At 35.2% G+C, this 117,280-nt stretch overlaps 12 protein-coding genes across 17 annotated transcripts; 5 read left to right on the plus strand and 7 right to left on the minus strand.

Moving 5' to 3' along the window:
• LOC105167570 lies at positions 7,051 to 7,620 on the minus strand. Its single transcript, XM_011087343.1, has one exon. It carries the CDS (start codon positions 7,618 to 7,620, stop codon positions 7,051 to 7,053), a length of 570 nt encoding a protein of 189 aa, XP_011085645.1.
• Positions 26,607 to 29,404, plus strand: LOC105167404. The gene is made up of 4 exons (XM_011087107.2): positions 26,607 to 26,681; positions 26,759 to 26,851; positions 27,911 to 28,347; positions 28,444 to 29,404. The coding sequence occupies exons 1-4, from the start codon at positions 26,630 to 26,632 to the stop codon at positions 28,855 to 28,857; spliced, it is 996 nt and encodes a 331-aa protein (XP_011085409.1). The 5' UTR covers positions 26,607 to 26,629; the 3' UTR covers positions 28,858 to 29,404.
• LOC105167403 (nitrile-specifier protein 5) lies at positions 29,279 to 31,209 on the minus strand. The gene is made up of 2 exons (XM_011087105.2): positions 30,966 to 31,209; positions 29,279 to 30,374 (listed from the first exon to the last, which is right to left on the minus strand). The coding sequence occupies exons 1-2, from the start codon at positions 30,993 to 30,995 to the stop codon at positions 29,424 to 29,426; spliced, it is 981 nt and encodes a 326-aa protein (XP_011085407.1). The 5' UTR covers positions 30,996 to 31,209; the 3' UTR covers positions 29,279 to 29,423.
• Positions 33,015 to 39,256, plus strand: LOC105167405 (uncharacterized protein sll1770-like). Its single transcript, XM_020695633.1, has 18 exons — positions 33,015 to 33,390; positions 33,808 to 34,407; positions 34,687 to 34,830; positions 34,930 to 35,055; positions 35,216 to 35,303; positions 35,380 to 35,467; positions 35,561 to 35,654; positions 35,931 to 35,985; positions 36,179 to 36,270; positions 36,353 to 36,523; positions 36,825 to 36,881; positions 37,056 to 37,139; positions 37,454 to 37,537; positions 37,797 to 37,859; positions 37,949 to 38,023; positions 38,270 to 38,374; positions 38,699 to 38,840; positions 38,963 to 39,256. Exons 2-16 carry the CDS (start codon positions 33,823 to 33,825, stop codon positions 38,288 to 38,290), a joined length of 1,827 nt encoding a protein of 608 aa, XP_020551292.1. The 5' UTR covers positions 33,015 to 33,390; positions 33,808 to 33,822; the 3' UTR covers positions 38,291 to 38,374; positions 38,699 to 38,840; positions 38,963 to 39,256.
• LOC105167406 (acetyl-CoA acetyltransferase, cytosolic 1-like) lies at positions 43,254 to 49,388 on the plus strand. Its single transcript, XM_011087108.2, is given in 16 exon segments — positions 43,254 to 43,402; positions 43,834 to 43,896; positions 44,697 to 44,795; positions 44,895 to 44,972; positions 44,975 to 45,064; positions 45,175 to 45,280; positions 45,912 to 46,050; positions 46,241 to 46,318; positions 46,396 to 46,461; positions 46,904 to 46,989; positions 47,598 to 47,697; positions 47,817 to 47,927; positions 48,017 to 48,058; positions 48,213 to 48,299; positions 48,467 to 48,572; positions 48,973 to 49,388. Coding segments are annotated over 14 exon segments (1,209 nt in total). The 5' UTR covers positions 43,254 to 43,402; positions 43,834 to 43,859; the 3' UTR covers positions 48,557 to 48,572; positions 48,973 to 49,388.
• On the plus strand, positions 51,757 to 56,642 carry LOC105167407 (RPM1-interacting protein 4). Of its 2 annotated transcripts, none has more exons than XM_011087109.2 (3): positions 51,757 to 51,929; positions 55,579 to 55,761; positions 56,227 to 56,642. In XM_011087109.2, the coding sequence occupies exons 1-3, from the start codon at positions 51,924 to 51,926 to the stop codon at positions 56,272 to 56,274; spliced, it is 237 nt and encodes a 78-aa protein (XP_011085411.1). In that variant the 5' UTR covers positions 51,757 to 51,923; the 3' UTR covers positions 56,275 to 56,642. The 2 variants fall into 2 exon arrangements, with proteins under 2 accessions (XP_011085411.1, XP_011085412.1); XM_011087110.2 differs by having other exon boundaries at positions 51,772 to 51,929; positions 56,230 to 56,642.
• LOC110012389 lies at positions 57,152 to 58,936 on the minus strand. Its single transcript, XM_020695665.1, has 2 exons — positions 58,784 to 58,936; positions 57,152 to 57,515 (listed from the first exon to the last, which is right to left on the minus strand). Exons 1-2 carry the CDS (start codon positions 58,933 to 58,935, stop codon positions 57,359 to 57,361), a joined length of 309 nt encoding a protein of 102 aa, XP_020551324.1. The 5' UTR covers position 58,936; the 3' UTR covers positions 57,152 to 57,358.
• Positions 63,632 to 69,887, minus strand: LOC105167408 (long chain acyl-CoA synthetase 8). The gene is made up of 12 exons (XM_011087111.2): positions 69,772 to 69,887; positions 68,218 to 68,807; positions 68,018 to 68,098; positions 67,561 to 67,833; positions 66,894 to 67,025; positions 66,645 to 66,818; positions 66,303 to 66,532; positions 66,015 to 66,132; positions 64,923 to 65,054; positions 64,703 to 64,837; positions 64,327 to 64,533; positions 63,632 to 63,977 (listed from the first exon to the last, which is right to left on the minus strand). The coding sequence occupies exons 2-12, from the start codon at positions 68,767 to 68,769 to the stop codon at positions 63,813 to 63,815; spliced, it is 2,199 nt and encodes a 732-aa protein (XP_011085413.1). The 5' UTR covers positions 68,770 to 68,807; positions 69,772 to 69,887; the 3' UTR covers positions 63,632 to 63,812.
• Positions 74,651 to 78,681, minus strand: LOC105167409. The gene is made up of 4 exons (XM_011087112.2): positions 78,476 to 78,681; positions 77,132 to 77,504; positions 76,433 to 76,621; positions 74,651 to 75,101 (listed from the first exon to the last, which is right to left on the minus strand). Exons 2-4 carry the CDS (start codon positions 77,375 to 77,377, stop codon positions 75,018 to 75,020), a joined length of 519 nt encoding a protein of 172 aa, XP_011085414.1. The 5' UTR covers positions 77,378 to 77,504; positions 78,476 to 78,681; the 3' UTR covers positions 74,651 to 75,017.
• On the plus strand, positions 86,242 to 95,664 carry LOC105167411 (GBF-interacting protein 1-like). Of its 3 annotated transcripts, none has more exons than XM_011087113.2 (10): positions 86,242 to 86,794; positions 87,754 to 87,797; positions 88,828 to 88,930; positions 89,288 to 89,429; positions 89,599 to 90,173; positions 90,780 to 91,155; positions 92,691 to 92,991; positions 93,200 to 93,361; positions 94,059 to 94,547; positions 95,040 to 95,664. In XM_011087113.2, the coding sequence occupies exons 1-10, from the start codon at positions 86,611 to 86,613 to the stop codon at positions 95,232 to 95,234; spliced, it is 2,571 nt and encodes an 856-aa protein (XP_011085415.1). In that variant the 5' UTR covers positions 86,242 to 86,610; the 3' UTR covers positions 95,235 to 95,664. The 3 variants fall into 3 exon arrangements, with proteins under 3 accessions (XP_011085415.1, XP_011085416.1, XP_011085417.1); XM_011087114.2 differs by having other exon boundaries at positions 94,065 to 94,547; XM_011087115.2 differs by having other exon boundaries at positions 86,243 to 86,794; positions 89,288 to 89,420.
• LOC105167412 (aspartyl protease family protein 2-like) lies at positions 96,191 to 98,551 on the minus strand. The gene has a single exon (XM_011087116.2). The coding sequence runs from the start codon at positions 98,068 to 98,070 to the stop codon at positions 96,454 to 96,456; it is 1,617 nt and encodes a 538-aa protein (XP_011085418.1). The 5' UTR covers positions 98,071 to 98,551; the 3' UTR covers positions 96,191 to 96,453.
• Positions 111,877 to 113,928, minus strand: LOC105167572 (probable glycosyltransferase At5g03795). 3 transcript variants are annotated; one of them, XM_020696365.1, is made up of 4 exons: positions 113,738 to 113,928; positions 113,459 to 113,643; positions 113,010 to 113,358; positions 111,877 to 112,544 (listed from the first exon to the last, which is right to left on the minus strand). In XM_020696365.1, the coding sequence occupies exons 3-4, from the start codon at positions 113,343 to 113,345 to the stop codon at positions 111,879 to 111,881; spliced, it is 1,002 nt and encodes a 333-aa protein (XP_020552024.1). In that variant the 5' UTR covers positions 113,346 to 113,358; positions 113,459 to 113,643; positions 113,738 to 113,928; the 3' UTR covers positions 111,877 to 111,878. The 3 variants fall into 3 exon arrangements, with proteins under 3 accessions (XP_020552024.1, XP_020552022.1, XP_020552023.1); XM_020696363.1 differs by lacking the exon at positions 113,738 to 113,928 and having other exon boundaries at positions 113,010 to 113,383; positions 113,459 to 113,592; XM_020696364.1 differs by lacking the exon at positions 113,738 to 113,928 and having other exon boundaries at positions 113,010 to 113,355; positions 113,459 to 113,572.

Consider the following 117,280-nt stretch of genomic DNA (forward strand, 5'->3'; position numbering starts at 1 on the left):
CAGAAATTCCACGGCGGCGGAATTGAAGAGAGAAGGTGGCGGCGACTGGCGGGCGATTTTTAATCCACGTCAGTCGTTTTTTTTTTTTAATTTCCACATATGCGCCACATCAGCTTCTCCACCCAATCAGGATCGAGCCCCCAATTTTAAAAGTCACATGCATCGCATGTGACTTTTTCCGGCGACCCACAAAATTTTCTGGCGAAATTTGGACTGAAATTGCGAATTTTTCAGTTTTACGGGATCAAATTGAAACCCTAGATACTTACGGGACTAAAACGAAAATGGCCTATAGTTGTGGGACGAAAATTGTCTTTTGCCCTTTTTATAATGTAATAAATTTAAATATAATTTGTTTAATAATTTTAATTAAATAATAATTTAAATTAGTTAATGATGTATAATTTTTATAAATAATTAATATCCACATTTGTGAAGATATTTAAATTTTGTATTATGATTTTAATTTAATTCTTTAATTTAAATTATAAAATATTAAAAACTTTTATATAATTTTTTGTATTTTTAAATAAATATATCACTTGTGCGTGCACTACAACCTCCATCAATTCATAATAGCAGAGTTTTCTTTTTTTTTTGCAGGGTTTAACAAAATTTCTCTAAGTTTATATATATTATTTGCAGGGTTTATCTCCATCAATACATATTTTGTTTTTTTTTATATTTTATTAGGAATAATAGGCCAATAAATTTAAAATTTTTCTAAGTTTATAACAAATAAAAAATTAAGTTCAAATGAAATTAAAAAAATAATAAATTACTATGACAATAAATGAATAAATATGACCAAATCTCGTTGTTAGTCCCACATTTCGTCTTTTGTCCCACTTTAATCCCTCATCATTCAAATGCATTTTGGTAGTTACTTGTCTCTTAAATTTGTTCCACTAGAGTTTTGAACCGTTAGGTTTAACATAATCAGAATTATAAAGGATGAAATATTCTATTAAAAGGGGTTAAAATTGAAAAAAGAATTCCTATTTTATTTTTTCATAAATTTACCTAACTTGTAAACTTAATTACATGTAAAATACAGAAAAAATTCAAAAAATTACAAGACCATGTATTAAATAAATGTCATTGCAATTTTCTACAAAACGAAATATAATATTGATCCTGCTAGAAATCTGCAACCTGTAATGAGCGACCTCACCGCAGACGAACAGCTTCGACCAAGATCAAGTTTGGGGTTCCTGAGAATAGACAAGCAAGGTGAGCTCGTCGGGCATGTCCCCGACAATGACCCTCCGACGCTCAAGTTAGGCTAATCGAGGAAAAAGTATGCGATCTGGTTGGTAGCTCTAATGGAATTAGCATTAATTACCTTGAAATATTGCATCGGGGTATTTATAAGGCATAGCGGGATACTGTAGCGGAGGCTACGTGGCCTCATCCCGCTAGCTTGCGTCTACAATCGAACGACTATCATTGTCTGGATCTTCGAGCGGGCGGTAGCATCCGGGTTGGGTAGAATCCAACCCGACCGGCAGAAAGACGCGGATCGTTGATGAAGAGGACCAAAATACCCTTAATGAAGGGTATTTTAGGTATTTTCGCTGTATATCTATCAAATATCACTTGTAAAAAATAAGTTTCAAATATCATTATAATGGTATTACACCACGTACTATAATTTGTTTTACATTAAAAAGATCAACATCAATTCATCACTAATGCCTATAAAAATCTTTATATGTTTAACATTATGTACTCTTCCTAGCTTCCATATATATATTTTTTTTTCTATAAGTTCTTGTCTCACAACACTTTGTAAGGATTTTAATGTAAACACACCATTTACCCTGTTTAACAAAGTTGGCACTAATAGAAAGTCCAACAATGATAGTGGTAGTCCTGTTGAGCCTAGTTATCCTTGCTATTGTACTCTGCAAATTTAGAACCAACTAAAATAAAGTCCACTATAAGTAAATGAAAAAAATAATATTTTTGGTCCCATAAGTTAGACACGTTCCACTTTTAGTTCCATTCATTATCAAACTAGAACTTTTAGTCACTAACTTAAAAAAAAAATAGTATTTTTTGTCATTATATATTTTTTCATCTATAATTTAATGGCATGTGCCACGTCTCCAATACGTGGTTGTTAAGTATTTTTAGCTGGAGGGCAAATTGATGCATTTTTCCAGCATGGGACCATTTTTGAAGGGAAATATGACTATATTTGAGGGAAAACAACAAATCTTGATGGAATTTAGAACAAAGAAAGTGGGATTTCTCTCTTATCTCATAAAAGTTGAATCCCACTCATCCTATATTTATGTAAGTTTAAGGCAAATAGAAACAACAAAAAGAATTATGACTTTTACAAGGGAATCAAGTAGGTCAAATAGAGTATTCATATGCTACTATTGGAAAAAGAGCCAATTTTTCCTCCAGTGAAAACTACTTAATGGCCACGTGCTAGTCACGTGACCTACATCGTTAAATTATAGAAAAAAAGTAGACGAGGACCAAAAATGCTAATTTTTGCTGAAATGGGTATCCCTTATTTCTGAAATTTTTTCGGTTAAAAATTTGTGAAAAATAATATTATTATTTACATAATAATATCAATGATTACAAAATTTAGGCTAATATTCTCAATAATAATATTATTTACATAATTAATGAGTACGATAATAAAAAAATTTAGGTGATAGGCTAAAAAGCTAGCTTGAACCGTTTGTATATGTATACAAAGGAACTATATATTTTTAAATGATTCATCAGTACAATAATCATAACTTCATGATAATATTTCCAATATGTAAGAATAAGATGACCGCTTTTTAATAATTATTGAATTAGGCTAAATTTTTCCAATAATTATAAAAACTAATACTTCTAAATAATTTGTATAGATTATGTCTAGTGGTACGCTTCGTGTACCACGTGGTCGTGGCCGCGGTCGTGGCCCGCCACTTCCAGCAGCGCCCGCCACTTTCTGGTTCGAGAGCATGAAGGTAATGTAATTTAAATTAATTTCGTATTATCTTATAATCTAAATTGTTTAATGAATTTTACTAATATTTTGTTTGATTTTTTTATTGTAGATTACCTACTGGTGGGACTGTAATGAAAAGTCCATGTTCCGGGTCTTTCACATGTGGGCCGAAAAGTACATTCGGAAGATATTCTCCGTCGCCTTTGATCTAGCAGAAAATTCGATTCTTTTTTTTTTTTTATCTTCGTATGGGGTATTTCTAAATGACAAGGGGGTTATACCATCTCATGGTAGATTGGCGAATTATTGGGCCGAGCTGGATTTGAACCAGCAGACAGAAAGTTCCTACAATACTAAAATTTCTAAAAAGGAAAGCTAAAGCAAAAGGGCCAAGAAAACCCGCTGCAAGACCAACAAAATCGAATCAGATGCTACCAGAAAGAATAGGATAGATGAAAGAGAACTGATCAATTCTAAGCATCAATCGAGAGATCAGTGCTAGGTACCAAGCCATATTCAACTTACCAGAAGCGAACATCCTTTCATTCATACCCAAATTCAAAGTAGTAATAATTTTATTTATTTTGCAGGAAACGTTCCAAAAGCTGATGGAAGATCATCAGCCTCAGCTTATCGCCAATGACCACCATAACCCCACCAAATCGAAGGCTTCGGTCGTGATGATCGAGTAACAGATGTGGCTGACTGCAGTTAGGCGCAAGAACAAGGATCGAGTATTCGGCCTTAATTTTGAGGCCTATGTCTCGAGCCGGACCTTCACATTACCATCGCTACCCCCACTAACACCGCCATTGCCACAACCAAACCCGGTCATGGAGGACCGCATCGGCCGCCTCGAGATGATGATGACGAACATGATAGCCATGATGAGGGAGATGTGGATCAGCTCCTCATCACAGCCGACCGCCTCTACTAGTGCTCCAGCACCGCCTCCGACAGATCCTTTGGCCCAGAACGAGGATGATATGGACGTCGCCGACGAGGAGGGTTTAGATTAGGTTATTTATTTTTAATTTTGTAATTGGATAATATTTTATATTAATATAATATTTTTTTTCTTAATTATTCATGTTTCATAATATTTATTACATTCTATTATTTCATATTTATTCAATTAATTAAATTCATAAATATAATTAATTAAAAAATTATTAAAATAATTTAATTATATATTAAAATTTATTAAAATATAAAACTAAATTATTTATTGAAGTTTATTAAATATATAAATTAAATTATTTATTAAACTTTATTATAAAATGAAAAATTAGGAACAATTGTAGTAATTGTAAAGAAATATTACAAATCTAAACAAATGAGTTCCTAATACCATTATTAAAATAGTTCTAAATACGTGTTCCTAAATTACAGTATCCGTTCCTAATACCATTGCTAAAATCATTTTAAATACGTGTTCCTAAATAATGATGACCCTTCCTAATACCATTGCTAATACAATTTTAAGTACGTGTTTCTAAATAAGAACAATAATTCCTAATACCATTGCTAAAATAATTTTAAACATATTTTTAAAATAAGATTGACCGTTCCTAAAATAATTACAGAAGACTTCCAAACAAAATTTTGACCGTGTTTAATACTATTGCAAAGATTGAGCAACAAACCATTCCAATGACTGTTCATAAATATATAACCAATACAAATGAATACAGTTCTAAATTTCAGGTATGAGTATTATAAAGACCGTTCCAAAAGTAACCCGAAATAAATAGTATCACCGTTCCAAATATCATCCAATCCGTTCTAATTAGAGAAAATTTTTGGTACAAATTCAATATTAGAAACGATCTACAACAATGTGTTACAAAAATCATGCCAAATCGGAACGGTCATTCATTAACCGTTCCTAAATATTTGTAACATCGTCTATAAGGATGGAAGATAAACCGTTCCAAAATCCAGTTCAAATTAATTCCATCAATTCAAATACGTTCTAAAGGGAAAAAATCGTTCCTAAACCCGCCCCAATATCCCATATTTTTTTGTAGTGTCTATTTTGGAACCCACGGTCCTCACTACATGTTCAGACTGTACTGAGCAAGGTTTATAATGACCACATCAAAGATACAACCATCTCTTCTCAAACCCAAGATACATCCATCACATGTATGCAACAGTCGTGGTTCTTCAAGTCAAACGACTAATCCTGTACTATTGGAACTGGGAATATCAATCATACTAACCAAGCTACAAAGGCTTCCATATGTTGATTACTTTCAAGCCAGTTCAGTTGGCTTGATAATCATTGTCAACCACCCACTAAATATGATAGACATTCTATGTATGTCACTAAAGAAACACGACACTCATCTAATAAATACAACACTTGGTGCAAGTCTCGATAAGATTTTCGATCCCCAGTTTCCAGATTCTCGACTTGGGAAATTTCAGACACAACCTTCAAAAGTTGGTTTCATAGCTGTCATCTAATGTGCAACCCAACTACATGGGTTGTTTGATTAATCTATGGACTTTATTGTGATATTAAAACAATAATGCATAACATAAATAGTAAGCATAACAAACATATTGGCGGATGAATACTTACTTATTCATTAAACTCAATGTTACATTACAAAGAAATTGCTAAACATATTATAAAAATATCAATTTTAATGGATTTTATGATCACCTATCCTCACACTTACAATAATAAACTCATATAACAAGCTCAAAAAAAACTTAAAATAAAATTGGAAAAAAAAATAAAGGGTATAACTAGAAAATTATAAATATCCACCCTCGATATTTCAAATACAACTTTTGCTATTCTAATATTTTTTATGTTCTTAGAAATGTTTCCTTTATGGTTTTTTTCGGTAAAGGTAAATTTCATTAAAGTAAAATAAAGGTACAAAGTGTACAAAGCAAATGGCGATCTAAGTATGCCATGGTATCCGCCATACTCTATACAAAGTAATAGTAATAATACTATGAGATAGTTCGACACTCAGTATACGGAGTCTAATCTCATGAAGAATAATCCAAGCAAGGATAATGCATCACGATCCAGCTGTTGATATCTCCACCGATTCTGTTCTTGCCAAATATGATACACAAGGGATGCCAAAATATTGCGATAAACAACATTGATAACATGCTTCCCCCTCCATCTTCGTGCAACAATCAATATGTCGATGGTCCATCATCTAGTGGTCCAAGAGAAGCGGACCTCACGTCGCAACAGTCGAACACACTGTCTAGTATAAGGACAACAAAAGAACAGGTGTTAGTGAGTCTCAATGAATGCCACTAGAACATAATACGCACTCACCATGGAGGTAAAGCCACGGCAGATCCATGGTGGAGAGTCTCTCGTGCAATGCTAACCATAGTATAAAAGTATTCTGAGGCTTGAAAGGGCCCATAAGTAGTGAAGACCAACCTACCTTTGGGCCTGGATGCCGAAAAATATCATAAACTATTTTATTGGCATAAGAACCGCCATCAAGGAAAATAGAATCTCGAACACCGCTAATCGGGGATAAATGCCGTGTGATATCGAGCATGGAAGTATTCCTCATCCGAGGCCAATGCCACTCCCCATCTTGAATGACCACACGAAGCAGATCATCCCTCGCGTGCAAGTGAGGGGCCGCGAGGGACATGTTGATAAGAGGCCCCAGGGGATGCCATAGATCGTGCCATAGCGATATCATCTCACCATCGCCAACCACAAACGTATATGCGGCTGCAAAGTACTACATAATCGAAGTAGCTTTCTCCAACCCCAAGCTCCCGACTTAGCGTCCACCGTCCATATAGATTTACCCCTCAGTCGCATCGAGTTAATCCACGAAATCGAAATAGAGTCAGGGTTCAAGGTGACCACCTTCCATATGTGCTGAGTCATAAGTGCCAAGTTAAGTCCAGTAAGGTTCTTAAGTCCTTGACCATCCTCCTCAATCGATCGACACACTTGCGTCCAAGAAACCTTAGGGTAACCAGTGGTCGATGTACCTTTCCACATAAAGTTGCGAAATCGCCTTTAAATTTTTCTTGATAATCCCTTTTGACAAAATAAATGCTATCGCCCAATAGATCTAAAGGTTCATGGAAATCAATTTTATCAGTTGAATCCTTGCTGCAAAGGAGAGCTGGAATGCATCCCATCCTTGTAAGCACTTATCTATCTTCAGTAACAATAGTTTACAATCAGTGATTGTAAGCCTAGATGAAGTGAGTGGCAAATCTAGATAAGTGACGGGAAGTATCCCATCTTGAAAACCAAGCATGCCAAGAAGTATATCTCGATTTGGATATATAGAGCGTGAAAAGATAATATGACTCTTTGCAGCATTAGTATAAAGCCTGGACAATGAAGCAAACATATCCAAACTCTCTTTGAACAACCGGAGGGATCCCTCATCAGCTCGGAAAAAAATGAGCAAATCGTTAGCAAAGGAGAGTTGGAATGACCCAATCTCACCGCACCTCCAGTGATAGAGGAATCCGCCATCTTGCTCTATTCTTTGCTGAAATATAAGTCCTAGCACCTCCATAACCAAAACAAAGAGATAAGAAGAAATAGGATCACCTTGTCTCAGCCTTCGAGCCCCTGCAAAGAAGCCATGAATACCCCCATTGAGAACAATCGAGAAAGAAGGTGTCATGACACACTCCCAGATCCAGCAAATGAATTTCTCCGAAAAGTTAAAATGCCGTAGTGTAACAAGGAGAAAGTTTCACTCTACCATGTCATAAGCCTTGCTTAAATCCACCTTCAATGCACATCGGGGTGGAGTGCGCTGTTGGTTATAACCTGAGAACATCTCCTATGCAAGCAACACATTGTCCCCAATAAAACAGCCTGGAACAAACGTATTTTGGCGTAATTACTTTATAAAGTACATTACAAAATGACTCGAATACGCTTCATCAGAATCTTGGTAATTGCTTTATAAAGTACATTACAACACGAAATAGGTCGAAAATCACCAACAGTCAAGGGATTATATACCTTGGGAATTAAGGCAATGATTGTCGCGTTAACTTGCCTCAGTAGTCGCCCATCCTAAAAGAATTCCAAGATAGCATCGGTGACCTCCTGTCCCACTATAGGCCATGCAGATTTGTAGAAGCCTGCAGAATATCCATCCGGTCCTGGTGCTTTATCATCCTCAATGTCAAAGAAGACCTACTTCACCGTAGCTCGAGTAACGTGAGCCATTAAATTAGCACCCTCCTCATCCGTCAACACGTGTTTAGCCCATGGTCGCCGCTGTGCAATATTCACCACTCTATCCCGTTGGTCGCCTCCTAAAAATTGTTGAAAATAACAAATAAATTCAACAATAGCATCATCTTGGTTAGTGAACATACCCTCATCCGAGCCATTAATTTGGAAGATCCATTTTGATGCTCGGTGGATAACCACCTTCTTGAAGAAGATGCGAGAACACTGATCTCCCTTTTTCATCCATTGTATCTTTGCCCGTTGTTGTAACATAATTTGTTCCAGTTTGACGGCCCGCATATAGACAAATCTACAACAATGCTTAAGTTGCAAGAACAACTCGTCAGTACGATTTCTTGCCAAGATCTCCTGCGCAGTAGCAAGAAATTCCTTCGCTAGCTCAACATTTGATGAAAGATCCCATTTTCGCTTTCGAAGTGTCCTAAATATAGGCTTGAGAGCACTTAACTTCTTCGTGACCGCATACATAGATGTGTCCACAATATTATGCATCCAAACGGATCGAACTACATCAAGAAACCCAAGTGAGGAAGCCAAGTAGTTATCAAACTGGAAGACACTTACATGGTTTAGCCGGGCGCTACCATGAAGTAAGAGAGGAGAATGATCCGACGTGCTAGGCGCAAGGCTCTGGCAATAGGCATTCGGTCAACAGTGCAGGACCATATCGTTAACCAACACCCTATCAAGTTGCTTCCATAGACTCCTGCCATTCATGCTACAATGGTGAAAGGCTCACCTTGCATAGGAAGCGTAAGAAGTCCCGCCTCCAAAACACAATCATGGAATTCTTGCATTACCTGCCGAATATCCCCGGAGGCCGCACAAATGTCGCTCATATTTAACACGACACTGAAACCATCCATCACAAACCACGCCTCACCCGAAATCCCCTGGGCAAGGGTACACAATTCCTGCCACAATGTGCTCCTGTGAATCACATCATTCATACCATAGACAACAGTAATCAAATGTTGTTGATGAACTAATCTGTTAGTTACACGACAATGAATCATTTGATTACTAATAGTAAGAATATCAATCCCAATTTCAGCATCATTCCAAGTTAACCAAATACGATTATCAATATTAGTGTAATCAACAAACCACTGCCACAAAGGACAAATGCCTTGTTGTACCCACGTTATGTTTGACGCTACCACACGAGTCTCAAGGATACCAAGAAACAGTAACCTGTGATTTCGAATCAAGTCCTTATCCGCAATTTAATAATCACGTCGGTTAAGACCTCGCACATTCCAAACAACTGCTGGGATCATGGATAACCATCAGAAGGGTTGCGTATTTTAGGGCCCTCATCTGGGTTGCTACACTCACATCGTCATCAGTTAGAAGTCCGAAAGTATTATGTAGGATAATATCCGTACCTCTAGTAGGGGAAGTGGTCATTGCCGTTGGCAATTCGTCCTCCTATAGAGGCTCTATCCCCTCCTTCATCTCCTCCACCGCACCCTTCTCGACTTGAGGGTGTGGAACATACACTTTCACGGGTTGTGGTGATCGTTGTTTCGTTGTTGGGCACGTCTTGGCGTTATGGCCCAGGCTCATGCACGTATGACACTTCATTGGCAACCATTCATATTCCATGTCTACCTTACAAAGTACCTCAGTCCCGTCCTCCATCAGCATCAACAGGACAAGATGTTTTGATAGTTTGGAGGATACATCGATCATTACATATACACGAGTGAAATCCAGTCTTGTGCATGCTTTCGTGATGGCATCCGGGTACAACGGCTTCCCCACCCCACTTGCAACTACACTAAGACCCTCAAGGGTCCAAAACTCCACTGGTAAGTGCCGTAGTCGAATCCACACTGGGACTTACGTATGTTTGTGTTTATGTAATGCCACCCCAGGTTCCCACCGTTGCAATATAATCGGCTGGCCTTGAACAGCCAAGGCCTCCCCTCGATAACCTCGTCCATCGCAGCCATCATATTGAAATTAAAAGAAATAAAACCCATTTCATATCGCAATAACATCCTTCACAGCTAGCCATATGGATTTAACAAAGGCATTCAAGTGATGAAAATACAATTTCTTCCCCAAAAAAAAACCCACGGCTGTATGTTTCCATAGGCGAGATCCATCACGAATCATGCTCAATGTCGGCTGAATTACAACTTCTCCATTTTGCATGCACGGCTCAATATACTTCAACGTTCTACAACTCGAATTATTGAAAGCAGTAGCAAAGTTATCGACAAAGCAGATGTTGTCGAGCCATTCGAAACCCACGCATGAGCGGATTCCCATCAACATGGAGAGGAATTGGGCCAAACCTTTGCTCCCACTTCTTCTTCAGATTTTCTAGCGCCTCAAAGGAGGCGTGATCACCATTGTCGATCACCTTGTGTACCAAAGTGAGGAATTGAACGATATTAAACGATGCCCGAACGCTGTCCATGGAACCCGCAGCGAGGTGCGATCGTCCAGCTTCCCCAACTCCATCCACTCGCACTGTGCGAGAAATTCCATTACCGCCATTGACCTCCTCTCCCCGACGATCATCAACTGCCTCATCCTCCTCACCGGCGTTCTCTGTTGTCTCCACCGCATCACCATTGTTCCCATCGTGAGAAGTGTGTGTGTCTTGAGGTGTGCTAGTGTGTGTGAGAGAACAAAGAGTTTTTGGAGAGTCCATCTTTTCGTATCCGTTACTCACTTATTATGATTTTTATAATTTAGACAACAAATGGCTATAATTACAGCCTTTTCAAGATAATTTTTATAATTTTTTTCTTTGTAGATCTTGATTTAACAGAAATCCTAATGTATTTGGTCTTTTTGGAAACATATACCATATCTGAAATGCAAACACAATCTAAACTCAAAAAAAATAGTTAAATTGCAAATTAGTCAGGATGTAGTTTTTTATCTAAAATCTTTCATTTTTCAAAAAGAAAGAACGGGGCTTCCTTGCTCAAAGGAAAATCAACAGATATATGCTGAAATAACTAATTGAAAAAAAAGAAAAAAACACATCCAATATTTATATGAATTTCAATGAACTTTCCAATATTAATAAATGGTTGAAAGAATGAATAACTTATTTCGTACTAAAAGGAAGTGAAAAATGGGGCGTCTCAGACCGTGTATCTCGGGAAGGCCCAATCCAGGCCGTCCAGGGCCCGACAAATTCCAAATCTCCAAGCAGATTAATATACACATATATATATATATTTTGAATCGTCCAAGCAGATATATATATTATATATTCTTTAAATTTGCAAGTACGGTTCTTGCACAAGTTGTTGCTGTCGTCAGGTGAAAATTTTGTCTTTCTTGCATTCCCATTAAACAAACTTAACTGAGAACTGGATTTACAAAGGGCTCTCTCTCTCTCTCTCTCTGCTATAAATAATGGCATTGCATTGTGTATTGTTGGTGGGAAAATGGCATGTGGAGGGTGAGTGATGAGCCCAGAGAGTGGCACATGGCATCTCACATTTCCATGGTCCTTTTGATGTTTTTAAGAGAATCAGTTGCAGAGGAGGACCACTCGTTGGTCTCTGCAAAATCCTGCACTACTTTTCTTTTTTAATTTGCACCAAACACTCGGAAAGGGTGATTTTACTCTTTCATCTGGAATTCAAACCCATAAAACTACCACTTCATCTTTCCTCTCCATTGCCATTTCTTGCATACTTGCTACCATCTTCTTGTTTCACTACGCGCTTTCTGCTAATTTGATCTAATCAGTTTTGACCATTTCTTGTTTTTAATTATTTCACTCCACTCTCACTACTCCCTTTTCCTTTCCCTTTCCCTTTCCCTTTTATAATCTATCACACTTTTTTCATAGTCATCTCCTTTTCTCTAACAACATATATATTCACATTCATATTCTTATACTCATCATCTCTTTGTGTTTTTCCTTTTTCGAGAAATTATGGCCTGTTGTCTGTGTTCTTTCCGGGCCTCCTCAACAACCTGGATAGCTCTTCTTCTCCCAATATTTGCAGTTTTTGCAAGATTTTTACCCCTACTATTTTTTATCTTGTTCTCAGCCCTTTTCCTCCTCCTCCTCCTCCTCCTCAAATTCTCCAGACCACCCACAACTCCTGGAAAAAATCAAAACCCTGATCAAGTTATGCAAGAAAATGGCATCATCGCCACTCTTTCATCCTCCAATGATGCTGGACAAGAAGCTGCATCTGCATCTCCTCCAGCATCATCATCAGTTCCAGCAGAAACGAGTACAACGGTGCTGCCGAAAGAGCAGACGGTGGAGGAAAACGGACAGGATTTGTACTCGGAAAGCGAGAGCATGGATCAATTCTCGAGCACATCAACTGACGACGACGACGACGACGACGATGATCATTCTTCAGACACCGAGTGGCGTTACAACAGCAAAGCGGGACGACAGGCGACGCTGGACTGCTCAGACGATTCGATATTATCGGACGAGGAGGGCCTGATCGAAATCGCCATCCCGAGTGGGCAGTTCGTCTCTCCAGACAAATTAGATCCGCAGTTGATGAACCTCAAATGCTGCAAACAACTGTCTGATCATCATCATCCAGGGAAAGATCCCATGTTTATTCATCAGAGGGATTTATTCTTGGCGGAGATGAATGAGGAGGACAACTTGATTGAGATAGACATCTACATGGGATCCATCAAGCTTTCATGACAGGGTAGCCCATGAAGTCATGACCCTAGTTGAACCTCGGAAGCCTGAGCTTTTCAACTGTAGTACTGTTTTTGATCCATTTTTGTGGATTTACGTGAGGTTATCAGTTCAGGTTTTCTAGGGTTTTTCAGCTTGTAAAATTAATTATATAACTTAATTTTCCTATAATTATTACAATATTTTTTTCCCCCCTGAAAAAGTGAAGTAGAATAATAACAATAATTAAGGTTATGGTCCCTTTCATGATTAGCAAACAAATTATTACAGGACTTCCCACTTGCATTCTTAATTTATTTATGTCCTTAAATGCCTTTTCTGCACCTACAATTATGGCCTCAAACAATGCCTGCAGGCCTGCATGTGATTTCTATATACAATTATGTGCACACACATGAGGTTTAGTGTCTCTATATTAAGGGAAACTTCATGGTACTCACTATTTATGGAATGAAAAGTTATAATTATAGTTACGTAAACATAGAGGGCGGTAATTTTGATCATGCAATTAAAACAAGAAATTGACAATTTAATGATAGCTGAAAATTCATAAATTGATCCAAAAATATGCACGTGTTATGTACGTGACACGTTAATTTAAAGATTTTTTAATACGAAAATATAGTTTGTTTGTGACGAAAAAAAGTGTGCCAATCGCAAACTTTGTGACGACCTCATAGCATCGTCTCAAAATTCATCACAAAATCCATTTGTGTGATGAAACCAAAAACTTATTAGTTGCAGGACGAATTTATCAAAAATGATTTCAATGGATCCAAATTTCCGACCCCACGTACTTATAGGATTAGAATTGTAATTTTTTTTATTGTTGAATCAAATAGAGGTTTGAGGCCCCGCAACTTATAAGTTGTGAATTTAAATCTCATGAATATTAGTGCATATATATTTTTTATAGTAGTTATTTATTTATTTATTTAAATATATTCATTCATTTAAATTATTAAATTAATTTTTAAATTTAAATATATTAAGTAATATAATGAATTACATACGATCCAAAAAATAATTAATAATAATGATCACAGAAATGTTAATGGCGCAAGTTTGGTAAGATCTGTGGATCTTTTGGGTCTAGCCCGTGATCATTTCTTGATTTGAATTTATTTTATTAAAAATCGACCTAAACATAATTAATTGAGAATGTGGGGGTGATTTTTGCTTTTTAATTAACTTCGTAGTATTCAATTTTTGAACTTAAGTTTAGGGACAAAAACAAAATTTCCTTCCTATAACTTTGGTTTGAATTTAATTTTAGTCCTTTATGTTTGACAATATTAGATTTAGTTTTTTATCTATTAATTTTGTGTAGATTTGATTATTTAATTTAATTTATGACTCTTTTGTCCTTTTGATGATAAAAACTAACAGTCTATCCTAATGCTTTAAATGTAATATAATAAAAGAATAATTACATTTACACCCCTTGATCTATAGCCTCTTTATACAAACCATCCCTATTTTTTAGATAATTACACATACGCCTACCAAAATATCACTATCATTTACACAAACTACCTCTCACTTTTTAGAAAAATTACGCACATACCCCTAGAAATATTAGCATCTTACACAAACTACCCAGATTTTTTGGCTATCAGGGGTAGTTTCTGTAATTATGCAAAAGACATGAGTGATTTGTATAAATAGACTATAGGTCATGGGGTGTAAATATAATTATCCCTATAAACAAATATTTTTTTGATAAATATAAATTCTTATACCATTTTAGACGGGCATTAGCTATGAAATACAAAATGAATGGATATGTATGGACTAAAATTACTTTTGAAAAGTTGTGTGGTGCAAAATTATCCAAAATTGAGTAAAAAAACTATAAGCAATTTTAAAAGTTATCGGATTAAAACTAAAACGGGTAAATTTAAAGGACTAAAATTAATAATAAACAAACTTAAAGAATTAAATAAATAATTTTTTCTTTAAATTTACGCAAAATAACTCAAGATAGGAATGAATAATTATTCATTACCTCAAATTCCTAAAGCCTTTTCAAAATTAAAAGCAGTTATCGAGAAGTACAATTTTAGATGGACTTTCATTAAGTGTTGGTGAAAACTTTTATTTTTAGAGAAGTAATTTTTATTAAAAAAAAATCGTTGAAAATTATAGTAAAATTAAAAGTTAGTATTTGTATTCAAAAAAAGGTAAAAAAAAGTAGCTAAAAACCAAATGGGTAGGAAACGCTTTTAAAATAAATTTAATTAATTAAAAATCATTTTGTCTCTATGTGTTAAAAAGATACTATTTTGGCCTAATATTTGCACTTGTCTTTTCTTAATAATAATTATTTTTTTCTAAAAAATAATAAATTTTATTTTAGGTAGTGTATTTCACTATAAAAAATGTGGAATTTGTAACAATTTTTTGTAATGGCCATAAGGTCGTTCCAATACACACAGTCTTTGTAATATTTTTGTAATGGATTGGATGTGCTGACGTCGTTGAGGGGGAATAAAAATGCAATTATTTTGTAACGGCCAGAACCGTTACAACAACCGTTATAAAATTTATCTGTACCTAAAACCATTACAATTTGTAGGCCGTTACTAATTTGCTATAATTTTTTTAATGGCTCGTTATTTTTGTAACGGCTTTTTGGTGAAATAAGGAGCCGTTACAATGGCAGTGACAAAAATCGTGGGAAAACACACAAAAAGACGGTGTTATAAAAACTGTGAAATTAGAGACGGTTTTTTGTAATGGCCGTTACAAAATAACAGCTACATTTTCTAACGGCTATTTTAAGAGATCCAAAGGCCGTTACAAGAGCCATTACAAAAAAACTTATATATTCATTTCATTTTATTTGTTGTAGAAATTCTTACTAACGACACACACTCTCAACATACTGATTTTCGTACATATACGTTTGATTAGCGTATAGTTATTACTCGAAATTTGGACCGTCAACTAGTGCTGATCATTACTTAAGTTGACCAGGTAACAAAGACTAATTTAATACTTTATTGTATTTAATTAAATTAATTATAGTTTACTATTTTAATTTTATAATTTTTTTATTAAATTTATATCATTTAATTATATGTATTCTCCTAAATAGTGTAGTGTAATATTTATAAATTTATAGGTTGTCAAATTAGAAAATTATTATATATATATATACATACACATGTGAATACATGATATATATCATATTACGATAATTGAGGAGATGGATGTATAATAAGAACCAAACCTCTCAGGGAGGGCAGGTCCTATAGCGGAGTTTGAGAATGAGCTTAAAACTTTCATAGAATGGACAAAGGGCCAGTGTGGACTTATGGATGGAGACAAAATTAGGTGCTCTTGCTAAAAATGCAAAAACACAAAGTTTAGAACACCCAACGATGTGAGTTATCACTTGTTTATGGGCGAGTTTAAGCTAAAATATTATAATTGGACTTTTCATGGTGAGGATAGTGTGCAGGAGTACTTTGAGCCTATGACTGTCACTTCAGTGCCGGAGGAACAAACTCCAACTGCCCATGTCGAGGGTAATTATTCACATTGGGTGATGAACAACATATGAATTAGGCGCAGATGATGATTTTCTATGGAAACGGGTTGAGTTATTTTTCTTTTTCTAATAATGTTGTGCCTGATGATGGTACGAGGTCCAGCCATGTTGATGTAGGTCCTAGTTCATATTATTATGACAGTGGCCCCTGTAATTATGAGTCAGGGTTGACAAACCATTTTTACTATGTACTGCATCCTGCCGACCAGTTATTGTGAAACGGTTGCACCCAATCTCAATTGGTATCTGTTGCTGAGTTAGTGGATATCAAGGTGGACGACCATATTTTTTAGCGATAAGCCGTTACAAAAGGCGTTCCAATAAAATAATTTTTTTTAGTGTTTCATATTTAATTTTTGACAAATATTTTGTCATAGATATTATTAAAATATTAAAACTAATTGAAAAAATATTTAATTCAATTATTCTTGCACTAAATAATATGGATCATGCATACTCAATAAATGAACTAGTATGATTGTAAAAAAAATATATATTTTGTTAATTAATTATAACAATTAAATTTAATATTTTTTTCAATGATATAGAATTATATCGAATAATATAGTAAATAAAATATAAAAATCTAAAATATTACATATGTGAAATTATAAATTTTATTACTATTACATTATTTGAATACTCAGAATGAGGAATTTTAAAAATAAATTAATAAATATAAATTTGAATTTAGAATTATTATAATGAGGGTAATGTAGTCCAAAATGAAGATGAATTTATTTATAAAAAAGACTAAAGCAACTAGAAGCATGCCCCAAGGTGCTTTCAACTTTTACCAACTTTTACCTTTTGGATTAATACTCCTTTTTAAGCAGTCTCAAACGTAGAATCTAGCATGTCAAATATTTTAAAAGTGCTTGTTTAAAATCAAAAGTTAAAAAATGCTTCTTCAGAGCTTTCGCAAACACAGCTCCCTAAGAAGTGATTCTGAAACAGACAGAATTTCTGTAGGTAAAAACTTTATCACAAATGAGCAGGTACAAGATCCTAATGTTATTAGACCTATAAATGAGTAAGTAACATCTCACTAATACCCAAAACATACTTGTTGTTTGTCACTAATAATTATTTTTTCATAAAAAATAATATATTTTTATTTCGATTGGTATTTCATATTTATATTTTAAAAATATTAAAAAAATGTGTTTAATTTAATAATGCTCCCTAATTTTATTAGACCTATAAATGAGTAAGTAACATCTCACTAATACCCAAAACATACTTGTTGTTTGTCACTAATAATTATTTTTTCATAAAAAATAATATATTTTTATTTCGATTGGTATTTCATATTTATATTTTAAAAATATTAAAAAAATGTGTTTAATTTAATAATGCTCCCACTAAGTAATATAATTGGTTAATTTTAAAAATATTAAAAAAATGTGTTTAATTTAATAATGCTCCCACTAAGTAATATAATTGGTGAATCATTAACAATAATTAAACTTGCATGATTGCAAAAAATAATTATTTTATTAATTAATCAAACAATAACATGTGAACGAAATAATCACTACAAAAAAAGGCGAAATTTGTAATAACTTTTTTGCAATTGCCAGACGGCCGTTTCAATACACACGGCCTTTATAACGGCTTTATAACAGACTGGACGTGCTGATGTTATTGAGATGATAGTAAAAATAATTTTTTTTCTAACGGCCAAACCTATTATAACAATCGTTATGAAATTGGTGTGTGCCTAAAACCGTTATAATTTGTAGGTCGTTACTATTTCGCTATGGTTTTTGTAACGGATATTTGGTCAAATAATAAGCCGTTACAATTGCAGTGGCAAAAGTCGTTGCAAAATACACAAAAGGACAGTGTTACAAGAACCATCACATCAGGGACATTTTCTTTGTGACGGCTGTTACAGAATAACGGCTATATTTTCTAACTGCTATTTTTCAGCGGCTATCTTGGGCGTTCCAAATGCCATTACAAAAACCATTACAAAAAAACTTATATATATTCATTTTATTTGTTTTAAAAATTCTTATATTAACCACACAAACTCTCAACACTCTGATTTTCATACATATACATTTGATTAGCTTGTAGATTATTACTCGAATTTTGGACCATCAACTAGTGTTGATCATTACTTAAGTTGGTTGATCAGGTAACAGAGACTAATATAATACTTTATTATGTTTAATTAAATTAATTGTAGTTTACTTATTTTAGTTTTATGATTTTTTATTAATCTTATATCATGTTAATTATTTATGTGTTCTCCTAAATAGTGTACGTAGTACTGTAATATTTATAAATTTGTAGATCGTCAAATTAGGAAATTAAATATATATATATATATATATTTATGTGTGAATATAGTGATATATATATCATTATGTTACGAGAATTGAGGAGATTGATATATAATAAAAACCTCCCAAGGAGGACAGGTCTGATATCAGAGTTTGAGGATGGGTTTAAAACTTTCATAGAATGGAAAAAGGGTCAGGGTGGACATATGGATGGAGACAAAATTAGGTGCCCTTGTTAAAAATTAAGAAACACAAAGTTTAGAACACCCGAAGATGTCAGTTATCACTTGTGTATGTGAGGGTTTATGCCGGAATATTATAATTGGACTTCTCATGGCGAGGATAGGGTGCAGGAGTACTTTGACGCTCTGACTGTCCCTCTAGTGCCTAAAGGAGCAAATCCCAGCTGCCTATGTGGAGTGTACTTATCCACATTGGAGTGATGAACAATATATGGATTGGGCGCTGCGGATGGTTTTTTATATAGTCGGGCCGAGTTATTTTTCTTCTTCTCACGATGCTGTGCCTGGTGATGGTATGAGGTTTTGCCCTATTGATGTCGGTTCTTCTTCATATTGTTATGGCGGTGGCCCCTATGATTATAAGTTAGGGTTGGCAGACCATTTTTACAATATAGTGCATGTTGTCGATCAGCCATTGTGGAACCGTTGCACCCAATCTCAATTGGCAATTGTTGCTGAGTTGGTGGATATCAAGGTGGACGATCATATTTTTGAGTGATCATGACCGAATATCCCAGTAGGCTAATAAAATATTGCCTCGGATCACACCCTGCTGAGAGATTACTATAGCATGAGAAGTTGATAAAGGATTTGGTTTACCCGTTGAGAAGATCAATGCGTGTAAGAATAACTGCATGCTGTACTAGAAGGGCGACGTTGATTTGGAGTACTGCAAGTTTTGTGGGGACGCTAGGTATAAGCCGACTCGAGGGGGAGACTCGCGCCGCAAGAAGTCCCCATATGCTGTCCTTAGGTATCTACCGCTTACTCCCCCGTCTGCAGAAGTATTCTTCGAGTGCAACTGCCGAGCCCATAACGTGGCATGCCACACATCGGACTAAGGAGGGGTTAATGTGTCATCCATTCGATGCTGAAGCTTGAAAGCATTTTGACCGAACGTATCCCGATTTTATAGAAGAGCTGCGTAATATTTCCTCCAGCCTTTTTTGATTCAATAGAGCACCTCATTGTGCACCTGCTGTATGAAGCTGAATAGGGGGGCTAGTGCAATACAAGTGGATTACCTATTCAAAAGGTTCCTACGTGAGTTGAAGAAAAAGGTCAAAATTAAAGCACGTGTCGAGGCATACATTGTCGAAGAAATCAATTTATTTTCTTCACAGTACTTTGAGCCGGACGTGCCTTCCAAATGAAGCATGCCTCATAGAAATGATGGCGCACGAGCAGTGATGATGGAATCTAGGTGTCTATTTTCAACCACCCTGGTAGGGCTAATGGTGCCTCGAAGAAGAGATTGCTCAGTGGAGCAGAACGACACATCATCGAGAAGTACATTTTGACCAATTATGAAGTAGTCACGCTATATTATGAGTAAGGTGTTATTTTCAATATACTTACATGTTAATTTGTGTATTCATGTATATACTATCATTTATCTAATTAATATATCTATAGGTCATACCTGAACAAACTGTACCAGAACCACCATTTGGCCGGCCTAATTATTGATCGATTTGTATCGACTAAGTTCAAGAATTAGTTCAAACGACGTATAAGTTAATAATTTTTGTTTTGAATTTTTAAAAGTACGTTGTGTCCAAGTTCAAAATATATGATTAATATATGAACGTGCAGGTACATCCCGAGTTGAACTACACGGACAATGAGCTCCTCAAGTGTCATTATTAGGGTCCAAGTGTAGAAATGACGTTGATACCTTGCTAAGTTGTGAACGGGTACGACTTTCCAGACGGAATGTCACAACATCAACAAGTCAACAATGAATTGTGGGGTGTGTGTCAAAAGTTCATCGTATACAGACAAGGACAATGACTTCTATGGAATCATCAAAGAGATCATTCAATTGACATATCCACTAATTCCAAACTTGTACATCATTCTGTTCAAGAGTCGTTGGGCCAATCTAGTAAAAGGCATGAAGGTACACCCACGCTATCACCTCATTGATGTAAACTTCAAAAAGGTGTACTAAAGGAATGAACCATTCGTACTTGCATAACAAGCAGTACAAGTGTACTACACTGAGTACCCAAGTATGAAGAGGGACAAAGCGGATTGGATGGATATCTGCAAAATCAAGGCTCGAAGAGTTGTTGATTAGTCCAAATGGACTGAGATCGCATATCAGCCGGAGGAAGTCGTACCAGTCCCCGAAGTTGGCCGTTCAAAAATATCATATATATACAACTTTTGCAAATCTTTTTCTCTCCTTCCACTTCTTTCCTTTCTTTCTCCTCTCCCCACCACTGCCTACTCCACCCCCTGCCCCACCGCCGCCTGCACACCCCACCCTACCCCACCTTCGCCCCTGCCCCACTTCTCTCTCTCTCTCTCTCTCTCTCTCTCTCTCTCTCTCTCTCTCTCTCTACCACTAGGTAAGTCCCCTATTTTTAATTTTTGTACTTTTTTGCTTTGATTTAATTTAAAAATTATGTATAATTTCTGTAATATTTTTAAAATTAGTGTGTAATTTTTCATTTCTATAATTTTAAAAAAACTTTTTTTAAAATTTTTATATAATATTTCTGAATTTTTTTTAAAATTATAGAATTTTAAAAAAAATTGATTTTTTTATTTTATTTAATTTTAGGAAAAATATGGACCTGAGAGCAATTTATAGAGAAAAATATAGCATAATGTAAATTTAGGATAAATGTAGACCTTAATGTAATTTTTTTAGGAAAAAATGGACCTTAACAAAATTTAAGGCAAAATTGGACCTACATGCAATTTCTAGGAGAAATATGTATTAGACCAAAAAAATTGGACCTTAATGTAATTTAACGGAAAATTTGGACCTAAATACAATTTTTAGGAGAATTATGAATTTTATGCTAAAATCGGTCATCAATGTATATTAGGCGAAATTTGGACCTAAATGCAATTTCTAGGAAATTAATTAATGGACCTTATATAATTAATTAATGCCTATTTTAGAAAAATAATGGAATTTAATGAAATTTTGTAAATATTTTAGGAAAACATTAGGGCCTTAATTAATGCAAATTTTAATGACAATCAGTGTTCCACCACCCTCGGGACGAGGTCGTGGCTGGGGCCGTCTTCGGGCCCTTGGTTGTAACCCTCCCCAAGATGAGCCAGTGGATGCACCTCCGGCCGCCCCATCCTCGGAGGGAGTCTCCCAGCTCCCGCCGAAACCTGCAGACTCTCCCGCAGTGGGGTCAGATGCGGCGGTAGGAGCCAGCAGTACACAGGCCCCGGCGAGACCGTAGGATGCACCACCACCACCAGCGCCACTACTTTCCCCAGTGGCTCAGAGGCGTTTCATCAGCCTTCGAGATGAGAGGTACGTAGAATTATTTAGTTAATTTATTTAATATTTTTTTAGTTTTGAATTGATTTTAATATTTTAATTATTATTTTCATGTCGGACCGCGATTTTCACACGACCATCAATAATGCGATCAAAGGGTATTATCCGCATTCCTAGGCCAACATATCGCAGATCCCACAAGAGCACCAGCTAATCTGGTTCCAAAAATTGAAGGTAATAATAATATTATTTAATTTTAAGTAATGTTTATATTTTTAAATTAAATATTTATATATTCTTTTTGTCAATTTTTAGATGTCGTACTAGTGGGACTGCAACGACGAGTCGATGTTCAAACTCGTCAAGTCGCAGGTGGGGAAGTTCCTGCATCAGCGGTTCGCTAACGCACAAAACCAGTTGGCCCGACCACTGTAGCTCGCCGAGGAGATTTGGTACTAGCTCTTGGAATTCAAGTCGAGCACAGAATTCCAGGGACAATCGGTCAAAAATAAGGTCAATCGGGCCGCCAACCCGAAAGCAACTGCGACCGTCTATAGCTGGGGATCGTCATCCGTTGGGGCGCACAAGCGGAAGATGGTAAGTAGTTTAACGTGTATTAGTAACTTCATTTAATTTTTTTAATTTCTAATCATTTTTTAAATTGGTTTTTGAACAAGAGACACAACTCGGACGCCCTTCACTCAAATGGAGGTGTTCAAGAAGGTCTACAAAAAGAAGGAATACGGCTAGTGGAGCGGCCCGAGGTCAAATGAGGTCGCGGTAAGTAATTAAAAAAATTATGTAACTTATTCTTTTAATTTTATATTATTTTTTAATCTAATTATTTAACATGTTCGCAGGAGATGTTCTTAAGGATGATGGAGGAAAGCCAGAGACAACAGAACAACAATGAAGAGCCTCCATTGTCCTCTCAAGGCTCCATGGCCCCAAACGAGCAGCAAGTCTGGATGTCAACAGCGAGTGGCCGAAAGACGACCATCTATTCGGTCTTGACTCCGAGGCCCACCATTCAATTGCTGGACCATCCCATGCAACCTAGTCGACTGCTCCCCCATCCTCACCACCACAACTGCAGTACCCCAACATAGATGATCGCGCGTTGGCACTTGAGTGCAACATCAGAAGCGTCGATCCCAACTGGCTCGATTCTCTAGCGACGACGAACATGCGGCAGCTAGGAATAATAATTTAGATTAGGATTTTTTTTGTATTTTATAAAAATATAATTTTGTAATAATATTTTAATTTTTATAATTAAATTATTATTTTTTGTTATATTATATGTGTTTTTATATAAATTTATTTACTTAATTTTATAAAAAAATATTAAAATATATTAAATAAAATAAATATTAAAATATATTTAAAAAATAATTTTTGTAACTGTATTTGTAGCGCTTTTTGTAATATACCAATAAAAGGTAAAATCGTCAGGCCGTTACAAAGAATGTGCCAAAAATAATTACTAATTAGAAACTAGGCCGTTCCAAACACCGTTATAAAAGCAATGTAAAAAGCAGTTATAAATGCAGTGCCAAAAATATATACAAATATAATACAAAATAGTTACAAAGGGTATTATAAAAATCATTCTAAATATCTACAGACCATATCTAAATATATTTATAAAGACCGTTACAATAACAATTATATCAAATCCAACCGAGCCGTTACAAAAGCAGTTCCAAATTAATTTTTTTTCATGTCATTAATTTTGTAACGACTACAATCAGCAGTCACAAAAGTCATTACAAATTGTAACGGTTTTTAATTAGGCCGTTACAAATACTTTGTAACACCTTTTTAGCCGCGGTAGGACTTTACGTTACAAAAGTTGTTAAAAAAAATATGTTACAAATTTATTAAAAAAAAAAAGTCATTCCAGTAATGATTTTTTTGTAGTGAATATAATTAGATGATATCGCATATAAAATATAAAAAAATAAAAATATTAAATATGTGAAAGTATAAATTTAGTTATTGCTAACATTCTATTTTTTTGTAAATTCTGACATCAACTTATATATACAATTTTAAAAATAAATTAAAAATAATAAAATTTAATTAAGATTATTATAATGAGCGTAAAGTCGTCAAATATAAAGTTGAATTTATTTACACAAAAGTTAAAACAGCTAGAAAGTACTTTTTTAGCCATTTTAATTAGAAACATAATCTGACATTTCAAATACTTTAAAAATACTTTGTGGGAGCCAAAAGTTGAAAAATATTTTCCTAAAATACTCACAAACAATCCCTTAATATTTTGGACAGAAAATTAAGAAACTTATTATGAATCTATAGTATATATAATTGAAGAGGGGTGAATTAGTGTCTCAATTATTTTTATATGTTAATTTTAATTTTTAATTAATTTATCAATTTATTTATAAACTCCCCGCCCACACATCTAACTTCTCATTCCCCCATTATCTTTCAAAAGTTATTTTTTTCATTCATTTTTTTGTCAATATTTTTTTTATAAATTCAATATTAACTTATTATTTTATATATGTTTTATCAAAATAATAAATATTTTATTTTAAATAATATTTATAACAGTTGCAACACATAGATTGTGCCACAATTACTAGTATTTATTAAGTATAGGTCGGAACAAGATAAGACATGCAATCGACATGCGAACTTGCATATAGGACCTGAAAACTAATCCAAGTCTATTATCATTTTCAATATATATAGGGGTGTTAATGAATAGGGTAAGACCTTTTGTAGATCCATACCAATAAAAAGACCTATTCTATCAAATAATACTCATACCCTACCCAACCCCCTCAAGACCTAATACCATTATTTTGGATTCAATTTTTTGGGTTTGGGTAGGGCTAAACCCAATTTCTATTTTCTTTCTTCCTTCATAATATTGTTGTATAATGTTTGACATTTTTATTCAAGACAAAGTAATTAACAAAAGACTAAATAAATTTTAAATTAAATTAAATTCTTTTTTTATTTTTACCTATATTGTATCAATAAATTCATAATTATTGAGACTAATCACAATAACTCTTTCGGTAGAATGTTTTAAATAATATATCATTTATTATATATTATACAAAATAATCTAATAAAATTTTTAAATCTACATATTTAATAGCAATTGAATTTAATAATATAAAATTTTGGCCCAAAAGGCCCACGTGGCAGCTCACACTCCACCGTGACATCCAGTTGGCCTAGGTGTCAGTAGCCATCTTGGAACCATATCAACCCTAGCAAGAAAGACATTAGTCCCAGCGGACGAGGGAGGTCCCCTCAAAGCCCTAGATTTCTTGACAACTTGGACTTCTTAACGGTTATGAGTCTTCACTGATGAATGGTCCCCCAACTCCAAGATAAGCATTCAAAGGCACACCTAACCGAAGATAAGAACGAATTATGGCTTATTCGAACAAACTTTATCCATTCTTCCCGATAATAGAGGGAACGTGCAGAATCCCACAGCAGGGGACCTCCCTTATAAATACAGGTTTACTCCTCTATACGAAGGACACCTTCATGAGATCTCCCAAAAACCCTCTAACGTCTCTCACACCCCCTAACAAACTTCCTGACACCTTTTTCACTTTTGGGACGTCCTCCTCACGTTCCTCACACTTCTCTTACTCCCAAATCACCTCTTTCATTCTCTAAGCATTTTTTAAGCACTCTACAAGCACGTTATCACATGTTCTTGCACTATTCACTGACTTATTTACCATATCTCGATTTCAATTATATTTATTTACTTTTTAGCTTTATTCAATCTCAAATCCAATACTAACTTGGGCGTCGGAGTGCTAACGCCTTTTTTCAAGTCCCCCCTTTTAGGATTTACATTCGCTTAGTCCAAGCCTTAAACGATTGTTCAAATCTATTGAATCCGTACATTTTTCGAACGCATCAAAGATATTGAAAAATATACCAAGGACGATATTATATTTATATAATTAATTATTTAATTATTTATTAATTAAAAAATACATGATTAAAGAATTACGAAATAAATAATCTTATGGTGTCTTAAATTTTTTATATTTGTTCACTTGAATGTAGATCAACTGAAAAAACAATAATCCAATTGAATTGAAAAAAAAATAAATATACTTTTTTTTATCCGAATTTCGTATATAAACCTATAAATATTGATAGATAGAGACTCCGTCCAAACTCAATTTATGTTATTTTAATAAATTTGAGAATGAATCTGAATCTAATAATGTTGGCTAAATTTGTACCCGAGTCTTTAAATTAATTTATGGACTTGGATATATCCATGAAAACAGCACCTCTGTGGGCTGCATTCAGGCCATTAGTGAATTGAAAAGTTGTAGCCCAAAAGCAAAATCTCTATAAGTAAAGCAAAAACGTCTCTCTCTCACAGTCACATACACACATGGAGTTGAAGGCGAACAGTAGCAAAAGCACACCTTCCACCCCACATTCAGGTTGTATATTCTCTGCCTTTTTGTAGTTTTTCCTATGAAAGAAAGGGGTATAAAAATCTGTCTTTCGAACTATGCAGAATCAAAACCTGTTGTTTGCAAGAAAGATGATGTCTTTTCACATTCCCAAACTCCTGTGGGGAAGCCCACCTCGTCTCCTTTCAAATACTTAGGTATCTTGCTATCACTTTCACTACCATGTCCCCTTCTCATTATGTATTCATATTATGGGTAAAACTTATTTTGCCTTCTAGCTAATTTCCGTTTTGTTTTTTGTACAATTTGCCAAACTATTTACACAATTCGGGGTACATGGTGGGCCGAGTCTGCCCAGAATCAACTGAAATCACCTCATAAAAACTCAATTTAGGACCCGCTCAGTACTGTTAATATTGATCTCGGCCCTTTAAATGAGCCCTCGTTTGGGGTCATTTTTAAACATAAACCCGTGGACCAACCCGGTTGAGGCCTAAATCAGGCTCAGTTTATTTATGAACTTGGGGTATTTTTTTGAATAATTATTTAAATTTATGATTGTTTTATGGAATTAATAAATTAAATCAATCAAAAGTTTGTAACTAGGAAAAAGAGTAGTTAAAACTAAATAATAATATGACTAACAAACTTATAGTAATAAACTTAGATATAACAAACAAAAAAACACTCAAAATAAACTTTGAAGAAATAATAGTATTGGGATTATATTACATGAATGCTGGTGTAAATAATAGGTTTTTAGGTGAAGTTCCAAGTTCCATGGGATCTTGGAAACTTAGGTGGTTTCTGTTAGAGGCTCTTGCTGACAGTTGGGATGACCCTGTCCAATGCAACCACTGGTTTTTAAAGTGAACGAACTTTATTGGATGATGCTCTTGACTTGATAGGGCTTTCTCCAGCCAACTTTCGGTTTTAGTGGGCTCTTGGTAAAAACTGTTGCTCCAGCCAACCTTACTCTACTGGGGGCTATTCCTTTGGCTCTTTGTATCCTGCTTGTTATTTTATTGCTTTTGCATTATTATCCATTCAAATTTTACTTTGTTCAGTTTTCTTTTAACCTTCATTTTCCTATTATTTCATAAGAGGAGAGATTGCTCTCCAACAAGTTCATGCTCTTGCAGCGTTGCACATAGGTTCATCACAACTTAGCACGGATGTGGACAAGTTATCATGCACTTGTTATTTTTTTATCGAACTGATTACTTTTGATCATTCATTTTCTATTTATTCCACAGGAAAAGAGATTACTAAAGAGAAAGTTCAAACTTCGAAATTGAGTAATGCATCACAAGGAGATTCATCACGTCTTCCCCAAGAGAGTAGCAAAGACATCGAGCGCTTGGTTTCTCCTACTCCTCCAGTCCCTCCTACCCCCAGAGGGTCTAAACATCCTCATCCCCCCTCGTCTAGCTTGGGCCAGAATGATGGGCACCCAGGTTCATCCCCTTCTGCAGCTCCTTCTCCTAAATTTGCTGGAAATAGTCTCTTAGAGAGTCCGCCTCACCAGTACGGTAGCATGGGCTTGTCAGGCGTGGATCTTCTTTGGGATGAAGACGATATGGCCTTGGGATGTGAGAGAATCAGGTTTGCAGTGAATGAACAAGATGCAACTCAGTTTGACAACCTCAAGTTTGAGAGTTTGGACCAGCTGTTGTGCAGCTCAGCCTCTAGAGTACGTGACTTTTGTCTATGATTAATCATTCTTCCGTTTTGTTTCAGCCCCTTCCCTTATGATCTCACCTATCTTCTTGATTTGTCTCCTCTCCAGATAGCCACCTTGTCCAAGACTTTACGCCAGCGTTTTGAGTGTTTGCAGCAGGAGGTAACTCAATTACAGACAGCGGAAAAGGAGTCGAGCAAGGAGATATCTCGCCTCAAAGGGGAGTTGGAGTTGATAAAGAAAGAACGTGATCAATGGATGGAACTTTTCAAGGAGGAAGCATCTACAGGAAGAAGTTTCCTTGGGTCCCAGGCGGGCTGGAACTTCCTGGAGGAGGTTAAACGTGAAAACTTGGAGAAGTTTAAGAAGTCTGTTGCTTTCCGGAGGCTAGTGATGGATGAGGCCACTGATATCTTTGACCAGACTGTTTGGGAGTGCCGTAAGAAGCTTAAGGCGACGATTCCCTCTCCCAGCAAGGATCTCACTCCAGATTGTCAAGGCTCAGATCTCAAGGAAGCTTAGGCCTCCTCTACTGTTATGTTAATTAGCTTTTATGTTAGCATTTTGGGTTGTCTTCCATTTTGCATTTTGTGTCTTGCTTGCTTGGAAGATACCTCAGACAGTGTGGTCTGCCAGAGTTTTGTCTCTGAAGAATATCGGACAGAAGCCAAACATCATCAATGTATAGGGGATTTTGCTTTCTGTTGATGATCTTCACCTTTTTTCATGTGGCATTCAAGTGATTCTGTCAGAAAAACAAGGAATATAAAATGTGCATTGATTTCCTGTCTGAACCTCCAGTCCATGTGTCTGAGTCTCTTCTTTAAGGTATCTTTGGACTTTGGATTTTGGTTATTTGTCCGAGGCAAATGTTGTAATTGCAGTGCTGAATTTGTAGATTTATCATGTAAAATAAAGTGACCCTTCTTCAACAGTTGAAAAATGAACAAATTTGTTTCTACATTTGATACATAAAAGCTGCATGATTCATCTTTATTGATTGCCCCATAAGTTAAGTCACTGCACATAGTACACACACAACATTCAAACTCAGGTACCACCACACAAACATGTCATATCAACAAACATCATTTCCCATTACCCTCCAAGCAAGGAGTGAAGAAGAAAATGTCGTCGAGCCGATCATTACTAGGTGAATTGCCGCCGTACACCAACAACCCCTCTTGATTGTCTCTCCGCCCACTTGCAAACGCACACCATCCTCGTGGCCCTGGATGGTAATCAGAACAGGACCCATCGTCCCATCGTTTCCACACTAGTGTTTCTGTGTCCAGTGCATAAACTTCACCCGAAAATTTACCGGCACCGAGGTGGCCTAAGTCGCTTGGATCAATCTCTCCGCCATATATAAATATGTACTTCCCTACGCCAACAGTCGAAAACACACTCCTCGGTGTTGGTTTTTCCCCGCTCGTCTCTACTTGAATCCACTTCCCTTCTTTTGGATCAAAGTAGTGCACATCATCAAGCTCCACACCAGAGAAACCATACACAACCCAAATTTTCCCAAGCACAGCCACTAATCCTGGCCCACCCCTAGGCTTACAGTTCTCCCCCGGAAGAGGGAACTCAATCCACTCTTTGTCGACAACATCATAAGCCCACAGATCGTTGAGCCTTCCAGCATTGCCACACCCTCCAAAGATGTAAACCCGTCTCTCATCCGCCGTCATCGAGTGGTAGCTTCGATGAGGAGGACCGGGCGAGAGTTGAGTCCACATGTTTGTGTACGTGTCAAAAGAATAGAGCTCATTTAGCTCCTTGTGTGTGGCGTCTCTCCCTCCGAAAACATAGATTGTCTCAGCAATGGACGCCATTGTGACGCCAACACGAGGCGGAGGAATGTCACCCTTTGCCTCAGCCACTGACCATTTTTGTTCATTTAGATCAAACATATAGAGGTGGTTGTCCACCGGGACTCGCGGTGTGAACTCCCCGCCAAATGCATAAACCTTTTGTCCCACAACTGCAATGGCGTGTGAGCTTCTTGCTCCAGGCCCTGCCCCTTTCTGGTCCAACTGCAAACATGTCGATTTTCATCATAAGTTGTTCAAATCGATTTTCATCCAGACTCTAATATAAAAAGTTGACGGGTGACCTTTTATTACAATTCATTCAAGAAAAATCCTGGTAGAAAGTGATCAACTATGCGATTTCTACTAACCACCTAAATTTTGTATCTCACAGACTTCTTTTCATATTTTCTAGACAGCTCACAATCTGACTACAACCAATTCCTAACACAAAAGACTTGGGATCACTACAAACCAGCAAGTACTAGAATGAGAAACCATGATCTGCCCTGACAATGTAATTCATCATAATAAGGACAAGGTTTAAGAATGAATAAAAACAAGAAATATAGGAATCATCAAATGGCTGAAACTATAAGGTTGACAGAGCAATGAATCCAAGAATTTGATTAAAGTCTAACAATTCCATCAGATGAATATATTTCTACGATTACATGACATAAATTGCCTAAATTGTGAACTTCCACTGCCCACCAAAATCAAAACCCACAAAGCAAATTCCTTTAAAACTTGCAAATAAAATGCAAGAAATATAAAAAATTCCAAAACCAAAGGGAAAATTAAGACAGTACTGACCTTAACCCATTTGCCTTCTCCAACAACCATTTTCAAGAAAACTGCTGATTCTCGCTCTCAAATCTCTCCCCTCCACAGTTTCCAAAGTATTCCAACCCCCCCCCCCCCCCCACACCCTCTTATACAAGTAATTTACCGAAAATTTGGCCCAAAAATGCCCTCCATCTTGGCTCAAACTACATGCCATGAACCCATATCAGAGTCAAAATCCTTGCATGTATGAAGGGCATAAAGGGTTTAATACTCTCCGAGAGTGGCATAGATCATGCCTCATGGAATAAACATGTAAGATAATCTTGATTAGTTTAAGATAATCTTAATTAATTAAATTCAGAATAAGGACTAGTGGAGTTTATTGCATGATTTGTCAGCGTCAGTAGGTAGACAAGCCCATGGTTTCAAACGTTAAATGCCTTAATTAATTGAGTGATTAGCTGTTAATGTTCTTGTCTTGAGAATCTTTTAATAACTCTTTGTGTATGGAAATCGGAATGTTTATTACAAAAGTGATGTAAGATTAGCATTAACTTACAAGAATAATATTATTATTTACTTGGGATTTAATGCAATTTATTGTGTGATATTGAAAATTGCAACTTATTCTCATATAGAAAAAAATAGCAATTTTATACCTTATATGTTCTAAAAAAATAAAATAAAATAACCTTAATGTGCTTGCGTGTGTCACACTCGCTTTTCTATATATTTTGAAAAATATACTTTTATAAAATTACATTTGCATTATCTACCACCGTTGGATCTTATTTGAATTTAAGGTTGAAAATTAATGACAGATCAATGATCTAGATTTTATTTAATTCAATTAATCATATAGATTTATTTGTACATTTAAATAATATATATTTTATATAAAATTTAATTCAAAATATATATGTAATATATTTATATATATAATTTTAACTATATATATATACATAGAGAGAGAGAGAGAGAACGGCTGGAGGGAGGGAGGGGATGGGGCCGCGGTGATGGGGACTAGGCAAAGACCAATACCCCACGAATATCAAAATTAGTCAAAATTAATTACTAAATAATATTAAATTAAAATTTTAATATCACAATTAATTTCTGAATATCAAATTAAAATTTTAATTTAGTATTTAGTATGTATAAAATTTTTCAATTCGATTCGATTCAATTGGGTAGCATTGTTGATTTATTGCACAGTGCACATCCTTAAATGTGGGTCGATCCGAATTTATATTTTTCGGGAGCGGCCAAAAAGGAATTTCAATTTATATGAGATGGTAAAGTAATTTCAAATTTTAAAGAGATCAAAAAACTTTAAATGCCACACAATTTAGTGAAAAGTAAGGCTGTTGAGAGAAATTAAGACCAATCGAAATTTCTCTACTAATATGAAAAAAAGAAAAAATATTTATTTATAATTCACGATTTGTGACACTGCAACATTAAATTTTAAAATTATAAATTATATCCTTAATTATTTATACCAATATATATGTTCGTTTATGGATAAATTACAGCTATTTTTCCCGAAATTTGATATAATTGCAAATATTTTCTCATTATTTGAAAAATTACAAATATCTCTCTCAAGTAAGAAATAATTATATAGCCCATAAACTGAATAACACTGTTTTACCCCTACTAGATTTTTCTTATAAAGAAACTATTAAAAAATTTTGAGGGTGTGTAAAATAAATTTTCATATTAGCTTATAGAAATATTTTAAAAAATATATATAATTCAAAAGAACATTTTGGTCAGTTGAACATAAAAAAAAATAAAATAAAAAACAAATAGATGCTAAAAAACGAGTTTGTTGTTAAATGAACGTTAAAATTAAAAAATTTTATAATTTTTTAAATAATGATAACAGATATATAATTATGTCAAATATCAAGAAAGAGAACTGTAATTTTATGATAAATTTATTTCAAATAGTCTTTTATACATATTAATGACTTACTTCGCTTTTAATTATACATTAATTTCTATGTTTAAAATTTATTTCCAAATCTTTGTGATTAGATGTGCGTATCGGCTAAGTAGTAAAAAGAAATATTGAGGATTCGGCAACTTTCCGGGCAACAGGCAAACCACTTTCAGTTGTTTTTGTCGTGAACGGGGACAGCAGTTGACCTCTCCACACACACAGACACACACTTGCACCAAATAGAAGAACTGAAGGCCAAATGAAATAAACGCTTGCGAGCGCCTAATTTTCTCTATTTTTTTTTTTAATCTTTTAAGTACCGGTAATGGTCAAACGTTGTACACACTTGTTGAAAGTGGGATTCCCATTTTCCATTCTACTGATCAAATCTTGCAGCGCACAGTGTTTCATCGGAGTTTTCAAAAATACTATGGAGGGATTTGAGTTGTGACTGTTCCAAGAGCTTCTGGATTCTGATCTTCTTCCTCTCTTCAGTTTTTAACTGTAAGGCTATTTTCTTGGTTCTTCTTTTATGGGTGTTTTTATGTTTGGTGAGTTGATTGGAATTAAGGTTTTTGCTTCCTGTGCTGATCTAGAACTGGGTATTTTACCATCAACTTTTTGTCTGAAGTTGTCTGCTGGATTGTTTGATTTGTGTTTATGTTGTAAGAAGTTCTTGTGACAATTGAAGCACACAAAACATGTAGAAATCGAGAATTTTCGCTGATAGACAGCGTAATGTCAGTTCATTGGAAAGGTTTTTGCTCCCGGATTTCATTGCCATTTTCACATTGTCAATGTTAAATTTCTCGTGGAAGTAGTTCTTGGATTTGATTGTCTTGGATAGGACAGTTACGGTTCATAACATTAGTTCTTGCGGTCTGTTTAATGATATATCGGCCGGCTTTCGATCTTTTTCAGGTTTTTTGATCTGGAATGGCGGCAATACTGGCTTCTCATAGCTGCTGTTGCCGCATTGGACAGTTAATACATCATGGAAAACTAGGAGACAATCTTACTTTTTCGAGTTCGTTGGTGAACTATAATTACTCAGAATTGGACAATGATGTAAAAGATCTTGTTAAACCTAGGAAACTCCCTAGATTTCAATTTGAAATGCAGGAGAGAGAATTGCCAGCAAAACCAGGTCCTAATGGCCGAGTTATCAAAATGGTGCCTACGACTGAGATCAGAAAACGAATGTCGCCATCCATAAGTACACCGGAGATTGTAAATGGATCCGTCAAGAATGTTAACGGCGTCAATGTAGTTAAAGGAGGAAGCCTCGTTAAGAAAGACCCCACTCCGCCCCTTTTGAGATCGCCGAGGGCTAAAGAGCTTCCGCCTGTTGAAGGGCTGAATGTTTTGCCTTCCGATGAAGGTTTCAGCTGGGCAAATGAGAATTATAACTCCGTTCAGAGAACTATTGACGTGTGGTCCTTTGTCATTGCATTGCGTGTGCGTGTTTTTCTGGACAATGCAAAGTGGACTTACATTGGAGGCTTCACCGATGATAAGCAGGTTGTCTTATTGCTACACGGTAGACATGTAAAATTCTTACTTGAACTAGAGTCGGCTGGATCCAACAATCACATGACACATGTAATAACACTTGACATGTAATTGGTTACTCGCCTTAGGTTGTGCATCAATTATATGACAAGTGTAATTCATATGTGATTTGCTTGGGACTGGCAGATTCCTGTTCAGGCTAGAATTTCCCAAGTATATATCATGTTGTAGCAGCCACTTGCCATCTTTACTCAGCTCTACATGTTTACGAGCTTTACCTAGTTTCAGGTTGCAAGAAGACGGAAAACGGCCTCATGGGTACGGGATTCTCTGCTGCAACTTGGTCCCACTCTTATCAAACTGGGGCAGTTATTGTCCACAAGATCCGATCTATTTTCCAAAGAATTTGTTGAAGAGCTTGCCAAATTGCAGGTACACTATGATTTTATGGACAAAAGTGACCTTAGGAAATGTTGCATTCTTGACTGATGAGATTTCTGTCCAAATTGTTTCGCCATATTGTCCTATCAGGACAGAGTACCTGCTTTCCCGCCAAGCAAAGCAAAGAAGTTGATTGAGAAGGAATTGGGTGCTCCAATTCATGTGTTGTTCAAGGAGTTCGAAGACTTTCCAATCGCAGCTGCTAGTCTTGGTCAGGTGTTTGTTTTGTGTTTAGATTTCTTAGATCATGTCCTAAATTGCAACTTCATGCAATATGTTGTCTCTACCATTGTAGTATTGAGAAAACATTGGTCGGCGTAAATTATTACCATATTGTTCCAGTTATTCTGACTGTCTTTTCCAAAAATGTTGTTAGGTTCACAGGGCTGTCCTACACAACGGAGAGAAAGTAGTGGTGAAAGTTCAAAGACCAGGACTGAAGAAACTTTTCGACATCGATCTTCGTAAGTGATTAGACTCTTTCGACATATACATATATATATATATATATACTTGCGTTCTAACATTCTCGTTCTTCAGGAAATTTCAAGATGATCGCCGAGTACTTTCAAAAAACTGAAACTCTAGGTGGTCGAGATTGGGTCGGAATATACGAAGAATGTGCCAAGTGAGTTGGACGGGAGCATGAAGAATCATATCATTTAGCAACGTCATTGTATTTGTAATAATCTATTCATGAATTGGCGTGTTAAAATTCCAGGATTTTGTATGAAGAAATTGATTACGTAAATGAAGCGAAGAATGCCGATAGATTCCGTCGGGATTTTCGAAATATAAAGTGGGTCCGAGTACCTGTATGTTTCCTCCTAAAGGACTAGTAACCTTCCCTCTTTCGCGGACTTGTTCTCTTATCCAATAATCGATTTTAATTTCGTAGACCCTATTTATTTTTTGTGTTTCAATTTTTTTAAGAATATTTTGCCCTTTGTTTTTTTTGTTCTTTACATTCTATGTATTTTTCGGAAACTCGGGCTTGGTATGGATATGTTTGGACATTTACTTTGTTCTTCTTGCATAGCATAAGATTATGACACGATGTTTGCTTTTCTTCTTTTCTTCTTACATTCTAGATGGTCTTTTGGGATTATACTGCAATAAAGGTGTTAACGTTGGAGTATGTTCCAGGTATATTGCTCTGATATCTTCTCTTTCTACATTAAGAATTTGCGATTGACACAGTTGTTTCTAGTTCTCATCAACACCTTGTCTTGTAGCCACTAATACTGATCATATTGTTCATGCATCCCGACTCCTTTTAAGGTAAAAGGTTTTTGCCTTGTCGTTCTTACATCCTTTGAATTTTCACCATTTTATTCAGGCATTAAGATAAACCAACTGGATCTGATAGAAGCAAGGGGATACAGTCGATCTAAAATTTCGTCACGTGCTATTGAAGCCTACTTAATTCAGGTTTTTTGTCAGCTTCATGCAAATCGATTTCTTAAGGTTGTAACAGATTTTTTTTTTTCCTGAACTGTTGTTATTATTGCAGATACTAAAGACTGGTTTCTTTCATGCTGATCCTCACCCCGGAAATCTTGCTATTGATGGGGATGGAGCACTCATATACTATGATTTTGGTATGATGGGAGACATTAAGACCTTCACAAGGGACAGGCTGTTGGAACTTTTCTACGCCGTTTATGAAAAGGATGCAAAGAAGGTATGCTTTCCTTTGATTGTAAATTAGTCCGACACTATGCATTCGAACTAGGTTGTAAGAGTTGAGAAGCATTTGTTTTCCATGAAACTTCATCGGACTAAATAAACAACCTTAGGATTATTGGTACTGTTTGGATTCCAACTGACCCAACATTACGTGCAAGCTTAACCACTGCAGATAGTAACTAGTTTGGGCACATGTTTTACAATGTGTCTTATAATCTATGAACAAAGACATCTCTCCGAGAAAGCAAGTTCATCTGTTCAAATTATGGCAGCTAAAGTACAAGCTATCAATGCAGGTTATGCAAAGTCTCATAGATCTTGGAGCACTTCAGCCCACGGGAGACATGTCACCAGTATGCCTCTCGACGATGTCTCTTTTTCTTTTTTTAATTTATGCTTGAAAATAATTAATTTTGAAACTGACAAGTAAAAACAAAAACTGCGAGCTTTTGTCTGATTTATAACATTTGGTCCACTTTTTTGGATTTTCCCATAGTTGTCTTACCCGGAAAATTTTATGATTGTAGGTGAGGAGATCCATACAGTTTTTCTTGGATAATTTGTTGAATCAAAGACCCGATCATAAGCAAACTTTGTCGGCAATTGGCGAGGTATGCAAGCAGTCTATCCCTCGTCTTGGAACCGTTTTCTCCTTATTTTCTTACATCTTGAAATAATTACAGGAAAAGTGTTTTGTCTGAAGCACAACATTCCTCTATCCTAAGTATCCTTGTACAATTTTCTCAGTCGAACTGCATGATTTTAACGTTGATTTAAAAAGGTTGCAAACAAAGTCTGAATTAAATTGTTGAAATGATTATGACAATTACTCTGTGTCTCGTGAAGTATTCGACGAGGGGTGAGACCCTAGTTTTATTGGTCTATCCTAGTTTTTTTAAGGAAATTGTGAACTTGTTTTTTTCAGGATTTATTTGCGATAGCAACCGATCAGTCGTTCAGGTTTCCTTCCACTTTCACGTTTGTGATCAGGGCATTCTCGACACTCGAACTCTCTCTCTCTCTCTCTCTCTCTCTCTCTCTCTCTCTCTCTCTCTCTCTATACATATATATATCCATCCCTTGCTCGCTCACACAAACACCCTCTTATTAGTATCTTTAAAGCTCTTAAAACATTTAAAAAACGGACTTATAAGATGTTTCTAATAAGCTTAGTCAAACAAGCTCTAATATAATCATTGGAAACTTGGAGAGGAGGTCTGCATAATTTCATAACACGAACGTGGTTTTACTGAGATCGATCTCTTTCAGGCATTGGATACACTTTGGATCCAGATTTTTCGTTCGCCAAGATTGCCGCACCGTATGCACAGGTAAAATATAATTGCGCCCAGCTATTCTTTTCCACTTAAACCTCTAAATCCTCACGTATATAAAATAGGGCCAATTTACATACATACAGGAGCTCCTAAGTGTAAGACAACAGCAGCGGACGGGGACACAAGTTGTTCAAGAAATACGGAAACAAGCTGATGATGTACTCTACTCTGGCCTTTATCTCATTTTTATTGCCTTCTTATTTCGAAATTTCAACGGTAATGCTAATTCTTATCAGAGTATGGAGCCTGACTCAATGTTATAATTATATATATATATATATATATATATTTCATAAATCTTTTTCGCATAAACTTTTGTTGTTATGAAAATTTGTAAACTCTGCAGTATTATATGTTGCCGGTCTATTATATAATACAAAAATGTAGGGATTGATAAACTTCAGGCTAGAACGTATACTATATAGATGCCTTACCGAATACAGCGGATAGAAGAGATTGTGAAACAGCTTGAATCTGGAGATCTGAAGCTCCGAGTTCGAGTTCTTGAGGTGATTTTCTTTAATAATTTTTTATCAAGATTTCGCGATTACTTCCGAGAATATCCCTTTATGCGCTACCGGTTTTAGTTTTTGAAATTCTCTATACATGTTGAACGTTTTGATCGATTATAAGCAACTACACCCCTTTTTTTCTCTTGAAAATACGAAAACCGCTATTGAGTTTCCGCGTAGAAAAACCTTATATTTAAATCTCTTTAAACCGCTATTTAAATCACATGGAAAGACGTGATCGGATGAACTTTGTGAAATTTATGATCCAATCTCACCAACCAAACATGATCGTAAAATAACATTAAAATCTGTATTGTCCAGTCGGAGAGAGCAGCTCGGAAAGCAACCATACTGCAGATGGGAACCATATACACAGTTGTAGCAAGTACCCTACTCAACCTCGGAATGACATTGAGCAAGCAAGGCAGTCGGATTGTTGCAAGCGGTTCGTTCATTGGCGCAGGTAAATCTTGTGACGTTCATATACATTTTTCGTCTCATAACTTTTCATACTTGTGTACGTTTATAGATAACTCGTGTTTCATACTTACCCTTAAATCATCATAAACAAATGTTGGTATGCAGGTATTTTTTTCGCTCTATTCATCCGATCCATGCAAAGGGTGAAAAATCTCGATAAATTTGAGAAAATGATATGACATACGGTTTCTATATATAGACTCTTTCGACTTGTTTCGTTAGTTAGATGCTCGTAAGAGGTGAACGCAACTTCTTAGATTCGAGAAATAAACGAGAAATAATGGGATTAATTGTTTTACTTTGTCTATATATTCTTCCTTGTATACATGCAAGAGGTGAAAACCTTGAAATTATTTTTGAGGATATATATTGTGAATTTATTCCTTCAATTGTTATAAATTTCCCACATTTATTTTGATTTTTTATTTTTCTATTAGAATTTCAAAGTCCAAAATTACGTAGTTGGTGATTTTTCAAGAGTTGTAATTTATTATAAGAGAATTACTTTTAGAATAGCGATTATGAGGTTTGGATCACGATTTCATTATTAATTATGCAAATACAAAGCAAAGTTGAATTCCAAAGCTAACAACAATCTTAAGGTTAATAGAGGAATTAAAGAATTAATTTAATAGATATAAAAAATAATTGCAGTTGGGTTAAAAGTTATAAATTGTTGTTTTTATTAAAACGGGATGTTAATATAATTCAATTTCAGAAGTGGTTATTCCAAAACCAACAAAGAATTGCGTCTGCACTCGAAATAGAGACATCGATGAGTGGGAAATAGTTATTCGAACATGGCGAGTGATGAAATAAAATATATTAATTAATTTTAGAAAAAAAAAAAATAAGCCACCTCCCCATTAGTTGGCATATACGCAAATTGCCCTATATGAAAAAATAAATGTCAAATTACATCTTGTGAAAAAATAATTATCAAATTATATTCTCGTTTTTTTCTCAAAATAGAGTAATTTACCCCTTTAGAGGGGTGATGTAATACACTCGCTTCTTTCACGATTAGGCATAGTTTCTAAGAATAAAAATATTATCTTTTATATAAATATATGATATACTTATTAATATATACTTTTATTGATATAAAAAAACAAACCCAACCGCCACCGCCGTCCCAACCCCATCGCCCCCTCCCAACTCTGCCTCTCGTGGAGGTTGGTGAGAATCCCAGGCTGATGAAGAGCCTATGGACTTGGGAGTCCTACCTTGTTGTGGATTCCTCAAACTATTGTAATCCGAGTTGTTAAGAAACGTTGACACTGATGGGATGCCACGTAGGATGAAAGTCAACATTTGGGCTAATTGAACATGATACTTGGTGCTAGATTTGACGAACACTTATTGGGTCGTGCATTTTATCTGGGCCCAACTAATCTAGGTTGGTTAAGGTCTTTGGTCAGCTGTTTTGGTTAATTAGACTTATTCTGTTAATTTAGGCCAAATTCAGTGGGCTTGCGTCATCCTTCTCCTTCTTGGGTTATCTACGATATAGGACTGATTTAGAGCTTGGGCCATCCTTGACATACACATCACACAATTCCCCCCACTCTAAGGAAGAGTAGCCCTGCCATCTCTTGCTTAGAGTAGGTGGATACTCTAATCACTCCTAGGAGCACCTTTACCTCTAACCACTAAGGACCTCCTTTGCAGGTGTCTTTATTTTCCGTCTAAACTTTTGGATTTTCTCGCGCTTTGCCATAATTTTGATTTGATTTGATGGCTTAGGCATATCATCATTCCGGCTAGGGGTCCCATGAGCCCATATCTTCGGTAATTGCTTGATGAGGGGAGGTTACTTGGGCTAGGGAGTGCGTTCAACATCCCACCTTCTCCTTTATTCTACCCACATCATCAACCTCTCCTTCCCTTTTGAGCTCTTGAAGAGAGGAAAACCCCTTCTAAGTGATGATCCCTCTGAAGCCACGTCTAAGAGGTCTAGTTTTGGTCCATCGTCTTACACAGGCGGTTAGAGGTGGAGCTTGCGCCAAGCCGTTGTGGCTGCCCGTCGTCTTTTAGATGAACCCTCGGAAAAAGAGGAGTTGGGAGAGGACGAGGAGGAGGGATCATAGTATAGATATTGTGATTAAAATATGATTAACTTGAAGTTAATTTAATTAATTTACTTTATCTACATAGTTTTCATTCATATGCCTATGTATGTATTTTGAATGTTTTGCTAGCATATTTACCATCAAAAGACTTTCATGGGTTTTTTCTTTTTCTTTTTAATAAAATCCATCTTTACATAATTACACCAATATTAATAAATTAATAAAGTGTATCGATTCCAGTAATAAATTTAAATTATAATAAATTGATATTGTAAGAAGCTCATATTAAATGAGACAAACACCCATCACAGATATACACACATTAAGTGAGACATTCTCGAACCCTTGATTTCAAACTTATTCATCGAATCTTAACCTTAACCACTAAACTAACATATCATTTAGTATGGTTTGATTTTGTTTTCACGGCCCCATTTTTAAGTTTATATTATTTTCAATTGTGGGTTCGTGTTTGATTGGACCTTTTTTCGTGAGATTGGACCATAAATTTAGAAAAAAATAAAAGAAAATCATTCTATCACATCTTCCCATACGAAAAATATATATATTAAAAAAATATTCCATCTTTTCGAATAAAAAAAACTATTATAAAACATCAAGATTCAAACATATTTTCATTCTTTTCGTAAGAAAAGCATATCATGGGATATTTTAATTCAAACATATTTTTATTTTTCACACAGAATTCAATACAAAAATAAAATCGTACTTAATAAATGGAAATAAAACCAAACAACTAAATGCCTCATGTACTTTGTGCATCAACAAAGTTGGAAAAATTCTAATTTTTGTCCCTTTTGCAATTGTTGAAGGAAAGTAGAAAATAAATGTTATAATTCCTCGTCAACACACAAACACAACAATGGCAGCTATTTTCCAACAACTAGTAGTTGAAAATCAACATCTTCCACTACTCTCAACTAAATTAAAACATAAATACTCTGAATTTTTAGATTTCTTTTTCCTTCCAAACACATTAAAGTATAATAAACATATATTAATTTTACATAAATTATACATTTTATTTCAACGAGATTTTATTAGTACTCAGAGGATGTTATTCAGACGGTAGATCATACAACTCAACAAAAAAATATAAATATGCACCCTTTAAATACCAGATATAACTTTTGTCATTCTCTCAAGCTTCACCTCGACCAGAGATGTATTGTATTCACATACTGATATTATATCCATTTGGTATATTATATGCAGACTCATTTTTAAATTACAATTTAGTTTAGGGTTGATGCGAGTAATTTATAAAGGACCAAAAATGCCCCTATTTTTTAAAGGAATTTACAACTAATGGCAGGATCCGCGCGTGACCCGCCCGCCTTACTAGCCGTCGGATCACCTGACGACAGATCACCCAGATGATGCCACGTGGCACTCAACCATGTGGTAACATACCACTATAAATACTGATATTTATGAATATTTCAGCAAGTGCATTTACCACGTTTTCTTGATCTTACTCATTCTCTCCTGATCGCTTTCGGCCCCATTTTTCTAACTTAAGCATTGGAGGGCCTTAGCTGGGGGGCTACCCTGCATGCCTTACGTTTGCTCTGTTCTCAAGATCTACTTGTAGGGAGCTCGAGAAGGGATTTAGCGACCCGACCTCAGGGTACCATATCCAACGACCCGATCCCAAAATTGTACGACCTGCATCAAGGGTAAATTACATTGACACATCATGAAGTTAAGTCAAAACACAAAAGCATCCCTATTTTTTCTAAAATTACAGCTAGACCCTTTGAGGGATGTTAGTCGATTGTTTTTCAGGGGGTATTTGTTTAAATTTTACTTCTGAATAAAGGGTGTAGTTAATTAAAATTATAATTTTATGGGTGTAGTTGTAATTTTGCAAAATGCATGGAGTGTGTGTATTTTAGTCTAATTCCATGGAATATTTGTGTAAGCTTTGCATCTAAATAAGGGGTGTAGCTGTAATTAAAACTATAATCTCGAAAGGTATAGTTGTAATTTTATAAAAGATATGGAGCGTCTGGTATTTTAGTCTAACTTCAAGATGTACCAATTCAATTATCTTTTAATATAATTATATTTTTAATTTTTTTTAAAAGTAAGTGTAAATTATTTATTAGGGTTATATTTAATAAGTGATACGAAAGTATGATAAAAAATACACGAGGAACTGCACATGTTATCGGTGAGTCAAGAAAGGATGTGGGTATGTGGATTCATAATAATTAACAAACAAATATTCCGAAAGTCCAAAGTGTAGTGCTATGGGTCTGCTGGTGTGTACCTCGTGACTCCCTGAAAATGCACACACTTCACCCACTGCCCACTGCCCACTGCCCACTGCCCACTGCCCAGCCACCTTCTTCTCCTTTCCTCTCCTCTATATATATACCAAACCATCTCTCTTTGATTTCCATCACTGCTATATATAATAGTGTCTCCCAGACTGCAGCTCCTGCAGGTAAAGCTATTGTTTCCCCTTCATTTGCTTGTGTGGATTCATTGGATATCATTTTGGTCCGATCAGATGTTCTTGAATTGGAAGCTGCTTCTTCGTGTTCATGCAGATGAACTCTGGGTTGTCTTTTGCTGTTTCTGGGTTTTGATTTAGATCTAGTTTTTTGGATTGCTGATGTGATTTCAGAGCATGTTGTTTTAGTGGATCGTCTTGGAACTGCGTGTGTGATTTGAATGGAGAATGATATCAAGTACTTGCTTGATTAATCTTCGTAATTCTAAGTCGCCTGAGTTAAAGAGAACTTTGTTTTGAGGAATTCGAGGATCGTGTTACTATAACATGCTTGTTAGTTTCCTTTTGTGGCAATGTGCATGCTTGGATCAGTTAATTTTCAGTTTTTCCTCTAAATTTGATGATGTTATTGATTGAAACAGGCAATAATCTCACATAGAAGCTGATAATGTCTCCAGCGGCAAGGGATTCAATTAAGCCGAGAGGTATTCTGTTTGTTTTCTCCATATAGTTGTTAGTCCATCAGTATCCAACTCATGCGGCTGATTCTTGGGATTGCAATTTACAAGTGTATCATCTGTAGGTCTAGTGTTCAGTTGTGCATGAAGTTAACTGAAACATTTCAATTTTCTTTCGACTGAGCTTAGTACTCTACTAGAAAGTATGCAGAATATGATAAATGTTTGTTTAGGTGCATCAGAAGACGCATTTGGTTAATTTACTTTTTTTTTCATCTACAGTCACAATAGCTCTTTCTTTCCTTGCCAAAAGAAATAGGTCAGGCAAAATTGACGTAATTATGAACTAATCCCGTGCAAGTGTATCCTCTGACAGTTACTACTGTTCACATTAAACCCAAGAGAGGAAAAATCTTTCTATTGCATTGGGGGAAGAAAAGAGAAGAAAATAATGGCCAACACAGATAAACATATGCTTCATCTCCGGTCACTGATCAGTGATTGTCCGTATATATTTTTCAGTATTTGTTTCTACATTCAATTCGCTTTCTTCTATGATTATCCGGAGTAGTCGATTGCATATTTGGCATCTAGATATATATGTGTGTGTGTGTGTGCCCGTGTGTGTTCTTGTGTGTTGTTGAACAACTTAAAAGCTAGTTTTGGCGCTTCTCAGTCCTTTTTAGTCCAATCCTCTAAGCTTCCAAATTTTATTTTGCTTGAGTGTTTAATCTGCTGCAGCAAATTCATGATCACATATTATGAACTTTTTCGTTACTACAATTTTGTTGTCTATTTTCTTGTCCGTATCTGAACTATATGAACAGATGTTTGCATTGTCGGTGTTGCCCGAACTCCTATGGGTGGCTTTCTTGGTTCTCTTTCATCATTGTCGGCAACCAAGCTTGGATCTATTGCTATTGCAAGTAAATTTACGAACTCTAAACTCCCATATTTATGATAATTTTAATTGTTAGTATTTATTGTTTTTCTGATCCTGTTTTCCAATTTCTGCCAACTTTTAGGTGCTCTGAAGAGAGCAAATATCGATCCATCACTTGTTGAGGAAGTCTTCTTTGGGAATGTGCTAAGCGCAAACTTGGGGCTCCAGCCAGGCAGGCAGCAATAGGTGCAGGTATCCCAAATACAGTGGTTTGCACGACTGTCAACAAAGTCTGCGCCTCAGGGATGAAAGGTTTGCCTCATACAATTGGAAAACAATAATCTCCGGAAGATATGCATTTTGACTTAATAGGAAGGCCGTACTTCCTGATGACATGGCTATTTTTTGTTCTTCCATTACAGCAACTATGCTTGCAGCACAAAGTATCCAGTTGGGCACCAATGATGTGGTTGTGGCTGGTGGCATGGAAAGCATGTCTAATGTCCCAAAGTACCTGTCAGAAGCAAGGTTGGTACTCTAGTACAAGTGTGGACATGCTTCTCATCTGTCTTGAGTTTCTCTGTGTACATTTCTCTCTACTATACTGTCAACTAAAAAGAGAAAAATGAATGATCAATATGGGATTGCTAATGGATAAATTTACAGGGATCTGGTCACCACCGCTAAGCAGCTATTATTGTGCAACTGCTTGAGAATGAAGGAACCACCATTTTAGTTTGCATCCGTTACTTAGCCTTTTCCTTATCTGATCATGCCATTGAAATTTATTACAGGAAAATTTGTAGGCTATTATCGCGTTATTATTAGCCTCTGAAATTTGTAGGCTATTAGCGCGTTATGTGCTAGCCACTATTCCTTACTTACATTAACTTTTTAAAAATCACTAAAATATTTGTTAAGATTTATGATTTTTCTAAAGCCAAATTTGCTTTAGGCCCCTTGATATTCTCATAGAATAGTAACACTTAGAGCTTTGGGGCTGCTACAATAAAATGACTAGATCCTTCATTTAGTTCCTGTATCTTATAAGCTTATATTAATTTCTTATAATAAAGACCTATACGAAGAGTAATTAGTGCTGTAACATTCCAACATAATTGAATACATTGCTTATTTGCTGGATCTTGATATATTCCAGGAAAGGATCCCGACTTGGACATGATTCTGTTGTTGATGGAATGCTGAAAGATGGATTGTGGGATGTTTATAATGACTTTGGCATGGGCGTTTGTGCTGAATTATGTGCTGAACAACATAATATTACAAGAGAGGAGCAGGTGTGTGTATATGTATGGTCTCCAAGCCATTTATATTGGGGAAAAAAGTTTGGTCAACTGTCATATGATTTTGTTCACCATTCTACTTTTTGTTTATAGTAATGTTGCTAGTAAAAGTAATATAACATGTCTTAAAAATCTGTGGCTTCTTTCCATTGGCTTTGATGCTTATACCGCTTAATCCATGCAGGATAATTATGCAGTCCAAAGCTTTGAGCGTGGAATTGCTGCTAAAGATAGTGGTTACTTTACATGGGAGATTGTTCCAGTAAGATTATATCTTAGCTTCTACATGTAGTTCATGACTTCTGTTGTTGAATTATAAACTCTATCTGGTGTATGCAGGTTGAAGTGTCTGGGGGAAGAGGAAAACCACCTATTATTATAGATACGGATGAAGGTCTAGGAAAGGTGAACTCACACAACAAATCCTCTGTATATACAGCTAGAAGATTAGTGAAAAATTTTGTTTCCTACTTTTTCTCTCCATTTGCTTACTTCCATCAACATACTTTTTGGAGTGCATTATCTTTAATAGAAAGAGTTAACTAAAAGGTCTATTCTGAGAGCAATACTAAGGTGCTTCTATCACCAGTAGAAGGAAAAGTCAATCATTGAGAACAGTAAAGCGATATTCAATGTTTCTTTCCTACTGATCTTGACCAGTAACTTTAAGAAAAGGAAGACACATTTACCAGTATTTTCCATGCATTTAATTTCACCATAGTTGAAAAAGATAAACAGCATAACCTTTGCTGTGTATGCTCATGCAAGGAGGTCATGAACTTGGTTATTCACCAAGGGCCATGTAAACCTTTCTCCCTGAGACTGAGTGTATTTTTTGTGTGGTCAGTTTGATGCTGCAAAGTTAAGGAAGCTAAGACCAAGTTTTAAGGAAACTGGTGGTTCTGTCACAGCTGGAAATGCTTCTAGCATAAGGTTTCTTGCTTTTCCCTCATCCTCTCGGTTGATCATATTTCCTGTTGAGTCAGATTATGTAATTAAACATGGATAAGAATATAAAATCTAGTAGGAAATGTTGGAGAGCAACCCTCTTCAGTTATTGCTAACAAGAGATGCGGACCAAGCTCGATTTAACTGCACCCTGAATTTTCATGTGATTCACTCACATTGATTTGGTACTTGCCATTGTGTTAATCTCCCATTGTGTTGCACAGGAAGATGGGAAAAGGGAAGATTATTTTTGGAGTCATTTGTTCCCTTTTCAATTTTTTTTAAGGACACAATCTTTTTGGGATTTAGATTTTAAATATGTAATATACATGTTGATTTTCCTGTATGATACAATGAGTTTGATGTTACCCTAAAAAAATTTTCATTCTATCGATTTTATTTTGTACAGATGAAGTTCTAGCCTGGTAGGTGAATGAGCCCTACATAAACTGCCATGGTCCAATAGAACTGTATTGGTCTCATGTAGCAGAAATTCCAGAAACTGCTATTCATGAAGCTTTGCTTTCTCTGGATGTTAAGTGTTGTAGATCTTCTTTAAGTTCATTGATGAGTGAATTTGATCTCATCTGCAGTGACGGTGCTGCTGCTCTCGTTTTAGTAAGTGGAGAGAAGGCTATGAAACTTGGGCTGGAAGTCATTGCAAAGATCACAGGATATGCTGATGCTGCTCAGGTGCTGTGTTTATGCGTGTGTGTCTATCTTCAGAAAATTCCACATTTCTGCACTTCTCATTTTCAACATTGTGATGTTGAGTTTATATTTTTTATACTTAAATGGAGCATATTGTGCAGGCACCAGAATTATTTACGACAGCTCCAGCTCTAGCCATTCCAAAAGCAATTAAAAATGCTGGATTAGAATCATCTCAAATAGACTATTATGAAATCAATGAAGCCTTTGCAGTACGCTCTTATTCTTCTTTTTCAGAAAGCAAAACCACTTTGCTAATACAAAGCTTATTATCTAATCCCACCGTCATGATCCCCTGCAGGTTGTGGCTCTTGCAAATCAGAAGCTATTGGGTCTGAATCCGGTTAGTTCTTCAACTTCAAACTGTCTCATGCCCAGCAGAAGGGGCGCGGGGCCCCCTCAAAAAATGACTAAATAGAAAATGAAATAAAATTCAAACACAAGTATTTACTCCGCACTTTTTACATTTTCTCTGAGATCACCTGATATATTTGCAGGAGAAAGTTAATGTACATGGTGGAGCTGTATCATTAGGGCATCCTCTAGGTTGTAGTGGAGCTCGTATCCTAGCCACACTTTTGGGGGTATATTTCAGTTCTGCCAAACTGCTAATATTATGTCTCTTAACAATAAGCTTCCGCTTTTGGGGCCGAAAGCCCGAAATGCTTTGGCAATCATTAGTTATGAATGTGTGACGTTCATGAATTTATCATTTTTGTTGTGTTCATGACCTGGTAGCGTGTTGTCTTAGGTATTGAGGCAGAAAAATGGAAAATATGGAGTTGGTGGTGTTTGCAATGGAGGCGGAGGTGCTTCAGCCCTTGTCTTGGAGCTTGTGTAATATTTTTCACATTTCGGTAAGTACGACTCACAAATCCACATCTCACTGTCCTATTTCAGTAAGAGTGAAAAGATTGTAATTGCAATTAAAAGTCGTGACCCTTTTTCTTTTTAGGAACGAAGCTGGTCTTCCACTTTGAACCCACTTAATTGTGGAAGTGTATTTTCTCCACTGACTTCGAAGCTAGAAAACATGAACTGAAATTTGGTGGATTTATTCCAATATAGTATATAAAGTAGTCTACTAGATCTCATGAATCAGATTGTTCAACTCCAATCTCACTTTTAAATTCTGATGAACAATACAATGATCATGATCCACCCGTGTCTAAGCATGTCAGAATCTTTCATTGTATTATATGTCTGATAACGACATTCATTTTGGTGATTCATGTGCCGTTACTCTATGAATTCCAGCTTTAAAGGTCTGGTTTGACAGAATGATGTCTACCTCCGTTCACAGATCTCTTTCGAACTTGCAAGACAGCATATTATCCCTGGTTGCTAGCATAGCCAAACATTAAAGAAATGAATGCCAGAATGGAGTATATTTCTGTACCATCTTCATGTTTAGGTGAAATTTCCTACTTTTTTTGGCTGTCTTCTTCTGTAACCCAATAACTGAGACCGTAGAAGGGAGTGTATGACTACTCCTGCAGTGTGTATTATTGGAATAAGTATTTCTGCTGCAAATTTCAATCTCAGTTCATCTTTCTGGCTTTATGTTTCTGTAGCACAGAGACAGACAACCTTAAATTGGATTTTAAGCAACTTCTTCTGTTGCTGAGCTACAACTGAGAAATCATCCTGGAGAACATTGTGCTTTACTTTTATACTTGTACTTATTTTGAAAAGGTTGATTCCTGTAATGTGATCTTTTCTGTTTTATAATTACGAATATAGTTTTATTAGATTGAAAACTATAATATCGCATATGATGTTTACAAAAATTTACAACACCCGTCACGCAGGTCCTTTATATCAATTTAGTGTTGTCTTTTTCAATTCGCTCTTGTCTCTTTCACTCTCTGTCAGTTCAGTTTCATCTCTTTTTGTCGGAAATTTTGTCATCAGTTATAAAACTGTATTATACGGACTTACATGTAAGACGGAACAAAATTTCGAATGAAATAATTATAATTTCCAATCTTGTATATTTGTAATTAGTATAAGTTTAAAAAAATTGGGGATGTAAACCCTAAACCATATAATCCATCACACTTTTAGGTAGTCTTGTGTGCCTTTCTCATTGTCTGCTCAGTTTGGGTAGATAGATTTTTGACCTGATTTTATGACAAATTTTAAGGTTGTTTTGTTAGGGGGATAAACTTTTGCCAATCAATTAACATTTATTTTCATTCCTGACCTCAAAATCATTCATATTTCTTAAATCAGTCCCTTGGGCCAAATTATATAATTTTACCTTATTGATTAGTCGGTTCTATTTCTCGATGGTCATTTTGGTCCCTCACATTTAAATTTTTAGGACAATTAATTTGTCTAGAAAAAACTTAATATTTTGTCAAAACATATATTTAGATTTCATGGGACATATTTATTTACGAAATAATTTAGTCTTGTAACATGTTTATAGATATATTTTTTTGATTTAAACTTTAATAAAAAAATTATTTAGCCTTAATCATATTTTAAAAAAATATGTTCTGGTGTGGATTTTTAAAGATTAATTGACTTTTAACCTATTTATACACAAATGATATTGTTATACTTGAGAAATTCTACATAATGTTATATAAAAAAATAGCAAATTATAATTTATTAACTAAAAATTAAATAAATACATATTTCTTATTACTAAATAAATTAAATAAGGATATAATGTGACTTGTTTTAAATAGATTACCAATATCTTTTTTTTATGCACATAATATATATTTTTTGAACTTGACCACATATGTATTGTGAAATATTGACTTACCTAATTATTTAAATATTTTATTAAATTAAAATTAAAGCACTTATGTTTACTAACATTTAACAAATATATTATTTTTCAAATGCAAATTTGGGTCCAAGGATTTAAATTAATATGCCAATGACCAAAATGATTTAAAGTAAAAACTTTTAGAAAGATAATTGAGGAAAATCATATAATTTAATTGATGAAAATTTGTTGGAGGGACTAATCTGAAGTTAATTGAAAAGATGGAAATAATTTTAAATTCATGATCTCATATTTATTGGTAGAATTTTAATTTTATAAAATTTAAATTCATAATTATTTATAGAATTTCAATCGTTTATTGATAAAAAAAATGTGATTATTTTTTATATTGTAATTTTCGACATAAAGTATATACAATACAAAAAATAAATGCAAAGTTATTTATAGTGTTTAAATAATATAAATATAGAAGCACATAGAGTATACAACATTAATTACTTTCACTTATGACAAATGGAATAAAATTAAATTATTTGTGTTAATTTATATTTATTCAAATTTAAGCTAATTGTAGAATATCAATTTTCGGACATCATCTCTTTTTTCTAGTTGAGATTTTGAGTTGGAATCCTAAATTTCTTTGTTGTAAATAAATAATAACAAAGATGAATATCAACTTTTTTGAAAATTTAATTTAATTTTAAATAATAAATTGTTGGAACAATGTGCCTTGATCAAATCAATTGGTGGGTTTTAGATTTTAAGTTAAACCCTTCTTATAAATAACAAAAATGGCTAATAATAATTATTATTTTAAAGCATTAATTGCATTTAGATCCCCCGTAAAAATACGAAATTATATTTTTTTCTAGATAAATTTTGAAATTCCCTTCAAAAAATTCACTGTTTATATACATGATTCCTTTTTGTTAGGATTTGGACATAAAAATTGCATAAATGTTCGAATCTCAATATTTTCATATAATAATTTTATACTTATGAAGAAAAAGAATATAATGATGTCAATTCCACTTTATATATATTACACTAATCCGTTTATAAATACAAAAAATTATTAAATAAGGGGCAAAATTAAAAATTTATGTAATTTCATGTCCAAATTTTAACGATAGAGAGTTGAGTTATGTATAAATTAAAATTTTTTTGAGGGATTGCAATATAATTTTATTTTTATTAAATAACTCAGAAAATTTAAATGTAATTAATCTTAATTGGAATTAAAGAAATGAAAATAGGGTGGGGAGTGGGAGCAGTGCACCGTAGAAAGGGAGTTGGGATCACATGGCACACCTGGAACGTTGCCCCACTCTCACTCTCCCTCATCTTAGTTTTGTACTATACGTAACGCCAACGCCTCTCTCTCTGTAGCTTTGATTGGCGGAGTGAGAGAGAAAGAAGACGAAACCCCCGTGGAGTACCCTACCTACGGTTTCACTCAGCCATGGCGGTACCATTCTCACCTTCTTCTTTTCGATTTTTACTACTACTCTGTGTGTTTGTGTGCGTATTTGATTATCTGTCTTCTGTGCCCGGGAAAAAAGTTAGTTTCAGTTTTTCCTTACTTTCTTCAACTTCAAATCATTCGAAAAGTTTCAAGTGTAGAGCAGACTGTTTGAAAGCTTACACCTATATGATTTTTCTGATGAATTTTGGCTTCTTTTTCTTCCCTTAAATCCTTGTTTATGTGTTGAGTCTATCAATGTTGCCTGCGTTAGGAGTAGTAGCGGACGCCTGTGAATTTTCATATTTTATGTAATAATATTAATATTAAAAAAATTAAAATAATGAGCTAAATATTTATAAATTTTGTGAAGAAAAAATTAAGATAATAATGTGTAAATGAGATGAATATTCGATTATTACAGCATAATAATAGCAAAACTGTTAGAAGCAAGAAGAATATTACTTATAAACAAAGAATATTTTCACAAATTAAAAGAATAGTAAAAAGTATAAATTTTATATGAAGATTTTTAGAAAACAGTAAGATAGTTAAATGGATAATATGGTATTGATCTTGGGTTTGAGCGTATAGTAATTTTGAAGATATTAGGAGAAAAACCCCAAGGCTGCCACATAGACCTTGGGGAACTATGAGCTTGCATTGTGGCTGTCTATTAATAATGAAATTTTTTATATCTTCTGACTTGTACAAGAATTTCTTCTAGATTTGGACTTTTTAATTTCAATAGCCACAGATGAATGTGGCCCTAGGCAACTAATTTAATTGAATATGCAATTGCACAAAATATCAAGGTGGTGATAGCCTGATTCTTTTCTTAAAAGAGACTAAGTCAAGTCCAATAGAATATATTTAAGTCTTGGATTACTTGTCATGCATCCAAAGTGGCCCAGCATCCCGTGGGCGCTTGGGGCATACACCTCATGTCTTCAGGCATACGTCAGTCCAAGAGGCTAAACACTTCCCTCCTTCACCCTGTGGTATTTGGAATACGTTTAGCCTGAGGGCATGCCCTGAGAAGTCCCTTGCGCCTTTGAAAGCATTAATCAAGTGGAATAGGGGTATTGATAATTTCTAGATGTCCAACAAACCAGTCCTTCTTGGGAAAGTGGCCCAAAAATTATAAGTCTTTAGTTACAGAATCATCAGTTTTTCTCAACTTGGAGTACCAAACAAAATAGTAACAGTATTTTAAGGAAGAATGAAAAATCTCAACAATTTGTTCATTTTTAATCTCTCAAAACACACACTTATTGCTTGTAGAGACTAATTTTCTCTTTTCTCTTCACTTCTTTTTATTATTATATTTGTGTCCTCTCAAGTGAACTCAAATGAACTTTATTTATAATGCCTTCCAGTTTTTATTTTCAATTGCTTAGTCAAATTTTGAAATCATATTGCCAACCAACTTTGATTTTCATTATCTACTTTTTTATCTCAAAAAATGGTTGGCACCTCTTATTTATTTTCCCCAATGGTTGGTACATCCTTATTTATTCAATGATTGGGGCATCCTTGGTTTTTCAACAAGCTTACCCACCCAAAAGCCTCTGGTTATCTTACTGAGAATTGTTTTGAAAGATTCAACATGAACAACTCTGAGGTTGTTAGCACTCTGCTTGTAGGTCAATCTAACCTCAATTTCACACAATGTCTTACAAGTGATAAAGACAAAAAGGACTTGGAAAGACATTGTATGCTTCTGTGGTTGGCTGTTTGATGTATGCTGTAATATGTACTAGACTTAATTTTGCTCATGCAGTTACTGTTGTCAAATGGTGTCTATCTAACCCTGGCAACATTACTGGACAGTAGTGGATGGTTATTTTAATATCTTAGAGGTACTTATAGAATCTGCTTGAGGTTTAGTGATGGTCAAATTTTATTACATGGGTACATAGATGCAAAAATGGCTGGTGATGCCTATTCCAGAAAATCCACATCTGCATACCTAACTAGATTTTGAAGGGGAGCTAGCTCTTGCCAGCTGAAACTTAAAAATTGTTTGATATTATCCACAATTCAGGCAGTGTGTATTGTCATTCCAAATAGGTAGTATCATCCAAAAATAGTAAGAAAAAAAGATTTATCAATGTTTTTTTGTAAAAATGAATTAAAGAAACAAGAACCGTACTTTAAAATTATGAGCGTGGTTCTTTGACTTTAAATATAAAAAAGTTAGAAAGAATAGTTTTTAATCGTGTTACTTAAAAATATATTTAAAATTTTTATTCTTCTGTTCTTTTATAAAAAAATAAAAAATATACATTTAAATTTTTATTCGTCCACATTTAAAAATAAAAAATATATATTTAAGTTCTTTTTATGTATCTGGCCGTTGAAAGGAAATATTTGTAATAGAATGATATACCACGATCAGAAATGAATTCGGTTGGCAACTATAGTTGGAGATGTACCTAATTGGTTGAAAATAAGTACTTGAATGCTCTAAATAGATATCATTTGGATGCTTGAAGACACACAATAATGACTTAAGAAAAGAGATGAGTGTTCTTTATAAGATAAGAGTGTGTTTTAGAGAAGAGGAGACTGAACTTTTTTTTGGGATTGTTTTCATCCTTCCTTAAAATAGTCTCCCTGTTTTTTTTAGTATTCCAGGTTGAGAAACTGATGATTTTGTGTTTCAATTTCAAGGCATACTGTCTTGAGAAATTTTGTATTACGCCTATTCTTTTCAGGATGGAATTTTGTAAACCAGCTATAATATAGTAGAAGTTATTTTATGGATTACGATCCTGTGGTCTTTTCCTGATTCGGGTTTTCACACCTAAAAATTTTTGTATCCAAATTTCCTTAGTCTCTTGCATTTTATTTTGAAATTCATGATCTTGATCCAATTTTTATCCAAGATGTGGGGAAAAGATTACTACTTTGATTGCATTGTATTCATTTATTTTAGCACTGTTCCCCAACAAGTGGTGATGATTTAATTGATTACTGGTGTTAACCTCTGGACCTTTATATTCTTTTTACTCTGCCTACGCATTAGAATGCATGTAAATATTTCTAATATATTACCTCAGGTTAGTATTGTTTGTACTGAATTATTGGGGTTTATGCATGTAAATGTTCTTTTCTTTAGCCGACTCTGGGTGGTAAAATTCCGCACACAAGAGTAGCATAGCATATTGCTTTCTTAAACTTTATGTACTTTCTCTCTTTGTTTAATAATTTTTATGTTTGTATTTCTTTTTAACTTGACACATCTTACTAGTGAAGATTCTATGTGACCACCATCCTCTCTGGGTTTTGATTTGGTATTGTGATAGGCGTGTGCTACTCGAGCATTTAGCAAGAAGATGTTTGCATCCATGACGTGTTGTTTGGTTCCATATCGATGGCCGGACATTTCTATTTAACCTGTATGTCACTGGCTTAGTAGCAAATTTGATGACCTATGGAATTTCTTCTTTTGCTTCTAAGCTTTTCCTCAGTTTTCATTACTCTTTTATATTTCTAACTATCCTAAGAAGTTATCCTACTCGTGCAGTCTTTTGTTCCTGATGCCTGGTTAAAGAAATCATGAATTTAGATCTATGGGCACTCATTTGGTGTTGTCTCCCTTTCTTTACCCTATGAGCAAATTACTTAGTTAATTGGCAATTGTCCACAGGAAAAAGGTCTACCATTACCAAAATTTGGAGAATGGGATGTCAATGATCCAGCATCTGCTGAGGGGTTCACTGTGATTTTTAACAAAGCTAGGAATGAGAAAAGGACAGGTGGAAAGTCGGACTCTCCGCCAAAAGATGAACCCACATATAAGCATGGATCAATACTAGGAAAGCCTCATTCTGTAAGTTGTGGCTGATACTTAATGCTGCCTTGAGTAGATTACTTTACTATTGCTTCTTTTGAGTTTTGAAGCACCCATCTGTTCCTGTGTCGTGTTAGTGCAATTCATTTAGGAATTTCATACAATTCTAAGATGCATTTTGTTTGCATGTTTTTTCATCATCCTTTCAAGATTATATTTTCCTGTTGAAGTACTTTTTTAGGTTCACAATTTCCATACTTTTTCCAGTTGATGAAGAATGCATTTAGCAAGATTGATAGGAAAGTTTGCTATGATACTCAGAGTTGGAGTTGATATGAAGTCATTCAATAATGCTGGTGATGGCATAAATGCCAATTACCATTCCTGCGCTCCAAATATAATACTTAGCGATATAGATAACTAAAATAGCAATCAGAAATCTTCTTGTAACACTTGTGGATGAGTATTCGTGATTCATTCTGACTTGGTGATCATAATGGTTAGCAGAAGAAGTGGTTTTGCTGCATGCAGTCTGCTTCAGCAGAATCATGAGCAACTCTTGGCCTGAAATGGCTGCATGTGGAAAATTGCTCATCTTAGCCTTCCTCTGCCCAAACATATTGTGGAAGACCGGACCCCTTGTCAACCTGTGATAGGTCGTGCTGGAATCCCCTCCTTTCATGAGCTCTAGTTTATGAACGACGTGAGCTTTTCAGATGAGAAAATTATAGTGTGCTAAGAAAATTTATTGAATTTATTTGCTCCTGTCTTTGGGTTTTGGTTTTCTTTCATTTATTAAATTGCTTTGTTTTGTTTGTGTTCATGTCCTGTTTTTTCTGCATTTCCTTGTGGGCGCTCATGTTACTTTAGGAGACTGCTACAAATATCTTTAATGGCTACTCCGTTGTCTTCTAGGCTTATGCTCCTGTGACCTACATACATCTCTCATATTTACGGATTATAAATGAAAATTGGAGTAAAATATGAAAATGTCAATTTCATTACACTCAAATTGATGATATTTTATATATATATACATCATGTGTCTAAAATCTATGCCTTTTATATATTTTACGAATATTTTATATACATGCCCTAGGTAATTTATACAAAATGTAATATTGATTTACAATAGAAGATCTGACCACTAAATCCCTTAAATCAGTATAGCTTAATTACTACCATTTAGTATCTTCACATTTAGCGCATTAAAAAAATGCCCATGCAAAGAATAAAATTGGCCTCGATGCTTCCCATTATAATTGACCACGTTTCCTCGAACTAAAAGACATGGATACAAAATTTCATTAAAGCGACATAAACATCATCATTGGTTAACTAGACTACTTGGAGTGGTACAGTGTGGTTATAATTTCAGTTATTTGCAAGAATAAAAAAATCAAAATTTATCAGAGGTAATCAAAAGGAGTAAATGAAAACGACAAGTTAATAGTTTCTCTAAAAATTTGATAAGTCATCTCCATCACCACACTCTCAGATGCCACTCGAAGTGTTAATAATCTGAATAGAACCATACAGATACTTCACATAATAGTATTCCTTTCTGTAATACTGAAGACCATCAAACTGGTTTTAGGCATTAGCAAAAATCCATTTCCCTCTTGCCTTCTATGTTCTACTGATTGCCACCCTGATTGAACAGACGAGAAACGAGACCAACTTTCCACCAAGGTGTTGCTGGTAACGTCTCGTTCTTGCTGGATATAAGAGATGGGAGACCACTCTGGGCACCATTAGCAACTGATGTCATCTGTTTCGAACTTGTCCCTGACCTGCAGCACATATAGCCAAGACATCAAATTCTCCAAGCCGACTAAACAAGAGTCTGGCACTACGCCAACCACATAATAGTTATGGCAAACTGCAAACTTATTACAGATGCTGGACAATAACAAACAAGTAGGGCAGAGAAAGGTGAAAATGGACAGGAAAATTCAGACTAGTGCTCTTTATAAGATCGTTGAAGACTTTAACATAGAGCTATTAAAAGTTGCAATATTATGCAGTTGCAGATTCTAGTAGCCAACTGCAAAGAACACTGACTTCTGGTTGGATCATCTAAACTCCAAAAAGGTAAGAACATTTATCATCATAAAGTCATCACTCCAGATGGACCTCCTGGAGGACTAAACTAAACAATGTGCTGCTTTCATCTCTTGTTTTGCAAGCTGTTACAAGTTGCTCATAGAAAATGATGGGTGTGAGTTTAGAAAGGGTCAAGTGGTCTCGAGATGATGACAATCACACATTGATAACAAAGTCTACACGTTACAGCTTGCAAATTAAGTCCAACCAAACTTCAGTGACTTCTGACTCAAAAACCAAAACTGTGGGGAAAATCAGAATGCGTATTTTGAATAACCAAAGTACATCAACATGACTCCCTATTTTGTCACATCACAGTATTTGCCACAGGTAAATCACCGAGTTTCCACATACAAAAGAGACAACAAAACAAGGTCTATTTGATGCCTGGTCCATGCAAGACCCCTGTCCCCTTGGGATCAAGGTAGGTGGGTGGTGAAAAATCCTTGCCGACCCTACAATCCAACAATCAGTAGTCGACTGGAATAAACACAATGGTCAAAATGGTAGGACCACCCGTTTAACTATAGGGTATCCATAGAGTGCAGACTTCAAACTTCATCTGCTTCCTAAAACTATTAAATGCATAAAGGTGTCTGAAATAATCTAGGGAAAAGGACCTAACAGTAGAAAAATTTAACCATTTATCTAAGATATAACTGTAGACCTTTTAAGACTTCAGAATTTGTAGTGACATAAGATATGTATGCCCTATCCTGCACATCTACCTAACGCATGGAAATTGCGTCATATACAATTTGGCATAGTAGATGGCAAAGGTATTGGACATTGACATACTACTTTTCCTACCAATTTATATTTATCTTGGAATTTAATTTGGTAAACAGGGAAATACTGCAAAGTGATAACTGCATTGCAAATTGCATGCACAAACTTAAAAATCTACACTACGAACTCATTATCATTAAAGAAGGCAAAAATATTAGATACATACACTGGAGGCACCGGACCTTCATACGCAAATGTTGACACACCTTGTCTCTGCTTGTGCTTGGGATTAGCAGAGCATAAGACATACACACGCCCACGTCGCTTCACGGTGCGACAGAACTCACACATCTTTTTGACTGATGAACGAACCTTCATCCTACAATAAGCCGTGGAAATGTCCATCAGCATATCAAACATATAAGAATAAGATTCAATGAAAAATGTGTTAAGAGTTGTGCTTGAAACTATTCTACTATTGAAGAGAGTGTAAACAATACTAGGCGATTCAGAATCAATAAGGATTTTCTAAGAGTTTATTGTAAAAATAAAAAGGCTACCAAATTACCTTGAAGAAAAATAAGTTTTATGGTAATTTAGAGGACAGTATACGCACTTCTAAAAGCATGGACCGCATCTATGGTTTTATAGATTTTCTTTTCCTAAATGACGAAGAAAACATGGATGCAATCCAGATGTTTTGAAGCGTAGATCATGTCCGCACTTCATACTATTATTTTATAAGAAAAGAAAAACGAGTTAGGCAAGGGCAGTCAGTCTGACAATGCCTCACATTAAGGCTGCATGCAATCAGCCTCACATTTGGATGAAGGTGCAGCTATGGATTATATCAATCTGACAACATCATCGGTCAAAAGCCAAATGAATCTTGAAGCTAATTAAGAAGAGGAGCGGTGTTAGCTCAACCATCCTCAACCCTCCTCTGTTTCAAAGCATATTTCTTTCAACCCTCTTGTCAAATTTTAATATTTTTCACAGTTTCAACACTTCTTCTAAACACCTAACTTCTTTTTTCAAAGAAAGAAGAAGAAATTAATCTGAAGGTATGTCCACATTTTTTCGTCATTGAAAAAGAAAAAGAATAATTCTATAAAGTGTAGATCCACGCTGTTAAAATACTCTACAGCAGTTGGTTGGCTCTAAAACATCTTATGAGATGTTTCAAATAACTCACAAGCTCATACAAACAACAATTTAAGTTCAAATAAAATAACCACCAAAAATCATTGGCTGTAGATAATGATTAAGCTTAAACCTCAACACTGGACACAGAGAAATCAGCAAGAGCAAGTCAGCCAACCCACAAACAAATGAACTTCAACTTCTACTTTGAGTAAGGTAATCCAAGATCAACTTGACCAACACAATTTACAAACATTAATAAAGTCTATAAGCATATCAAATGTTAAAGCCAAGAAAACAACCAGCAAAGCAAACAAGATTGCAGCACCCCCAAAAGCATAATTAATATAACTAATGTAAATCAGAAAGCTAGAAATTAATGAAAAGGGAAATAACTTGGAATCATCTTGAGGCCTTCTGAATGAAAGAACTGTGCAAACCAAGCATACCATACCAGGACAACTCAATTTGAAACTTAAAATGCCATTTTAACAACACAATTATGCTTGGGCAACGAAGTTTATCCATATTCCTCCAGTCAATCAATTATAACATATATTGCTTAATTTGCAGTACAGCAAACGGGCAGCACCATCTCTGGACTCAAACTAATTAAAAATACCTACTTATCAAACAAGAATCTGAAGAAGTATACATATACACCCAACAGAAATGCCATTTCTTGTACATATACCAGACCACATGGATGAAACCAAAAGAAAACATCACACGAAATTTAAAAAGAAAAAAGAAAAAAAGGGACCATCAAAATCATTCCAAAATTCTACTCATATCCTCTGTTCTTCACCACTAGCAATTTCACAAATAAACAGTCCAAAAATACAGAAAATGAGAAAGAAAATCCACCTTTGCGAAGAGTCTTGGCAGGCCGTGCGGAGGAGAAGGGGAGAGAATAGAAGAGAAGGGGAATTTGGGTCGGAGTCGGGTCGTAGGCTCTATTGCATTTGCTGCACTGACAGTAAATTGGGCCCGTAAGGCCCAACTCCGGGTGGGCAGTGGGAGACATACCTATTATACCTATACCTAGTCATGATGGACATTTGCAATTTAGTCCCTAAATTTTGAAACTATCTAAATTCAATCCTCATATTTTACTAGTGTAATAGATTTAGTCATTCTTTTATAGCACAACAAAGTAATCTTGTATATCATTATGAATAATTACACACTAAACTCAAAATATAACAAACATTTAGAGATACCTCAAATCCACCATTTCATATATATATTGTAAGAATGTTATAGGCGAAGGAGAAAAAGGAAATGTACAAATAGGATCACTCTCTTCACAATTTTATTAGAAAAAATGAAATCTCCTCACTTAAGAAGCCGCATTTTTGCTTAGGATTGATTTGGTCGGGTTATATTATGCTCATTTCCATCCAATCCACCACTTACATTTTTTTTAGATAAGGTAAACTGATTTGGTACGATATGAGTTATTCAATGGATTATAGGGACAATTACACGCTTCTCTTTTGATGAGTTATTCAATGGATTATAGGGACAATTACACGCTTCTCTTTTGATGGTTAGTGTAATTATATGTAAAATTTTTATAATTTAAAAAATTACATCTAACATCTATGATATTTGTTTGTGACATATAAGTCCTGTCGTTAGTTAAGATTTATCCAATTTTGTTGATATTAATAAAAAAATATATATTTACCACTAATTTTCTTATTTACTGACTTATAACAGGTTAAATAAATCTTTTTATGCCTACATTACCCTCATACGTCTTCACGAGTTAATACATGTGAGGAGTTATATCTTTAGCGCTATAAAGATAGTTTAGTCCGAAAAAATTATTTAACCTGCAGCAAGTCAGCTTTAAGTTAATCGAACATAAATATCAATTCTCATTCATTTTTCTTTTTTGGTTAATATCAGCAAATTTTCGTTAATGAAGAATTTATTTATTAGATGGAAGCAAACTTTAGGATTATGGGTGTTAGATATAATGCTCAAGTTGTAGAAGGAGTATGTATTGATGGGTATGGTCTAAAAGTGATTGGCCCAGAAGAAAGTCAGTCAGCCCAAGGACGCTAGGCTTAGCCCAAGGACGCTAGGCTTAGCCCAAGGAGGAGCACCCTGCATGGTTCGACCCAAAAGGGAGGCCCACTAAGCTCAGCTCAAGAAAGAGCCCACCATACCAGAACCTGTCCAAGAAAGAAGCTTGGTCCATCAAAATTGGACCAAGAAGGAGGCCCAGTACGAAGGCCTACTGCACCTTTCTAAGGCTAGCCTAAGGGAAGGAAGGTGCCCTCAATGGGTTGGACTCTTCAGCCTAAGAAGGACTCTTGGCAAGGCAGGAGTCTTCACGAAGGAATCCTTCCTCATCCAAAGACGTGTTGCGCAAGGAGCGGATAAAGGGCGACCTTATCCACCAAAAGCCCCCTTTCCTTCTCGGATATGCAGCTCTCTCCAGAGTCCCTACGAAGAGGGGTTCCTCCTCTATAAATATGGAAAGCACCCCTCAACAGACCTTCCCTTCCTATCAACATTCTGAGAACTCTCTTGCTGCTACTTTACCATTCTATAATTCGTGCTCTTGCATACGAAATTCTTATTTCTATCATAATTTATTTCTGCATTTATTTATTTTTAAATCCAGGTCTAATTTAAAAATCTAAGTGCTAACGTGTTGTTTTGAAAGTCACTTTTCTCAAGTGCTTTTGCTCAATTGGCCCAAACACAACATCAAGATCCAAAAACTTTAAATTCATGCTAAAATTGCACACACATATAATTATACCAAACCTTATAGGAAGAAAATGCAATTATCACTTAATTATCATCATTCTTAAAAGAAGTGGGATTGACAATCCAAGTCCAACCCACATGAGGTTGAGATTGAGGATGATTAATCTTCCGTTGCCCAATTTGATCTGAAATTGAAAAGAGAATGATTCAATATGCTATTCTCTCTCTCTCTCTCTCCCAAATCGTATTATGTTAACCACAATTATTTTGTTAACAAAAGTCCTCAATTTTATCATACATTAATTTATCCCATCCCACCAAAATTAAAATTTGTTGGCCATAGTACCTCACTCATTTTTCTTTCACGATCAGAAAATCCTTGTGCCGAACATAATGATTATTTGGTTAAGTTTTAGCGTATTTTCAAGAAACTGATTTTAGTGAAATCAAATATTAATTTAAAATTTGCAAAGTGCTTCTACAAAGCACAATATGATTTTAAAAAAGTTCTAAGCGTTGGTACAAATTGCCATCAGCACAAAGGTTATATCAACTAAGGAAGCCATATTAACTCCATAAAATAGAATCACACATATAATTATACCAAACCTTATAGGAAGAAAATGCAATTATCACTTAATTATCATCATTCTTAAAAGAAGTGGGATTGACAATCCAAGTCCAACCCACATGAGGTTGAGATTGAGGATGATTAATCTTCCGTTGCCCAATTTGATCTGAAATTGAAAAGAGAATGATTCAATATGCTATTCTCTCTCTCTCTCTCTCCCAAATCGTATTATGTTAACCACAATTATTTTGTTAACAAAAGTCCTCAATTTTATCATACATTAATTTATCCCATCCCACCAAAATTAAAATTTGTTGGCCATAGTACCTCACTCATTTTTCTTTCACGATCAGAAAATCCTTGTGCCGAACATAATGATTATTTGGTTAAGTTTTAGCGTATTTTCAAGAAACTGATTTTAGTGAAATCAAATATTAATTTAAAATTTGCAAAGTGCTTCTACAAAGCACAATATGATTTTAAAAAAGTTCTAAGCGTTGGTACAAATTGCCATCAGCACAAAGGTTATATCAACTAAGGAAGCCATATTAACTCCATAAAATAGAATGAAGCAAAGCAGAGAATGAACAGACACACACACACACACACACACACACATACATACATACATGCATTCCCTATATTCCCACAAGTTATTGCCATTATTGAATTAAAATTTAGTGACGAGGGTCTTAATCTTGTAAACACGCAGCAGAGGAAGATGATTAATCTACGGAAGGAAAACTGTGTCAAAAGTTGAGCAGAAAAGATTGATGGGAGGATTATTTTTAACATCTGGAGGAAGTGTTTTTCACTTGTACAACTTGTCGAGCTCATCCTTAAACTTGGCCTTCAATTGCTCCCTTTTTAGTTTGAGAGCGGCAGTCACCAGCCCAGATTCTGGAGTCCAGGGATCCGGCAGCAACTTGATCTTTGCTGGGATTTCGAACTTGTCCAGTTTTGCTGCTTTTGCTTCCTGTAATATTGCATAAAACAGCTCAGCCTTCAAAGAAGTTACAGGAATAAATGTTGTTCTTCTCATTTCTAGTATATGCATGCAACAAATGCAGTTGAAATGATCTGCAGTGAGACGAAAAAGTATCTGGCACTCGGACGACAAGAACACAAACAAGAACTCTAGGCTTGTGAGTGTTTGGGGAGGTGGTGGGTGGTGGAAGGACAGGACAATTACTTCCTTTGAACTGTTGCAGGTATAATGAATTTTGAAGGAAAGAAATATGCAGCAACCACTGGATTGTGTCTAACCTCAATTTGAATGTCTTGACATGAAACTTATTATTCTCATACAAGGGAAAGGAACAAACCTTGAGAAGTGACTGTTGGACCTCATTTTTAGCTTCTGCTTTCTCACACAACTCTGGGAAGTCATTGTACTTAATTCCAGATTCTTTGGCCCATCCTTCAAGGGTCTGACGTGCAGGCACAACTAGAGCAACACAAAAGTTGTGGTATGGATCTGCATAGACCATGATGTTTTCTACATACTTGCTCGAAACAAGTGCAGCCTCAACCTGCAAGAGCATCATCTTTGATCAGCAAATTTCTAGTTCATTTTAAAAACTGTGCAGGCAAGAGCGAGGCAGACAAAAGAAACGAGACATCATGTTTGACAGAGACAGGCAATAATTTTTCATGGTAAACTTGATTCCATCAACTCTCAAATAAAAGCATGTTAAGCACCTTGCCAAGCGAGATGTATTCCCCGTGTTGAAGCTTCACAATATCCTTCTTCCTGTCGATAATCTCGAGGCATCCATCTGGGTGAAACCTTCCAATATCACCAGTATAGAACCAATGCATGCCTTTTTCATCAACCTATATAAGCAAAATAAGGAATTGATTAGAAATAGATAGCGGCTTTAAGCAGTCACTATATGAATTTAGGAGAACGTCTCTGCACCTTGTACACTTCTGCAGTTTTGGCATCATTACTGAAGTAACCAGCAGTCACACTGGCCCCACCAACAACAACCTCTCCTCGTGGCATAGGCTTATCAGATATTGTGTAACCACCTTCTTCCCAAGAAACAAGCTGCCGAGATGAAATCAAGCCCAAATCAGAAAAGCAGGCAAAGCCAAAAACTGTTCTGTTTCCACAAGATTTCAACTATTCAAAGTATAAGTAGTTTCATCTGCCCCTTGTTATCTTCTTCAAATCTTTTCTGGGGGCATATCTTTGGACAGGAGCCCTCCGGACCAAAAAAAACTAGATGTTTCGCATATTAAATCTTGCCAGCCACCCGCGGACACAGGCACAAGCATTTGTATATACGGATAATATGTAATTAATGCAACAAATTAGAGCAAGGCAACTCATAACTCAGTTAACTCACACGCCTCTATGAGATTATAACTAATATTTGCACAGGATGGCATTGACTTCAAAGTCTAATGTTCAGAAAGTATTATTTACAGATGTTTGTGCCTGTGCACAGAATGACATTGCCACACAACACACACACACACATATATATATATATATACAAGACAAATAGACACACATTAAATCCCAACAATGCACTAAATGCAGCAAGAACTCCATTAACTTGCCTACCCCTATAATGAAATTAAAACTAATTCTCACCCAGAATGACATGGATTTCGAAGTCTAATGTTCAAAAGGTATTGTGGAATAAAAAGATTCAACAATCCAATCGTATGTATGGTCACTTCAGGAAGCATATTTGCAAACAAGTATTCTTCCGTGTTATAGAGGCAAACAACTTCTGGTAAAGATTGTTGCAGAAGCTACTACAACAGATCTTAGAAGGTTTGTTTGTTACAGAAGCTACTACAGATATCAGAAGGTTTGTTTATGATGTTAAGTATTTCAGAAATGATATTTTAAACTATGAATAAAGCATGTATTCAATTCAGAAATTCAAAGAAAAATACACTCGATTCAGATCAAATGAGCTTTGCAATTCCAAGCAGGGAGATGAGAGCTTTATTTTTTTATCAAGTAATTTATCAGCGTATTCAGGAAATATACCTTGATGTAGCAAGAAGGAAGAGGAGGACCAACACGCCCAACAGAAATGTCATCCCACTCTGAAAATGCAGCACCAGCACATGTTTCTGTCAGGCCATATCCTTGACCAATGGGAGCCCTGGAAAAGAGAAGCAGGCACTAACGTGAAAGAACTATCTAATGTACGTTGATAACAATTCATCAAAGCCTGCAGCAGAAGCAAGCTACTCTATAAGCTGGGTGAGTTAAACATACAGCTAAGCAGGTTATATTATTATTTCTATATAATCAAACTCTAATAGAAATTACCCCATGCAAATGTTGATAAATCTTTGTGTATCTCCAGATAAAGGAGCTCCACCACAAAGCATGAATCGAATTTCTCCTCCAAGGATAGACCTTATCTTTTTAAAAACAACTATATCCCACAACAGAGCTTCTACTCCCCATGCCCCAAACCAGCTTCCTTCAATTGCCACCAGCCGGCGACTGTAAGCAATCTTGAAAAGTTTCTTAACAATACCTCCTTTCTCCTCAACCTAAGACATAAACAAGATTAAGAAGAGAGTAGTAGAAACTCTTTAGCCTTTTAAAGCTTCAGATAGACATAATGTGTTTTAATGATAAGAAAAAGTGCACCGCCTAGATAACCTTCTTCACAACACCATCTCTGACACGGTCAAGTATAGCGGGAACAGCTGCCATCAACGTAGGCTTTAACACAGAGGCATCTCCCTTGGTTCCTTTTTTTATTTTGTTGGATGTGTCTGTCAACGTCAGTGCCGAGCCATAACCAATTGCAGCACCCGCAGTTAACATGACAGTCTGTAGAAAAAACCATCTTAGCTCGCTGCAATATTCAGCCTTGATCACAAAGAAGACTTTCAATTAACATATTACCTCAGCAGCTAGTTCGAATACATGAGCTAGAGGCAAGTATGCTAAGTAGACATCCTTTCTTCCAATGCTCGGGATCACAGTCATAACTGCTGCCGCAGTGGCCACAATATTGCCATGAGTCATCATAACACCCTACAGATTAAATTGATAAAATCATGTTAGCAAGAATCCTGCTGTAGGAGAAGCCAATTGCACAATCAAAAAATTTGTAACAAACAATAAGTACCAGGCATAAGTTCATCTAAATTTTAATGCAATGACAGGTCAGAATCTGGAAAGTTAAAAGTACTCATAAACTATACCTTTACTTTTTTTATAATACACTCACTTGTTCCCATAACATCTCACCGCCTTCTCACATCAATAAAGAATTTGCTTTAGTGTTGCATGGACATCACTATTTATACTCGATAAGATATAAATTAAAATATACGATTGGTCAATTATTTTATGTATATTACGAGGTCATTTACTATATTTCCCACTTTCTTTGTGAATGGACAGCAAGTTGGAATACAAAATAGATAACAGCTGAATATAAACAAGGTTTCTAGGCAGGATCACATTTATCTCCACCAAAGATAAATATGTTATATATATATATATATATATGACAAGATTTTTAGGGGTGATCATATTTATCTCCACCAAAGATGAGACTCACTACCTTTGGGAGGCCTGTGCTGCCACTTGTGTACATTATCACAGCAATGTCTTTCTTGATTGGCAGATTAGGCTGAGCGGGATTATTTCTTCCAAGCTTCTCCACCTCCGAGAAAGAGGAAACTTGCCAGTTACCGCTTTCTTGAGTAACAGTGGAACCACTGGAAGAGTCCTCATCATCAAAATAGATAATGTTTCTAAGGGTAGTCAGGCTTGAACTTAGGGCAGCCAACTTCTTCAGTTGCTTGGAATCACAAATCAGGGTTGTAACTTGAGTCTGTCAAAAACTTGCAAACATGAGTATTACAGTTGTTATATCAGAAATCAATCTCAAAAGGTAACCAGAGAAGAAAGCAGAATCTAGAAAGCAGAAAACGGTAAAGATCCTTTAGGGAACAAATAGCAAAGAAACAAATCTGGAAGAAAACTAGAGTTTCGGTTTGAGGATAAATTGCAGCCACCTCATTTAATGAGTGAATTAGGGCATCATCTCCTAAAGATGCATAAATGGTAACAACGGTGATGTTCTGCCGGAAGCATGCCTGAAACAAGAGAAAGTAAAATTACACGATTGCCACGGAAAACTAAAAAATTAAAAGAAGGGGGATTTAGAGAGAGACGGAGAGAAGTTCAAAGATTCACAAGAGAACTTCCATGTTACCTGGAATGCAATGAGCCACTCTGCTCGGGTTTCAGAAAAAATGGCAGCACGGGTATCCACGTCATGACCTAATTTAAGAAGACCAGATGCAAAGTTGCATGCACGATCAAATATCTGTCGATAAGTTTCCCACTGGTACTCTCCCAAGTGAAGCTTCTCAAATTTTCTCCCGTCACTAGATGTAACAAGATCCTTAGCAATAACCTTTCTAGTCCCAAGAAAGTTTTGTTGTGAATATCTTTTACATGACTGTTCAAACAGTGCTGCCATGGTTGTGGCCCCTTCCCAAGGAACCTCGACTAATTTGGGGAATCTAGCATTGCGCACCGCAAAGCCAGCCTCACCACCAACTTGAACTGGAACTCCTCTCTGCTTCAACTTTTTTCTCCCTTGAAGTACCAGGGAAAGTAGTATAGGTGTAACTATGGCAACAATGACAGCACAAGTGACCCCATATGTTCCATTATCTTTAAAAATTGATAAATAATCACTGATTCCAACATTCTTCATCGTGTTCGTGTTCAAGTTGCTTTCCGCAGACTCACTCATCATGCAATTTATATGCAACTAACTTTTGATGATCAACATTCCTATGCAGAAAGAAGAGGTAATCAGGTATGAGATAAGTTAAAGAACCAGTCACACAGTTGGCATATTTAAGCTCAAACAGAATGCGGATCAATACACAAAGATGAAGGATTACAGAAGCATTACGCAACCATCATCCAGTCCGATCTTTCACTATGGTATGCTAGAAAATAAAAGGAACCAGAGACATAAAAAGAACAGACTTCACATATGATCCCATGGACAATTTTAATTGAAGTTAAAATTATGTATACATGTCTGTGTGCAGCCCCACAAATTCACTTCACACAAAAGACACAGTAAAGGAAAACGATGTGCATAAAACTAAATTATTGAAAGAGTAGTCACATAATGTAACACATTTTAATCTTTTTGTCTATAACCTCAGACACATCAATCAAATATTGATTAATGCATAATCAATAGACCCCTATTTGAAAACAGCTCTTCTGCCCAGATATGAAATGTTCCAAATATTTAATGGGAAAGCACAGATTTTGGCGTATCAAGACCACTCTGCTCGTAAGAGATAGTAATAAATTGGTAGAACAGCCAACTCAAGAGTCAAGAAACCTGAGAATGGGCCAAAAATAGAAAGTAAAAAGTTCCAAAATAGGCCAATATAGACTCCAATCAGTGATATAAACGAAAAGCTGTTAATTGAAAAGAACCATAAAAAACCACTATCATAAAAACTTATAAAAACAAGTTAAAAAAGAAAAAAGAAAAACAAATCTAATCTCAATACATCACTATTGCTTCAAAGCAGAACGAATGAAAAGGAAGGCAGCAGCCTATATCAATTTAAAACACACAAAAGATAGAAACTCACGAATCAGTTCAGTTTAACAACAAAATGGGATCATACATAGATTTAACGAAAATCTTGATTTCTGGGGGGGGAAGCCATCAAAATTGCGATCATATTACAAAAAGAAAACCCTAAAATAAACAAATAGTCTGTACCTTGATTGCCGAGAGGCGAAGGCAAAGGAGAGGGTTTCAATAGTTCGGTTAGCTTAGAAAAGAAAAAAGTCTGATCATGCAAAATGAGAAAAGCTGAAGGAATAATCTGTTCTAGTACAATGTTAGTGGTGGTGGGGGTATAAATAACACGCGAAGCTCTACTGCTGTTTCCATATTTTACAATCTCGCCCCAGTTCTTCTCTTAATTAAGAATTAACCCCTAATTATTTGTGAATTAGACAAGAAACCCCCAGCTATTTTTTCTTTTCATTTTCCTTCCTTTTTCTTTTTTCTTTTTAAATTTAAAAATTAAATTATTTAACCCATTTAATTATCAAATATTAGCATAATTTTTTTAGCTATTTTTAGTTTAAAAATAATTTAAATTATTATAATAAAATTGATTACAATATAGCACAGACCATTTAAATAATTCAGTCGAGAATTAAGAGACAATTTTAATAAATAAATAAATAAAGCCTTTTATTGATTATTGAAAAACATTGTTATTTTATTTTTAATTGTAATCACTCTAAGTATCGAATTATTATTTTAAATTTATTATTTATTGCCATACGATAGTTATATTATTATTACGAGGCATAAAATCATCTATGTACATCAATGTTGAAAAGATACTATCCAAATTATCTTGACATAGAAACAAATATAATAATAAATTAATTTACGCGAACAATTTCTTAAATAAAATAAATTAAATTGGCAATTCCTAATATTAGATTTAATTACATAAATATTTAATAATTTTATAAAATTATAAGTACACTTCTATGAAATAAAAACTTACGCAATTTATTAAATTATATGAAATGTTCGTATGATAGATGTAATTTGAAGAGGTATCGATAATTTACCCTTTAAAATATATACAGATAGAAAATACACGAAAAAAATATATGAATTACAAGGAAGTATTTAGCTGATTTTTTTAATATAAGGATATTTTTGCAATTTCATAAAATTACAGGGGGGTTTTTGCATTTACCCTATTTATTTTTCATTCTGGCAAATTCACATAAGCACCTACGAGTGTTAAATTTTTATTTTTATTTTTTCAATTTTCCACACATTTTTGACATGCAGACATATCCAAATTGACCCTTGTTTCTAATAAAAATAACACTAACGACATTTAACATCAATTATTGCAATTTGACTAAATAAATAAAATTGAATTATAGTATTTAAAATTTTATTAATATTTCTTAAAAATAAAATAAGGTTATTATTTATTTGTAATGATTATATATATATATATATATTAATTGATACTATTATTTAGCTTTGGAATATTTTAATACGCTATTATTTAGTACAAATTAGTAAATAAATTTAGTTATAAGTAAAAGGTTATAAAAAATTTGTATTTATATATGAAATTCATCATTACCCAAAAATATTATATTTATGTAAATGAAAAATTATCTTGTAAATTAAAAATATTTGAATTTCACACAAAATTTTAATTATTGATTTTAAAATAATTAAAAATAAATATACTATTTTTAAATATTTCTTGGCTAAAATCGCCAGGACGACAACATCATCCAAATTTGTATTGGGCAATACTGTCGTTACCTTAATTAGGGGACGACAGCAACTTCACCCAACAAATTAGGGGGCGACGGAGCCTTCCTCCTCCTTGCCGTTGCCCCCTTATTTTTTGGGTGATGTTGCCGTTGCCCAAATTTGTGTTGGGCAACGTTGTTCGTCTTCCAAATTAGGGGCGACGGTGCCCTTCTTCTTTCCGTCGCCCCCTTCTCCTTCTTTGGGCAACAACGACAAATGTCCTCACTTTTAACTTTTATATGTATATATTTAGTATGATTTATTTTATCTATAATAATATAAATAAATATTATTTCTTCTTATAAATTTATATAATACAAATTCATAATATTTTAACTATGGATGTTTAATCATTAAAATTTAAAATTCAATTGTTGTAAAATATAGATAGTTGATCACATCGAACGATTGTCATTCATCTAACACAGATCAAACAGTTATAATAAGCAAGAGCATAACAATCCAATGACTCCAAAAAAATTAACGAGTTAGAATTATTTTAACAGAAGAGGCACGTTGCAACATTTTAGAAATTATCGAGGATTTTGCTTTTTTGCGAAAAATAAAGGGTTTTTGTTTTTTTTTTATGTTACCCAAATATATAATAGTGATATTTTTGTGAATTATCAAAGGTGTGTACCAACTCCTCTCTCTCTATATATATTTATATATAAAATAGATTAATGAAATCTCATAGAATTTTACCATTACAAATTGAAATGTTTCTTGAATGAAAAGGAAGGAATATAAATTAAATAAAAGTGGAAGTGAATAAAAAATAAATAGTTAAAAGTAGGCAATAAATAGGTGGGAATATTAATGTGATATGGAATTACAATTCATAAAAAAGGCACACATTTCCATACATCCCACATTTAATTTTTGCCATATTAATCAATTTGGTCATAAATTTTCTTCTCTAGAAGATTGAGATGTTAGGAATGCACGTTGCATTCATTAATATACATATCAATAAAAATATAATAATAATATATAAGGGTTAATATATTTTACATTCCTGAATTATGTATAGGGAAAAGTATTATTTTAGTCCGCTAAGTATGTCTAATTTTAATTTTAATCCGATAACTATGTCCATTTTTATTTAGGTCTAGTAACTTACGAAATTGCTTACTTTTAGTCATCTGACAGATTTTCGGACAATTTTACCTCTATGAGTGCATATGGACTAAAACTGCCTTTCAAAAGTTGCATAGGGGTAAAATTGTCCTAAAATCTGCCAGAGAACTAAAAGTAAGTAATTTCATAAGTTACTGGACCTAAACAAAAATGGACATAATTATCGAACTAAAATTAAAATTAGGCATACTTAGCGGACTAAAATAATACTTTTTCCTTGTGTATATAATTATATTTATTTTCTAAAGTATGAAAGTAACAAAAACACCTTCACCCCCCAGCAAAATAATTTGAAATTAATAAGATAAAAACGCGCTTCTTATTTACGCTATACTTTTCATTTTACTCTCTAAAGTATGTTTTAGTAAAAAAAAAATTTAAACCAAACTACTTTTAGTGATTTAAAATTTTACTCAATATTTATTTTAAAAATAATATTAAAAATTATAGCTTTTTATAAATTATGTAATACAAAAAATAATTACAAGCTCAATATATGCAAATATATTTTGCAAAGTAAATTATTTATATTAAAAAAAAAAGTACATGTAAATATGTGTAAATGCGTAATGCATATAGTTTTATACAGAAGTATCTTATATAACCTATAAACTATTATTCAATTACATGTAGGCATAATTAAAATAAATCATATTATTACTAAAAAAATTATAGAATATTATAAATTAATTATGTTATAGATTTGCATATTTAATAGTGTATAAATCTATTTGATGTGCCAATGAGGTTTAGCTCAGTTGACGAAACTGAGGTCCCATCATGGGTTCGAACCCCCCTAGATGCACAGGATGTTGTCTGTTGTATAACAGGAGTTAGTCTACTCTAAAAAATGATTGTACTTTTAATCGATTTATTTCAATTAATAAAAAGTTCATCGCTCTTATCTAAAAAAATATAATTTATTTTAAAAAAAATTCAATATATATAACAATAAAAGCAAAAATTATGTAAATGTTTGAACAGTTATTTAAAAAAATAAGAAGTATGAATTTATAGAGTTTACACAAATTATATCCTAATTATAAAAATCATAAATTTTAGGTAGTATTTATTTTAATAATTTTTTTTAGAATAATTCAAATTATGTTTATGACCGTAATAAATATATTTTAGAGGGCCTAAATAATAAATAAAAAAACCGGTCCACATCATGAAAGGGGTAATATAAGACCAATATTGACTGACTCAAAAAAATATAAGACTAACATTATAAATTGAAAAAAATTGCAATATTCTCTCAAACTTTTGAGTAAAAGGTCACCAGAAATTGGAAAGATGACTTTTATTTTCCACGCTTTTGGAAGTCATTTCCCACTTTCTTTCATCTAATACGCGTTTCTTCTCATATATTCTAAAGAATGATTGACTTTGACTCCTTCAATTTTCCGCTATTCTTATTGTCATTATTCCACTTTCAACATCACTTTTGAGTAAAGGTCACCAAAAAAACGCTAATACTACTTACTTATTGGGGGTAGATTTGATTTTTTTTTTTTTTTTTTTTTTTTTTACTAATATCAATAAATTTTGAGATTATATATTTGTTGGACGAAAATAAATATTAAGAATACTAAATATAATTTCTCACATCATAGAGTCTCTACGTGCAATTTCATAAGCAAATTAAGTGTATATGCTGCTGTAGAATCTACTTAGGAGTAATGTGAAATATATATAGACATAAAATAATCAAATATATCTATCTCTCTCTATATATATAACACTATTTTTTTTTTTCAGAAAATTACACTAAGTTTTTTTCTCAAAAATTAATATTTGGCGCATTCAGCCCCCGCAAACATATATAAAAAGAACCTTAGTTCATAACAAGAAAAAAAAACTTATAATTATAGATCTATTGAAAATATGTAAGCCTGTAGGAAAAAGAAACATTGGAAGCAAAGTGGAGAGGAAACCTGTATCAGTGGGTTGAGGAAAAAACAAAAAGAAAAATAATGTTATAATCACTATTCTGACCAAATTCCTTTTTAAAGGAAAGAAATAAATTAAAAGATAAATTTTTTAAGTATTTAAAACTTGATACGATAAAATTTTTTCTTTAATAATATCATAATATTGATAAATAATTTATTAATTTTTTTTGAAAAAAATATATGGACCAACGAGCCCAACCCACCAGCGCATAGGTCCGTAAAACTATTAACAGGTTAAGCCTTTTGAGTTTTGGCAAACCCGTTGCTGACCCGACAGTCAAAACAACTGCAGTTCTGCAAATTGTCAGCTTACATCATACATAAATATCTCTCAAAGGCTTATTGCAATATAGACAAGCTGAAAAAGCAGATGGGGACTAAATTTTCTGCCAGGTAACTAGGCCTCTGAAAGTGTGTGAACATCGGTACTTACTCGGGCTATGCTATTAGCGGAAGCAAGCAGCAATTGGCGAACGGGACACACAAGACTAGATAGCTTGGACTCATAAAATGCTGCTGTGATGAAATCCAAAAGAAAGAATGCCACTACAGAGTCTAAAGCTAGTTAGGTCCACGTCTAGCAGTTTCCTCAGCCCGTGTTAGGGCATCTGTGAGCATATCTACTGTCCAATCCTTCACATCTTCCTGCAAAGGTTTACAGTCAAGCAGTTGGAATAGCTCGATCCAAGAAAAAGTAACATATATATGGGGAAGCAAGAGACAATGAAAGAGAAAAGGTTGAAGATTAAAAAAGGTTCAATACTGTCTGGAATTTGAGGGAGAAGGTTTTAAACATATTTGATCCTGTAGCTTCCAGTGCGATACAGATGTGCTATAATGTCGTTTACTGCATCTGCTAAAACAAGTATATACTCGAGCAGAAGGGAAAGAAGGATCCACGTTTCAAGAGTTGAAGCAAAAGGCAGTCCTCGTGAGTCCTTTACATAACCACCCCAAACTCTCAATGAAGATCACATATATCAAGTATCAACAAACAATTGAAAAGAATAATTACCTGGAGGCATGATTCTAGAGTCTCAAACATGCTTCAAAATATTTGTATAAACTTAAAATTCATAAAATCTTAACTTTAGATGCCCATAGAGGATGGTAATATTTACTTGTAAATTCCAGGTATGAGAGGTCAAATTTATGCCTTCCTTGTAGTTCATTTCAAGTTGAACAAACTGGTAGGTGTCTACTTCTAATCGAGCATCTAGCATACAAGAGGGTTTTGCTAAAACATACTAGACATGAAAAACTATCCACCAATGTGATGCACATCTGATCTTCCTAACTTATAAAGTGGGCCCTTCTGAATTTTCATTGTCACTTGGGTGGGTCTGAGGGAGGTCAAAAGTAGGATCTAGCATATTGACCAACAAAATATATGGATTGCATGAAAAGGGGAGGGCGCAGCCTTATAGCTTCAGAGCAAAATGTCAATTGCAACAGAAGGTAAAACAGGCCATTAAAGCAGCCATTTTTCAGTGAAGTACAAAAGGAGCTGTACCTAGAGAAATTAATGAAGGACTTTGCTGATGATTGACAACTGTTTGTTGCCTGGAACCTGTTCCAAGAGATATTTGTAGAGATAGGTTCTCCATGGTTGTTTAACTAGAAAGAATGTTAAAAATGTCGGAATGTTGCTCTCAGGATTGTTCAATTACTTATTTGTTAATAACTTGCACTTCTACCAATAAAAAGAGGAGGAGAGAATCCATATTGAATGCTGCTTGTAAATCTAAACCCTGGAGCTCTCACCTCAAAGGTTGCAACCTCACTGCTTGGTAAGGCACAAGATTGCTAAGTTAACCACAAAACTCAAATAACTCAAGAGTTTTACAAGAGCTAAGTTATGGAAATGAAGGAGCTAAAACAAACATGTGATTGTCCAACTAATGTTTAAACATGACCTTCTACATGGAAATTGCTGTCAGAGAGAAAGGAAGACATAGGAAAGGCTTTTCAATTACCAAGTGTAGTGGTTCCCCAGTCCTTATTCTTGCATTTGGACGAGATAGCTTAGATTCAAATGGAGTCGTCGGCCGCACTTCTTGAATTTCATCCCACTCTTCACGAGTAAGCATCCTGACGGTTCCTTGACCAGCAGGAGCATTCTTTATCTTTCGCTCAATCCTTTCCTGGGACGTTGCCTCATCATGCTGCAAATATATAAATTTAGATACATTGTTTGCACAATTTTCAAGTTTCCAAACTTCTGTAGGCATTCACTAGAGGGATCAATAAGAACATAAAGAGATGGTCTATTGCCATATAACACCCACAGGACTGCCTGATCCACCACTTATGTCCAAACAGATATTGAAGCCTCAATATTCTAGAAAGAAAAAGCATGAGAGACTTCAAACTGAATTTTGAAGACAATGTATAAATCTTAAACACATGACATAGTTCTACAAAAATAAGCTTCAAAGTGATTAGTTTTCTAGCTAATCAAAATCTGAAACTCAAAGAACTCAGATTCAAAAACTATGAAGCCTTGCATATATTTAAGAAAAAGCATTTTAGTTCACATATAGTTTGTCTGTAATGGGCATTTTCCAGATGTAGCATGATGAACTCACTTAAATTGCAAATGGAAGGTCCTTAATTCTTGGGGCAAATTGACCAATATTATTAAACGATTCAAGGACAATATATGTAAATAATACCATCATCAGGAGCTTAGCAAAGAGGGCAATTCCCACGACAGTCAGTAACATTGGCATGGTTGCTGTGTCAAGGAAAGATCTTGATTCAGGAACATCCACCAATAACTGATTTTTCTTTGGATTTCGTTTTTTCCTCTTCTTCTCTAACTCAGCAACCTTCCTCCTCAAGGTGTCACTTGGACCATCACGGGACAGTGTATGCAGGTTCTTACAAAAATAAGCTAAACCTCGACGAACTCCATGCATGTTTACAGAGGATGAAAGCTCATTTAATCACCCGACTACTATAATCAAGCAATTGAAAATATATGGTGAACAACCAACAAAGAAGTCCCCCGGAGAGTGTGGTTGGTCAAATACAGTTTCGCCAGAGCTGCCCGAAGAATTAAGTTACGATTAGTGACAACGACAAAAATGGAAATGTGAGAACAAAAATATAATTTGAATAATAACGGAATCTCTTATTTAGGGGAAAAGAATAACTGCAGATAAGTGACAGTAAAGAAAATTATTATGTGAAAATAACAATATAATTAGAATAATGACAGAATCTCTTATTAGGGAGGAAAAAGAATAATTGCAGAATCACTGGTTGAAAGACAGGCATCTTCAGCTTATCACCAACAGCAAAAAGACCAAAGCAGTTTGTTGTATAGGAACTGTGTTGGGTAGTTCCAGCTGTAGGAACTTTAGAAAATAGTGTATAGTCAAAAAATCTTAAATCTAGTATTTTGATGTAACTGTTCTATGAAAACTTCCTATCAAAATCGAATATGTCAAACCCTAGAGACATACTCCAACGGAGGGCCAAAAGGCGGAAAACTGGAATGAACTTCCAAGTGCATTCTGACATGCATTTTCACGAACACTTTGCTAGCACATTTCACACATGAAAAGCACTCACTTCCACACATGAAATCAATAATCAGTAATCTGACTCTCGGAATTTCTTTATTTCAGGATTTAACAAGAATTGTCTAGTGTCCATATATTTTCAGCACCAATTCTTCCTCAGTCTCTCACTATACGCAACCAAAAAATCACTGCTACACAAAATGCGAACCATCCACCAAAATAATACTAATCAAACTTTGCCTCCAGAGCTCCACCAAACCCCAATATCAACAAAAATTCTCACATTTTCGGCAAAATACATAAAAGCTTCCCAACGATTGGAAGCCCAATCCTTACAGTTCGCATGCGAAGTAATAACCTCGTCAATAACCCAAATGCAAGCACAACCCACGGAGGAGATCACGGTCTATAACAAAAATCCACCTATTTCACTCCAAATGCCAAAGGAATTTCAGATTTAGCAGAGATTTTGACAGGGTTACTGTTTACCTTGAATTCACCTTTCAGTAGAATAAGGAAGGGTATGTTTTCGAGCAAAATCCGCCATGCCGATTCTACAAGGACGCCGCCGGCCTGCCCTCCTCGCGCGGAGAAGTGATCATGTGTGTGTTTCTCGTGTGCGGACAGAGAGCGCGAGAGACGAGGCTTAGAATCAGCCGGTAAATGCCAGTGTAGGGTACTAATTTCCACTTTTTCTCCTCAGTCCCAATTTCCATATAAATAAAAGTAAAGATGAATATTTATATTTTTTAAGATTAATTATATTTGTCACGATAGATTTTATATTTTGATATTTATTTTTTTTGTATTAATTTATCATTTTTGGCAGAAAAATCAACAAAATAAAACCTTCATATATTGTAAAATACAAATTTCGTATAATTAAGATGGTAAGTTGACAAAAAAAAAAAAAATAGATACCAAAGTATAAAAAGAGGTATAGTTTGAATGACAAATTGTAATTCACCCATTTTTTTATTTGAAATTTTGTGTAATTTTTTTATTATTTAGAAAATTAGATTTAGTATCTTTAATATTTGTTTTTTGTTTGTGATGTATATTGTAATAAATATTTACTTGCAAGGATAAAAAAGTAATTTAATATATATGAGACACATATTAAGTACATATAACATACCACAAGGTATAACTCTCAACACCACTACAAATATAAAAAATATAATTTTTTAGAGGGGATTACTATTGATTGATTTGACCTATCATACATGCAGAAATTCTCTCTCTAAACCGCGTTGAATTTACCTAGTATGTAATCGTGCCGTGGGTAAACTCTTTTCATCCTTACATTAAAATTACAACAAGGCGATTGACACTGTCTACGACGCCCCCCGGCCCGAGGCCGCATCTCGAGCTCGGTCTAGGAAGATAGGCACAAAAATATGCCCATCTACAAAAGAGAGCTTAATATGATTTCTGAAGGAAAACGAGGAAGTGTTCATATGGAGCATGACGGGTTTCCATGGGATTTCACCTGATGTTATCACTCACGGGCTCAGCTTAAATCCCGATACAAAAGCTATAAAGCAGAAAAATAAAAAAAGGATATTTTGGGCTGGAGAGGAATCAATAAAAGAGGAAGTGGATAAGCTAATCAAAGCCAAACATATACACCCAATGCAATACCTCGAGTGGTTGGCTAATGTTGTGTTGATCCCGAAGCCAAACAGAAACTGGGGCCTTTGTATTGATTTCACATATTTGAACAAGACATGTCCGAAAGATCCTTTCTTTTCCCGTGAATTGACATTTTGGTCGACTCCACCTCTGGATGTGAATGTTGAGCTTTCTAGATGCGTTCCAAGGCTATAATCAAATTTCGTTAGCCCTAGAAGATCATGAAAAAACAAATTTTATCACGGACCAAAGGATCTTCTGCTACAACGTCATGTCATCTGGCTTGAAAAATACAGGAGCAACATACCAACAACTTGTCAACCACATATTTAAAACTAGGTTGATTGAAACATGGATGTTTATATAGATGAAATGCTAGTTAATAACGTGAAAGAGCAAGATCATATCAAGGATTTAGAAAAGTGCTTCCAAATATTGAAAGCCTTTGGTATGAAATTATACCCTGTTGTGAAAATGGTGTGATTTGTGTTTATAATCATATCTCAAATGAACATTATATATAAAATATCATTATATAAATTATCACAATTACACATAGTACGAAAATGAACATAATAAATTTAGAAATTAGAAAAGCTGCACCGATGGAGAGTCACAACACTTGTCACTGACCTAAAGCCATAATTGCCTTCCTACGTGCAGGTTTTAACGGTTGACCATGACTCCAGGATAAAAAGCCATTAGCTCTCAACAGTGTCTCATCCCATGTGCACGACCACGAGGAGACTAGGAACCAGTCCACAGTCACGTTGCAAAAACTCTACAAATACTTGTGGGAGTATAAAATATTTCTCAGCTCATAAGCTATATAAAATCTATATGTCTCTCAATGTGCCAAATGAAAAAAAGTAACGGCCCTTTAGATAGTGGTAAAATTTTGGCCGTTATAAAATATTAAGTGACCTAATTAAAACTCAATATTATAATAAATCCAATTATAAATAGGTCACATAAATATATAAAATGTAACGGTCAAATACTTATTAAACCTTATAAAATCATAATTAAATCATTATAATAATGGGGCCATAAACCTCAATTAAATATCAAATTAAACTGACACATTAAGATCAAATAAAGTGTTGGAAATAATTTGATAATGTAGAAAATTTTAAAGCTTATTTCCAACAAGGCCTAATTAAAACTCATAATATTATAATAAATCCAATTATAAATAGGTCACATAAATATATAAAATATAACGGTCAAATATTTACAACTATTTAAAGGGTCATTAGTTTTTTTTCATTTGGCACATCGAGAGAGATATAGATTTTGTATAACTTATGAGTTGAAAGATGTTTTATACTCCTACAAGTATTTATAGAGTTTTTGCAACATGACTGTAGACTGGTTCCTAGTCTCTTCGTGGTTGTGCACATGGGATGAGACACTGCTGAAAGCTAATGAGGTTTTATCCTAGAGTCATGGTCAACTGTTAAAACCTGCACATAGGGAGGCAATCATGGCTTTAGGTCAGGACAAGTGTCGTGACCCTCCATCGGTGCAGATTTTCTAATTTCTAAATTTATTTCATTCATTTTCGTACTACTTGTAATTGTGATAATTTATATATAATAATATATATAAAGTTATTTTGAGATATGATTATAAACATAATTCACACTATTATCCACAACAAACCCTGCTAAGTGTACCTTTGGGGTGAAGGGGGGAAAGTTTCTTTGGTACATGATCTCCGAGAGAAGAATAGAAACCAACCCAAAGAAAATTAATGCTATCATGGACATATCCCAATTGAAGTCGATCAAAGAGGTACAAAAACTTGCAGAGAGGTTGGCGTCTCTGAATCATTCATTTTGTGATCCGCGGACAAGGACCTACCTTTCTTCAAGGTTCAAAACTAGCCAAGAAGCATTCGATGAGTTGAAGAGGTACTTGGCTTCACCGCCTTTGTTAACAAAACCCAAGACTGAGGAAATCCTCTACCACTACCTGATGATTTCTGAAAATACCGTTCGCTCAGTTTTGATGCGGCAAGAAAATAGAGAACACCACCTGGTATATTATGTTAGTAAAATACTATAAGGGGCCGAATCCAGATACTCCCAAATTGAAAAGTTAGCCCTATCTTTAATCATTGCACCTAGAAAGTTAAGGCCTTACTTCCAGTCACACCAAGTGATAGTGTCGACAAACCATCCTTTGAAGCGTCGAGTCCAGAGCTTTCAGGGAGGATGGTCAAATTGGAGGTGGAGTTAAGTGAGTTCAGTGTTAATTTCACCCAAGACCAGCTATTAAAGTGCAAATGCTAGCTGATTTCCTCGTCGAGTTGGCGTATGACTGGGCGAGCATTTATACGCCTACCTGGAGTTTGCACGTCAATAGATCGTCCACATTGGCGGGAAGTAGGGCTGGGATAGTTCTAGAGAGCTCCCATGGAGATAAGTTTGTGTATGCCAAAAAATTGGAGTATCCCTCATCGAACAATGAGGCAGAATACAAGGCATTTTTTGTAGGGGGAAGTTAGCTTTAGCTGCCGGGACGCAAAAGATTGTCATCTATAGTGACTCGCAATTGGTGGTTAATCAGATCCAGGGATCCTATGAGACACGAGACGAAAAAATGTCTAAGCATTCTTTGAAAGCAACAACCTACTTGAAAAATTCGAATAGACCTCTATTATTTAGGTGTGAGAGCAGATCATGCCGTGGCCGACCAGCTAGCCAAGTTAGCAAGCTCGATGGTAGCAATTCGAAATAGAAGAATCACTTTTCTCTCATTGAAAAGGGTCGCGATCGAGGAGCAGAGGAGATTATGTATATGGACCTAACATCTTTAAGCTGGAAGGAACTATTGTCAGATTCCTTACTGATGGGACTGAACTTGAGAATCGAAAGGAGGCGAAAGCTTTGAGAAAAAAGCATTTCGCTTCGTCATGATCAATGGAGAATTATACAAATGTGGTTTCTCACAACCCTTTCTAAAATGTCTAATTCCCAAGGAGGGGAATTATATCTTAAGAGAGATACACGAGGAAACCTGCGGAAACCATCTTGAAGGAAAAGCCTTAGCAGGAAAGGCCCTGAGCCAGGGATTCTTTTAGCCCACGATGCTCCTTGACGCGAATGAGTTGGTAAGGCGATATCGGGCATGCTAAGAACATACAAACATTAATCACCAACCAGCAATGCTAATGCAGCCCTTTGAAAGTCCATGCCCTTTCGATTAGTAGGGTTTAGATTTAGTTAGGTCTTTTCTACAAGCCACAGACAGAGAAAGTTCTTGATCGTTGCAGTTGACTATTTTATATGGGTATAAGCCAAGCCCTTAGCCAAGTATCAAAGAAAGAAGTGATCAAGTTCTTGTGGAAGAATATCATATGCCGCTTTGGCATCCCCGCGCCCTAATATCTGACAATGAGACTCAGTTTTTTAGGAATAAGCTTAAGGACTGTGCAACGGACTAGCGATCAAGCAATTCTTCACCTCAGTTAGAAATTCTGAAGCAAACAGATAAATGGAGGTCACCAACCAGACAATTCTCCTGCATTAGAAAACTCGATTGGGAACCGCTAACGGAGCATGGGAGGACGAGCTCCCTAGTGTTTTTATTAATTTAATTTAAAATAATTGCTGATTATTAGGTTCAATAACACATAAAACACATATTATACTTCATATACATAAAAAATAATAGAATCTAAATAACCCATTTTTAGTTTGTCCAAAAAAAAAAAAAATTATCCTCAATTTAACACAGCCTCTGACTTCATTTTGAAAATTATGCATTTTAGAAAATTTGAAAAATTGAACTATTCTTAATTTTGTATTATAAATAAATATTTTTTATGATAAAAATACACGTATTTGTATAGCCTTTTCTTTTCTCCCTTTACATAAAATAGATTAGGGCTACTTCAGTATTTAATTTATATTTTAATCGAATTTTTAACCAAAAATTACAAGGTGACATTTTTTCGCTAAATATTTAAACATTACTGGAAGAGGACAAGGGTAACATAATATTTTACCATTAAATTATGATCAATTTTTTTTTTACCATACAAACTACATCATAATGTTTGGATTCGTTTTCTGAGTATTTTGTTGTGTTTTGTGGAAATAGAGAGAGAAAAACAAAGATAAATAAGTGTGTGTTAGAGATAGTATGTATATTTGGATTTGTTTTTGGAGATAATTTAAAATAAGTATTATATATTTAATGTTGTGTTTTGGGAGACAAAAATTACTATTCATTGTCAAATCATGTCTTTGGAGATAATTTAAAATAAATATTATATGTTTAATGTTGTATTTTGGGAGACAAAAATTACTATTCATTGTCAAATCATGCTTTTTTTTATATATATTTATGTATATATGTGTGTGTATATATATATATATGTTTTTATGCTAAAATAGTTAAAAACACCTAAATAAGGTATTTTTGAATGATGGCAAACATTGAGTATGTTTTGACTTGTCTCGGAAATAAGTTGAAAATGAAAACAAACATAGTGCATAATTTTGACATCTTACCATCTCAAACCACTTTTCGATAGATCAGTATATAAATTTCAGGACACTTAAAAGGGTTGTTTAAATAATTTATTACTTTTATCGTGGAAATAAGCTATAGAAATATGCCCGTTTGGTTGTGTTTTCATTTTCATTTTCAGTTTCCAACAATTGAAAATATGTAGAAATGCTTTGTTGGTTTTTGTGTGAAAACTAAGAATATATTTGGATTAGTTGTTTCCAAATATAGGTATATAGGTGCGAGAATGTTAAATATAGGTATATGTATTTTTGATGTGACAGAAAGACAACTATGACAAGCCCATGTGACCTATATAAATTTGAAATTGAGAATTAGAATAGGAATTCATTCTCACTAAAAATGACTTGACCAAACAAATTCCCACCTACCCAAACAGTGAAAAGTGAAAAAAATCTCATTGAAAACACAACCAAACAAGCTCTTAAAACTTTAGGAAATATTGTAAGTTAAGTCAGAGCCAAGTTGAAAGTATTAAAAATAAAAAATAAAAAGTGAAGAAAAATTGGGGTTGAATTGTTTGGAAAAACAACTTATATTGAGAATTCTATGTAACTTTTGCTCTTACATCAACTTTACGTAAACAAATTATTATTTTTTTTTTCATTGAAACCACCTGAGGGTGGGGGGAGCTTTTCCTAGTCCCCAATCCTTCTTTATTAAAATAAAAGGTGAGCAAATTTACAACGGGGAGTGCTGACTCCCTATTATTTCTAAAAAAGCTGTAAAATCAGGAGTACTACTCTCTTATAAATATTAGCCCAAAGCATAAACGAGGAGTATTACTCCTTATAATAAATCACAAAAGCATAAATAAGGAGTACTACTCTCTTACAAAATTAAGACTAGCTAAGGTGATATACAAAGTTGGAGACGATAATCCAGTGTGTCAAAAATTTTCTGCCACTACACTCGAATCATCGGTTCCAACTAGCATCTGCAGATCAGGCTATACACGCAATCCAAGAATTATAGTAGGTAAACAATTCAAAACACAAGTCGTAGGTGAAAACGAATAAATATATATTTCTTCAATCTAATTTATTTCCAACAGTAGACAAATAAAATTTATTTTAAAGTGTTATAAATACCATTTAAAAAGCAATAATGTTTTCCAATAACTTTACGGGAGCGTTTGCAAACGCTTATTCTGTTGAAGTTGATGTTAAGGTTCGACCTCACTTTTAGATCAATAGCTTTGCTCAGTAGTTTTTGACCGATTCTTAGTTTGTTCAAATGACCTCAAAAGATTCCAATCACCCGACACAATATATTCTTTATGTGTTTATCAGTTTATTACTAAAAAACGTATTTATTTTATAATTTTTATTTTTAAATTATTTAAATTAAGTTAATCTAAGTCAATTTCTATAAAGCATTATAAATAACTTCCTACCAGCATTTGCAACTTATTATTAAAATTACAAGTATTAAGCTTTTTTTTTAATAATTCAATTTAAATTTTATTTTTAAATACTCTCAATTTTTATAGAAATTTAAGTTACAACTTTTTTCTATCATTTATTCAAGGGATAATTATACTTCCATCCCTGATATTTGGCATAATTACACGTAAATTCTTTGTGGTTTGAGAAATTACACCTAGCACCTTTGAAGCTTGTTTCCGTCTAACAAATAAGACTCTCCATTAATCAAAATTAACCAAAATTGCTGATATTAACAAAAAAATAAATTTATATTTACCCCGATTGACTTATTACAAGTCACATAGAATTTTTATGATCAAATTACCTTCATATATCTTTACGCGTTAATACATATAAGTAGGTATATCTTTACCTTTATAAGGATAGTTTAGTTCGAAACATAATTGTTTGACCTGCAATAAGTCAGTAATAAATCAATCGAGATTAAATAATAATTTTCATTCAGTTTTTTTTATTAATATCAACAAATTCAGTGAATTTTAACCAATGGAGGGACTTATTTGTTAGATAAAAATAAATCTTAAGAATGTATAATTATAACAAATCTTAAAGAAAAGAAATGTATTATCCCTTATTTAAATGGAATAAACAAAGTAGATGGGGGGGGGGGGGGGGGGGGGTGAAGGAAGTTGTGCGTTTAAACCCACGCAAAGACACAGGTCTTTAGGCATGGTGTTTGTGTCAACTGTCACCTATAATTGCACACACTCACTCAGGAAACACATACACAAGCATGTCAAAACATTTTTTGAACTTCGTACCTCAAATCAATATATAAATGATTTCAAGAACCATTTTCCCCAAAGCACATAAATCAGCTCAACCCTCTTTCTCGTTCCCCCCTCCTCTCCCTCTAGATACATCAAACATGTCTGTTCTGTACTTGCATTAGTTGATTTGTTTTCTGCTACTGATCATTATAGTATATTATATATATACGGAAGTATATAGATGCAGTAGAGGTGTTGGGGGTGGGGATTGAAGAAGAAGAAGAGGAAGATGAGCAGTGGAGTTAAGGGAGCTGCAGTGGGAAGTAGGGTTCCGATTCCGGGCAGCGTAAAGAAGACGATCGAGGATATAAAGGAGATTACTGGGCATAATCATAGCGAAGATGAGATTTATGCAATGCTTAAGGAATGTTCCATGGATCCCAATGAAACTACGCAGAAGCTCCTACTTCTCGGTTAGACAAATTTTCATTTTATTCTTTCCCCTTCTTCTTCTTCTTCTTCTTCTGTTTTTGCCTCGTTTACTTTTTATATATGTACTAGGCTCGTTGGCGTCGATTCTGCTTTTGATCTGTGTTGTCATTACGAGTGTTTAATGGGTTCAGTTTGATCTACTATTTTCTTAATGGGTTTATGTGTGTATACCTGTTTTTGCGAGCATGAAGAATTGAAATAACCTGAGGTTTAGCTGGAAAGGAAAAAGAAGGATGAATTGTTGTGGTGATGGGATCAAGATGAACTTGAGGGGTGACAGTAGTTTGTGAATTTGTATGCTTCTGTTGCTGTTGTCAAACTTCTATTACAGATGTGGTTCTTAAAAGCTGTCCTCTACCTTCCTGTTGGTTGCTGCCTGTTGTTTGTATTTTGTTTTACTGGTAAACTGTGGTTTCAACTTATAGATTGTGTTGTTGTTTGTTGGATTCTTTTCTGGATTGCCTGTGTATTAATTCATTCTAGTTAGAGGCGTAGTTGAAAATTTGTTTAATTGCCTGTATGAGACTCATAGGTTGTTTGGCAGTTTCACATCGAGGAGCATCAGTTTGAAAATGTAAATGCTTTGGGTCTCCAGTGCGTGAATAAAAAGGCATTTCCTGTTTCAGCTACCACCAGTGATGGTTGGAATGATTTTAGCAGCACATTTGTCATCCCTAGTTAATAGTAGGGGTCTAGGATTGTAACCAGAATCTCTGTTTAAAATTCCCGAAAATAAGCATTTCTGGTACCATTACCATGACATGGTTGACCATAAAAGCCTGAGTCACCTATTGTTTTCTTTTCTTAATTTACTTGACAGAATAGTAGAACACATATCAAATTCTATTTCACCAGAAAAGCATTTTGTTGTATTTGTGTTTGATAGCTCAGGTGCTTTGTTTGCTGGCAGACTGACTTGTTCTGTTATATTCTTCTACAGGTACATTCCATGAAGTAAAAAAGAAACGTGATAGGAGAAAAGAGGTAGTTCATGATTTGGTTCCCTTGTGGTCTGTCGCTTACTAATAATTTCTTAAACATAGCTGAATTCTGAATTTACAATGACATGCTAGCCCCTTTAATATATTTTGCTTCGTCCTTCGGTCCGGTTAAAAGATGTTTATTGTTTTTTTTTGATAGTTTTAAGACTTTCTGGATTTGTTTCTTTCCTCCTCTTACTAGCAAGAGTATATGAACCTCATTATATGTGATATTAGTATATCTTGAACTTTCCTTGTGGCCAAGTTTTAAAGCTTCCAGAGGACAAGAATAAGAAAGTTTTTGAACAGGGTAGAAAAATGAAGAGAGTAATTATCCATGAACTTTGAGAACCTTTTGTATTGCTTTCCCAGTTATGTTTGCTCCCATCACAGATTCACAATCAATCCTCAGCTACCTCAAGTCTGCTCCAGCACAATAAATAAATTATGCCTTTTATGCATTTGGCATTTCAGTGCCACTGGATCATTCTGCCGAAATCTTACAATGCTCTATGTGGTGGCAATGTTATGGATCTCCTTACTAGGATGTCATCCATTGGGTTTAAGTTTAGACTGCAGAGGATCTCATTGTTTCAACCTTGAATAGCCATTTTGGCAGCATGATAGTTCTGTATTCGAGTGTCTAAAGAAAGTAGAGAAAAAGTCCAGCCTTCCTTCAGAATACAAGCAATCTGAAATAAATGGAAGAGACAGGGAAAGTTGTCAACTAATAGATTAGTCATCAGCCTCGAATAGTAGGAGGCAAATATGACACCAAGTCTTTTCATTATCTATTCTTTCCTTGAATAAAAAGATGCCTGATTGTCTTTGTAGCTCTTTTGATCTTACTACCTTTCATGCCTTCAACTATACCACAATCCCCTGCATGGACTTATTTTTGAATTCTCTTGCTCTTCTTGCTTTGTTATTTTACCCCCATCTCTTTCTTGTTTTTCCCCATTGAAGTTTCTCCTAAACTGCTGCGGCTTAAGCAGACTATGACTTGGTTTAAATTATTGTCCATACATGTTCAGAATTTGAATAAGGAGCCTGCAGAGTTGAGGTGGAAGCCAGGTAGCCAGGCGCGGGGGAATAGAGCAGGTGGCGGAAACTATTCATCCCGGCATGTGTCTCAGGGTGAGCCTATATTTGTGGCTGTTAAGCATGACGAATCACCTTTATGTTTGCCTTTTAGAATTGGAAGATTAAGTGGTTATATGCATATTATTCTTCTTGTTACTTATCATTTAACTCTCAATCATGTCATTTCACTTGTCTGCCTGCTGGGATAGGTATGATCTCTGGTCATAACTCCATAGTAACTGCGTACTTATTTTTTTAGAAAAGCAATTCCTTCCACCAAGCACTACGTAAAAGGAAGCCCCCCCCACCCCCAAAAAAAAAAAGTATAATTTTCTAAAAATTGTTATCACAGAAGTGCTATCTTTTGTCCTATTCATTCTGTCATCTGGTGTTCTCATCATGTCTTGTCAGATGCTGGTGGTGGAAGAAGTTCATCCACTGTTAAGGAAAGGGCCACCAGTCAGATTCCAGAGAAAGTCGTTAGCAAGAGTCTTCTGGTCAATGCACAAGAAGTGAAAAAGAATGAAGCTTCTTCCATTGCAAGGTCGGATAGGTGGTTTGCCTTTTGATGTGCTTGTAATGTGATGTGTTCATATTTTACATGTTCAAATCTGTACTTATTGACACAGCTCCATGTTTCTGCCGCTTTTACTTGTCAATATTTTCGAGCCACTTTTCCCCCTCAATGTTTTCTGAGGTTTATTTGTCTTATGTCTTTGCAGTCCAATTACTGATGTGTCTAATGGTCCATCTGGTATTACTTCCCAGAGTACCAATTCTATTTGTGACAACCATGTGTGTGCATGTGGAGGTGTTGATCAATACAATGAAACTGGAATTACCAGCATGCGTAAGTTGGAAGGACCACTGAGATTTTCATCCCCTATTGATTCAAGTAGCATCCCTGATACTCCAAGGACCAGGGATATACAAAAGAATGAGATGCTAGATTCAAGTAACCCTGCAAAATCCCCAACTCCGGCACCTGGTTCAGGATCTCATTTCTCTTCTTTGGATCCTGTGCCATCTCTAGATTTTCCACTCCCCAGTGCCATGGATGCAATTAGTGGTGAAGCAGGAAATCAGCAAATTGCCATTGAACTAATTGCTGATAATCTTGCAGAGAGGAAATCAGCTTCTGCCATGCAGGAAAAGATGCCAAATGACTTCCAGGGAGTTGGAAATACTCAAAATTCAGTATCTATGGGGACTGCCTCTTCTATTTTTGGTGTTTCTTCTGTTAGTAGGCCTTCATCTAATTATAACAATCCATCTCAAGTGGTTGGCCCACAAAAAGGTATAAATCTTGATGAGGCCATATGAAAGAAGTACTTATGTTGTTTCATTATTTGTTCTAAAAGACTGCCCAGGTGGTGCTGCTAGCTGCATTCATTAAGTGTTGCACTGTGGCACAGAACTGACTGTTTTAACCAAGGAAGCATTTGTTGTAAATGTAAGAGTAGCTTATAGTTGGCATTACTACTACTCCATACATATTGATGTGTTCTATCTTCCTGGCTGATGATTGCTTCAACTAAATTTTTGGAACATAGATTTGTTAAGCGAGCTGCCCTTCCAACAGATTGAGCAAGATAACATTGAAACAGATGGTCTGTAAAATGTGTATTTCTTATTTTGCATTATGGTGGTCTTAGTTTGTGATAATCTGTGTCTATGTTGTTCTTTATTAAATGGATGACAATCCAAATTGATGCTTGTTTCAACATTTAAATGTTGTCATACTTGTGATGGAAGAAAGCATAATCTGCGGAAACATGAGAGTGAAGTCGGTAATCTTATGGATTTGATTGTAATGGTTGCACCTGCACTTGCTCATTTTTGAATATGAAGAATAGGTGTTGTATGCAGTAAATAACTGGTGTCTCAATGTCTTTTGCTTCAGTGGTTCCAAGCAAAGAGTGGAAGCCAAAGTCTACAAATCCCAGTATTGGACAGAGTGTCAGCACAGATGCTTCATCTGAGGTTTCTACAATATCTGTTGGCAGTTATCCTGAATCACAGCTAGCTCCTTTAAAAGAAGCTACTCCAGAGCTGCAGACGAAGTTAGAGGAGTTACACATTTCTGATAGTCAGCATGTTATTATTCCTAACCATATACATGTGCCTGAAGTTGGAAAACTTGGATTTTGTTTTGGAAGTTTTGATGCTAGCTTTGGAGTAGACATGACACGTAATGGAGGCCTTGAGAGTGACAAGAGTCCAGCACTATCTGGATCATCTGAACCTATTGATGAACCCATGAAGGAGCTAAAGTTGAGGTGTCTCTCTCTCCCCTCCCCAAGTTCTGTTTTATCTGGTTTCTGCCTCAAATATCTTTCTTTTGTTGTTAAGTGAGGTTTATACTTATGTTCTATGTTGGCGATTGTTAGTTCTGCTGTGGGATTAAAACCCATCTTTATGTAGCATGCTTTTCATCAACAGAATTTTCTTTCCTGTCTATTAATAGCCACATCAGGACTGAAAGAACGGGCATAGATGTAGCTCATTGTTGATATATGGAAGTGGAGATCTAGTTTGATTATGAAGGAACTCTTCTGGGTTTATAAAAATGAATCGTATGGTAGGTGTCAGATTGTGGTGTCCTGATTAAGATTCAAATTATCCATTAGTGCTCCTTAGCGTCATAATTTGGCTGAGCAAATAGTGCTGTCTTAATGGAGAGATTTACAGTCCTGGTCTATATGCTCTAAATGAGTGGGGAGATGCCCAGAAAATAGATTGTTGCTGGAAAAGCCTGCTCCTTAACACTTAAAGGGTCTACTTCGGTGGTTGAGGGATGACATGGATTAATGAAAATTTTTAAAAGAGTCAGGCCCAGGTCTGCACAGCAGGAACCTACGATTTATTCAAAGATTTTGTTCGAAGGATGCAGCAAGTAACATGCAAAAAGAAAAAAAATTCATGGGACTAAGACGAATTGTGAGAACCACACTCAATCTCATATTGGAGTCTTGGAGAGCCTTAAACTTAAACTAGAAAATCAAGAAAATTTCTTGCGCTCTCCAAATTTATGTTACACCTATATGTAATCATTTAAGATGCTAGAAAACCTTGAAGTCTTCCCTTCTAGAAAATGCCCCACTTAATAGTTTAACCATGTGGACGAACCATGCCTTAAATTTTCGTTCCTCACTCTCCGGAATGTGTCCTGGGGCCGGGAGCATCTTCTGTTTCTCTTTATGAATTGTACTGAAACTTTCTTTGGTTTTGTTGCTGATGACAATTTCACAGGATTCACTCTTAGCTACTTCACTTTTTAACGTGCATATTTTCCCTGTGTTGAACAGCATGAATTTTTCAGTTCACTTCCTTCCGAAATCTTGTGACCTATCCTTATCATTTCTCGCTTTTATTAGTATCCTTGATTTCTCTCTTTTACTAATATCTGGTGGTAGTTCCCTTCTAGTTTCTAGCATTTCCCCTTCTTCACTCATGCCTTATCTGTCTATATTGTCAATATATTATGATTTCCTTAATCTTTCACTAATCAGTCTTAGATTCTTTGAAGTCCCCAGGACCTTCCTGTTTCTTCCTCAGTTGATGAACTATACCACCTTTCTGTGTAGTTGTACACTGAATAATATGAATACAAGTTTCTAAATGTTCCAGCACATGCATAGAGATTTTGCTCTTGATATCTTGTTTGGTAAGTTCATGTGTGAACCGCATTCTTGGCTGTATGATTAGGGCTTCGTGAAGCATTTCACTTTTAAACTTTTCATTTATGTTTCAGTACCTAGTTCCTATAATTTACTTCTCTGTCTAAGTATCATACTTTCTTGCATGATTACAGAAATCAAACTGTGTTGGTAGCTATGGAGAACACTGAAGCAAAATATCCTGGCCATACCCAATCAGTTTCACAAGTACCAGAAATATTTTTGTCTAGCGAGTGTGAAGTCCCATCCTCTATCAGCCCTGATTATGGTGAATCCAAGCAGGAGGTATCTCCCAGAAGCCATCAACATCCTGTTGTCCATTCTTCTTCAAACTATAATATTGGTTTTATGCAACCAATATTGAGTGGCCAAGTTCCACCTTTTGAAAGTTCAGAATCTCAAACTCGTGATGTTCCTCCACTTCCAAGCTTTGCTGTATGTTCTCTCATTGTTGTTCAACATTCCTTGTACTGTTGAGTGTCTAATAGCGTCAGTATCCTACATATTGCACATCCATGTGTTATAGCTTGTTTGTTTGTTGTATGCTAACAGGTCAGTCCTCTGCTGTTGAGAACTTGGTGTGCGTGACTATATTGTTTACTTTCATTTACTAACATTAAGTTGACTACAATATGCCATACAGGTGCAGCAATCTTTTGATCCAACGAGCTACTATGCACAGTTTTATCAATCTGGCATGGATAGTGATGGTCACACTTTGCCTCTTCAGTCTGCTGGAGCTGCAAACAAATACCATGGAAATGCTGCACTTGTGTCTGCACAGACTTCTCAGTCTCCTCAAGAGGTTTGAGCTTTATAAATCTCAGTAGCTCCCCTTTGGCTTTGTCTATTCTGTTTTGTGAAGTTCCAATAAACCTTCATTGCCATTAAGATAGCAATGTGGAGATCAACTGATTTGCAATACATAAACTCCCCATTGTCAAGTTTTACCAGAAGGTTCATTCTTTGCTCTTTTGGGGATCCTACATTTAAAGGTTATTCTGTTGTGTGAAATTCACATTCTGCCACAGTTGTTTTTTTCCTGCAAGAAATGCAATGGTTACTTTAAGTCTTGTTCTCATACTTATATTATTTCTTTTCTTGGCTTCGATTGTGGATTTTTTTTTCAATTTATGAAAATTATGCATATCTTGTACTCTGTTTCTAGCAAAAAAATAACATCTCTTAGATAAAGTCACAAAAGTTTATCCAGAATTCTCAGATAACTTCTTCTGATTTATGTGAATAGTGGAGAACTGAGCACCACAATTCGTGTGAAGATACTTTATTGTATGCTTTTCCTTTTATTTTCTCTCCCAAGAGGGTCATGCCAACAGTTGGCTCGTATACATATTTGAGTTCTGTACTATTACGTCTGATACTTGTGGATTTCTCTTTTACTTGGCTACTTTGAGATGGTTCTGGTCTTAGCCATAGAAACTGTTACTTTTTCATCCTCTCAATTGTTCAGCATAATATGTTTAATTTCTGAAGGTCTTCAGTTGCAGGGTGGTGCCCCTCCGATTCAGTCCATGGTGTCTTCAGCACATCTTGTCACCCAACCTGCTGGGATCATGCAAAGTTCAATAGCTGCAACTCAGCAACCTCTTCCTGTATTCCATCAACCAGCTGGCCTTCATCTGCCCCATTATCCTCCATTTATTGCTTATGGTCCTTATTTCTCTCCATTTTATGTCCCACCACTAGCAATTCATCAATTTTTAAGCAATGGTGCGTCGCCTCAGCACCCTCAGGGTGGCAGTTTGTATCCAACGCCACCTGGAAGAATTGCCAAATATTCGGTTTCTCAGTATAAGCAAGGATCTAGTACAGGAAGCTCGTCCCACGTTGGAGTGGCTGGCAGCTACGGGTCATATGGTCTTTCTGCGCCCAACTACACATCCAGTTCAGCCACACCAGCCCTTACTTCAACGCTAAATGAGGATATTGCCGTCCCAAAGGAAAATTACATTTCTGTCAGTGGTCAACAGGTTTGTCATTTTACACACATGATCTATTAGTAGAACTTTATCTGTTTAAGAAGAAAGTTTTTACAAGGAGGCCTTGCAATCACAATTTTGATCTCACATTGGTTCCTTCTGATCTTGATATCTCAGTGAGCAAGAATTTTATCATGAAAATCGTTCTTAATATTGTTCCATGGAAATATAAGCATAAGCTCATTCCTAATATGTTCCCAGGGCAATATCAATGTCAGAGACGTTCATTGGTAGAGCATATGATGGTGTTAATCAATTGATCAAGATTTGTCTATGAATAATTGCTTATCAGACACCAAAAAGAATTTGATTTTTATGCATTTTACTATCTTTGTGTCAAACTACGTACTGAATCATTTTCTGTGCTGAGCACTATGTTTTGATACAAGACTTGCTAGGTTGCTATGCTTCTCGCTCCAACTTGTGAGATTGTTATTTTACATATTAGAAAAGTGATCGCTTCTGATCCATTTGCTTATGCAGAGTGAAGGTTCAGGTGTGTCCCGGGGTCAACTGGCTTTCACCTCAACACAGCCTGGCCACGGAACCTTAACTGGTATTTACCACCCGGCACAGGCAGTGACAGCTGCAACTGTTCACCCTCTTTTACTACATTCTCAAGCCATTACCAACCACGTTGATATGGGAGGATCAAGAGCTGGTGTTTACCAACCGTAGCAAGAAAGGAGATGCTTCTTTCAGAAAGGCAGCAACAAGTTCAAAATCCGCACGAACCATTCTTCTTGATGGAATTTCTATAGTAAGTTCTGATTTGAAGAGCTACATCCGCAGGCACAAATGCCTGGAACTGAGTATAAATTAGTGGAAGGGGGCAATAACTTTTTAAGTTAACTGAGGGCAGAATCCGCAAATGATCCTGTTTCTTGCCTCTCGGAGATGGCTTTGTATTTTCCCTCAACAAGTGTTAATCCCTTTATAGGTTTTAGCATTATCCATAGCCTAAAATAGAATTTGTTATTTTTGTTTGTTATATTTTATCTAGAGTTGGGACTGTATTTGAGGTGTTTATCTGTAGAGCAAAAACAAGAGTTGTAACTATGGGAATGTTGCAACTGGCCCGTGGTATATACAGATGGTGATTTCATTACTTTTGATGGACTGCTAAGACTTTCCATCTGATAGAGTGCTTTGAAGCAGTGTTCGATTCAATTGAAACTCGTAGCTTCAACATTTATGATAGGTACCACCAAGCTCAAAGCAATTCTTATCCTAATAAAAACAAACCAACTTGCCATACAAAGACCTTCAAAACCTCAGAATTCAGACTTCAAAGGAGCAATCCTAAGCAGATGACCACAAAAACAGATAAACTTTCCCCTTTTTTCTGGACAAGGTGGAGGGAAAAAGGGGTTCGGTGCAGGGTAGGGAGGATCTCCTCCATAAAATGTGTAGGTGAAGTCAACAAAATACGAGTACCTTTTTGCTGAAGACTTTGTTCTGCCAAATAGCTTCTGATTCGGCAGAATGTCTCGTTTGTCCAGCATATCAAAATTTGGGATGGCCAAACAACGATGTCATGATGCTTATCTTGGGGAATCAGTGATGTTCATGGGTACGAAGCGCAATGACTCCGACTCCATTGTTGCACGAGAATATCAGTAATTCAGTAATTCTAGCGAAGAAGATAGGGCTAAGACAACATACCATAACATGTTGCAAATCTTGGGGAATCAATGCCTTTCAGGCATATGATGGACCTGCAAGAATGTGCAAGAAGCAGTAGAACACTAAGATTATAACATGTATTAACTGGTATATGCCTGAAACAACAGTATTATTTTGCTTCACCAGTAAATAAATAGTGAGAAGCGTTGTTTCGAGGACATGTTTACAAGTTTCCGCCAACCTCTCAGACTATACACTCTACTAAAGGATGCTATATATCGGCACAGTTTGTTAGTGCAAATCCCAGCCTCGATCTCTTAGTGTCATATAAGATGTGGAAGTTCTGCTGTTGGTAGTTCCCAATAATTGACAGAGCTGATCGTGGGGTTCCCAGAATTGCCAAACAAACTATGTTTTCAGGCTCGAGCTTGATGAAGTAGTTCTCGACTGGGAAATTCCAAACTGCTCCATCAGCAAAGACGAACGAGAATGAGGGCAAATCCAGTTTCTCGACACCAGATACATTATAACAAGGATCCATTATGGGAAAATCCTTCACAACTTGATAGCCCTTCACCTTCTCCTCAAAAGCCTCCTTAATAATCTTGTAAGCTGGATCAGCAAAATAACTGAGTGTAGTACCCGAGTCGACAATCGTACCACCGGCGCCATCTGCTGACATATTCCACATCTGTTCTGGAATATTTAACTTCTCTCCACCAACCACTACCGACTTTATCTGGACGTAATAAAACGTGCTGACAGGATTTTCTTTTCCGGCAACCAATGTAGTGAAGTTCAAATCAGGGTGGCTCAGCAGCCCCTTATTCTTACCAAAAATCAACTTGCTGCTCATGTTACTATTCCTGCTCAGAAGACAATAGGAGAACGAATCGCCATACAAAGATTGGAGCTGGGAGGCAAACGATAACGGCCCCCTCCCAAGTCCTAACACACCAGCAGCACCATGAAATAGACCTCTATTCCAATGACCACATCCAAACATCACATCTTTCACTTTCCAAAACTGTGATATCCCACTTTTCGCCGTTAGATTGACTGTAAATGTTTCTAATGCAAAATCTCCCGTCGTGTTTGAACTATCTCCATACCAGTAGTAGTAAGGACAACTCTGAATCTCAGCCTTGCAAGGCTGTGGGGGATCAGGGGACGATACAAGCCGGCAACGGGGATCTTTACAGGCAATATTTCGATATGAACTCGATTGCATAGGATCATAATAAGGCCCCTTTTGCTCAAAGCAATCATGACAAGGTTTGCATTGGATCCAATTAAGATCACTACCAGTATCAAGAATCAAAGAGTAATGCTTAGGAGGTGTACCCACAAACACATCCATTAAGTACTCCCCTGAGCCAAGACTCACCCCTGACTTGAGGGTTGCCATGAGCTGGCCGGAGAACCCGCCTGTGTAAGATTCCGGTGAAGGGGCAGGCGCCCGCCGGCTGTCATCTCTAGTAATTCTTGAAATGCTATTCTGTTTCCTCCTCTCTACTATCCTTGTGTGAAGCGTCTGAATCCTATTCAAATCCTTGGTTGTGGACTCCAAAACCGACTCCTTCGGCCTCTTTCTTTTCCCAGATGATCGGTGTTTCAGGTTGAGCACCACCGTCGGTTCTACCTTAAAATCATCATGTTCGACCTCATCATCAAATCCCTCTTGAGGAAAAAGGCTTTTCTTTGAATTTGAGAAGCCAAAACCTGAATCTACAGAGGAAGAGTCAGCAGCAGGCAATTCTATGGCCAGAAAAGGAGAGGCATAATCAGAATTCAGATAGCTGACACCAAGAACTCCATTTCTTGTGACTAAAAGGCCATAGCAGAACAAGTAAAAGTATCCCACAACAAGCAAAGACTTTGACAACATGAGAGAGAAACGCCCTCTAGCTGGAACACAAACAAACTGAAAAAGTAACAATCTTGAATCAACTACTAACAACTAAAGCCCACAACAAGAGAAGACTTCAAGCTCTAGACAACTGCGTTCCCAATTTCAAGATTCATTTTTCTCTTTTTTCCTTGTGCTAAAACAACAAACTTCTTTCTTGGGGGAAGTACGAAATCCAAATTCAAGATTGAATTTTGACTTTGTGGGCTGGAAAATCTCTCATTTATTTCTTGGAGAAAGCATAGAAAAAGTATAAAAGTAAGAAGAGGGAAGAGGAAGAAGAAAGTGGGGGCCAAAAGGGTGGTTGGAGAAATGAAGGAAAATCGTCAGCGCTGAGGAATATATGTTGGGGAGCAAGAGAAGAGAGCTTGGATACTATTACTGCATTGCAAACTGTTGATATGGGCAAACTCCAATACCACCTTTTACGCGCTTTTACGTGAGAAATCTGTAAATTTTAATGCATTGGATTTGGAGTAGAGAAGTAGAGTTGTTGTTGCTGCAATGCGTGAGTTAAAAACTCTAGTGGACCTACACCACAATCGGTGCTAAACACATCAAACGTGGCATTTCGGGAATATCACTGTAATTTCATTTCAACTTTTTTAAAAAGAATCAAAGCTAGTTCCCAACTCTTATTAAACTCGAATGTATGCCCAACTACAATCTCTATATTTGAAAAATGGCTTAAATGCAAAAAATTCATCAATATTTTAAAAACTCAGTTAAAAATCTCTTTATATTTTAAAAATATGTTAAAGATCCCCTTATTTTCTTAAAACACCATCACTTGAGTGTGTAATTTTCTATTAATTACTAATAAAAAGAATATTTTTTTTGCTGAGTTTTATAAAACATCGGAGGTGGTTAGCCTATTTTTGAAACACACCAATTTTTTTAGCCACTTCAACAAAACAAAGGCATTAAATGGACTTTAGCCTTGAAAAATTCATAAAAATACTTTTTTTTTTTAATTTTAAAAAAATCATTCCATCAACTCTTTTTATTTAAAAAAAACTCAATTATTAACTTCTAAATTGTTGGGCTGGTTCAGAGGTGTTGGTGACATGTTAATTGAGTTGGTTGGGCCACTTGTAGGCTAAAATTGGACCTGACATGATACGGTCTCGTCGGCAAATTTCAACTACTTTTGCATTTTAGCTTGCTAATTTTACTTTAATTGAGATTGGACTTTTGGGCCAATTAAGCTGGACAATTTTTTTGAGTTTTGAAAAAATGGGAGGTTAAATACATCTTGACCACCTATGATATGTACCCCTATGTTATGAATAAATAATTACATCGCCCCCTGGTCAACTTGACCATAATTTTTTCGGGCCAATAGCTTTAGTCCCATAGCTTTCATAAAATTACATTTAGTCCCGATTCATCTCTAATTGCATGCTAATGCCTGCTCGCGAAGAATGGCATTAGTGCTAGGTTTATTGAAGATATTGAAGAAATATATGTTTATATTGCTTTTAGATACTTTTCCACTAACGGAGAAGACTCTTTAAGAAAATGAAATCGAACGAAAGTTCGAGTTATAACAAGAAATGTTTTCAAACTCTAAAAAATCAAGAATGGAATTTCTTTATGGAAATTCTAGAAGAGGGATGAAATTATCTCCAAACACCGAATGAATGTTCGAGTGACAATAGGAATATTTCCAGACCTTGAAAAAACAAAGAAAGAATTTCCTCCTAGGAATTCTAAAGAGGCCAGAAAGCCAGATCCTAAACCTCTTACTGAGGAAGAACAAGAAGAATAGTGGAGAATTCACTAGATCCAGAAGGTGCTACCAGAAAATACAATGAAAATCATATATTCAACCGAAGTCCATGGTAGATTACCAGCAAGGAGAGACGGAACGGGTAATTTTTTTCACTAATATAGTTCTACAAATTATGATTAAAGGAGCTTATTGGAGGAACTCGAACCAGATACCTCGAAGATCTCGCAAGATCTAAGAGAAATTCAAAAGACAGTTCAAGATTATGGAGATAGGTTAATTCATATAATAGAAATCTTGAGCCAAAAGGTGGACGAGATTCTTAAGATCCTTTCCGATCTACATAAGGATCTTACAGATCTGAAATCAGAAATTGCAAATCTAAAGAGAAACCTAAGGGAGAATCCTGAAACATCTAAATCCAGATAAGAGCAGATCAGGGATGCCTTTGGTATAGTACCTCTTCTGCATCAGAAGGGGAAGGCCATGGAAATTCCAAAGCCAAATACGAGAGAAGATCTGATCATCGCATCCATAAGATGTATAGAGTAATGGAGGTGACAACAACAGATCTATCAGATTTACAAGAATTGGGAGAATCCTTTTTCCAACTCGGGATTATGGATTTAGTCAATATCCAAATGAATGAAATCACTCCAGCACTACCACCGCTGGACGAAAGTATATGTTTCAATGATCCTCTATCGGATCATCCAATGTGAGAGAGTGCGGATTTCCACACTAACGCCACTTCAACGTTCGTGGGGACCAGGCTAAAAGAAAATTTAGGAAGAAATTCAAGAATAGTGCCTGAAAATACACATTGGGCGAGAATATGGGTGGGATTCGGGTCGGGTTTTTTGGGTCCCGACCCGACCCGTTCAGATTGGGAGTATACGGGTTGGGATCTACTGGTAAAAAATGGGGTTTGGGTTTACTCGAAACCCAATATAAATAAAACGGATCGGGTTTCGGGTAGGATAGTGGTACCTGAAAACCCGATCGGGTACCCAAAAACCAGATCCGTTTTAAAAGAAACGTTGTCGTCTGAGACTCTGCTACTCTGTCTCTGATCGTGCTTTGCCTTTTCTGCTACCTACGTTTCCAAATTCCAAACCCTAAGAAACTCACCCGAACTCGCCTCTTGTCGCCGGCGCGCCGTTCCCCCTTGTGATCGAAGACTTGTCGTCGTCGTCGTAAGTATTTCATCCCTGTATTGCATTGTCTATAAAAGTGTGAAGGGGAATTCCAAGAAACTACAGCCCAAAACTGTTCTTCAAGTTCAAGCCCTTCACGAACGCATCTATGTTAGGAGTCTGTTCTCAACTCTCAAGGTCAGTTACCCTTTGCTTGATTTGGTTTCTTTTATGTTAATTGGTTTAAAGTTTCAATTTTGTTTCTTTGACATTAACCAATCAAAATGTATGATGAAGCCCTTTGGTTTTTTAAAATGAAATTCTCACGGTAACAGCAGGGGTTTGTCTTTTATAATGGAGCTTCAGATTAAGTTTGTAGGGCAAGTGCTAGATATAATTCAGTCACATCTTTGAAGAAAGCTGCAACCAAGATCACTATAGTAGATCACAACACAGAAGTCTATGTGGAATGTTATTGTCCAAAGTGAGAAAGAGGCGAGGGAGAAAGAAGTGAGAAAGATGGAGAATTTGATTAATTTATATAGCTTTAGTTTGTGGCTACTAGATTCGCTGAAAATTAATTTTTGATTTAATAATGCTATTGCTAGTTGAGAATCTTGTGATTATATTTAATAATCAAACTTGTACTTACCACTATTAAATTTAGATATTAATTATGCTTTAATATTGTGGATTTTTCTTGTTCTCTAATTAGAATATATTTATCTTTTATTTTAGTTTCAAATGTCAAACTATGATGGAATTGGAAGTCACTCTCAGTCTCAGTCTAATTCATCACCGATTGCCCAAACCATAAATATGGATGGATTGAAAAATCAGGTTAATGGTGATCGCCTTGAGAATGTTGAGCATTATTTTGATGATAATATTGATAAGGAGTTGGTGGGGGCGGATGAGGAGGAAGATATTTTAGGGGATTCTAAAAAAAGGAAAAAGAGGGTGGTGACTTCTAAATCACCATGGTGGGATCATTTCATTAAATTCATTGTGAAAAGGATAAAATCCAAAAGGCTAGGTGCAAATATTTTAGTAGAGAGATCAAAGTCGATCCAAAAGCACATGGAACTAGACCTTTGAAGAATTATGATGAATCTTGCAAGAAAAAACCCCAAGAAATCACCAGAAATCAAAATCGATTATTTTTCCAACCAACTCACATGGGTGATAAAGACACCCCTCTTGTTAATTGGAGACTTGAGCAAGACAAAACTAGAGAAGCTTTGTGTCACATGCTGGTTGTGGATGAACTTCCATTTAAGTTAGTTGAACATCCTGAATTTAGGCATTTTTTATTTGTTGCATGCCCGATGTTTGCTATTCTAGCAAGAAGAACAATAACAAAAGATATTTTCAATATATATGTGAGTGAAAGAGCAAGATTGAAGTCGTTTATTAAAGATCATGCTCAATGGGTTTGCATAACTACAGACACTTGGAAATCCATTCAAAAATTCAATTATATGTGTCTCACTGCTCACTTTATTGATGATGATTGGAACTTGCATAAAAGAATTTTGAACTTTTGTCCAATTATCGGGCATAAAAGTGAAGAAATAGGTAAATGTGTAGAAAAATGCTTGCTTGATTGAGGTATTGATAGGGTTTTCTCTATCAATGTTGATAATGCATCTTCCAATGATGGGGATATCGTTTACTTGAAAAAGAAGTCTGAAAATTGGGGGCAAAACATCTTAGGTGGAGATATGTGCACATGAGGTGTATGACACATATAGTTAACCTTGTTGTGCAGGATGGTTTAAAGGGTGAGTATGAAGCTATCTCTCATATTAGAGGGGCCATCAGGTATATTAGGAATTCTCCAGCTAGGTACAAGAAATTTTAAGAGTGTGCTGAATTTAAAAAATTGGAAACAAAAAAATTGTTATCTCTTGATGTACCTACTAGATGGAACTCCACGAGATAGCTATAAGCCTAAAATTTGATGCTTATGAAGATGTAGATCTTGCCTATAAGACTGATCTTTCGAGACAACCATTTGATGGGATACCGACTGATTATGATTGGCAGAGGGCAAAGGTATTGGTGAGTTTTTAAGGCATTTTTATAATCTCACTTTGCGCATTTCTGGTGCCTTGTATGTCATATCTAATCTTGTATTTCGTGAAATATGTGAAGTTGATTTGCTTCTCAGACATTGGTTAAGTAGTAATGATGTTGAATTAAATGAGATGACAAGAAAGATAAAAGAAAAGTATGACAAATATTGAGGATCAATTGAAAAGATGATATGATTTTATATTATGCCGTGATCCTTGATCCCGGTCATAAATTGGACTTCATTGAATTTAGCTTTGATAAATTGAATGGTGGTACCGAAAAAAGTGATGTGATGAAAGAACAAGTAAGAGATGGACATGAGTTGTTTAATGATTATAAGTTAAGATATGGTTATAGTCTTCAAGGAACGCCAGGAAGCCCGAGATCATCAGTTAGTCGTGTTTCTTCATCATCTTCCTCTTTAGCAGGGACATCTATGCAATATACTGATTATGAGGCGGCTTGTATGTTTACTATAGAACAAGAGTTCAGTATGTATAAATCAGGTGGGAAAGGGGATCGCATGAAATCAGAATTAGAGAAATATCTTGGTGAGGATGTTGAAATGCATAGAGACAAATTTGACATACTAAATTGGTGGAAAGTAAACACTCAAAGGTTTTCCATTCTTTCCAAAATGGCTCGGGATGTATTGGTAGTTCTGGTCTCAACTATTGCCTCAGAATCCGCATTTAATACCGATGGTCGTGTTCTTGACACTTTTAGGAGCTCTTTGTCTCCTAAAATAGTGCAAGCACTTATTTGTACTCAAGATTGACTTCGGAAAGACTCCAAACCAATTAGCATTGAGGAGGAATTGAGTGAACTTAAAGTAGTTGAGAAAAGGTACTTATATATTTTTTTCTTGTATTTTGATTATTGTTCAATTCTATATACTATACTTATATATTCTACTTGTATAACTACTTTCTATTTTGTAGAGTTGACTAAGTTAGGGGTTGATTCAACAATTATTGATATTTAATGGTGCTAACTGCTACTTGTAAATTTTTCTCTAATAGTTCTTCCACTTTGTATGTGTAATGCTTGACAAGTTGAGGATGAAAATGTGATACGAGCTGGTTGTTAACAAGACCCTCTGATAATTTATGGATGTAATTGAACTCTTTTTTTTTTATATTTATGTAAAACCTTGAGTATTTGTGTCCATAAATTACATTTAGTTACATGGATTTACTTTAGTAAGTGACTTTCATTTTGAAAAATTGCCCCTCTATGTTATGTTGTGTGTATGTCAGTATGTGTGTGTGATTTCTTTTACTTTTCCCCTTTTTATTGTTCATGGGTTGTGTTGTTGATAGGGTGAGGAGAAGAGGAAGCCCGTCTTAGATATTTGCAGTGTATGTTTTGTTCCTTGGTTTTGGATTTTTAGAGCATGCTCTCTTTGATTGGTTCGTCTCACTACTATGAGATACTACCCGAACCCGACTATCGGGTACCCAAACCCGACGGGTATACGATTCACTCAGGTTCGGGTTCATTTTTTGACTATCCGACATGTCGGGTACCCAACCCGACGCCCATCCTAAGCGAGAACCATGTTTCAGCCCTTGCATCCATACAACCACTATACATAACTTGGATGTTATCGATTTTCTGAATATCGAGAAATTGGCAGATAAATGGGTTGCAGCCATCAGATAGCAGCAACCACCTTAGAACTCGACAAGGAAAACTTCATAAAATTTGTGGATTAAAGTTTGGAGGGATCTGTGAAGATCGAATAGGACAATACCCCAGAAAATATCAAAACCAACATCCTTGTCGGAGACTCAAAGGGCGCGATTGCAGACTGGCTAGGAAGGCTTATTAAGATACACTTCATTGGAGATGGTTACTTTGGAGGAAGTAGAGCATAAAAGGCTAGAGGATGCACAAGCTCTCTTCAGCCTTGAACTAAGAAGTTTTTGCGTAGTAAACGGATAAATCTATTGGTTCGCAAGTATTTCTTCCAGAGTGGAGTAACTACAGAAGTAGCAAATCTAATGTTCTTCGCAAATATGTAGTCAATGGAGGGAAATGTTGATCCAATCATACAAAGTGCCTGAAGGACAACTAAATTCAGTTTCAAGGAGAATGTCTTCTTTAAAGAAAAACTGAAAGATTGGTGTTATCAAGCATCTATCTAGAAAAACATGAAAAGATTGAGAGGTAAGATCCAACGAACTCCTCTCTGTTGTGATAAAAATGAATTTTCAACTATTATAGGAGAATCGAGCGAGCCAAGGAAGAAGAGGAAGCAAAATGGAAACTTCTACCCAGGGAGTTCCAAAAGAACCTCTTTTAGACGAAGATCATGGTGGTCCAAGTCAACATCTGGACAGAAAACAGGACCAACAAGGGCTTCATCCCAAGGATACATACGAATAGTTGCAAGATCCACAGGAAGAACTCTTACAAAGAGAACTTTCAGATAGGTTCATACTCGAGACAATGAAAGTTTAAAAAATTGTAATTTCTGGACCTGCGAAGCAAGAGGACATATCCCACCTGAATGCCCGCAGAAATGTGGTGAATTGAGAAAATTTGAAGATACAAATGACATTCTAGACGCAGTCCACTACGACGATTTGGTACCCATTTACCAATTCAAAGACCTTCCATCAGACAAGAGCGTCTATGAGGAGGAAATAGAGACTGAATCAGATAGATCTTCAACTGAGTCAGAATAATTATAACAAGGGAGATATGCTTCAAACTTTTGAAAGCCTGTCAGGATTCTTTTTCAAGATGACGGTGTCAAACAAAATTATGGAAAAAATCATGAGACAAGATTGCAACCTCAGCCCATAAGATGGATTTAGAATTGGAGGAATTGGAAGAGTCCTTAACCAAATAGGATTGAGCCAAAGAAAGCATTACATAATCTACAAAGGAAGTTCAGGTGAGTTTGCTATACCTGTGGAACTTATCGGTAATGTAATGGAAATGCAACTTAATTCTAAAGAAGAAATTCTTGAAGAATTAAGTAGGCTCAAAGAAGAAGTAGCTGTTACTATGAAATGGATCTACATAGGAGCTACTGAAGTAGTAACAAAAACAACTTTTAAGGAAGAAATTGATTCAGAAATATATCAATAATGGATAGAAAAATCAATAACTTGAGAGATAGTTGTCTTGGGACAATGATAGATAATCTGTATGCAAGAAAATTAATATTTGATATTCATCCTAGGATCGCATACAACCTAGCAGACCAGGATTTCAACAAAGTTTTGACCCTTCATTAAGATTTTAAAAGAAAAGATCTAATGGTAGAAGGTAATAGACCATATTCTATAATTTATAGAATAGCTTATGCCCTCATCATTCAGATTTGTTCTTAAAAAAGAGTATATTGAGATTCTTAGAATTTTCAAAAATTTTGTGAAGGTTATGGCACCAAATTCGATAAGGATACCTAGAATAGGTGGTCTCAATATTGTTGTAAAAGATCACCCAATTTTACATCGAACACTTAACTCTAGTTTGAGTTTGGTAGCAGAGTGTCCTTTTCGGAAGATAGGATCATAGGCTACAAAGGAAAGGAGTAAGAGTTATTAAAAGCTTTAATTCCTCAAGAGATTTAGGTGGATATCGTAAAACTTAGATGTCCTGAAGGATGGAAAGAAATACAAGCTATATTTGTCATCACTAAGAAAGAAATTTTTTTTCTTGTGATGACTTGTATGATTTGCAGCAACCTGTTGTGGGTAGATATGAAGGCGTGATAGAAATAATAGATCATGGAATTCTAGTTGCAGGATGAGAAAATGGGAGTATGACTTTAGGGTTAAGTTTCCTCAAAGATTATAAACTATTGGGTAAGAAAAGATAACATAATGAAATTCAGTCTTGATGATGTTACCATAAGGATTGAATGATGAGCCTTTTCTCTATATAAATATCTGTTGGTATGTTGTATGAGTAATATAAGAGAGAGTAATTTGCAGCTTATATTAATTCAGAATCAGGAATTTGCACGAAAAAACCTGGAGTTTTCTCCTAGAGTTTTCTTTAGCAAAGTAAACCTTACCCGTTATTGCAGGAAGGGATTTTTTCACAAAAAATTCTGATACTCAATAAGGGAATACGGGAAGCTAAGATCATGATCGGAGGAGCATTTGATTATCCTGGTTTAGGGTAAAAACACCTCCTATTTACTTTCATGATACATGTGTCTATATCTTGCTCGGTAACAATTTCATTTAAATATTTGCAAGATATATGCAGGATAATCAAAGAATCTGTTAATCTTTACCACTAATTATAATAATGTGATACAGGTGTTGCAAAGAGAAAAGGCCTTTAACAGGATAATACCGATAAATTTTCGCAGCAAGCGTGGTGAATTCGATGTCAGATTAACTCATCCAAAACTACAGGATAAGAGAAAATTTGGTAAAGTTCTTTTATCTTTCAGGCACAGGGGCTCATCGATAACGATAGCTTCTATAAGGAATCCAAAGAGGAAATTAAGAACCTCAAGGAAGCATTATAGGAGATAATATCATTAGACATTAGCGAAGAGAGCAAGCTCTCTCTCTAGATCGTTAAGAGACTTATCCAGAGAAACTTCAGTAAAAACCCTCTGGCATGGTGGGATAGGAATAAGATCGAATCTACTTTGAAAGTCAAGGAAGAATGCAAGTACAAGTATGTTTGATACAAAGCTATCCAAATGAACATGGAGGATAAGAAGGATATGCAGATGATTATCAAAAAGCATATCAGTCTTTGGCTCATCGAGCCTGGAGTCTCTACATACAGTAGCCCTAGATTTCTGGTGAGAATCCATGGTGAGATAAAGAGAGGTAAACCCAGGTTGATAATTAACTATTAATGTATTAATAAAATATTAGAATTTGATGTTAGAAATCACTTAATTGATTGCATTAAAAGAGCAAAAGTGTTTTCTAAATTCAATTGCAAATATGATTTTTATTAGATTAAAATGGAGAGTGAATCAAGAAAATTTACTGCATTCTCCACACCACAGGGATAATATATTTGGAATGTGTTTCCAATGGGTTTAGCTAATGCACCTGAGATATTTTAAAGGAAAATAGATAATCTTTTTAAAGATTATTTTGAATTCATGTTTGTCTACATTAACGACATATTGATTGCATCTAAGAATATGAAAGATCATATTAAACATTTTGAAATATTTTCTGATGCATGCCATTAAAAAAGATTGTGCTTTCTGAGAAGAAAACTACTATTGCCGTAAATAAAAGTGAATTTTTAGGAGTTCTTGTTAACGAAACAGGAAATCAGTTACAAGACCAAAATCCACCATTTCTTAGACGTACTCAAGGACAAGAAGCAGAGCTTCTTGGGAGTTGTTAATTTTGCAAGCATTCATTAAGGATCTTACGAGATACAAGAAGGATTTCTGACCACTTTTGAAAGAAATGAAAAGTTCAAAATGGAAATGAGAAAAAATCCATACAAAAAGGGTTCATGAGTTGAAACAGGTTTGCAGTAACCTGTCAAAGCTTGCAATACCATAGGACGAGGACAAATTTGTAGTCTACTCAGACGCCAATAACTATAGATGGGCAACATTGCTCATGAAAAGGACAACTATAGGCGAAGAGCCTTGTAGATATACAAGAGGGTTGTTCTCACAAGAACAAGCTAAAGTTTGACATATTTACGAGAAAGAATTCTTTGCGATTTGGAAGGCTTTTTTAAGAAATGACCTTTATTTTACTTGCTAAAACATTTACTTTAAAGGTTGATAAAGCTAATGTTAGGGCTTTCTTAAAAAATAAATTAGAATAAAAATAGAGAAAGCTTGTATTATCAGATGACAAACTGAATGCCAATATTATTGTTATAATATTGTCATGATAAAATCTCATGAAAATATTCTTGCAGATTTTCTAACGAGAGATGGAGACATTTGAAGCAAATTCTGTTATGCTGAGACTCAGGCACCTCCGAAAAAACCTCGAGGAGCTTGACAAGAAGTTCGGGCAGCTAGCGATGAATGCCCAAGTTGCCGGACAAATGCAACGAGCTGATCTAGACACAGTCCAGGTCACCATAAGGAGTTCTTATTAGCATCCACCTCACTATGGAACGATTTACGAGAACCAATTTGGAAGGCATCACCTTCGGGGATGACTTACGAGTTGAGGGAGCATGACCTTAAACATACCCTTAGAGTGCAAGGCTTTAGACCTGTAGCGTCGGATTCAAGTATCGATTGCACAAGCCATCACCAGACTCTGGTGAAACGGCATCAATTGGGCCACATGAAGTGCAAACTTCTGATAATTCAAGTCAACCCAACACCTCTAGGGTAAAGAGAGAGATAGATTAGCTTTAGGCAGATGACATGCACCTCTAAAGCTAATACTAGTTAGTTGATATCTTTTTCTTCTACTGATTAGGAGAAATACCAGCATATGTGGAAAAAATTAATTTTCTGCAAAGTAGTAAATCCAAGCAAGACCATCATTGAAATATTTGAAAAATATAACGGGGTCTGGATGTTAGAGCGGTCCAAACCAAAGGAGATTAGAGAACAGTATGAATTTGGAGCTCTCGCTTCAGTTCATACTATGCCATCGAGTTTTTTGAAAATTCCAAAACTTCCGTAGTGGATTATGGGCGGTCTTTGATTCATGGTAAAATAACCCCAACCTAAAGAGAGGCGATATTTTGGAGATAGCAGGAAGAAGGTATCATCTAGCATTTCATTTTATGAATTTGCAGACTAGACATGGTAACTTTCAACAAAATCAAAGCTGCCTTAGGAGAAGCTCTCATGGTATCAGCTATTAGTGAATATGATATCTCTACCAGAAGAGCTTGCGGATTATCGGTCTATCTCATTGAGATGGACAAAGTCAAGTATCCATTTAAAATTTTCTCAAACAAAGTGAATGGATCGTTCCTGTTAAATTCCATGACGGAAAATAGCACTGAGTTCGTAGAAAGCTTATTTAAGAAGAAGATGATGTTAATCTGGAAAAATAAGCTACCAACAACCGGAGCTACGAGGATGAAAACGTGCAACATGCTGCATGTTGGGCAATGGCATAATCATATATACCTTTGCTGTGAAAAATAAGAGAAGCCCCTGCTTGGAACAAAAATTCGGGTCACATAAAAAAAATTCGAACCAGACCAGGACAAGGGAAAAAGAATTTTTACAAAAAGAAATAAAAATTGAAGAATGTAAAAAATTAAGAATAAGACTGTCGGCAGAAAACATCAAAGACCAACAGTCAAAGCAGGAAAGCTAGCTAGCAATCACATGGCCGACAAGCCATTATGACCAATAGCTGGAAGATACGGCGATAATGAACGTAGTGACGTTATCAAAAAATAAGTTTGGAGTCCGGGTTTGAAGTCCACGGACGCTTATAAATAAGGAAGTAATGAAGCAGATGGGGATCATCAGAAAAAACTTCTCCAACTCTTCAAAACATAATATTCCAAGTTTTAAGTCTTTATATTTTCAAATTTCTTAGTTTATGGGTTTTCCCCAACAAGTCAAGATCTCTATCATATGAGAGGCTAAATAGTCGTCTCCTCCAACGGAGGAAGTAATATGTATGTAATATTCCATATATTTCTTCAATAAAAGTAAGGCTTTTATTCAACTTGTTTGTCCAAAATTCTATCAAATCCCTATATTGGAGTTCCTTTTACGCTCAAAGGTAGGAAACGAAATAGGTGTGCTGTTTGTTGTGAAGGAGTCAAGTGCCTTCGAACTATCTACTGCAATAGTGTGATTGGAGGAAGCCCATAAAATTGAGAAATTGAAATATCCGAGTACAAGGCGGTCAGAACAAGGTATGAATTTTATGAGGGCTTAATTTATCTAGGAAGCATGTTAGGCCTAATTTGAGCATAAGGGGTAAATTATTAAAGAAAAGCAAAAGAATTTGATTAAAGAACCAATACTGTTAAAATGTTGGAAATTTGGGACTATGATTAAGTATGACCGAGTTCGCTGTCAAAGCGCATGTGGTTCAATTTCTGTATGCAGGGGTCTTTTTGAACTTTATTATATATCACAAGGGGGGTAATTGATACTTTAATTTTTATTAGAATTTTTTTGAACTTTTCTATTATCATGGGGGGTCTCTGAATTTTTTTCAAAAATGAATAATGGAGTATTTTTTATCAAAACACGTATTAACAACTAAAATAAGTTATTTTAAAGTTCTCGTACTTAATAAATAGTATAGATATTAACATATCCGTTGCTCTCCTTTCTTTATTTCTTAATGGAATATTAGAAAATAGGATAGATTAACAACAAATGGAATATAAAATATTTACATTTTAAGAGCAAGATGTACTTTTTAATAAAAATAGTATAAATTTAATTCACATAAATAAAATATGTTATAATGAAAAATGAAATAGAGAGTGATATATATATATATATATATATATATATATCATTTGAAATAATTAAGGGAAACCTAATTCATGCTTTTCTTTATACTAGTATATATGTTACACATCGAATGTGTGTGCATAGTAAAGTATAGATTTTACAAAAATATTATAATTTAAAAAAAACATATATTAATTAAATAAAAATACTAAAAAAATATAAGAAATTTATGAAAATTTATTGAAAAAATTAGATTTTTTTTAAAATAAGGATGTGAAGTTGAGAATAGATAAAATGGGAATTACAGAGAAAGAAAGAAATGGAGGTTAATAAAATATTTAAAATAAATTAATAAGTTAAATAATTGAAGACACCTGAAGGATACTTTTCAATTTTATAAAATATATATATATATATATATATTTGATAATTAGGGCATGCAAATTAAGCATTATAATTCCAATGCTACCCCTCAATTCCTTAATATTCTCACATTCAATCTCCTAAGCCAAATAGAGTGAAGAATCATATGAAAGAGATCAAATCTCTTTGGAGGTCCATTCATGACAAAATGCCTTTGCACTTCCCTCAACCTTTTATGCATCCTCAAATACTTCTCCTTAGGTATTCCCATCAATATCTTCTTCACATTAGGTATATCCTCCTCGGCCACCGCCACCGCGAACTCCTCCCACTTGAGCACGTCGCTCAGTGGAGGCACGTACCCCTTCGATATCAAGACGGGCACGCACTCTGCATAAATTGCCTCCACGACTCGTGGACTAGCAACCTCATATCCGCTAGGACAAAGGCAGAATTTGCTGTTCCTCAGCATCGATTCGTAGGAAATGTTTCTGGGGAGCTCATCATAGACTTGAACGTCGTGGTCTTTTCCCTTCCATTGTTTTAGTAGGATGCGCCTTATGTGGCCGTGTAATCGGCCTGCAAAGAAGGCCAGAATGGGGCGTTGTGAGGGCGGAGAGCCACCTAGAAGGCCACTCATGTCCCCCGTGTTGAGGTTGATTTCAGGCAATGATACATCTTTTAGAGGGTTGAAGCCTTCTGAAGTATTGGCATTACACAAAACCCTAATGGAATTACTGAACAGTTTTGGCACAGATTTAGTTGAGTATGGACCCTGAAAAGTTCAAATCCAAATCAAGAAAATTAACCATGATTTCCATCAAGAATAAAACACACAGATCCACTAGAACCAACTCATTTAATCAAGGGTAAATTACATTGACAACTCCTGAGTCAATTAGATCTAATATATATGACACAAACATCTCTTGCTTTTCGTAAAACTACAAGTACGTACCCACCATTAGGCTGTAATTGTAATTCACATCGACACATTTTCAGGAGAAAAAACTTACACCTACACCCGTAAGGTAAATTACGTCGACATCCCCTCAAAATTCCACTCAAAATTAATTAGGTACACTTATAATTTTGCAAAAGTGAAGAGATGTATATGATTAGACCTAATTTCGGGGATGAGTATGCAATTTAATTACCTTTTAATCAAACTGAGAATAAACTTCTAAAAAACCATAACTGAAGCTAAAAAATCAGGCCAAGGAAACATATAAGACCCTACCCAATCATGGCAAGAAAGCATGAAATGATCAGCCCCAAGACTTGAATTCCAGAAGGGATATCTGAAAGAGATAGTCTGTACATAATCAGCAACAACCCCAGCAATGGCTTTCCTGTCTCTGCTTCCAGCCTCATATAGATACTGAACCAACCCAACAACACTAAATGGCAAGAAAAACACATGTGCTTCCCTCGGATCGTTTGTCCGATAAAAACTTCCTCTCTCCAGTTCATAGATGAAATTCCCCTCTGTGGAGTATATACTCCTGCACGGTCCGTGGTGGAATATCGGTCTCTCTCCTTCTTCGTATACGTATATCTTGAACACTTTTTCCATTTCTTGATAGCTCCTTAAAAGTATCAAAAAACCTCAACCTAGGTTGTAATAAATCAAACATATATTCGATTAATTTAGAACAAGGAAACAACATTAAAATTTTGTAATAGTACCTCAGAAATGCAGTGGGATTCCTGTAAACAGGCCCTTGAGGAATATAGTCATCATCATCATCATCATCATGTTCTTGATCTGATGTTGAGTTGACGAGCTTACTTTGAGCAACATCTCTAATGGAAAACCGCGCTTTTGCTAGAACAGCTTCAGCTTTTTTTAATCTGTCTTGCTCTAGTTTCTTCTGTTCTTCATCGTCAAAATAATTTCAAGAACTTGATGAATCAGATGTCTCAATTTGAAATGAAACACACACACAATTGTAATTAAGATCTTACATAATTAGAAGGATCATGATGAACATGAGCTGCAGAATGTTGATGATCATGAGTCCGTGTGAAAGAGTAGTAGTTTTGAGGATTAAACAGTGCAAGGACAATGACTGAAACGAGAAGCAGCAAAGGGATGATGATTATTAGTACAACAACTGAAGAATGTGAAGGGCAGTGCAACTTGTGTTGAGACCACATTTCAACATCATCTCATCCTTTGATTCTAGCTAGGTTGTAATATATATATATGAACTAATTAATTTTATCAATTCAAGATTGCTTAAAGTTGAAGATTTCTGGATTAATTCTTAGTGAATTTATGGGCTCGTGATCCAATAACCATTTAAAGTCAAATTTTGATGCTTTAATTTTTCTTGGTGTGAGCCTGTGAGGAGCTCTACACTATTTTCCAGCTTAAGCTGCCCCATATGTAACTCGAAATAGGGGGGCACCTTTTATATATATTTTAAAAAAAATTCATCCAACCCCCTCCACCTCTTTAATCACACATTTTATGATTGATTTTCATATTTTACTCGTATGTTATCTATTTTGTCCTTACTTACTAACTGTAAAATAAAAACTATTCAACTAACATTTAGTTTCTCTCCATCTTCAACACGCCAAAGAATTAGATGTGTTGAGGTTGATGTTGGGACTTTATCTTCACAGTGAGCCTACAAAAAAAATACAATTATTACAATGGAATACAAATCAATAAAACAACGATTACAAATTAATAGGAACAGTGAGATACAACAACAATAATAAATAATTTCGGCTCAGGGAGCCAGATCAGATATGGGAACTAGGTCGGACAATGGGTGGATTGAGTCGGTGGGTCGGATCAGGCCTTTCATGTGATGGGTTGGGGTTGTAGGTTTCAGCCTATCAAATTTGGTTCTAGGACAATTTTCCAACAGTTGGAGAGAATAAAACAAGTGTTAGTTGAGTGTTTGAATTCTTATAATTAATAAATGAGGATAAAATAAACATCATCCAGGTCAAAATATGAAAATCAATTGCAAATACACGAATGCACAGAACAGAACAAATTATGCGGAGAGGGTTCATATATATCTTAGGGATAATTACACTCCTCTTCCTTGAAGTTTAGTGTAATTACACGAGATTCCTTGTGGTTTGGGAAGTTACATCTAGCACTCTTGAGGTTTGCTTATGTCTAACAAATAAGTCCATCCGTTAGTCAAAATTCACTGAATTTGGTGATATTAACAGAAAAATTGATGAAAACTGATATTTACTCTCGATTGACTTATTACTTATTTATTGTAGGTCAAACAATTTTTTTCGATCTAAACTACCCTTATAACAATGAAGATATACCTCCTTACATGTATTAACACGTGAAGACGTACGGGGATAATTTAATCTTAAAAAAGATTTATTTAACCTCCAGTGAGTCAGTATTAAGTCAATCGGAGGTAATATAGATATTTTTTTTAATTCTTTTGCTAATATCAATAAATTTAGTGAATTTTGACTAACAAATTGATTAATTTGTTAGATGAAAGCAAACTTCAGTTGTGCTAGATGTAATTTTTTAAACCACGTAAAATTTACATATAATTACACCAAATCTCAAGAGAGGGGAGTGTAATTATATCTATATATTATTCAGGCGCCTTTTAATTTATTTTGGAGGTAATTTGAATTTTTTATCCCCTTTTAATAATATGTTCATTATCATGACGTAGCATTATATAATAATTAAAGTTGATTGTTATCGTTAATTAGCATATTAATAAATAATGGTATTAATTATGCTCAATTCCAAGGCAAACGACAAGGTAACAAAAGATCATGTGGCACGAAAGTTATGGAGATTGGAGCTCCGTTAAGCCAACGATCCATTGCTCTATTTGTTTATGGAAACTGAGATTTTAAAAGGAAAAAAATATAATTTTAGTCCAATAATATATTATAGGGTTGATATTTTTGGCCATATTCAATTTTGAATTTATAAATTGAGAATTATAATTTAAAATATTATAGCATCTTTAGTTAGAATGTTGCCTGAAAATGGTAAATTCCTAAAAAATAACACGTGTTTGGCGTGTGACTCCTTTAGTTTGAATTTTTTTAAAAAAAATTCAATTAATTTTTGCTAATATAGCATTTTTGGCCGTGTGACATTCAAACTGAATGTGCCACAACCTCCATAATTATTGAATTAAAATTATAGTTCTTTTTACGTTCTTCATGCCACAGTAAAAGAAATAAAAAAATAATTAAAAAGTCTTAAATTAACTAAATCAATTTATCTTTTTTTCGCTAGATTTGGACTAAAGTGCCATTATGGTTTTAAATAATAAATTCCCATTCTAATTTTCAAATCAAATAGGACCGAAAATGACATTATCCTATAATTAGTGGACTAGATTGCATTTTATACTACTAAAGTCTTTTAATTTTCAATTTTAAATGAAATAAGATCAAATTATAAAACATCAACCTGAGAGCACTAATGAAACCCTAATTCAAAATAAATGAAGCGACTTTTATTTTTGGATAACTACACTCCCTTTTCTTGAGATTTGATATAATTACACGTAGATCTTCGGTGGTTTTAGAAATTATATTTAGCATCCCTAAAGTTTGCTTCTGTTAAGTTCCTCAGTTAGTCAAAATTTACTGAATTTGGTGATATTAAAATAAAAATTGAATGAAAATAATTTTTTTTGAACTAAACTACCCATATAACGATGAATATATGTTTTCTCACATGCATTAACACGTGAAGACGTACGAAGGTAATTTGATCATAAAAAAAAATTATTTAACCTGTAGTGAGGCAGTATTAAGTCAATCGGGGTTTGGACTAACAAAGGGACTAATTTGTTAAACAAAAGCACACTTCAGGGGTGCTAGATGTTATTTTTCAAAACAAAGGGGTTTACGTATGATTACACTAAATCTTAGGGAGTAGAGTGGAACATTGAATTCACAACACAGTTGTAGGTTTTTGGTTATACACAGTCTCCTCATGATCATTTCCTTTTCCTCGAGATTACCTCTACTTGTTTTGTGGGATTGTTAGTTTATATTGATGATATATTGTTTTGATAGGGGATTCTACACACAAAATCGCCCTCAAAGATTACTTACACTCCTTATTCACCATAAAAGATTTGGGCCCTGCAAAGTATTTCTTGGGGTTAGAACTGGCTCGTTCACCTTATGGTTTGATTGTGTCCCAGCACAAATACCTCATTGATATTCTCACTGACATCAATTTATTAGATGCAAGAGCTGCATCCACACTACTGTCGCCTGGCCTCAAACTTCTGACAAATGAAGGTTCTCTTATGCCTGACCCTAGCACCTATAGACATTTGGTGGGTCGACTCCTGTACCTTGGTTTTACTAGGCCTGATGTTTCATTTGCAGTGCAGCAGCTCTCTCAATTACTCCAGCACCCTAGGTCCTCTCATTGGGATGCTGTTGACCATGTCCTTCGTTATCTCAGGGGCATCTCCTCTTTGGGCTTATTCTTTTCATCTAGCAACGATGCTTCTTGGGCTTCTT

Source organism: Sesamum indicum, linkage group LG8 (assembly GCF_000512975.1).
Source record: "Sesamum indicum cultivar Zhongzhi No. 13 linkage group LG8, S_indicum_v1.0, whole genome shotgun sequence".
Classification (NCBI taxonomy): domain Eukaryota; kingdom Viridiplantae; phylum Streptophyta; class Magnoliopsida; order Lamiales; family Pedaliaceae; genus Sesamum; species Sesamum indicum.

Bases quoted from the DNA above. Each gene is read 5' to 3' on its own strand.
- LOC105167408 (XM_011087111.2), bottom strand. From the start codon at position 68,769: ATGATGAGTGAGTCTGCGGAAAGCAACTTGAACACGAACACGATGAAG. The intron at 67,026-67,560 runs GTAGTGAGTCTC...TTTAATCTGTAG, and splicing joins GCAGCACAGGCCTCCCAAAG to GGTGTTATGATGACTCATGG. The intron at 65,055-66,014 runs GTATATTTCCTG...TCATCTCGGCAG, and splicing joins TTCCTTCTTGCTACATCAAG to CTTGTTTCTTGGGAAGAAGG.
- LOC105167411 (XM_011087113.2), top strand. From the start codon at position 86,611: ATGAGCAGTGGAGTTAAGGGAGCTGCAGTGGGAAGTAGGGTTCCGATT. The intron at 88,931-89,287 runs GTGAGCCTATAT...ATGTCTTGTCAG, and splicing joins ATCCCGGCATGTGTCTCAGG to ATGCTGGTGGTGGAAGAAGT. The intron at 91,156-92,690 runs GTGTCTCTCTCT...GCATGATTACAG, and splicing joins ATGAAGGAGCTAAAGTTGAG to AAATCAAACTGTGTTGGTAG.
- LOC105167404 (XM_011087107.2), top strand. From the start codon at position 26,630: ATGGAGTTGAAGGCGAACAGTAGCAAAAGCACACCTTCCACCCCACAT. The intron at 26,682-26,758 runs GTTGTATATTCT...CGAACTATGCAG, and splicing joins ACCTTCCACCCCACATTCAG to AATCAAAACCTGTTGTTTGC. The intron at 26,852-27,910 runs GTATCTTGCTAT...TTTATTCCACAG, and splicing joins GTCTCCTTTCAAATACTTAG to GAAAAGAGATTACTAAAGAG.
- LOC105167407 (XM_011087109.2), top strand. The intron at 55,762-56,226 runs GTAAGTTGTGGC...CATAATGGTTAG, and splicing joins TACTAGGAAAGCCTCATTCT to CAGAAGAAGTGGTTTTGCTG.
- LOC105167403 (XM_011087105.2), bottom strand. From the start codon at position 30,995: ATGGTTGTTGGAGAAGGCAAATGGGTTAAG. The intron at 30,375-30,965 runs GTCAGTACTGTC...ACATGTTTGCAG, and splicing joins GAGAAGGCAAATGGGTTAAG to TTGGACCAGAAAGGGGCAGG.
- LOC105167570 (XM_011087343.1), bottom strand. From the start codon at position 7,620: ATGACACCTTCTTTCTCGATTGTTCTCAATGGGGGTATTCATGGCTTC.
- LOC105167412 (XM_011087116.2), bottom strand. From the start codon at position 98,070: ATGTTGTCAAAGTCTTTGCTTGTTGTGGGATACTTTTACTTGTTCTGC.
- LOC110012389 (XM_020695665.1), bottom strand. From the start codon at position 58,935: ATGAAGGTTCGTTCATCAGTCAAAAAGATGTGTGAGTTCTGTCGCACC. The intron at 57,516-58,783 runs GTATGTATCTAA...TATGTGCTGCAG, and splicing joins GAAGGTCCGGTGCCTCCAGT to GTCAGGGACAAGTTCGAAAC.
- LOC105167572 (XM_020696365.1), bottom strand. From the start codon at position 113,345: ATGGAAAAAGTGTTCAAGATATACGTATACGAAGAAGGAGAGAGACCG. The intron at 112,545-113,009 runs GTAGGGTCTTAT...TGAACTTTTCAG, and splicing joins TGCTTTCTTGCCATGATTGG to GGTCCATACTCAACTAAATC.
- LOC105167409 (XM_011087112.2), bottom strand. From the start codon at position 77,377: ATGCATGGAGTTCGTCGAGGTTTAGCTTATTTTTGTAAGAACCTGCAT. The intron at 76,622-77,131 runs GTATTATTTACA...ATATATTTGCAG, and splicing joins TTGCTAAGCTCCTGATGATG to CATGATGAGGCAACGTCCCA. The intron at 75,102-76,432 runs GTAATTGAAAAG...AAACCTTTGCAG, and splicing joins CTGGGGAACCACTACACTTG to GAAGATGTGAAGGATTGGAC.
- LOC105167405 (XM_020695633.1), top strand. From the start codon at position 33,823: ATGGCGGCAATACTGGCTTCTCATAGCTGCTGTTGCCGCATTGGACAG. The intron at 35,655-35,930 runs GTATGTTTCCTC...CTTACATTCTAG, and splicing joins TAAAGTGGGTCCGAGTACCT to ATGGTCTTTTGGGATTATAC. The intron at 36,524-36,824 runs GTATGCTTTCCT...CTATCAATGCAG, and splicing joins ATGAAAAGGATGCAAAGAAG to GTTATGCAAAGTCTCATAGA.